The sequence below is a fragment of the Balaenoptera acutorostrata genome, chromosome X (assembly GCF_949987535.1).
Source record: "Balaenoptera acutorostrata chromosome X, mBalAcu1.1, whole genome shotgun sequence".
Classification (NCBI taxonomy): Eukaryota; Metazoa; Chordata; class Mammalia; order Artiodactyla; family Balaenopteridae; genus Balaenoptera; species Balaenoptera acutorostrata.
The window spans coordinates 46,802,775-46,946,953 of NC_080085.1; the positions used below are offsets into that span (position 1 = coordinate 46,802,775).

Here is a 144,179-nt window from a genome sequence, read left to right on the forward strand (position 1 = left end):
GTGGTATGTCCAGGCAGAAATGTCTAATAGGAAGTTTGATATCTTAGTCTGGATCTCATAGGAGAAATGAGGGCTGGACATATAAATTTATGAATCATCATCAAATACATAAGCACATATAGTTGTGCAGGTTGTGTACTATGCATGGTGCTCGGTTGAGGGGCTCACTTGAGACTGAAGTTCAGTCCACATGCTGCACACTAACCTGTGCACTCCAACAAAAAACTGCCTAGAGGAAGATGTGATTTTTTAAAAATTGGCACAATATTGTTATTCACTGTCCAAGCATTGTGCCCAGAGCAATGGGTCCACAAGAGGGGGGACCTTTTTTCATATTCTCACGAAGTTGCCATATACATTAGTGGCAGCCCTGAGCTTATTGATGGTCATTAAAGCTGTGCAAGTGGAAGAATTCTTCCAAGGATAATTTGCATTTCAAGAAGACCAATGAGCTGAGGATGAAACCTTGAAAAAAGCGGATATTTAAGGCAATTGTAAGTGGAAGTGGAATAGATGAGTAAATAAATATTTGGTGAATGAATGAATAAATTAATGAATGAATGAAATAAACAGAAAAATGATGAAAGACTTCTAAGATAAACAAGAAGATATTTTATAATGGAATTGCTAATTCCATTCCATTCCATTAGGTTGTTTATTTGAGATGTTTCTTGTTTCTTGAGGTAGGATTGCACTGCTATAAATTTCCCTCTTAAAACTGCTTGCTGCATCCCATAGGTTTTGTTTTCGTTGTCATTTGTTTCTAGGTATTTTTTGATTTCCTCTTTGATTTCCTCAGTGATCTCTTGGTTATTTAGTAGTGTATTGTTTAGCCTCCACGTGTTTGTATTTTTTACAGATTATTTTCCTGTAATTGATATGTAGTCTCATATCATTATGGTCGGAAAAGATACTTGATATGATTTCAATTTTCTTAAATTTACCAAGGCTTGATTTGTGACCCAAGATATAATCTATCCTGGAGAATGTTCCATGAGCACTTGAGAAAAATGTGCATTCTCTTGTTTTTGGATGGAATGTCCTATAAATATCAATAAAGTCCATCTTGTTTAATTTATCATTTAAAGCTTGTGTTTCATTATTTATTTTCATTTTGGATGATCTGTCCATTGGTGAAAGTGGGGTGTTAAACTCCCCTACTATAATTGTGTTACTGTCGATTTCCCCATTCATGGTTGCTAGCATTTGTCTTAATTATTGAGGTGTCCTATGTTGGGTGCATAAATATTTACAACTGTTATATCTTCTTCTTGGATTAATCCCTTGATCATTATGTAGTGTCCTTCTTTGTCTCTTGTAATAGTCTTTATTTTAAAGTCTATTTTGTCTAATATGATAATTGCTACACCAGCTTTCTTTTGATTTCCATTTGCATGGAATATCATTTTCCAACCCCTCACTTTCAGTCTGTATGTGCCCCTAGGTCTGAAGAGGGTCTCTTGTAGACAGCATACATATGGGTCCTGTTTTTGTATCCATTCAGCCAGTCTGTGTCTTTTGGTTGGAGCATTTAACCCATTTACATTTAAGGTAATTATCGATATGTATGTTCCTATTCCCATTTTCTTAATTGTTTTGGGTTTGTTAATGTAGGTCTTTTCGTTCTCTTGTGTTTCCTGCCTAGAGAAGTTCCCTTAGCATTTGTTGTAAAGCTGGTTTGGTGGTGCTGAACTCTCTCAGCTTTTGCTTGTCTGTAAAGATGTTTATTTCTCCATCAAATCTGAATGAGATCCTTGCTGGGTAGAGTAATCTTGATTGTAGGTTTTTCTCCTTCATCACTTTAATATATGTCCTGCCACTCCCTTCTGGCTGGCAGAGTTTCTGCTGAAAGATCAGCTGTTAACCTTATGGGGATTCCGTTGTATGTTATTTGTTGCTTTTCCCTTGCTGTTTAAATATTTTTTCTTTGTATTTAATTTTTGATAGTTTGATTAATATGTGTCTTGGCTTGTTTCTCCTTGGATTTATCCTGTATGGGACTTTTTGTGCTTCCTTGACTTCACTGACTATTTTCTTTCCCATATTAGGGAAGTTTTCAACTATCATCTCTTCAAATATTTTCTTAGTCCCTTTTTTTTGCTCTTCTTCTGGGACCGCTATAATTTGAATGTTGGTGCGTTTAATGTTGTCCCAGAAGTCTCTGAGAATGTCCTCAATTCTTTTCATTCTTTTTTCTTTATTCTGCTCTGCAGTAGTTATTTCTGCTACTTTATCTTCCAGGTCACTTATCCGTTCTTCTGCCTCAGTTATTCTGCTATTGATTCCTTCTAAAGAATTTTAAATTTCATTTACTGTGTTGTTCATCATTGTTTGTTTGCTCTTTAGTTCTTCTAGGTCCTTGTTAAACGTTTCTTGTATTTTGTCTATTCTATTTCCAAGATTTTGGATCATCTTTACTATCATTACTCTGAATGCTTTTTCAGGTAGGCTTCCTATTTCCTCTTCATTTGCTTGGTGTGGTGGGTTTTTACCTTGCTCCTTCATCTGCTATGTATTTCCCTGTCTTCTCATTCTGCTTAACTTACTGGGTTTGGGGTCTCCTTTTTGCAGGCTGCAGGTTCATATTTCCCTTTGTTTTTGGTGGCTTCCCCTAGTGGGTAAGATTGGTTCAGTGGGTTGTGTAGGTCTCCTGGTGGAGGGGACTGGTGCCTGTGTTCTGGTGGATGAGAGTGGACCTTGTCTTCCTGGTGGGCAGGACCACATCTGGTGGTGTGTTTTGGGGTGTCTCTGAGCTTATGATTTTAGGCAGCCTCTCTGCTAATGCATGGGGTTGTTTTCCTGTCTTGCTAGTTGTTTGGCATAGGGTGTCCAGCACTGTAGCTTGATGGTCATTGAGTGGATCTAGGTGTTAGTGTTGAGATGGAGATCTCTGGGAGAGCTTTCACCATTTGATATTATATGGGGCTGGGAGGTCTCTGGTGGACCAATGTCCTGAACTTGGCTCTTCCACCTCAGAGGCTCAGACCTGACACTCGGCCAGAGTACCAAGACCCTGTCAGCCACTCCGCTCAGAATAAAAGCGAGAAAAGAAAGAAAGAAAGAAGGAAAGAAAGAAAGAAAGAAAGAAAGAAAGAAAGAAAGAAAGAAAATAATAATAAAATAAAGTTATTAAAATAAAAAATAAAAAAACATTATTAAAAATAAAAAAGTAATTAAAAAAAAAAAAGAAAGAAGAGAACAACCTAACCAAAAAACAAATCCACCAACGATAACAAGCTCTAAAAACTATACAAAAAAAAACCCAAAAATGGACAGACAGAACCCTAGGACAAATGGTAAAAGCAAAGCTATACAGGCAAAATCACAAAAAGAAGCATACGCATACACACTCACAGAAAGAGAAAATGGAAAAAAATGTATATTTAAAAAATAAAAGAATAAAGCAACCAAATCAATAAACAAATCTACCAATGATAATAAGCTCTAAATACTAAACTAAAATAAACATAAAAGCAGAAACAAATTAGATGCAGAAAGCAAACCCCAAGTCTACAGTTGCTCCCAAAGTCCACTGCCTCAATTTTGGGATGATTTGTTGTCTATTCAGGTATTCCAGAGATGCAGGGTACATCAAGTTGATTGTGGAAATTTAATCTGCTGCTCCTGAGGCTGCTTGGAGAAATTTCCCTTTCTCTTCTTTGTTTGTACAGCTCCTGGGGTTCAGGTTTGGATTTGGCCCTGCCTCTGCATGTAGGTCGCCTGAGGGCAACTGTTCTTTGTTCAGACAGGATGGGGTTAAAGTAGCAGCTGATTAGGGGGCTCTGGCTTACTCAGGCCGTGGGGAGGGAAGGGTACGTAATGTGGGACGAGCCTGTGGCAGCAGAGGCTGGCGTGACGTTGCAACAGCCTGAGGCATGCCATGTGTTCTCCCGGGGAAGTTGTCCATGGATCACAGGACCCTGGCAGTGGCATGCTGCACAGGCTGCTGGGGGGGTGTGGATAGTGACCTGTGCTTGCACAGAGGCTTCTTGGTGGCTGCAGCAGCAGCCTTAGCATTTCATGTCCTTCTCTGGTTTCTGTGCTGATAGCTGTGGCTCACGCCCATCTCTGGAGCTCGTTTAGGCAGTGCTCTGAATCCCCTCTACTCTCACACCCCAAAACAATGGTCTCTTGCCTCTTAGTCAGGTCCAGACTTTTCCCGGACTCCCTCTAGCTAGCTGTGGCACACTAGCCCCCTTCAGGCTTTCTTCACGCAGCCAACCCCAGTTGTCTCCCTGGAATCTGACCTCCGAAACCCGAGCCTCAGCTTCCAGCCCTCACCCACCCCGGTGGGTGAACAGACAAGCCTCTCAGACTGGTGAGTGTTGATCAGCAGTGATCCTTTGTGCGGGAATCTCTCCACTTTCCCCTCCACACCTTTGTTGCTGTGCTCTCCTCCGTGGCTCTGAAGCTTTCCCCCTGCCACCCCCATCTCCACCAGTGAAGTGGGTTCCTAGTGTGTGGAAACTTTTCCTCCTTCACAGCTCCCTCCCAGAGGTGCAGGTCCCATCCCTATTCTTTTGTCTCTGTTTTTCCTTTTTTCTTTTGCCCTACCCAGGTACATGGGGAGTTTCTTGCCTTTTGGGAAGTCTGAGGTCTTCTGCCAGCGTTCAGTAGGTGTTCCGTAAGAGTTGTTCCACATGTAGATATAATTTTGATGTATATGTGGGAAGGAAGGTGATCTCCACGTCTTACTCCTCCGCCATCTTGAATGTCCCTCTAATTTATGTTATATTAGTCAGGTGCTAGCAAAATTGATTGAAAACTTGTTCTCAACTACTCTCAATGCCTTTTTTGCTTTACGAGTGTTGTGTTTAGTTGCACATCATTTCTTAAAGACCCTAATCCTAAGTATTTGGGGTTACATCAATGAGTAAGGCACAATTTCCGCCAATGAGCAGCTGAAGTTCTGTTGGGAAAGATATAAATATCTCATTTCAATATAACTTGGGAAGCAGAATGCTAGAAACATGTAGAGGGTGCTCTGGGAATTCCCATAAAAGGATAGGTACAACGAGTTAATGAGATAGATGTTATTATCCCAGATTATCTTATGAGGAAATTGAGGCTTGAAGAGGTTAAGTGACTTGCACTTTACCTCTCAGTGGCATGACTGAGCAGTGCACTAGAACCCAGGTCTTTTGACTACAAGTACAGTCCTTTTTTTCCCCTTGTGTCTATAGAAAAGTTGCTATTGGCAGGAAAGCAGTGCCCAGGTGGTAAAACAGGTAAGTGTGGTATCAGTGTGGTAATAAAGTCTTTATATATTTTTCTCTTTAGAAATAGCTGTTGATCATATTAACTCAGAATGAGAGTGGAGGGGAAAAGTTGAGGCCTAGGGCAGTTCCTCAGTTTTAAAGGTACAATGTAAGCCCTTCCTTATCTCATCTTTTATCAACAGCTCTTTTTAGGGCTCTACCAGAGTTTTAGGCCTCATTAACTGCATGTTGTATATTATCCAGATCTTTATAAGCACTTTAGATAACTTAGGTCTCAGCATAATATTTTTACTTTAACTATGGAAATGTGAATTTGTCTCTCTACTGCCTACTGCTGAAGTAGAAAACACATTCAAATGGAAATTGAAATTTAAAAAGAAATCTCACTCATCAGCACCAATTACTTAATCCCCAGATGAATAATTTTGCAACACACACTTGCAAACTGCATTGTGAAGTTATAAATTTGGATCACCAACCTGAGACCAATCAACTGAGAGTTGTCTAAAGTTGGTAGTCTAAGTCAGATGGAATTCTGAAAACAAATAGTACTTGATGTATATTGTTCACTGGAAAAAAGAGAGTTGTTTTATTAGCTGAATATTATGTCTCCTTAAAATGTCTTCCAAGAAGTTGTCTGATTTTAGAACATTATATGTAATGAATACATACCAAATCCTCTATTTTGAAATAAAGAGATATAAAAGTATATTAGTAGAAAAACTGATTATAATTTCAAAAATGCTGAATTAGTATTTGAAGACTATTGGTTTTGGTGGGGAACTAAGTAATTACCTTGCCTGTGTTACACACATGTCTGACTTTAGTATGGCAGTAACGTTTCCTGGGACTTCATTTAAGAGTCATGACAATTACTTATACTTCAATTAAGTTCTCTTAATGAACATTTGAGAGCTATCATTTCCCATGGACTGCTTTAGGTCTTTTAGGATATAACAGGGAACAAGACAAAGTCCCTGTCTTCAGAAAAGTCACAATTTAGTGGGATAGACAAAACATAAACAAGTAAACAAAAAATGTTTATTACCATTTCAGATAGTGATAAGTACTTTTTAAAAGCTGAAAAACAGGGTAAAAGGCTAGAGAGTAACAAGTGGGAGTGGAGCTATCTTTCAAAGTCAGAAAAGATTTCTCTGAGGAAGTGACATTTGAGCAGAGACCTGAATGAAAAGAAGGAGGAAGGTAAGAGAATATTTGAAAAAGGAGTGGTCCAAGCAGAGGGAACAAGTGCAAAGCCCTGATACATAGGCAGACTTAGCATATTCAAAGAACAGCAAGGAGAACAGTATGGATGGAATTCAGCAGGCCAAGGGGAGAGTGGTACAAAATGAGATCAAAACAGGTCACGTAAGTCCCCGTAAGTCTTTTTTTTTTTTTTTATCTTCAACTTCCTCCTAACTCACTTGTAAATCCCAATGTTGGTTAATTTAAACATAGTGGCATACCCCTCAAAGCTAGCAGTGACCATGGCTAAAGAAAATTACATATCTCTGATTATTTATTTTTTGAGAAATAAACTTGTGGGGGGTTTTCCTGGCACATCCCATTCAAATTTTTTTAACAGTCATCAATTTTATACATGTCAGTGTATACATGTCAATCCCAATCGCCCAATTCAGCACACCACCATCCCCACCCCACCGCAGTTTTCCCCCCTTGGTGTCCATACGTTTGTTCTCTACATCTGTGTCTCAACTTCCGCCCTGCAAACCGGTTCAACTGTATCATTTTTCTAGGTTCCACATACATGCGTTAATATACAATATGTGTTTTTCTCTCTCTGACTTACTTCACTCTGTATGACAGTCTCTAGATCCATCCACGTCTCAACAAATGACTCAATTTCGTTCCTTTTTATGGCTGAGTAATATTCCATTGTATATATGTACCACATCTTCTTTAGCCATTCGCCTGTCGATGGGCATTTAGGTTGCTTCCATGACCTGGCTATTGTAAATAGTGCTGCAATGAACATTGGGGTGCATGTGTCTTTTTGAATTACGGTTTTCTCTGGGAATATGCCCAGTAGTGAGATTGCTGGATCATATGGTAATTCTATTTTTAGTTTTTTAAGGAACCTCCATATTGTTCTCCATAGTGGCTGTATCAATTTACATTCCCACCAACAGTGAAAGAGGGTTCCCTTTTCTCCACACCCTCTCCAGCATTTGTTGTTTGTAGATTTTCTGATGATGCCCATTCTAACTGGTGTGAGGTGATACCTCATTGTAGTTTTGATTTGCATTTCTCTAATAATTAATGATGTTGAGCATCTTTTCATGCGCTTCTTGGCCATCTGTATGTCTTCTTTGGAGAAATGTCTATTTAGGTCTTCTGCCCATTTTTGGATTGGGTTGTCTGTTTCTTTAATATTGAGCTGAATGAGCTGCTAATATATTGTGGAGATTAATCCTTTGTCCGTTGATTCATTTGCAAATATTTTCTCCCATTCTGAGGGTTGTCTTTTCGTCTTGTTTATGGTTTCCTTTGCTGTGCAAAAGCTTTCAAGTTTCATTAGGTCCCATTTGTTTATTTTTGTTTTTATTTCCATTACTCTAGGAGGTGGATCAAAAAAGATCTTGCTGTGATTTATGTCAAAGAGTGTTCTTCCTATGTTTTCCTCTAAGAGTTTTATAGCGTCTGGACTTACATTTAGGTCTCTGATCCATTTTGAGTTTATTTTTGTGTATGGTGTTAGGGAGTATTCTAATTTCATTATTTTCCATGTAGCTGTCAAGTTTTCCCAGCACCACTTATTGAAAGACTGTCTTTTCTCCATTGTATATCTTTGCCTCCTTTGTCATAGATTAGTTGACCATAGGTGCGTGGGTTTATCTCTGGGCTTTCTATCTTGTTCCATTGATCTATGTTTCTGTTTTTGTGCCAGTACCATATTGTCTTGATTACTGTAGCTTTGTAGTATAGTCTGAAGTCAGGGAGTCTGATTCCTCCAGCTCCGTTTTTTCCCTCAAGACTGCTTTGGCTATTCGGGGTCTTTTGTGTCTCCATACAAATTTTAAGATGATTTGTTCTAGTTCTGTAAAAAATGCCATTGGTAATTTGATAGGGATTGCATTGAATATGTAGATTGCTTTAGGTAGTAGAGTCATTTTCACAATATTGATTCTTCCAATCCAAGAATATGGTATATCTCTCCATCTGTTGGCATCATCTTTAATTTCTTTCATCAGTTTCTTATAGTTTTCTGCATACAGGTCTTTTGTCTCCCTAGGTAGGTTTATTCCTAGGTATTTTATTCTTATTGTTGCAATGGTAAATGGGACTGTTTCCATAATTTCTCTTTCAGATTTTTCATCATTGGTGTATAGGAATGCAAGAGATTTCTGTGCATTAATTTTGTATCCTGCTACTTTACCAAATTCATTGATTAGCTCTGTAGTTTTCTGGAGGCATTTTTAGGATTCTCTATGTATAGTATCATGTCATCTACAGACAGTGACAGTTTTACTTCTTCTTTTCCAATTTGGATTCCTTTTATTTCTTTTTCTTCTCTGATTGCCATGGCTAGGACTTCCAATACTATGTTGAATAATAGTGGTGAGAGTGCACATCCTTGTCTTGTTCCTGATCTTAGGGAACATGGTTTTAGTTGTTCACCATTGAGAACGATGTTGGCTGTGGGTTTGTCATGTATGGCCTTTATTATGTTGAGGTAGGTTCCCTCTATGCCCACTTTCTGGAGAGATTTTACCATAAATGGGTGTTGAATTTTGTCAAAAGCTTTTCCTGCCTCTATTGAGATGATCCTATGGTTTTTTGGGGTTTTTTTAGTCCTTTTTTAATTTTTATTTATTTATTTATTTATTTATTTATTTATTTATTTATGGCTGTGTTGGGTCCTCATTTCTGTGTGAGGGCCCTCTCCAGGTGTGGCAAGCGGGGGCCACCCTCCATCGCAGTGCACGGGCCTCTCACCACCGCGGCCCCTCCTGCTGTGGAGCACAGGCTGCAGACGCGCAGGCCCAGCAATTGTGGCTCATGGGCCCAGTTGCCCCGCAGCATGTGGGATCCTCCCAGACTAGGGCTCGAACCCCTCCCCTGCACCGGCAGGCAGACTCTCAACTGCTGTGCCACCAGGGAAGCCCAATCCTATGGTTTTTATTCTTCAATTTGTTAATATAGTGTATCACATTGATTGATTTGTGTATATTGAAGATTCCTTGCATCCCTGGGATAAATCTCACTTGATCATGGTGTATGATCCTTTTAATGTGTTGTTGGATTCTGTTTGATAGTATTTTGTTGAGGATTTTTGCATCTATATTCATCAGTGATATTGGTCTAAAATTTTCTTTTTTTGTAGTATCTTTGTCTGGTTTTGGTATCAGGGTGATGGTGGCCTCATAGAATGAGTTTAGGAGTGTTCTTTCCTCTGCAATTTTTTGGAAGAGTTTGAGAAGGATGGGTGTTGGCTCTTCTCTAAATGTTTGATAGAATTCACCTGTGAAGCCCTCTGGTCCTGGACTTTTGTTTGTAGGAAGATTTTTAATCACAGTTTCAATTTCATTACTTGTGATTGGTCTGTTCATATTTTCTGTTTCTTCCTGGTTCAGTCTTGGAAGGTTATACCTTTTTAAGAATTTGCCCATTTCTTCCAGGTTGTCCATTTTATTGGCATAGACTTGCTTGTAGTAGTCTCTTAGGATGCTTTTTATTTCTGCGGTGTCTGTTGTAATGTCTCCTTTTTCATTTCTAATTTTATTGCTTTGAGTCCTCTCCCTCTTTTTCTTGTTGAGTATGGCTAATGGCTTATCAATTTTGTTTATCTTCTCAAAGAACCAGCTTTTAGTTTTATTGATCTTTGCTATTGTTTTCTTTGTTTCTATTTCATTTATTTCCACTGTGATCTTTATGATTTCTTTTCTTCTGCTAAATTTGCGGTTGGTTTGTTCTTCTTTCTCTAGTTCTTTTAGGTGTAAGGTTAGATTGTTTACTTGAGATTTTTCTTGTTTCTTGAGGTAGGCTTGTATAGCTATAAACTTCCCTCTTAGAACTGCTTTTGCTGCATCCCATAGGTTTTGGATCATGTGTTTTCATTGTCATTTGTCTCTAGGTATTTTTTGATTTCCTCTTTGATTTCTTCAGTGATATCTTGGTTATTTAGTAGTGTATTGTTTAGCCTCCATGTGTTTGTGTTTTTTACATTTTTTGCCCTGTAATTCATTTCTAATCTCATAGCGTTGTGGTCAGAAAAGATGCTTGATATGATTTCAATTTTCTTAAATTTACTGAGGCTTGATTTGTGACCCAAGATGTGATCTATCCTGGAGAATGATCCATGCACACTTGAGAAGAAAGTGTAATCTGCTGTTTTTTGATGGAATGTCCTATAAATATCAATTAAATCTATCTGATCTATTGTGTCATTTAAAGCTTCTGTTTCCTTATTTATTTTCATTTTGGATGATCTGTCCATTGGTGTAAGTGAGGTGCTAAAGTCCCCCACTATTATTGTGTTACTGTTGATTTCCTCTTTTATAGCTGTTAGTAGTTGCCTTATGTATTGTGGTGCTCCTATGTTGGGTACATATATATTTATAATTGTTATATCTTCTTCTTGGATTGATCTCTTGATCATTATGTAGTGTCCTTCCTTGTCTCTTGTAACATTCTTTATTTTAATGTCTATTTTATCTGATATGAGTATAGCTACTCCAGCTTTCTTTTGATTTCCCTTTGCATGGAATATCTTTTCCCATCCTCTCACTTTCAGTCTGTATGTGTTCCTAGGTCTGAAGTGGGTCTCTTGTAGACAGCATATATATGGGTCTTGTTTTTGTATCCATTCAGTGAGCCTGTGTCTTTCGGTTGGAGCATTTAATCCATTCACTTTTAAGGTAATTATCGATATGTATGTTGCTATGACCAGTTTCTTAATTGTTTTGGGTTTGTTTTTGTAGGTCATTTTCTTCTCTTGTGTTTCCCACTTAGAGAAGTTCCTTTAGCATTTGTTGTACAGCTGGTTTGGTGGTGCTGAATTCTCTTAGCTTTTGCTTGTCTGTAAAGCTTTTGATTTCTCCATCAAATCTAAATGAGATGCTTGCCAGGTAGAGTAATCTTGGTTGTAGGTTCTTCCCTTTCATCACTTTAAGTATATCATGCCACTCCCTTCTGGCTTGTAGAGTTTCGGCTGAGAAATCAGCTGTTAACCTTATGGGAGTTCCCTTGTATGTTATTTGTCGTTTTTCCCTTGCTGCTTTCAATAATTTTTCTTTGTCTTTAATTTTTGCCAATTTGATTACTATGTGTCTCGGCGTGTTTCTCCTTGGGTTTATCCTGTATGGGACTCTCTGCGCTTCCTGGACTTGGGTGGCTATTTCCTTTCCCATATTAGGGAAGTTTTCGACTATAATCTCTTCAAATATTTTCTCTGGTCCTTTCTCTCTCTCTTCTCCTTCTGGGACCCCTATAATGCGAATGTTGTTGCGTTTAATGTTGTCCCAGAGGTGTCTTAGGCTGTCTTCATTTCTTTTCATTCTTTTTCCTTTAGTCTGTTCTGCAACAGTGAATTCCACCATTCTGTCTTCCAGGTCACTTATCCGTTCTTCTGCCTCAGTTATTCTGCTATTGATTCCTTCTAGTGTAGTTTTCATTTCAGTTATTGTATTGTTCATCTCTGTTTGTTTGTTCTTTAATTCTTCTAGGTCTTTGTGAAACATTTCTTGCATCTTCTCGATCTTTGCCTCCATTCTTATTCCGAGGTCCTGGATCATCTTCACTATCATTATTCTGAATTCTTTTTCTGGAAGGTTGCCTAACTCCACTTCATTTAGTTGTTTTTCTGGGGTTTTATCTTGTTCCTTCATCTGGTATATAGCCCTCTGCCTTTTCATCTTGTCTATCTTTCTGTGAATCTGGTTTTTGTTCTACAGGCTGCAGGATTGTAGTTTTTCTTGCTTCTGCTGTCTGCCCTTTGGTGGTTGAGGCTATCTACCCTGTAAGTCTTATTAAGCAGTATTTGTGCTGTGAGATGACAGGCCATCTGAGAGAATTTTTGTTTATTTTTGCTTTGCACATGTGTGTGTCTGTTTTACTTTTCTCTTTAATTAAAATATATTTATTATGGAAAGTTTCAAATATATACAAAAGTAGAAAGAATAATATAATGAACCCCTTACACTCATCACCCAGCTTTAATAATTATCAAGTCATCAAGTCATGGCTTCTCTTGTTTTATCTATATACCTACCTACTCCCCACACAACTTCAGATAATTTTGAAGCAAATTTCACACTTCCTATCTTTTCATCATTTGGCATTTATGTCTGAAAGGTAAGGACCATCTGAGAGTTTTATACAGGGGAGTGTTAAGTAAGGAAGATTACTTTGGGGATGTAACAAAAGTATATAAGTAAAGACCCTATTACATAGTAGGTGCTCTCCAAATAGCAGTTATTATCACTATTACTCTGGCAGGATGCTGATGAAGTTGCAATCTTGAATGAGATTGAGACCAGAATGACCAAGAAGACTGGAGACAGAACTGAGGATCAGATTGGGAGGGAAAGCTAGCCAGGAGCAAGGTATGGTAGACTTAATAGGGATGGATATGGATAAGGTAAAGGAGTTATTGCCAGCATGGCTATCAAATCAGAACCAGGTCTGTAGAGAGCCACAGAGAGTCAGGCACACTTCTCAGCTAAGCTCTCTCACTACCACAAGTAGTATCTCTGCTCATGTGAAACCTTAAGAAGGCTAGTGGCCCTGCCCAGGCTCAATATTGCCAGAGATTTGTAGAGACTCCAATGTCTCATGACATTTCAGTGGTTCAGAACTCCAGTTTCTGGGTAGTTAATCAAGTCATCTCCCCCTTAACATCCTCCTGAGTCAGGTATTCCAGCTTCATCTCACTATGGATCTACCAACTGAATGAACTTTTATTATTGTTGTTATTATTATTACTTACCATTGTTGAGTACCAAATATACACCAGGCATTGTTAGGGAGCTTTAGGTACATTATCTCATCTCCTCTCATTCTACATAAAACCTTGTGAAGCTGATGTTGTTACTACCATTTTATTGATGAGGAAATTGAGGCTGGGAGAGGTTAAGAGACTATCCAAAATAATCCACCTAGAAAGTAAACACCTGGTCTGACTTTAATGCCCAATCATTTACTTCTACACCAGGATACCTTAGAGAAAAGTCACTGTCTTTCATATTCGGACATCTAGGTAGTTCTTGGCAACCTGAGCCACTGAAAGTTGTACCCCACCTATCCCCTTGAGTAGGTGGCAGAAGGAAGACAAGACATCTGCTTTTGGGGTTTTCAGACCCCAGTCCCTGAGAGTTCTACCTAAGAAAGCATGGCTGGAGGCAGAGAAAGTGGCTGGAGTGGAAAAGTATAAAGTATGCATGATCTTGGCCATCCTCTTCCTCCTAGATACCAATGAGAATAGCCTCAAAGTAAGACGATGTCTCCTTACCTCAGATTATGTCACAAAGTGTGAAAAGAACCGATCTTATTCTCAAAGGTCCACAGCAGCAGAATGCCTTTATGTTGCCCAAAGTTTCAGGATGTATTTTAGCAGTCTGGCTAGGAAAAACACCAAGCAGCTCACTCAGGAATTTGAACCCTGCCTCCAAAGGAAAACCTAAAAAAAAAGTCTGACTATACAACAATCTAAAAGCTAGTAACTAGAGCTAGATTTGTTCTTGACCTCAATTAATCCAGCCAGCATTGCTTGCTCTCTCTCTAGGGACTGTCTAGAACGGAAGCTTTATTCATTCATTCATCAACTATTTATTGAATGCTTATGACATGTCAGGAATTGTCTTATATTGTGGAGTCAGTGAGGAGGGAAAATAGACATGCTTATGCCCTCAAGGAGTTTCCAGTATTGTGGGAAAACCTTTTTTTGCAAGCAGACTGTCTTTTTGTCTTCTTAACCACAACGCCTAAAACAGCTGAATATACAGGGCTTCTCAGTCAATGCTTACTAGCATATGAAGGGAAATTGGAATTGATACCCTATGGGGCTAATTTAGATTAAATCTCATCTAGAGATAGTGTGTCTGTCCAGTTCTATCTACCTTATTCTGAAGTAGGTGCAGACATCTCCTTCTCTAAAATATTTTCTGCTACTCACGCAGTACAGCAGGAGAGGTTAGTGGCACACACTAGAAGCCTAGATTCAAGTCCCGGCTCTGTCACTCACAAACCATGTGAGCTGTGGGCCAGTAACCTAACCTCTCTGTGTCTCAGTTTTATCATATATAACAGTACCTAATTAATGTAATTTTAAGGACAAAATGAATTAATATATATTAACAATATAATTAATATACTTAAATAATTGATTAAATAATTAATATAAATATTTAGAAGAGTGCATAATATATGGTAAGCAATCAATAAATGTTGGAAATCATAATTGTTGTTCTGGAGCTACAATGAAGGGAGCTACCAAAAGTTAGTTGTTTTCAATTGAGCTACTCCAAAGAAATTCAGTTTCCTATTTTTTATGGGGTGAGAATTTGGCTACTTTCTCCTCTACACTGAGTTTTGTCTTTCCAGTTTCAAGAAGTGCTCAAGAGGAACATATATGTGGTGTTGAAAATAGATTATAAATGAGGCAATCTTTCACTCAGAAGCTGCTGGTCAGACTTTGAGAAATTTCTTTTGGGTTGAGACCAGCCTAAGGAAGAAATTCTTCAGGAGTTATGAAAAAATACTTCCCTGGACATTGCTGCCATCCTCTTTTCTTCCCTACATAACTATACTTCTTGAAGCAGTTGTCACTTCTTTGCTTCATCACCGTCCACATACTCTTCAGGCCCACTGAGTATGATTTCTGCCTCCTTCACTCCAATGTAACCATTTTTAACAACACAGACTGACCTTGAGGACATAATGCTATGCAAGATGTTAGAGAAAGACAAATTCTGTATCATCTCACTTATATGTGGAATCTAAAAATGTCGAACTCATAGAAGCAGAATAGCATGATGGTTGCCAGGGCCTGAGGGGTGTGGGAAATGGGGAGATTTTAGTCAAATAGAACAAATATCCAGTGATAAGATGAATAAGTTCTCGGGATCTAATTACAGCATGGTGACTATAGTTAAGAATACTGTATTGTATACTTAAAATTTGCTAAGAGAGTAGATCTTAAGTGTTCTTTACCTGAAAAATAAAAGGTAACTGTGTAGGGTGATGGATGTGTTAATTAACTTGATTGTGGTAATCGTTTCACAATGTATTTGCATATTAAATCATAATGTTGTACACCTTAAAAAATACATCACATTGTACAACCTACACATATACAATTATTATTTGTCAATCATACTTCAATAAAGCTGGAAAAAAATGCTGATTATGTGCCACTAAATCACATGCAGTGAGGACATTTATATGCAATGAGGCTGGAAATCTTGTTAGTGAAGACTGCAGGAAGACCCTGACTGTTTGCCTGCTTTAAAAGGAAGTCAGGAATTTAAGTGGGAAATCATAAGCTGGCCTTTGCAAAATATTGCTGTGGGAGATCCAAAAGAGTTATAAACTTTTTCCCTCCTATTTTTAAAAGGCCCCAGAGAAGTAGAGGCTATAACTAACTGCTCACAGTAGTCCAATTCTTGGGGAAAACCCACAAATACTGAAAAACTGCTTAGATTTGACCTAAATCCTTCAAGCTAGAGATTTTTTCCCCCCTCCTATTCGACTCTGCTTTTCACTGCCAACTGTGGTAAAGCTTCTTATTCCATGTGGCAAAGCCCCAATGAAAACAAGAGTAATACAGGTTCACAAGCATTTGGCTTACTATTTCCATAGTAGCCAACACAGTGGTAGTCTCAAAGCTAGGTACCATACCTGGATGCACCTCAAACTCTCCATCCTGAGAAGGCCCTTAAATTCAGGAAGGCCATACAATTTCAAGGTTAAGGTTAAGTGCACAAGCTCTGGAGTTAGAATACCTGAATTCAAATCCCAGCTCTACTACCCACTACTGTTTAAATGTGGGCAAGTTTCTTACTTCTCTGGGCCCAATTCCCCCATCTAGAAAGTGGGATAGTGATAGTACTTACCTCATGGGGTTCTTGTGAAGACTAATGAGACAATCCTTATAAAGCATTTACAACATGACACTTAGTAAATACTGAACAAAAGGTAGCACTGTTTTCATTTGCAACCCACCTACATTTTCATGATATCCTATTAAGTTAGCAAATAAAGCTGGTTGAAACTGGAAAAAGTTAGGTCCCTACACAAATCACTACCCATACTCTATGCTAGCAATGGTTTCCATTTGCAACACATTACTTATGAAATAGAAGCTTCCTAGTCATTGCTTTTATCTAAGACAGTGCTTTACAAACTTTTAGATTACTTTGAGAATCAGTGGTCTGATTTATATGTATCTTTTTTTATCTCTTTTTTAATATATATCTTTTTTTTAACCTCTTAACATGTGTTTATTTTTTTAACATCTTTATTGGAATATAATTGCTTTACAATGGTGTTAGTTTCTGCTTTATAACAAAGTGAATCAGCTATACATATACACATATCCCCATATCTCCTCCCTCTTGCGTCTCCCTCCCACCCTCCCTATCCCACCCCTCTAGGTGGTCACAAAGCATGAACTGATCTCCCTGTGCTATGCAGCTGCTTCCCACTAGCTATCTATTTTACATTTGGTATAAACTACATATATCTTATTTGGTATAATGCCTTCAACTTATCCTTACAAACCTGGTGAGCACATGTTTTCCCACTCCTGCTTCCAGGTCTACATTTCCTCTTCTTTTCCTTAAAGCAGTGGTCCCCAAAATATAGTCTGTGGACCAGCAGGATCAGTATCAGCAACACCTGGGAACTTGTTAGAAATGTAGATTCATGGACCCCACCCGAGACCTACTGAATCTGAAACTCTCAGTGGTAGCGGGTGGGACAGCAGTGTGTGTTTTAACAATAACCCTCCAAGTGGTTCTTATGCATGCTCAAGTTTGAGAACCATTGCCCTATCCTACTGACATAGCTAACATGACCCGTAAAAAGAATCAGTTCATTGTATCACTGATCTCATAATTTCTGCACCTCTGGTTTTGATTTCTTCTCTCCAACTCTTTCCGTGTACATGCCTTCACTGTCCACTTGTGTTTACTTCAGTTTCTAAGCGGCTCCATCTTTGGACAAATATCTATCTCAAAACATTTTTTTTTTCTTCAGTGACAATGACGACTGGCTGCTCATTACCATAAGGCTTAAGTCAAATAATAACCTTATTTTTCTAACCTTTCATACTTTTATACATCCTCTAAGTCCAAGTTATAACTAGAATCTGAGAAAGGGCTGAACCAAGAGTGAACAGAGTAATTATATAACTGTTTTAATTTTTGTGCTCATCTAATTGAATATATTATCTATATCTATCCACCTTCCAAAATACAAAAAAAAACACTTTCGGGTGTTTTCCTTCAAACCTCACCCCAGATAGAGGATAAGGAGAACTTGCCAAATCATTAGTCACAGAACAGACATCCCCCACCCACTCGGTTCATTTGCTCTTTTCATTTTCCTAGATGTTACTAGGATAAAGAATCTGGAACACCTACTTAAAAAACTCTCCTTCTGTAGAAGATTAATACAACTGTTGATAAAATTAGTCCAATGAGATTCTTTTAAGAATTGATAGTTTTAGTCTACATAATGTTAAACTGCCTAAAAAACAACATGTTCTTTGCTGCTCAGTAAAAACTCTATCTCAATTGGGGACAATAAGATGGGGAAAGGTGAGGTTCTGGCAGTCTGGAAGAAGTTTCTTCATGACATAGAGACAAGAAAATTGAGATGAGTCTACTCTGCTGTAGATTCCCTAAATGCTTTTGTGTTCTGTTTCAGTTCTATGGAAACTGAAAAAGGGCTTTGAGTAGTTCTAGTCAGTGTTGTCAAGCTCCATTTCTCCCAGTTCACAATGCCTCATCTTTTCCTTAGGGGATGAAGTCAAATAAACTCCCAGCCTGAAAGAGGTTTTAATACTACTTAACTAGTATAATGAAGGCACATCCTACCAGGTGTTACGGAATATATAAAATTAACCATTCCTGGACCTCACAGAAAGAAGACTTATATCTCATAAACACTATTTTCCCTCAACTTTTTATTCATTCCTTCTCCAGCTGCATCCTGAAATAGACTTTCAGCACACCTCAGGTCTGGATTACTACCACAGCTTCTCTGACTGCCATCAGTCAGCCTATAGTTTAACTTTCTTTCAAAATTCCTTTGTCATTTCCTATCACATTGTACCAAAACTCTTCTGCCTAGCTTCAAGGCTATCATTTGGCTCATCCTTCCTATCCAACTTTATTTTGTACTATTTCCCAAACAGCAGGTCCCCTTCCCCTAGGATAACTGAAATTCATTTGCTCTTTCTTAGGGAAAAGTTGAAGAAACAAGGAAAAGAAAAACAGACACTGAAATCCCTAACAGCAAAAGTTTATTTACAATTGTAGTTAAGGAATAGTTTTAATGCATGCTGAGAAAACAGTAATATTCCAAACGTATAGGTTACTCTCTGGTAAGGAATACAAGATGACGTTGGGAAAGGCTTTGGCATACACAACAACTGGAACCAGGTTAACAGAACACTTGCACTATTAGAACGTTGTTATCAGAACACTTATATATCACCTACTTTATATATCACACCAACTTCATAAACAGCTCATCTTCTAACTCCTCACTGGCTATTTGAGTAAACAGCATTCAAGGTTAAACGTTAAGACTGGGGAGTAGGGAAGAAATACAGAAGTGATAAGCATCACAACATTTCAGAGCCTATATATACTAATACAACATTAAGATTAAGAAACAGTATTCCAATTTTTTTCTGAAACAGCATTTGGCAATGTTTTAGCGCATGAGAAGACACTGCTTTGGTCCATCCACTCTTTCCAGCTTTTCAAAGTGTTTCCTGGCATTGCGGATATTGATCAGAGTAGCTGCAGAAGCTGAGGGTGTGGCAGGGAAGATAACCAACAGACTAAGTACAAGCAGCCAAAGGAATAATTGACTAGTAAAAACAAATAAACAAAAGAGAGCCAAATTCCTCAATGTATGTCACAGAGAACATAAGTCCCAAGTTAACCAGAGTTTAATTTTTCTGAATAAATAAAAGATTTGTTTATATTCTAAACATAGTATTTTCAAAATAAATTTTCAAACTCTTTTGGTTTGGGGCTAATAGTAAAAAAAAAACATTGTCTTATGTTGTATTCTAATATTAATCTAAGATAGATAACTTAAGAGATAATTTAAACTTCTGGGAGCATCCTGGAAATATTGCTAGAACCTTTATTTCAATGGTTGTCATGGATATGGCTATTATGGCATGGAAGCACTAAATATCTCTCTTTATGCCCATAACAGAAATATGGGGGTATGGTACTTAGGAATATACAATGACATATAAAATTGTTCAACATTTAATAGTACAGAGCTTAGACTGACTAGTCTTTTAAAAATCTACCCCACATGGAGCATAAGTCATAAATTTGGGTTCTTTTTCTTTAAAATCCTTAGATATAGTAACTATACATAAGTAATTTTTAAAGTTCCCATGAAGAAGATATAATACCCTAGAGTCTAAATTATCTTTAAGTTTCAAAATATAAGTCTATTAAATAAAAAGTATTTACCACTAGTACTAAAAATTTTTTTTCATTGTGGTAAAATGCACATAAAATGAAATTTACCATTTTAACCATTTTTAAATGTACAGGTCAGTGGCATTAAGTACATTCACAGTGTTATGCACTACAAAATAGCTTTTCAGTATCTTTAATAATATACTACCTCTAGGGAAATTAGTTTAAAGAATATGTGGCTTTGAACCTATGTCAGCTAAGTTTAAACTTACGAATGGATGGATCAGACATCACGACCATCACATAAGTGTTGGATGTAAAGATGTCAATGAAAGCAGCAAAGTTAGAGTTCCTGACTTCCATGCTCTGGAAAGAGGCAGCCAGCTTGCTATAGGAGAAAGGAGAAAAGTGAGTAAAGAACATAAAATAATAGCAACATAAGATATTCTTATCTTTCATGTTAAACATTTTCATAGCATTATATCTCAATCCACCACCACATTGACAGTTAATCACTAATCCCACTTTGTTTTCCAAGGAAACTCTAATGACAAATTTAACACGTGCTGGAAAGTGACTTAGAAAGTGGATTAGGAATTGATAGTGACTGTGAAATGAAAAGTGGGCTTAGACCTAGATTCATATTAAAAATCATGTTACCAAAGATTTCTCTAATATTTAAGAAGTTTATTCAGTTGAAATTTCCCTATCATTGAGATTAATAACTGTATCTTTTGAATGTTAGTTATGCTGACATTCTAGAAATGATCCCATTTCTTTGAAAACAAAAAGGGTAATGATATTTATATGCCATTTGCTATTTCTTCTTAAAAATGTTAGAATAAACATGCCAGAAAGTCTCAAAGTGTGCTACGGCATAAAAGGTAAAAACTTACACTTATTCTATTGTCTGGGCACTGGGCATCAAAGTTTTACCAGGATATGATTATTAAATCTTTACTAGATTATGATGTTCAGCCATTCCTTCTTCCTATATTCACAATGCTAAGATTCAAATTGTATTTAAACAAAGCTGAGACAATATGATCAGACATTTCTAGACTCTCTACTTTGTACCATTCTTGAATCAGTACCTCACTATTTTAATTACTGTAGTTTTATAGTAAATCTTGGTATTTGGTAGGGTAAATTCTCCTTTCTTGTTTTTCAAAACTCTCTTGGACATTTTCTGTTTATTTTTTCCCAAATAGTATCAAACATCTTGAAGGGGTACTCTGCTTAGATATTTTTCATATGCTTCTTCTGCATCAGTTGACTTTGCATTAAAGATGTCTTTCACTTCAGTCAACTGTAGGCTCCCTTAGAGTTTAGCTTTATTTTTAATATAAAGTATGCTGAATATAGAAGTGCAGTCTACTATAGTTATTTGAACCTCTCAAAAAATGACAATTTGTTACAGAGATAAATACATCGCATAAGATCTCTTACCTGCAGCTCAGCTTAAATTGCTTAATAATGTTGCTGATTTTCTCAAATCTGTGGACATCACGCTGTTCTTTACATTGGTAGTGAGAAATCACCTACGAAAAAGAGCAATGCCCTTTAAATCCATGCAGTGTTGTCATATCACCCTCTACTACTCCTCAAGGCAATACATTTGTCAGTCTCTTGGTCACCCTGATTTTCAGGGTAGACTTGGCACCTGGCTTTACTGCCTCTATTCCTCTGTCCCATATCCTGTCAACATCTGCATAATTTCAACATCCCTAAGGATGACCCATCCAGTATTGTTTGGTTATAATTTTATTAGATCATTTAAGTATTGTATTATCTATTTTGGTTCATTGCTGTCCTTTCTCACTTACTTTAATCATTAAATATTCATCTTATTTCAATAGGATGTCTTTGATTCAAAAAAAGTACAAATCAAAAAGGAAAAATAAATAAAAATTCTTAGCTGTTCTTTTTTTAGTATTTTATTTATTTATTTATTTATTTTGGTTGCATTGAGTCTTAATTGCAGGCACACAGGATCTTTGTTGAGGCATGTGGGATCTTTTGGCTGTGGCGTGCAGGCTCTTCGTTGCGGCACTCAGGCTTCTATTTGTGGCACGTGGGCTCCAGGGTGTGTGGGCTCTGTAGTTTGCAGCATGCGGGCTCTCTAGTTGAGGTGTGCAAGCTCAGTAGTTGTGGTGCACAGGCTTAGTTGTCCCGCGGCATGTGGGATCTTAGTTCCCTGACCAGGGACTGAACCTGCATCCCCTGCACTGGAAGGTGGATTCTTTACCACTGAACCACCAGGGAAGTCCCTCTTAGCTGTTGTTGAGGTGTACTTAATGTATTTAATTTTAATGAAGGCTATAACCAAGTGGTTTTTGGTATCATATTTAAAAATCTTAACTGAACGATTCTAACCTCTGAGGATTTACTATTTATAAATGAACCTATTCATGATGGACACCAATGCCAGCTGAAAATACTTCCCCTAACACTTTCAGATTAATAAAACCACACAAGTATTTCCCATAGGCTGATATAAACTTTCTAGTAGGAAGCAAAACTGACTCATTTGCCAGAAGAAAATTCACAGGACAATTCCCTGAAACCATGTGAAATTTTCAAAACATAATTCCTAGACCAACGGTGGAATAGGTTCCTGTTGCTTGACTTCAAGAGCTATAGTGAAAATGGTCAATCACACCTAAACTTAGTCCTCAAGAGAAAGCAAAAGCTACTTGTTACTGCCAGTGAAAAACAGAGTTTATATTAGGTTAACCTCTATGATCATGTGTGGTAGATGTGGCAGGAGAATACTGCTGAAGCAGGATTCTACCATGCCACGTGTCTCAAGATAGACAGAAGAGCTCACCTGCTTGTTGCTATTACCACTAGCAGGAAAGACAGGGCTCAGGGTAGTGAACTTCCAAGGAAGTGATCCCTGCCTATGGGCTGAGGCAGAAAGACACTCTAGTTAGGACTCCTTGCCTCAGCTATACCAGTTAGCAGGAAGGATGACTCCCAAATATGCTACCGTTAAAAATAATGTTTCCACAAAGGAAGGAGAAAAAATTTCACTTTGCATTCTCTGTCCTCTGTTGGCTGCAATAGCAAAAGAAATCAATGTTTAACAGTTTGCCAACTGTATGCTAAACTTTGTGCTAGGGCTTAATGTTACCTTGTCCCATATTAATCCACACAATAAACCTATGATATAGATATTATTATCTCCATTTTATAAAAGGGGAACCAAACTCAGAGAGATTAAGATATATGTCTACCATATATACGCTGTCTACAAGAGACCCACTTCAGATCTAGGGACACATGCAGACTGAAAGTAAGAGGATGGAAAAATGCATTCCATGCAAACAGCAATCAAAAGAAAGCTAGAGTAGCAATACTCATATTAGACAAAACAGAGTTTAAAATAAAGAATGTTACAAGAGACAAAGAAGGACACTACATAATAATCAAGGGATCAGTCCAAGAAGAAGACATAACAATTGTAAATATATATGAACTCAACATAGGAGCACCACAATATATAAGGCAAATACTAACAGCCATAGAAAGAAAAGTCGACAGTAACACAATCATAGTGGGGGACTTTAACACCCCATGTTCATCAATGGAAAGATCATTCAGACAGAAAATCAATAAGGAAACACAGGCCTTAAATGACACATTAGACTAGATGGACTTAATTGATATTTAGAGCATTCCATCCAAAAGCAGCAGAATACACATTCTTCTCAAGTACACATGAAACATTCTCCAGAATTGATCACATGCTGGGCCACATAGCAAGCCTCGGTAAATTTAAGAAAACTGAAATCATATCAAGCATCTTTCCCAAACACTACGCTATGAGATTAGAAATCAACTACAAGGAAAAAGCTGTAAAATACACAAACACATGGAGGCTAAACAATATGCTACTTAATAACCAATGGATCACTGAAGAAAACAAAGAAATCAAAAAGTATATAGAGACAAATGAAAATGAAAGCATGAGGATCCAAAACCTATGTGACACCCCAAAAGCAGTTCTAGGAGGGAAATTTATAGCAACACAATCTTGCCTCAGGAAACAATAAAAATCTCAAATAAACAACCTAACCTTACACCTAAAGAAACTAGAGAAAGAAGAAGAAACAAAACACAAAGTTAATAGAGGGAAAGAAACCATAAAGATCAGAGCAGAAATAAATGAAATAGAGAGAAAGAAAACAATAGAAAGGATGAATGAAACTAAAAGCTGGTCCTTAGAAAAGATAAACAAAATGGATAAACCTTTAGACAGACTCATCAAGGAAAAAAGGGAGAGGACTCAAATCAATACAATTAGGAATGAAAAAGGAGAAGCTACAACAGACACCACAGAAATACAAAGGATCATGAGAGATTACTACAAGCAACTCTATGCCGATAAAATGGACAACCTAGAAGAAACGGACAAATTCTTAGAAAGGTACAATCTCCCAAGACTGAACCAGGAAGAAACAGAAAATATGAACAGATCAATTACAAGAATGAAATTGAAACTGGGATTAAAAAACTCCCAACAAACCAAAGTCCAGGACCTGATGGCTTCACACATGAATTCTATCAACCATTTAGAGATGAGTTAACACCTATCCTTCTGAAACTATTCCAAAAAATTGCAGAGGAAGGAACACTTGCAAACTCATTCTATGAGGTCACCATCACCCTGATAACCAAAACCAGACAAAGATACCACCAAAAAAGAAAATTACAGGCCAATGTCACTGGTGAACATAGATGCAAAAACAATCCTCAACAAAACACTAGCAAACCGAATCCAACAATACATTAAAAGGATCAGACCCAATGATCAAGTGGGATTTATCCCAGGGATGAAAGGACTTTTCAATATCCCCAAATCAATCGGTGTGATACACCACAGCAACAAACTGAATAATAGAAACCATATGATCATCTCAATAGATGCAGAAAAAGCTCTTAACAAAATTCAACACCCATGTATGATAAAAGCTCTCCAGAAAGTGGGCACAGAGAAAACTTACCTCAACATAATAAAGGCCATATATGACAAACCTACACCTAACATCATACTCAATGGTGAAAAGCTGAAAGCATCTCCTCTAAGATCAGGAACAAGACAAGGATGTCCACTCTCGCCACTTTTACTGAACACAGTTTTGGAAGTCCTAGCCATGGCAGTCAGAAAAGAAAATGAAATAAAAGGAATCCAAATTGGAAAAGAAGTAAAACAGTCTCTGTCTGCAGATGACATGATACTATACATAGAAAATCCTAAAGATGCTACTAGAAAACTACTAGAGCTCAATGAATTTGGTAAAGTTGTAGGATACAAAATTAACACACAGAAATCTCTTGCATTTCTATACACTAACAATGAAAGATCAGAAAGAGAAATTAAAGACACAATCCCATTTACCAGTGCAGCAGAAAGAATAAAATACCTAGAAATAAACCTACCTAAGGAGGCAAAAGACCTGTACTTCAAAAAATTATAAGATACTGATGAATGAAATCAAAGATGACAGAAACAGATGGAAAGACATACCATGTTCTTGGATTAGAAGAATCAATATTGTCAAAATGACTATACTACCCAAGACAATCTACATATTCAATGCAATCCCTATCAAATTACCAAGGGCATTTTTCACAGAACTAGAACAAAAAATCTTAAAATTTGTATGGAGACACAAAAGACTCCGAATAGCCAAGGCAATCTTGAGAAAGAAAAACAGAGCTGGAGGAATCAGGCTCCCTGACTTCAGACTATACTACAAAGCTAAAGTCATCAAGACAGTATGGGACTGGCACAAAAACAGAAATATAGATCAATGGAATAGGATAGAAAGCCCAGAAATAAACCCACGCACCATGGTCAATTAACCTATGACAATGAAGGCAAAACTATATGATGGAGAAAAGACAGTCTCTTCAATAAATACTGCTGGGAAAACTGGACAGCTACATGTAAAAAAAATGAAATTAGAACATTCTTTAATACCATACACAAAAATAAACTCAAAATGGATTAAAGACCTAAATGTAAGACTGGATACTCTAAAACTCTTAGAGGAAAACATAGGCAGAACACTCTGACATAAATTGCAGCAAGATCTTTTTTCAATCCACATCTAGAGTAATGGAAATTAAAAAACAAAAAACAAAAAAGAAATGGGACTTAATTAAACTCAAAAGCTTTTGCACAGCAAAGAAAACCATAAAGAAAGCGCAAAGACAACCCATAAAATTGGAGAAAATATTTGCAAATGATGTAGCAGACAAGGGATTAATCTCCAAAATTTACAAACAACTCATGTGGCTCAGTATGAAAAAAAACAAACAACCCAATAAAAAAATGGGCAGAAGACCTAAATAGACATTTATCCAAAGACATACAGATGGCCAGGAGGCATATGAAAAGATGCCCAACATCAGTAATTATTATAGAAATGCAAATCAAAACTACAATGAGGTACCACCTCACACCAGTCAGAATGGCCATCATCAAAAAGTCTACAAACAATAAATGCTGGAGAGGGTGTGGAGAAAAGGGAACCCTCTTGCACTGTTGGTGGGAATGTAAATTGGTACAGCCACCATGGAGAACAGTATGGAGGTGCCTTAAAAAACTAAAATTAGAGCTACCATATGATCCAGGAATCCCACTCCTGGGCATATATCCGGAGAAAAACATGGTTTGAAAGGATACATGCACCCCAATGTTCATTTCAGCCCTGTTTACAATAGCCAAGACATGGAAGCAACCTAAATGTCCATCAACAGATGAATGGATAAAGAAAATGTGGTACATATATACAATGGAATATTACTCAGCCATTAAAAAGAATGAAATAATGCCATTTGCAGAAACATGGATGGACCTGGAGATTATCATACTAAGTGAAGTAAGTCAGACAGAGAAAGACAAATATCATATGATATTGCTTATATGTGGAATCCAAGAGAAATGATACAAATGGACTTGTTTACAAGACAGAAACAGACTCACAGACTTAGAGAAGGAACTTGTGGTTGCCAGGGGTGAAGGGTGGGGGTAGGGATAGATTGGGAGTTTGGGATTGAGATGTACACACTTCTATATTTAGAATAGATGGCCAATGGGGACCTACTGTACGGCATGGGGAACTCTGCTCAATATTCTGTAATAACCTAAATGAGAAAAGAATTTGAAAAAGGATACATGTCTATGTAAAAACCAAAAAAAGCAAGAAATGTGTCTAAAATCACCAAGCACTGGTAGAGCTCAGAAACCAATTATTTACTGTGAGCTGCTCTTAGAGCTATATTTATTAAGCTGATCAGCAATTACTTAAGCAGTGCTTTGTGACATCTCAAGTCAATTTTTATTAGTTATTTAAAAATTTTACTTATAAATATAATATTGGGTTTTGCATACCCCCTCATGGCCAAGTACACAGTAAGTGCTAATATCATTGTTAAGCCGAATTTATAAGAAAAATAAAAATACCAACATACCTCTTTGCCCTTTCACCTCCCCATCTGAACTCTTAGCTACGTCACTGAGTTGACCATTACATCTCTTCCATGTTAAAAGCTTTAAACTCAAAGAAAAATACCCATCATTTCATAATAAAAGTCAATAGGAAATAGGAATTCTTTAACACAAATGAACAATTATTCACAAAAATAATCTAAACTCTATAGTAAGGCTTACCTGCAAACAGCTAAGTTTTACTAATTACTAAAGATCCACGCACCAAAGAACTTCTTTCAAGTTACTTGCTGACAATACTACTTTATAAATAAGGCTATGCATGGTGAAGTAATGACAAAAGGGAAAAAGGTTCTTCCTGAAAGTGGCAACATATTCTCCGTTGCTGAATAGAAGAAGGTGAGTGTGAAGTACATCTGCAGAGCAGAAAGTTCTCACCAGAAAAGTGGCTCTCTCAAATAGAAGCACTTCATCAGCCTCAATAATTTCAGCAAAATTCCTTAGGTTCATTTCCAGCTGCTGAACATTGGGAATCAGCTGATAAACAATGCTGGACCAAGCCTAACAGAACAGAAGCACAGTGTAATATTACTAACAGGTAGCCAGTCCCAGATCTTTGCAAATGAGTAAGTATACTATAACATACAGACAGCAAAATATGGTGATAATTGAGTCCCAAACAAATTCTGGCAAGAAGTATGATATAACACAAACAAAGTGAGAAAATGAAGATATTTGATTTTTATCCTTCAGTTGGATTTTTTAAAGTTTCAAACACTTCTGTAAAATACTTCTTTCCATTGGTAATTAAAAATAAACAAGTATTTAATTCCATCACATTGCCTTAGGGAAGTTGAAAACTCTGATATACTGGGCTAAAGAACTTCTAATACAGCCATTCAAACAGATATTAAGTCCAATAGTGTAGATTGCTCTAAAGATCAGAACCTAATAATGCTATATTTAACATACATCTAAGAATCAATTTTATGAAAATATCAGAGCCACGTAGAAAAATGGCCCCTCCCCTCAATGGGATAACATACAATAGAAATTACAAGAGAAATTAGTGGCATTATCATTCCAAAAGGCTTATTGTCAGCTGTATAAATTATTGATCCAATTGAATTAAAAACAGTCCACTGCGTGTTTGCCTAAAACTGACTTCATCCAGAGGAGTATGACTAAAATAAGGAGTTGAAATTAACCACACCCTCCCTCTATTCTCTTAAGGCTCTTTTATTTGAATTTTCATTATAATATTTCTTTCAATTTTGCTCCAATTTGTCTGGTAAGGTGTACAATGTTCTTCTCTCCCCTACTAGAGGGCAGGAACCTGGTCTTAGTCATCTGTGTGTCCAACAGCATCAAGCATATTGCAATGAGTGCTTGTAGAATAAAACTTAATATAAAAATTTATGTCAGCTCTATGCAACATTGATGTAAGAGAGAGTAGAGCCATGTCTCTGTTCCAATTAGTTTTATTACTTAGGCATGGGGGTTCAGGTTCCAAGTTCCCAGGTCGGTGTTAATGTCACTGCTGAATTTACCTTGGAGAAGGCACCAAAGCTAACCACAGCAGAGACATTGTCACTCACAGCAGTGTTGTGATTAGCCAATTGTCTTTGGTCGTGTTATGTATTGCCATCCTTCACACCGCAGTTGGTTCTTATCAGTGCGTCATGTCCATCCTTATTCACGGTTACCTGTTCTATGGGAATAAGGCTTTGAGAGAAATTCGGCCCAAATTAATCTAGAACAGTATTTCCTAGATAGGTATCTCAAAATGATCTGTTATTAGAGCGAGGCTGGGTCAACATATTGGGGAAAAAATGAATTAGTTAAAAAAATAAATCAGTGGCTATGTTTAAAGTCCAATTGTTTTTCTCTTTGGCAAATCAGGTTTCTGTGCTTTTGGTTGTAGATACTTGTCAGATGGAGTTGATACTGAGGCTGTAGCTACGAGTCACAGAGAAGGATGCTTTCCTACCCAGACTTGTCAATGGATACCAGAAGCAGTCTGACCACAGGAGGACCCAAAAGGAGCCAGTCTTTCAAATCACTAAATCAGTGGGAGAAAGGGAGGAAGCAGGCTAAGGAGCCTATGTGCCAATAAGGTAATTTCAGCTTCATCCATAACACAGCTATTGTTTGTAACCTCTACAACTACTACAAGCAGTGTGGCAATCATTCCACCAATGGGAACAATCTCTCTAGTTGAAAGAATGCTAGTCTCTAATTTGGCATGAAAGTTGAAGCTATCATACTCTAGAAATAACATATCCCATTCTAAGATTCCCTTCTCCAATCTCTCCCCTAAATATTGTTCTTCTATTGCCATCCAAACTTAGGCAGACTAGCTTATATCCTGTAGAGGTACCTGAATATTAGATACAACTCCAATCAGCATTGAGACCACAACAGGTCAAAATGGATGATGGCCAGTGAAACCTCTACTGTCATGAAGATCTGTATCAAATTAATCAGGACCAAACTGGGTTAATTCAGTGTGATCTGGTAGGTATGTCGACCCAATCTAAGATCAAAAGCAAAATTTCTTAAGGTTAAATTGGGTATTTTTCAAACAATTTATGTAGATTATTTCTTCTTTTAGTTCAACACATCTAGATGGCTATGAAAGAGTTTAAAATCTTTTAGTTTTGATAATACCCTTCTAGCTTTTTTTTCATGCTCTTTAAATGAGAGAACTCAGGGAAACATACACACCTTATAGAGAGTTTCATCCCAGATAGATGTTCGGAAGCAAGAACATTCCAATGGGCGAGACAAACGCCTCAGATCTTCTTCTCGCTCTTTAAAAATCTGAAGTAAATAGACCAACATACTGATTAGCATATAACTAACAGCTCTCCTCTCTCACTGCAAAATCTGAGGTGTAATATTTTAGCATATTTTAAACAGGGGCATTTCGTTTTTCCTCAGAGGAATTTTTAAATGTGTACGTTACTTTACAGACTAGGATGGCAGAAATGATTTCAGGTCAGGTCTACAAAGTGCAACGGCTACTAGAATTCTTCAGGACTGTACTGCTTGTTCTGAGTACTCACTGAGAACACTATGCTGGAAAATAAAATTTACCATACAGAGGAATCTTAATAAAATATATCTAACATTCCAAATAATCCAATCTGGGTCATTTTTAAGATATCCATACCAATATCAAGATTTTATAAATCAAAATACTTCAACTTTTGTAGATATCTTTCTCTCATACACACATGCATACACTTATATATTATTTCTGTATGGACTGTATTTATTTGGCTACATAGATATAACAACCCCTTACACACAAATATCTCTTCTTCTTGGCTATGTATCTACCTATCTATATATATGCCCATATATACATGGGAAAATATCTATTTATACAAATATAAACACATACACAGATATTTTCCAGGACTGGGTGGGCTTATAGTGAGTGCACTGTTCACACTGTGATGGATAATTTTATGCAACAACTAGGTTAGGCCACAATACCCAGACATTTGGTTAAACACCAATTTAGATGTTGCTATGAAGGTATTTTTTAGATGAGATTAATATTTAAATCAGTGGACTTTTAGTAAAGCAGATCCCCTTCCATAATATGGGTAAGCTTTATATAACCAGTTGAAGGCCTTAAGAGAAAAAGACTGCCATTCCCCAGGAAGAGGGAATTCTGCCTTCCAGACTGCCTTCTGACTCAAGCTGCAACAAGGGTCTCCAGCCTATCAGTCTGCCCTGCAGATTTCGGACTTGCTAGCCTCCACAATCATATGAGTCGATTCCTTAAAATTAATCAGTCTCTCTCTTATTCTCACTCTCTCTCTCTCTACACACACATACACACACACACACACACACACACACACACACACACACACACACACACTTCTTATTGGTTCTGTTTCTCTGAGGAACCCTGACTAATACACACACATAGAGGGAAACACCTATCTTGCCTGAAACTGATATTCAGGGAAGCACCCTAGCCATTTTATTTCAAAACCTCCAAGTCTGAATCTTTAATGAAATAGAGTATACTTTTCTTAATTAAGCTTAAAATCCCACAAAGAACATTAATGTATCTTTGCGGATATTTACATAAGCATTTAGAAAACAATATGTTGATCACTAAAAATTACAAGTAATTAAAAAATCCATAAGGAGGTCATTTATTGGAATGCTCTAGGTTTTTCTGTTGCAAATTGGGCCAGGGAAACAAAACAAAGAACAGTAATAATAACAAACCCCTCACAATCTCAAGATCAAGCTACATACAGAATTTTCTGCTGAATTAAAACAGAATTGATACTTAGTGAGAGGGAGAAGGAATTAAAAAGAATACTCAAAAGTCCTTTTCAGAGTCAAATACGGAAACCTGTCAAGTGGTTTCTGAAAGCCTGTAAGCTAATCTAGAAACACCAAAACATACTCAAATACTGGAACACTGAAGCCAATCCTGTAACTAATTATGGAAAAAAAAAGTATTCCTGACCACAGCTATTACCAAAAAATTCTTAAGTTAAAGGGGATCCTTAGACTCCTAGGTTCCAACCCAAAGAGGAACTGTGTTCTTCTACATCACCAGCATATTCTAAAACTGCTTTCCTCAACTTTACCCTTGGAAACAGAGGATCTTCTCTTTCAGCTTAGACTTTAAAATCCAATCCTCTTATTTTATATGGAGTAAACTAACGCTAGACTATATTTGTGACTTGCCAGTCCTGGGGTCTCATAGCTAGCTAGGAGTTTGTCCTTTCTACTGTGTCTTTTCTGGTTTAAATTTATGTGTACTAACACCCATGCTAGAAAAGAAGATAAATATACCATATCAGTGCAATTATGAGGGCCTTGGCATTGTGCCTAACACAGTATAGTTGGCATTTGAATTGGTGCATACCAGTTTCCTAGGTCAACCTAGTGACAGCTATGACCTTTCTTTATCTCACCCCTGGTGGGTCTTCTAGCCTTGACAATAACTGCCGGCTCTGAAGGACAGTAAAACAGTGGTAGCAAATATATTTTTAAAATACATAAAGCTGCTTAGTGATATCACATGGCCAGGATCCTTTCCTAAATTTGAAAATTATTTGCTAAATGAACATTATATTTCCCTTACCATGGAACATTTGTTTATAAGTGTTTTTTAAAAAAATGTCAACTTTATTTTGAAAGCTTATGCTGAGATTTTTTTTCCTAAAAAAGAATGGTACAAGTTTACCTATATCTCTACAGAAGAAGTCTACAAAGGATGTCAATTATTTGGTGCACCACCCCTTCTATTTCTTACCAGGTCTCGTTGATCCTCCTGTACCAGATCCATTTTATGCACCAAGCAAAAGATTTTGGCATCTGGAGAATTCTGCAGAATGGCCTCCAGGCACGACTGGTAATAGTGCATGTCCTTTTCCAGTTCGCGGCTTTCCACATCAAAGACATAAATCAGAACCTCCACATTACGGAAGATGTTGTCTCGTTGGCTGGTGAAATAATTTTCCATGAAGGTGTCCTGTCTAGTAGGAAAAAAAATCTAGGTAATAAGCAAGTCATCACTTAATCACTCCTATTTATGATCTATTTTTGTTGGCTTAATCAGTGTGAAAGATAATCCTAAAGCTTCAAATTAAAGGGAAAATGATAGCAAATTAGGATGGCCTCACTTTCTTACTTCTTAAGCCACATCTTGTGCCACCTTTTGCTCCCCTCCTTGTGTTCCAAATATACTTTGACCTTCCCTCAGTTCTAGTGGCCCATGGTCTATCCGCCGAGGGGCCTTTACACATGCTTTTCACTCTGTCTCACATGCTATCCCCTTACTTTTATACCTAATTAACTCCTACTTGTTCCACTGGATTTCAGTTCAATCCATACTTCCTCACAGAAACTATCCCTGACCTCACTGACTTGGGCAAATCTAGTCACCATAGGCAATTATACTAACACATTGGTTTTATATTTAACACTCACCACAAGTGTCATATTATACATATTTGTGTGAGTTTTTAATTAATGGCATTCAATCCCCTAGACAGCAAGCTCCATGAAGGTAAGGACCATGTCCGTTACAGTTTGACATTGTTTCCCAGCTTTTAGCACAGAGCTTGCCACAGAGTACTTGCTCAATGAATATTTACTGAATGAATAACTAGTCAAACACTCTAAACTATATGAAAATGGCTCCAAGTTAACTTTTTAGCAGAATGTTGCTCTTTGCTCCTTAGGCTGTGTGCAGCTTCCCAAGAAATTCTCAATTGCCAGCTGGCTAGAAGAATACAGTAGTGTTCTATCCTGAACAAAAAAATCAAGGAGTGGCATCAACAACATGATGGAATGAAAAGCTACCTCTGTGTCTCCCCTTCAATCTACAACCAGTAAAACATTTACAACTCAACAAAGGTACTTTTTTCCAACACACCAGGATGCTAGAGAATTCCACACACCTGTACATCTAAAGGTGGATGGACTGGAACAGATAGAGGAAGCAGAACTGAAGGAACAGTAGAGGTAGTGCCTATAATCCTGGCCCTCTGGCCATGGCAGCTAAGCCTGCAGCCCCAGAGAACCTGGTAGCAGCAGAGTAGACAGCACACACAACACCAGCCTCCTGGCTGCAGTGGCACCCATGGCCACATCTAACTGTACAGCAGTGGGAATGGGGCCTGCAGCCCTGTCCCTCCAGCCACTGAGGTGCCCAAGCCTCCAGCCCCTCTGCTCTCCCACCAGCAGTGGCAGAGCCTGAGAAACTTAGAAAACCAGATAGGGAAGAGGCACTGGTATGACCCTGGCTCCCCCCACCCCTTCCTCCATGGTGGCTGAGCCTGAGACTCAGAGGATCCTGGAAGCTAGGGAAGAACCCACCATCCAGGTGAACCAGGCAGCTTCTGCCAGTGACATAGGCAGAAGCAAGGTGCCAATGATCCTGAAAACACCAGAAGTGATAATGAGAGTTGGGACAGGGGGCACAGCTCTGACAGAGGCAGCTCAGGTAAGAGAAACCAAAAACTTGTGCTATAGTACCACCTATGAAAAAAGAAAAGACCCCTAATTTCTAACGTGTCTCACTTCACATGCTCTGGCAGAAGGAAGTACCATGAAGAAGCACAGTAACACCGCACCACAAAAAGAAAATGACAATTCTCCAGAAACCAAAGTCACAGAATAATATGATCTGATAGAGAATTTAAAATAGCTGTCATGAAGAAATTCAACAAGCTACATGAAAACTCAGAAAGGCACATCAATTAGCTCAGGAATAAAATTAATAAACAGGAATGCTTTACCAAAAACGTTGAAACTAAAAAAAAAGAACTAAAATTCTGGAGCTGAAAAACTCAATAAATGAGATAAAGAATGCATTAAGGGGTGAGGTAGAGAAGATGGCGGAAGAGTAAGATGCGGAGATCACCTTCCTTCCCACAGATACATTAGAAATACATCTACACGTGGAACTTCTCCTACAGAACACCCACTGAACGCTGGCAGAAAACGTCAGACCTCCCAAAAGGAAAGAAACTCCCCACGTACTTGGGTAGGGCAAAAGAAAAAAGAAATAACAGAGACAAAAGAATAGGGACAGGACCTGCACCAGTGGGAGGGAGCCGTGAAGGAGGAAAGGTTTCCACGCACTAGGAAGCCCCTTCGTGGGCGGAGACTGCAGGTGGCAGAGGGAGGAAGCTTCAGAGCCACGGAGGAGAGCACAGCCACAGGGGTGCGGAGGGCAAAGCGGAGAGACTCCCACACAGAGGTACGGCAACGAGCAGCACTCACCAGCCCAAGAGGCTTGTCTGCTCACCCGCCAGGGCTGGGAGGTGAGGCTCCGGCTTCAGTCGGATCGCAGGGAGAGGACTGGGGTTGGCGGCTTGAATACAGCCTGAAGGGGTTAGTGCACCACAGCTAGCCGGGAGGGAGTCCGGGAAAAAGTCTGCAGCTGCCGAAGAGGCAAGAGACTTTTTCTTCCCTCTTTGTTTCCTGGTGCGCGAGGAGAGGGGATTAAGAGCGCCGCCTAAACGAGCTCCAGAGACGGGCACGAGCTGCAGCTATCAGCGCGGATCCCACAGCAACAGGGGCGCAGACGGAAAAACGGAGAGATTCCCGCACAGAGGCTTGGCAACGAGCAGCACTCACCAGCCCGAGAGGCTTGTCTGCTCACACGCCGGGGCGGGCGGGGGCTGGGAGCTGAGGCTCGGGCTTCAGTCAGATCGCAGGGAGAGGACTGGGGTTGGCGGCGTGAACACAGCCTGAAGGGGTTAGCGCACCACAGCTAGCCGGGAGGGAGTCCGGGAAAAAGTCTGCAGCTGCCGAAGAGGCAAGAGACTTTTTCTTGCCTCTTTGTTTCACGGCGCGCAAGGAGAGGGGATTCAGAGCACCGCCTAAACGAACTCCAGAGACGGGCGTGAGCTGCGGCGATCAGCGCGGGCCCCAGAGACGGGCATGAGACGCTAAGGCTGCTGCTGCCACCACCAAAAAGCCTGTGTGCGAGCACAGGTCACTCTCCACACCGCCCCTCCAGGGAGCCGGTGCAGCCGGCCACTGCCAGGATCCCGTGATCCAGGGACAACTTCCCCGGGAGAACACACGGCGCACCTCAGGCTAGTGCAACGTCACGCCGGCCTCTGCCGCTGCAGGCTTGCACCGCCTCCTCCGTACCCTCCCTCCCCTCGGCCTGAGTGAGCCAGAGCCCCCGAAGCAGCTGCTCCTTTAACCCCGTTCTGTCTGGGCGGGGAACAGACGCCCTCAGGCGACCTACACACAGAGGCGGGTCCAAATCCAAAGCTGAACCCGGGGAGCTGTGCGAACAAAGACGAGAAAGGGAAATCTCTCCTAGCAGCCTCAGAAGCAGCGGATTAAAGCTCCACAAACAACTTGAGGTGCCTGCATCTGTTGAATACCTGAATAGACAATGAATCATCCCAAATTCAGGAGGTGGACTTTGGGAGCAGGATATATTAATTTTTCCCCTTTTCCTTTTTTTGTGAGTGTATATGTATATGCTTCTGGGTGAGAATTTGTCTGTATAGCTTTGCTTTATAATAGCTTTATTTTACTTCACTATATTATATCCTCTTTCTTTCTTTCTATTTTTTCTCCCTTTTACTCTGAGCTGTGTGGATGAAAGGCTCTTGGTGCTCCAGCCAGGCATCAGGGCTGTGCCTCTGAGGTGGGAGAGCCAAGTTCAGGACACTGGTCCACAAGAGACCTCCCAGCTCCACGTAATACCAAACGGCTAAAATCTCTCAGAGATCTCCATCTCAACATCAAGACCCAGGTTCACTCAACAACCAGCAAGCTACAGTGCTGGAAACCCTATGCCAAACAACTAGCAAGACAGGAACACAGCCCCATCCATTAGCAGAGAGGCTGTCTAAAATCATAATAAGGCCACAGACACCCCAAAATACACCACCAGACGTGGACGTGCCCACCAGAAAGACAAGATCCAGCCTCTTCCACCAGAACACAGGCACTACTTCCCTCCACCAGGAAGCCTACACAACCCACTGAACCAACCTTAGCCACTGGTGACAGATACCAAAAACAACGGGAACTACGAACCTGCAGCCTGTGAAAAGGAGACCCCAAACACAGTAAGATAAGCAAAATGAGAGGACAGAAAAACACACAGCAGGTGAAGGAGCAGGGTCAAAACACACCAGACCTAACAAATGAAAAGGAAAAAGGTACTCTACCTGAAAAAGAATTCAGAATAATGATAGTAAGGATGATCCAAAATCTTGGAAATAGAATAGACAAAATGCAAGAAACATTTAACAAGGACGTAGAAGAACTAAAGAGGAACCAAGCAATGATGAAAAACACAATAAATGAAATTAAAAATACTCTATATGGGATCAATAGCAGAATAACTGAGGCAGAAGAAAGGATAAGTGACCTGGAAGATAAAATGGTGGAAATAACTACAGCAGAGCAGGATAAAGAAAAAAGAATGAAAAGAACTGAGGACAGTCTCAGAGACCTCTGGGACAACATTAAATGCACCAACATTCGAATTATAGGGGTCCCAGAAGAAGAAGAGAAAAAGAAAGGGACTGAGGAAATATTTGAAGAGATTATAGTTGAAAATTTCCCTAATATGGGAAAGGAAATAGTTAATCAAGTCCTGGAAGCACAGAGAGTCCCATACAGGATAAATCCAAGGAGAAACACGCCAGGACACATATTAATCAAACTGTCAAAAAATAAATATAAAGAAAACATATTAAAAGCAGCAAGGGAAAAACAACAAATAACACATAAGGGAATCCCCATAAGGTTAACAGCTGATCTTTCAGCAGAAACCCTGCAAGCCAGAAGGGAGTGGCAGGATATACTTAAAGTGATGAAGGAGAAAAACCTACAACCAAGACTAATCTACCCAGCAAAGATCACATTCAGATTTGATGGAGAAATTAAAACACTTACAGACAAGCAAAAGCTGAGAGAGTTCAGCACCACCAAACCAGCTTTACAACAAATGCTAAAGGAACTTCTCTAGGCAAGAAACACAACAGAAGGAAAACACCTACAATAACAAACCCACAACATTTAAGAAAATGGGAATAGGAACATACATATCGATAATTACCTTAAATGTAAATGGATTAAATGCTCCCACCAAAAGATACAGACTGGCTGAATGGATACAAAAACAAGACCCATATATATGCTGTCTACAAGAGACCCACTTCAGACCTAGGGACACATACAGACTGAAAGTGAGGGGATGGAAAAAGATATTCCATGCAAATGGAAATCAAAAGAAAGCTGGAGTAGCAATTCTCATATCAGACACAATAGACTTTAAAATAAAGACTATTACAAGAGACAAAGAAGGACACTATATAATGATCAAGGGATCGATCCAAGAGGAAGGTATAACAATTGTAAATATTTATGCACCCAACATAGGAGCACCTCAATACATAAGGCAAATAATAACAGCAATAAAAGGGGAAATCGACAGCAACACAATCATAGTAGGGGACTTTAACACCCCACTTTCACCAATGGACAGATCATCCAAAATGAAAATAAAGAAGGAAACACAAGCTTTAAATGATACATTAAACAAGATGGACTTAATTGATATTTATAGGACATTCCACCCAAAAACAACAGAATACACATTTTTCTCAAGTGCTCATGGAACATTCTCCAGGATAGATCATATCTTGGGTCACAAATCAAGCCTTGGTAAATTTAAGAAAATTGAAATCGTATCAAGTATCTTTTCCGACCACAACGCTATGAGACTAGATATCAATTACAGGAAAAGATCTGTAAAAAATACAAACACATGGAGGCTACACAATACACTACTTAATAACGAAGTGATCACTGAAGAAATCAAAAGGGAAATCAAAAAATACCTAGAAACAAATGACAATGGAGACACGACGACCCAAAACCTATGGGATGCAGCAAAAGCAGTGCTAAGAGGGAAGTTTATAGCAATACAAGCCTACTGCAAGAAACAGGAAACATCTCGAATAAACAACCTAACCTTGCACCTGAAGCAATTAGAGAAAGAAGAACAAAGAAACCCCAAAGCTAGCAGAAGGAAAGAAATCATAAAGATCAGATCAGAAATAAATGAAAAAGAAATGAAGGAAACAAGAGCAAAAATCAATGAAACTAAAAGCTGGTTCTTTGAGAAGATAAACAACATTGATAAACCATTAGCCAGACTCATCAAGAGAAAAAGGGAGAAGACTCAAATCAATAGAATTAGAAATGAAAAAGGAGAAATAACCACTGACACTGCAGAAATACAAATGATCATGAGAGATTAATACAAGCAACTCTATGCCAATAAAATGGAAAACCTGGAAGAAATGGACAGATTCTTAGAAATGCACAACCTGCCGAGACTGAACCAGGAAGAAACAGAAAATATGAACAGACCAATCACAAGCACTGAAATTGAAACTGTGATTAAAAATCTTCCAACAAAAAAAAGCCCAGGACCAGATGGCTTCACAGGTGAATTCTATCAAACATCTAGAGAAGAGCTAACACCTATCCTTCTCAAACTCTTCCAAAATATTGCAGAGAGAGGAACACTCCCAAACTCATTCTACGAGGCCACCATCACCCTGATACCAAAACCAGACAAAGATGTCACAAAGAAAGAAAACTACAGGCCAATATCACTGATGAACATAGATGCAAAAATCCTCAACAAAATAATAGCAAACAGAATCCAAAAGCACATTAAAAGGATCATACACCATGATTAAGTGGGATTTATCCCAGGAATGCAAGGATTCCTCAATATATGCAAATCAATCAACGTGATACACCATATTAACAAATTGAAGGAGAAAAACCATATGATCATATCAATAGATGCAGAGAAAGCTTTCGAAAAAATTCAACACCCATTTATGATAAAAGCCCTGCAGAAAGTAGGCATAGAGGGAACTTTCCTCAACATAATAAAGGCCATATATAACAAACACACAGCCAACATTGTCCTCAATGGTGACAAACTGAAACCATTTCCACTAAGATCAGGAACAAGACAAGGTTGCCCAATCTCACTACTATTATTCAACATAGTTTTGTAAGTGTTAGCCACAGCAATCAGAGAAGACAAAGAAATAAAAGGAATCTAAATCGGAAAAGAAGAAGTAAAGCTGTCACTGTTTGCAGATGACATGATACTATACATAGAGAATCCTAAAGATGCTATCAGAAAACTACTAGAGCTAATCAATGAATTTGGTAAAGTAGCAGGATACAAAATTAATGCCCAGAAATCTCTTGCATTTCTATACACTAATGACGAAAAATCTGAAAGTGAAATTAAGAAAACACTCCCGTTTACCATTGCAACAAAAAGAATAAAATATCTAGGAATAAACCTACCTAAGGAGACAAAAGACCTGTATGCAGAAAATTATAAGACACTGATGAAAGAAATTAAAGATGATACAAATAGATGGAGAGATATATCATGTTCTTGGACTGGAAGAATCAACATTGTGAAAATGACTCTACTACCCAAAGCAATCTACAGATTCAATGCAATCCCTATCAAACTACCACTGGCATTTTTCACAGAACTAGAACAAAAAATTTCACAATTTGGATGGAAACACAAAAGACCCCGAATAGCCAAAGCAATCTTGAGAACGAAAAATGGAGCTGGGGCAATCAGGCTCCCTGACTTCAGACTATATTACAAAGCTTCAGTAATCAAGACAGTTTGGTACTGGCACAAAAACAGAAATATAGATCAATGGAACAGGATAGAAAGCCCAGAGATAAACCCACATACATATGGTCACCTTATCTTTGATAAAGGAGGCAAGCATATACAGTGGAGAAAAGACAGCCTCTTCAATAAGTGGTGCTGGGAAAATTGGACTGGAACATGTAAAAGTATGAAATTAGAACACTCCCTGACACCATGCACAAAAATAAACTCAAAATGGATTAAAGACCTAAGTGTAAGGCCAGACACTATCAGACTCTTAGAGGAAAACCTAGGCAGAACACTCTATGACATAAATCACAGCAATATTCTTTTTGACCCAGCTCCTAGAGAAACGGAAATAAAAACACAAATAAACAAATGGGACCTAATGAAACCTAAAAGCTTTTGCACAGCAAAGGAAACCATAAACAAGACCAGAAGACAACCATCAGAATGGGAGAAAATATTTGCAAATGAAGCAACTGACAAAGGATTAATCTCCAAGATTTACAAGCAGCTCATGCAGCTCAATAACAAAAAAACAAACAACCCAATCCAAAAATGGGCAGAAGACCTAAATAGACATTTCTCCAAAGAAGATATACTGATTGCCAACAGACACTTGAAAGAATGCTCAACATCATTAACCATTAGAGAAATGCAAATCAAAACTACAATGAGATATCATCTCACACCAGTCAGAATGGCCATCATCAAAAAATCTAGAAACAATAAATGCTGGAGAGGATGTGGAGAAAAGGGAACGCTCTTGCACTGTTGGTGGGAATGTAAATTGATACAGTCACTATGGGGAACAGTATGGAGGTTCCTTAAAAAACTACAAATAGAACTACCATATGACCCAGCAATCCCACTACTGGGCATATACTCTGAGAAAACCATAGTTCAAAAAGAATCATGTACCAAAATGTTCATTGCAGCTGTATTTACAATAGCCAGGACATGGAAGCAACCTAAGTGTCCATCATCGGATGAATGGATAAAGAAGATGTGGCACATATATAAAATGGAATATTACTCAGCCATAAAAAAAAATGAAGTGGAGGTATTTGTAATGAGGTGGATGGAGTTAGAGTCTGTCATTCAGAGTGAAGTAAGTCAGAAAGAGAAAAACAAATACAGTATGCTAACACATATATATGGAATCTAAGGAAAAAAAAAAGGCCATGAAGAACCTAGTGGCAAGATGGGAATAGAGACACAGACCTACTAGAGAATGGACTTGAGGATATGGGGAGGGGGAGGGGTGAGATGTGACAGGGTGAGAGTGTGTCATGGACGTATATACACTACCAAATGTAAAATAGATAGCTAGTGGGAAGCAGCCGCATAGCACAGGGAGATCAGCTCGGTTCTTTGTGACCACCTAGAGGGTTGGGATGGGGAGGGTGGGAGGGAGGGAGATGCAAGAGGGAAGAGATATGGGAACATATGTATATGTATAACTGATTCACTTTGTTATAAAGCAGAAACTAACACACCATTGTAAAGCAATTATACTTTAATAAAGATGTTTAAAAAAAAGAATGCATTAAAAAGCACTGGAAATAAAGCAGACCATATGGAAGAGAGAATTAGTGAGTGTGAAAATAGAAATCTAGAAAAGATACAAGTAGAAGAGGAAAGAAAAATAAGATGCAAAAAAATGAGGAAATTCTACAAGAGCTATCTGACTCTTTTAGGTAGGGCAACATTAGGATAATGGGCATCACAGAAGGAGAAAAGAGGGAGAAGGGAGCACAGAGTTTATTTGAATAAATAATAGCTGAGAATTTCCTAAACTGTGGAAGGAACTGGATATAGAAGTCCATGAAGCTAAGAGAACACGTAATTACCTGTATGCAAAAAGACCTTCTCTAAGACACATATTAAAACTGTCAAAAGTCTATGACAAAGAAACAATTTTGTAGGCAGCCAGGGAGAAAAAAATGGTAAACTACAAAGGAAACCAATTTAGGCTATCAGCAGATTTCTAAGCAGAAACTCCACAGGTCAGGTGGGAATGGAATGACATTATCAAAATACTAAAAGATAAAAGTTGTCACCCAAGGATACTGTATCCACCAAAGTTATCATTCAGATATGAAGGAGAAATAAAGACTTTCCCAGACAAACAAAAGCTGAGGGAGTTCATCAACACTAGACGTGCCTTACAAGAGATGCTGAACAGAGGTCGTATACCAGAAACAAAGACAAAAGTACACAAAAGTTGGAGTAAGTAAAGTGATAGACAGACAGAATCAGAAAATTGCAACTAGTTATCAGAAAAGGTTCTTAAACACTTTCTTACAGTATAAAGGTTAAAAAAGGGACAAAATGCAGAAAAAATAACTATAGCTACTTCAATTTGGTAATAAACTTACAACATAAAAAGGGAAAGTTTGAGACAACAAAAACACAAAAGGGGAAGAGGAAAACCATACAGTTAAATGAAGATAAGATGCTATCAGCAAAAATATCTATTTATCTATGTGACATTTGATACAAACTTCATGTTAATTACAAAACATAAATCTAGAACGGAGACACAAAACAAAATGAGGAAACTGAGAAAAATATCATAGAAAACCACCAAACAAAAATGGAAGCCAGAAACACAAGGAGAAAGAAACAATGAGCCCGTCCTGAGGAAAGGGAAGCTGGAGACTGAGTTGGTCGCCATGTTGGGACGCTCCTGGCAGGGCAGCAGTGCAGAAATGACCGTGTGGCTGACAAGGTCTTGCTGTTCCAGCCAGGTGTCAGGCCTGAGACTCAGAGGTGGGAGAGCCAAGTCCAGGGCATTGGACCACCAGAGACCTCCCAGCCTGACTTAATATCAAATGGTGAAAGCTCTCACAGAGATCTCCATCTCAATGCAAAGACCCAGCTCCACTGAACAACCAGCAACCTACAGTGCTGGACACCCTATGCAAACAACTAGCAAGTCAGGAACACAAAAACACCCATTAGCAGAGAGGCTGCCTAAAATCATACTAAGTTCACAGACAACCCAAAGCACACCACCGGACATGGCCCTGCCCAGCAGAAAGACAAGATCCAGTCACACCCACGAGAACACAGGTACCAGTCCCCTCCACCAGGAAGCCTACAGAAGCCACTGAAGCAACCTCACCCACTGGGGGCAGACACCAAAAACAACGGGAACTACGAACCTGCAGCCTGCGAAAAGGAGACCCCAAACACAGTAAGTTAAAAAAAATGAGAAGACAGAGAAAAATGCAGGAGATGAAGGAGCAATGTAAAAACCCACCAGACCAAACAAATGAAGAGGAAATAGGCAGTCTACCTGAAAAACAATTCAGAGTAATGAGAGTAAAGATGACCCAAAATCTTGGAAATAGAAGGGAGAAAATACAAAAAACGTTTCACAAGGACCTAGAAGAACTAAAGAGCAAACAAACAATGATGAACAACACAATAAATGAAATTAAAAATTCTTTAGAAAGAATCAACAGCAGAATAACTGAGGCAGAAGAATGGATAAGTGACCTGGAAGATTAAAGAGTGGAAATAACTGCCACAGAGCAGAATAAAGAAAAAAGAATGAAAAGAATTGAGGACAGGTTCACAGACCTCTGAGACAACATTAAACACACAAACATTCGAATTATAGGAGTCCAAGAAGAAGAAGAGAAAAAGTAAGGGTCTAAGAAAATATTTGAAGGGATTATAGTTGAAAACTTCTCTAACATGGGAAAAGAAATAGTCAATCAAGTACAGGAAGCGCAGAGAATCCCATACAGGATAAATCCAAGGAGAAACATGCCAAGACACATATTAATCAAGCTATCAAAAATTAAATACAAAGAAAAAATATTAAAAGCAGCAAGGGAAAAGCAACAAAAAACATACAAGGGAATCCCCAAAAGGTTAACAGCTGATCTATCAGCAGAAACTCTGCAAGCCAGAAGGGAGTGGCAGGACATATTTAAAGTGATGAAAGGGAAAAACTTACAACCAAGATTACTCTACACAGTAAGGACCTCATTCAGATTCGACAAAGAAATTAAAATCTTTACTGACAAGCAAAAGCTAAGGGAATTCAGCACCACCAAAACAGCCTTACAACAAATGCTAAAGGAACTTCTCTAGGCAGGAAACACAAGAGAAGGAAAAGCCCTACAATAACAAACCCAAAACAATTAAGAAACTGGTAATAGGAACATACATATCAATAGCTACCTTAAATGTAAATGGATTCAATGCTCCAACCAAAACACAAAGACTGGCTGAACGGATTCAAAAACAAGACCCCTATATATGCTGCCTACAAGAGACCCACTTCAGACCAAGGGACACATAAAGACTGAAACTGAAGGGGTGGAAAAAGATATTCCACGCAAATGGAAATCAAAAGAAAGCTGGAGCAGGAATTCTCATATCAGACAAAATAGACTTTAAAATACAGACAAGAGACAAAGAAGGACACTACGTGATGATCAAGGGATCAAATTCAAGAAGAAGAGAAAACAATTGAAAATATTTCTGTACCCAACATAAGAGCACCTCAATACATAAGGCAAATACTAACAGCCATAAAAGGGGAAATCGACAGTAACACAACAATAGGAGGGGGCTTTAACACCTCACTTTCACCAATGAACAGATCATCCAAAATGAAAATAAATAAGGAAACACAAGCCTTAAATAACACATTAGATAAGATGGACCTAATTGATATTTATAGGACATTCCATCGAAAAACAACAGAATACATTTTGTTCTCAAGTGCTCATGGAACATTCTCCAGGACAGATTCATATCTTTGGTAAAATCAAGCCTTGGTAAATTTAAAAAAATTGAAATCGTGTCAAGTATCTATTTCAACCACAACGCTATGAGACTAGGTATCAATTACAGTAAAAAAAAAACTGTAAAAAATACAAACACATGGAGGCTAAACAATACACTACTTCATAACTAAGAGATCACTGAAAAAAATCAAAGAGGAAATCAAAAAATACCTAGAAACAAATGACAATGAAAACATGACGATCCAAAACCTATGGGATGCAGCAAAAGCAGTTTTAAGAGGGAAGTTTATAGCAATACAACCCTAGCTCAAGAAACAAGAAACATCTCAAGTAAACAACCTAATGTTACACCTAAAGCAATTAGAGAAAGAAGAACACAAAAACCCCAAAGTGAGCAGAAGGAAAGAAATCATAAAGATCAGCTCAGAAATAAATGAAAAAGGAATGAAGGAAACGATAGCAAAGATCAATAAAACTAAAGGCTGGTTCTTTGAGAAGATAAACAAAATTGATAAACCGTTAGCCACACTCATCAAGGAAAAAAGGGAGCAGACACAAATCAACATGACTAGAAATGAAAAAGAAGAAGTAACAACTGACACTGCAGAAAGACAAAGGATCATGAGAGATTACTACAAGCAACTATATGCCAATAAAATGGACAACCTGGAAGAAATGGACAAATTCTTAGAAAAGCACAACCTTTCAAGATGGAACCAGGAAGAAATAGAAAATATGAACAGACCAATCACAAGCACTGAAATTGAAACTGTGATTAAAAATCTTCCAACAAACAAAAGTCCAGGACCAGATGGCTTCACAGGTGAATTCTACCAAACATTTAGAGAAGAGCTAACACCTATCGTTCTCAAACTCTTCCAAAATATAGCAGAGGGAGGAATACTCCCAAACTCATTCTACGAGGCCACCATCACCCTGATACCAAAACCAGACAAAGATGTCACAACAAAAGAAATCTACAGGCCAATATCACCGATGAACATCGATGCAAAAATTCTCAACAAAATAGTGGCAAAAAGAATCCAACAGCACATTAAAAGCATCATACACCATAATCAAGTGGGGTTTATCCCAGGAATGCAAGGATTCTTCAATATATGCAAGTCAATCAGTGTGATACACCATATTAACAAACTGAAGGAGAAAAACCATATGATAATCTCAATAGATGCAGAAAAAGCTTTCAACAAAATTCAACACCCATTTATTATAAAAGCTCTCCAGAAAGCAGGCATAGAGGGAACTTACCTCAACATAATAAAGGCCATACATGACAAACCCACAGCCAACATCGTTCTCAATGGTGAAGAACTGAAACCATTTCCTCTAAGGTCAGCAGCAAGACAAGGTTGCCCACCTGCACCACTATTATTCAACATTGTTTTGGAAGTTTTAGCCATGGCAATCACGGAAGAAAAGGAAATAAAAGGAATCCAAATCAGCAAAGAAGAAGAAAAACTGCCACTGTTTGCAGATGGCATGATACTATACATAGAGAATCTTAAAGATGCTACCAGAAAACTACTGGAGCTCATCAATGAATTTGGCCAAGTTGCAGGATGCAAAATTAATGCACTGAAATCTCTGGCATTCCTATACACTAAGGACGAAAAATCTTAAAGAGAAATTACAAAAACACTCCCATTTACCACTGCAACAAAAATAATAAAATACCTACGAATAAACCTATCTAAGGAGACAAAAGACCTGTACGCAAAAAATTATAAGACAATGATGAAAGAAATTAAAGACGATGCAAAAAGATGGAGAGATATACGATGTTCTTGGATTGGAATAATGAACTCTATTAAAATGACTTAACTACCCAAAGCAATCTACAATTCAATGCACTCTCTATCAAACTACCAATGGCATCTCTCACAGAGCTAGAACAAAAAATTTCACAATTTGTATGGAAACACAAAAGACCCTGAATAGCCAAAGCACTCTTGAGAAAGAAAAATGGAGCTGGAGGAATCAGGCTCCCTGATTTCAGACTATACTACAAAGCTACAGTAATCAAGACAGTATGGTACTGGCACAAAAACAGAAATACTGATCAATGGAACAGGATAGAAAGCCCAGAGATAAACCCACACACATATGGTCACCTTATCCTTGATAAGGGAGTCACGGACATACAATGGAGAAAACAGTCTCTTCAATACATGGTGCTGCGAAAACTGGACAGCTACATGTAAAAGAATGAAATTAGAACACTTTCTAACACTGAACACAAAAGTAGACTCAAAATGGATTAAAGACCTAAATGTAAGGCCAGACACTATAAACTCTTAGAGGAAAACATAGGCAGAATACTCTATGGCATAAAACACAGCAAGATCCTTTTTGACGCACCTCCTAGAGAAGTGGAAGTAAAAACAAAAATAAACAAATGAGACCTAATGAAACTTAAAAGCTTTTGCACATCAAAGCAAACTATACACAAGACGAAAAGACAATCCTCCGAATGGGAGAAAATATTTGCAAACGAAGCAGCTGACCAAGGTTTAATCTCCAAGATATAGAAGTAGCTCATGCAGCTCAATATTGAAAAAACAAACAACCTAATGCAAAAATAGGCAGAAGACCTAAATAGACATTTCTCCAAAGAAGATATACAGATTTTCAAAATACACATGGAAGGATGCTCTACATCACTAATCATTAGAGAAATGCAAATCAAACCCACAATGAGGTATCACATCATATCAGTCAGAATGGCCAACATCAAAAAATATACAAACAATAAATGCTGGAGAGGGTGTGGAGAAAAGGGAATCCTCTTGCACTGGTGGTGGGAATGTAAATTAACACAGCCACTATGGAGAACAGTATGGAGGTTCCTTAAAAAGCTTAAAATAGAACTACCATATGACCCAGCAATACCACTATTGGGCATATACCCTGAGAAAACCATAATTCAGAAAGAGACATGTATCACAATGTTTACTGCAGCACTATTTACAATAGCCAACAAGATCCTTTTTGACCCACCTTCTAGACAAATGGAAATGAAAAGAAAAATAAACAAATGTGACCTAATGAAACTTAAAAGCTTTTGAACAGGAAAGGAAACCATAAACGAGATGAAAAGACAACAGTCAGAATGGGAGAAAATACTTGCAAATGAAGCAACTGACAAAGGTTTAATCTCCAAAATTTACAAGCAGCTCATGCAGCTCCATATCAAAAAAAGAAGCAACCCAATCCAAAAATGGGCAGAAGACCGAAATAGACATTTCTCCAAAGAAGATATACAGATTGCCAACAAACACATGAAAGGATGTTCAACATCACTAATCATTATAGAAATGCAAATCAAATCTACAATGAGGTATCACCTCACACCAGTCAGAATGGCCATCATCAAAAAATCTACAACAATAAATGCTGGAAATTGTGTGGAGGAAAGGGAACCCTCTTGCACTGTTGGTGGGAATGTAAATAGATACAGCCACTCTGGAGAACAGTATGGATGTTCCTTAAAAAACTAAAAATAGAACTATCATACTACCCAGCAATACTACTACTGGGCATAAACCCTGAGAAAACTGTAATTCAAAAAGAGTCATGCACCACAATGTTCATTGCAGCTCTATTTACAATAACCAGGACATGGAAGCAACCTAAGTGTCCATCAACAGATTAACGGATAGAGTAGATGTGGCATATATATACAATGGAATATTACTCAGCCATAAAAAGAAACGAAATTGAGTTATTTTTAGTGAGCCAGATGGACCTACAGTCTGTCATACAGAGTGAAGTCAGAAAGAGAAAAACAAATACCGTACGCTAACACATATATATAGGATCTTAAAATAAAATTGTTCTGATGAACCTAGGGGCAGGACAGGAATAAAGACGCAGACGTAGAGAATGGACTTGAGGACATGGGGAGGGTGATGGGTAAGCTGGAACGAAGTGAGAGAGTAGCACTGACATATATACACTACCAAATGTTGTACAGCAGAAACTAACACAACATTATAAAGCAATTATACTCCAATAAAGTTGTTAAAAAAAAGAAACAATGATAATATAGATGAAGCAGAAATCAGAAGATAAAATGGCAGTACTAAGTACTCATCCATCAATAATCACCCAAAATGTAAATGAACTGAATTCACCAATCAAAAGACACAGAGTAGCTGGAGAGGTTATAAAACAATACTCAACTCTGTGCTGCCTCCATGAGATTCACCTCAGCTCTATAGGCTAAAAGTAAACAGACAGAAGATGATAGTCTAAGCAAATGTCAGTGAAAAGAAAGTGGGTGTAGCCATACTCATATCACACAAAATGGACTTCAAGCCGAAAAAGGGTAGTAAGAGATAAAAATGACATAACAGTGATTAATATGGGAGCACGAAAATATATAAAGCAATTATTAACAGAAGTAAGAAAACAAATTGACAGCAATATGATAACAGTAGGGAACTTTAACACCGATACCCCACTTACATCAATGGATAGATCATCCAGACAGATGGCCTTAAATGAAGGAAACACTGGCCTTAAATGAAATATCGGACCAGATGGATTTGATAGATTTGTACAGAACATTCCATCCAAATGCAGCAGAATACAAATTCTTCTGCACATGGAACTTTCTGAGAGATAGACCATATGTTGTAACACAAAACAAGGCTCAATAAATTTAAGAAGACTGAAATCATATCAAGCATCTTTTCTGACAATGGTATGAAACTAAAATCAACTACAAGAATAAAGCTGGAAGAATAACAAATATGTGGAGACTGAACAACATGTTACTGAACAATATTGGGTCAATGAAGAAATCAAAGGAGAAATCGAAAACTACCTGAAGGCAGATGAAAATATGACATACCAAAATCTATGTGATCCAGCAAAGTGGCACAAATAGGGAAGTTTATAGTAATACAGGCCTAGCTCAAGAAACAAGAAAAATCTCAAATAAATAACTTTATACCTAAAGGAACTAGAAAAAGAAGAACAAACAAAGCCCAAGATCAGTAGAAGAAAGTAAATAACAAAGATCAGAGCAGATATAAATGAAATAGAGACTAAAAGGACAAGAGAAAAGGTCAATGAAATTAACAGTGGGTTCTTCTGAAGGATTAAAAAAACTGACAAACCTTTAGCTAGACTCACAAAGAAGAAAAGAGAGAAAATCCTGATTAAAAAATCAGAAACAAAAGAGGAGAATAACAAAAGATACCACAGAAATACAAAGGATTATAAGAGAATACTATGAACAGCTATATTCCAACAAATTGGACAACCTAGAAGAAATGGACAAATTCTTAGAATCATACAACCTTCTATGACAGAACCATGAAGAAATAGTTTGAATAGACTGATCACTAGTACAGAGATTGAAACAGTAATCAAAAAGCTACCAAAAAACAAAAGTCCAGGACCACATGGCTTCACAGATGAATTCTACCAAACATTCACAGAAGATTTAATACCTATCCTTCCCAAACTACTCCAAAAGACTGAAGAGAAGGGAACACTTCCTAACTCATTTTATGAGGCCAACATTACCATGATACCAAAACCAGACAAAGCCAACACACACAAAAAGAAAATTACAAGCCAGTATCTCTGATGCACATAGATGCAAAAATCCTCAATAAAATAATAGCAAACCAAATACAATGCATTAAAAGGATCATGCACCATGATCAGGTGGGATTTACTACAGTTATACAAGGATGGTTCAACACCTGCAAATCAATCCGTGTGATATACCACATTAACAAAATAAAGTATAAAAATCATATGATTATCTGAGTAATTGCAGAAAAAGCATTTGACAAGATTCAACACACATTTATGATAAAACTCTCAATAAAGTAGGTATAAAAGGAATGTACCTCAACATAATAAAGGCCATATATGAAAAACCCAGAGCTAACATCATACTTAATGGTGAAAAACTGAAAGCTATTCCTCTAAAATCAGGAACAAGACAAGAATGCCCACCCTAGCCACTTTTATTCAACATAGTATTGGAAGTCCTAGCCAGAGCAATTAGGCAAGAAAAGGAAATAAAAGACATCCAAATTGGAAAGAAAGAAGTAAAACTGTTACTATTTGTAGATGACATAATTTTATATATAGAAAATCCTGAAGTCTCCACCAAAAAAAACTATTAGAAATAAGAAACAAAGATATTAAATTTGCAGGATATGAAATCAATATAGAAAAATCTGTTGTGTTTCTATACACCAATAATGAGCTAGTAGAAAGAGAGATTAAATGAACAATACCATTTATAATTGTGACAAAAAGAATAAAATACCTAGGAAAAATTTAACCAAGGAAGTAAAAAAGAACTGTAGACTGAAATCTATAAATCAATGATGAAAGGAATTGAAGAAACAAATAAATGGGAAGATATTCTCTGTTCTTGGATTAGAAGAATTAGTATCATTAAACTGTCTCTATTACCCAAAGCAACATAAAAACTGAATGCAATCCCTATCAAAATTCTAACATTTTTCACGGAAATAGATCAAATAATCCTAAAATTTGAAATTTGTATGGAACCATAGAAGATCCCAAATAGCCAAAGCAATCCTGAAAAAAAGAACAAAGCTGGAGGTACATCACTCCCTGACTTCAAAATATACTACAAAGCCACAGTAATCAAAACTGCATGGTATTGGCAGAAAAACCACACAGAGCAAGGAGTAGAACTGAGAGCCTAGAAATAAACCCATGCATATATGGACAATTAATTTACAACAAAGGAGCAAGAATACACAGTGGAGAAAGAATAGTCTCTTCAATAAATGGTGTTGGAGAAAATGAAGAGTGACATGCAAAAACGTGAAACTAGACCAATATCTCACACCATACAGAAAAAATAACTGAAAATGGTTTAAGGACTTCAACACAAGATTTGAAACCATAAAACTCCTAGAAGAAAACATAGGCAGTACTCTCTTTGACATCAGTCTTAGCAATGTCTTTCTAGATATGTCTCCTCAGACAAAGGAAACAAAAGCAAAAATAAACAAATGGGACTACATCAAACTAAAAAGCTTCTGCATAGCAAAAGAAACCATCAACAGAACAAAAAGGCAACCTACTGAATGGAAAAAGATATTTGAAAATCATATATCTGATAAGCAGTTAATATCCAAAATACATAAAGAATTCATACAAACTCATCAAAAACAAAACAAGCAACCATATTAAAAAATGGGAAGAGGGGCTTCCCTGGTGGTGCAGTGGTTGAGAATCTGCCTGCCAATGCAGGGGACACGGGTTCGAGCCCGGGTTTGGAAAGATCCCACATGCCACGGAGCAACTAGGCCCGTGAGCCACAACTACTGAGCCTGCGCGTCTGGAGCCTGTGCTCCACAAAAACAGAGGCCGCGATAGTGAGAGGCCTGCACACCACAATGAAGAGTGGCCCCCGCTTGCCGCAACTAGAGAAAGCCCTCGGACAGAAATGAAGACCCAACACAGCTAAAAATAAATAAATAAAAAAAAAGATGAGTTAAAAAAAAATGGGAAGAGCAGCTGAATAGACATTTTTCCAAAGATATACAGATGGCCAACAGGCACATGAAAAAATGTTCAATGTCACTGATTAGTATGGAAATGTAAATCTAAACCACAATAATATACTGACTTACGCCCCTTAGATTGCCTATTATCAAAAAGGCAAGAAATAACAAGTGTAGAAATAACAAGTGTAGAAAGCGGAACCTTCATATGCTGTTTGTGGGAATGTAAATTGGTGTAACGACTATGGAAGAAATATGGAGAGTCCTCAAAAATAAAAAATATGGACTTCCCTGTTGGTGCAGTGGTGAGGAATCTGCCTGCTAATGGAGGAGACATAGGTTTGATCCCTGGTACAGGAAGATCCCACATGTCATGGAGCAACTAAGCTCGTGTGCCAGAACTACTGAGCCTGCGCTCTAGAGCCTGTGAGCCACAACTACTGAAGCCCGCGCGGCTAGAGCCCGTGCTCCGCAACAAGAGAAGCTACAGGAACGAGAAGTCTGCACATGGCAAAGAAGAGTAGCCCCCACTCGATGCAACTAGAGAAAGCCCGTGTGCAGCAACAAAGCCCAAAATAAATACATAAATATATAAATAAAATGTAAAAATACATCAAGAATATAACTACCATATGATCCAACTATCCCACTTCTGGGTATTTACCCAAAGAATATGAAAACACTAATTTGAAAAGATACATGCACCCCTATGTTAACTGTGGCATTATTTATAAGAGCCAAGATACGGAAACCACCTAAGTGCCCATCAAAAGATGAACGGATGAAAAAGATATGGTATGGGAGGAGGAGCTTCAAGATGGTGGAAGAGTAAGATGCGGAGATCACCTTCCTCCCCACAAATACATCAGAAATACATCTACATGTGGAACAACTCCTACAGAACACCTACTGAACGCTGGCAGAAGACCTCAGACCTCCCAAAAGGCAAGAAACTCGCCACGTACACGGGTAGGGCAAAAAAAAAAAAAAAAAGAAAAAACAGAGACAAAAGAATAGGGACGGGACTTGCACAAGTGGGAGGGAGCTGTGAAGGAGGAAAGGTTTCCACACACTAGGAAGCCCCTTCATGGGCGGAGACTGTGGGTGGCAGAGGGAGGAAGCTTCGGAGCCACAGAGGAGAGCGCAGCAACAGGGGTGCGGAGGGCAAAGAGGAGAGATTCCCGCACAGAGGATCAGTGCCGAGCAGCACTCACCAGCCTGAGATGCTTGTCTGCTCACCCGCCGAGATGGGAGGGGGCTGGGAGTTGAGGCTTGGGCTTCAGAGGTCGGATCCCAGGGAGAAGACTCGGGTTGGCTGCATGAACACAGCCTGAAGGGGCTAGTGTGCCACAGCTAGCCAGGAGAGAGTCCAGGAAAAAGTCTGGAGCTGCCGAAGAGGGAAGAGACATTTTCTTGGCTCTTTGTTTCCTGGTGTGTGAGGAGAGGGGATTAAGAGCGTTGCTTAAAGGAGCTCCTGAGATGGGCGCGAGCCGCGGCTATCAGCACGGACCCCAGAAAAGGGCATGGGACGCTAACGCTGCTGCTGCAGCCACCAAGAAGCCTGTGTGAAAGCACAGGTCACTATCCACACCTCCCCTCCCGGGAGCCTGTGCAGCCCACCACTGCCAGGGTCCCGTGATGCAGGGACACCTACCCCGGGAGAACACACGGCGCGCCTTAGGCTGGTGCAACGTCATGGTGGCCTCTGCCACCGCAGGCTCGACCAGCACTCCATACCCATCACTCCCCCCAGCCTCAGTGAGCCAGAGCCCCCGAATCAGCTGCTCCTTTAACCCCGACCTGTCTGAGCGAAGAACAGAGGCCCTCAGGCGACCTACAGGCAGAGGCAGATCTAAAGCCAAAGCTGAACCCTGGGAGCTGTGCGAACAAAGAAGAGAAAGGGAAATTATTCCCAGCAGCCTCAGGAGCAGCAGATTAAATCTGCACAATCAACGTGATGTACACTGCATCTGTGGAATACCTGAATAGACAACGAATCACCCCAAATTGAGGAGGTGGACTCTGGGATCAACGATGTATATATTTTTTTCCCTTATTCTCTTTTTGTGAGTGTGTATGTGTATGCTTCTGCATGTGATTTTGTCTGTAGAGCTTGGCTTTTACCATTTTTACCATTTGTCTGATTTTTTTTTTATTACTTTTCAAAAAATTTTTCTTAATAATAATTTTTTACTTTTATTTTAATAACTTTATTTTATTTTGTTTTATTTTACTTTATTTTATCTTCTTCTATCTTTCCTTCTTCTTTTTATCCCTTTTATTCTGAGCCGTGTGGATGACAGGCTCTTGGTGCTCCAGCCAGGCATCAGGGCTGTGCCTCTGAGGTGGGAGAGCCAAGTTCAGGACACTGGTACACAAGAGACCTCCCAGATCCACATAATATCAAAGACCAAAAATCTCCAGAGATCTCCATCTCAACGCCAAGACCCAGCTCCACTCAATGACCAGCAAGCTACAGTGCTGGACACCCTATGCCAAACAACTAGAAAGACAGGAACACAACCCCATCCATTAGCAGAGAGGCTGCCTAAAATAATAATAAGGACACAGACACCCCAAAACACACCACCAGACGTGGACCTGCCCACCAGAAAGACAAGATCCAGCCTCATCCACCAGAACACAGGCACTAGCCCCCTCCACCAGGAAGGCTACACAATACACTGAACCAACCTTAGCCACTGGGGACAGACACCAAAGACAACGGGAATTACGAACCTACAGCCTATGAAAAGGAGACCCCAAACACAGTAAGTTAAGCAAAATGAGAAGACAGAGAAACACACAGCAGATGAAGGAGCAAGGCAAAAACCCACCAGACTGAACAAATGAAGAGGAAATAGACAGTCTACCTGAAAAAGAATAATGATAGTAAAGATGATCCAAAATCTTGGAAATAGAAAGGAGAAAATAAAAGAAACGTGTAAAAAGGACCTAGAAGAACTAAAGAGCAAACAAACAGTGATGAACAACACAATAAATGAAATTAAAAATTCTCTAGAAGGAATCAATAGCAGAATCACTGAGGCAGAAGAATGGATAAGTGACCTGGAAGATAAAATAGTGGAAATAACTACTGCAGAGCAGAATAAAGAAAAAAGAATGAAAAGAATTGAGGACAGTCTCAGAGACCTCTGGGACAAAATTAAACGTACCAACATTCGAATTATAGGGGTCCCAGAAGAAAAGAAAAAGAAAGGGACGGAGAAAATATTTGAAGAGATTATAGTTGAAAAGATCCCTAATATGGGAAAGGAAATAGTTAATCAAGTCCTGGAAGCACAGAGAGTCCCATACAGGATAAATCCAAGGAGAAACACGCCAAGACACATATTAATCAAACTATCAAAAATTAAATACAAAGAAAAACATATCAAAAGCAGTAAGGGAAAAACAACAAATAACATACAAGGGAATCCCCAAAAGGTTAACAGCTGATCTTTTAGCAGAAACTCTCCAAGGCAGAAGGGAGCAGTAGGACATATTTAAATTGAGGAAGGGGAAAATCCTACAACCACGATTACTCTACCCAGCAAGGATCTAATTCATATTTGATGGAGAAATTAAAACCTTTACAGACAAGCAAAAGTTAACAGAATTCAGAAACATCAAACCAGCTTTACAACAAATGCTAAAGCAACTTCTCTAGGCAAGAAACACAAGAGAAGGAAAAGACCTACAATAGCAAACCCAAAACAATTAAGAAAATGGTAATAGGAACATACATATCGATAATTACCTTAAATGTAAATGGATTAAATGCTCTGACCAAAAGACATAGACTGGCTGAATGGATACCAAAACAAGACCCGTATATATGCTGTCTACAAGAGACCCACTTCAGACCTAGGAACACATACAGACCGAAACAGAGGAGATGGAAAAAGATATTCCATGCAAATGGACATCAAAAGAAAGCTGGAGTAGCAATACTCATATCAGATAAAATAGACTTTAAAATAAAGAATGTTACAAGAGACAAGGAAGGACACTACATAATGAACAAGGGATCAATCCAAGAAGAAGATATAACAATTATAAATATATATGCACCAAACATAGGAGCACATCAATACATAAGGCAACTGCTAACAGCTATAAAAGAGGAAATCGACAGTAACACAATAACAGTGGGGGACTTTAACACCTCACTTACACCAAAGGACAGATCATCCAAAATGAAAATAAATAAGGAAAGAGAAGCTTTAAATGACACAATAGACCAGATAGACTTAATTGATATATATAGGACATTCCATCCAGAAGCAGCAGAATACAATTTCTTCTCAAGTGCGCACGGAACATTCTCCAGGACAGATCACAATTTGGGTTACAAATCAAGCCACAGTAAATTTAAGAAAATTGAAATCATATCAAGCATCTTTTCTGACCACAACGCTATGAGATTAGAAATTAATTACAGGGGAAAAAAACATAAAAAACACAAACACATGGAGGCTAAACAATACGTTACTAAATAACCAAGAGATCACTGAAGATATCAAAGGGGCAATCAAAAAATACCTAAAGACAAATGACAATGAAAACACGACGATCCAAAACCTATGGGATATAGCAAAAGCAGTTCTAAGAGGGAAGTTTATGGCTATACAAGCCTACCTCAAAAAACAAGAAAAATCTCAAATAAACAATCTAACCTTACACCTAAAGGAACCAGAGAAAGAAGAACAAACAAAACCCAAAGTTAGCAGAAGAAAAGAAATCATGAATATCAGAGCAGAAATAAATGAAATAGAAACAAAGAAGACAACAGCAAGAATCAATAAAACTAAAAGCTGGTTCCTCAAGAAGATAAAAAAAATTGATAAACCATTAGCCAGACGTATCAAGAAAAAGAGGGAGAGGACACAAATCAATAAAATTAGAAATGAAAAAGAAGTTACAACAGACACCGCAGAAATACAAAGCATCCTGAGACTACTAAAAGCAACCCTACTATGCAAATAAAATGGACAACCTGGAAGAAATGGAAAAATTCTTAGAAAGGTATAACCTTCCAAGACTGAACCAGGAAAAAATAGTAAATATGAACAAACCAATCACAAGTAATGAAATTGAAACTGTGATTAAAAATCTTCCAACAAACAAAACTCCAGGATCAGATGGCTTCAAAGGTGAATTCTATCAAACATTTAGAGAAGAGCTAACACCTATCCTTCTCAAACACCTCCAAAAAATTGTGGTGTAAGGAACACTCCCAAACTCATTCTATGAGGCCACCATCACCCTGATACAAAAACCAGACAAAGATACTACAAAAAAAGAAAATTACAGACCAATATCAGTGATGAATATAGATGCAAAAATCCTCAACGAAATACTAGCAAATAGAATCCAACAACATATTAAAAGGATCATACACCATGATCAACTGGGATTTATCCCAGGGAGCAAGGATTCTTCACTAAATGCAAATCAATCAATGTGATACACCATATTAACAAATTGCAGAAGAAAAACCATATAATCATCTCAATAGATGCAGAAAAAGCTTTTGACAAAATTCAACACCCATTTATGATAAAAACTCTCCAGAAAGTGGACATAGAGGGAACCTACCTCAACATAATAAAGGCCATATACGACAAACACACAGCAAACATCATTCTCAATGGTGAAAAACTGAAAGCATTTCCTCTAAGATGAGGAATAAGACAAGTATGTCCACTCTCACCACTATTATTCAACATAGTTTTGGAAGTCCTAGCCATGGCAATTAAAGAAGAAAAAGAAATAAAAGGAATACAAATTGGAAAAGAAGAAGTAAAACTGTCACTGTTTGCAGATGACATGATATGATACACAGAGAATCCTAAAGATGTCACCAGAAAACTACTAGAGGTAATCAATGAATCTGGTAAAGTTTCAGGATACAAAATTAATGCACAGAAATCTCTTGCATTCCTGTACAGTAATGATGAAAAGTCTGAAAGTGAAATTAAGAAAACACTCCCATTTACCATTGCAACAAAAAGAATAAAATACATAGGAATAAACCCACCTAGGGAGAAAAAAGACCTGTATGAAGAAAACTATAGACACTGATGAAAGAAATTAGAGATGATACCAACAGATGGAGAGACATACCATGTTCTTGGATTGGAAGAATCAATATTGTGAAAGTGACTATACTACTCAAAGCAAGCTACAGATTCAATGAAATCCCTATCAAATTACCAACGGCATTTTTTTCAGAACTAGAACAAAAAATCTTAAAATTTCTATGGAGACACAAAAGACCCCGAATGGCCAAAGCAGTCTTGAGGGAAAAAAACAGAGGTGGAAGAATCAGAGTCCCTGACTTCAGACTATACTACAAAGCTACAAGTAATCAAGACAATATGGTACTGGCACAAAAACAGAAACAGATAAATGGAACAAGATAGAAAGGCCATAGATAAACCCACGCACCTATGGTCAACTAATCTATGACAAAGGAGGCAAGGATACACAATGGAGAAAAGACAGTCTCTTCAATAAGTGGTGCTAGGAAAACTGGACAGCTACATGTAAAAGAATGAAACTAGACCCTAACACCATAAAAGCCACCAGGGAAAAACAACAAGTAGCACACAAAGAAATCCCCATAAGGTTAACAGCTGATCTTTCAGCAGAAACTCTCCAAGCCAGAAGGGAGTGGCAGGACACATTTAAAGTGATGAAGGAGAAAAACCTACAACCAAGATTACTCTACCCAGCAAGGATCTCATTCAGATTTGATGGAGAAATTAAAAGCTTTACAGACAAGCAAAAGCTAAGAGAATCCAGCACCACCAAACCAGGTTTACAACAAATGCAAAAGGAGCTTCTCTAGGCAAGAAACACAAGAGAAGGAAAAGACCTACAATAACAAACCCACAACATTTAAGAAAATGGTAATAGGGACATACATATTGATAATTACCTTAAATGTAAATGAATTAAATGCTCCAACCAAAAGACATAGACTGGCTGAATGGATACCAAAACAAGACCCATATATATGCTGTCTACAAGAGACCCACGTCAGACATAGGGACACATACAGACTGAAAGTGGGGAGATGGAAAATGATATTCCATGCAAATGGACATCAAAAGAAAGCTGGAGTAGCACTTCCCATATCAAAAAAAAAGACTTTAAAACAAAGACTATTACAAGAGACAAAGAAAGACACTACATAATGATCAAGGGATCAATCGAAGAAGAAGATATAACAATTATAAATATTTATGCACCCAACATAGGAACACCTCAATACATAAGGCAACTATGAAAAGCCATAAAAGGGGAAATCGACAGTAATACAATCATAGTAGGGGACTTTAACACCCCACTTTCACCAATGGACAGATCATCCAAAATGAAAATAAATAAGGAAACACAAGCTTTACATGATACATTAAACAAGATGGAGTTAATTGATATTTATAGGACATTCCACCCAAAAACAACAGAATACACATTCTTCTGAAGTGCTCATGGAACATTCCCCAGGATGGATCATATCTTGTGTCACAAATCAAGCCCTAGTAAATTTATGAAAGTTGAAATTGTATCACGTATCTTTTCCAACCACAACACTATGAGACTACATATCAATTACAGGAAAAAATCTGTAAAAAATACAAACACATGGAGACTAAACAGTACAGTACTTCATAACCAAGAGATCACTAAAAAAACCAAACAGGAAATCAAAAAATACCCAGAAACAAATGACAGTGAAAACACGACGACCCAAAACCTATGGGATGCAGCAGAAGCAGTTCTAAGAGGTAAGTTTATAGCAATACAATCCTACCTTAAGAAACAAGAAACATCTCAAATAAACAACCTAACCTTACACCTAAAGCAATTAGAGAAAGAACAAAATCCCCCAAACTTAGCAGAAGGAAAGAAATCATAAAGATCTGCTCAGAAATAATTGAAAAAGAAATGAAGGAAATGATAGCAAAGATCAATAAAACTAAAAGCTGTTTCTTTGAGAAGATAAAATTGATAAACCATTAGCCAGACTTATCAAGGAAAAGATGGGAGAAGACTCATACCAACAGAATTAAAAATGAAAAAGGAGAAGTAACAACTGACACTGCAGAAATACAAAGGATCATGAGAGATTACTGCAAGCAACTATATGCCAATAAAATGGATTACCTGGAAGAAATGGACAAATTCTTAGAAATGCAAAACCTTCCGAGACTGAACCAGGAAGAAACAGAAAAAATGAACAGACCAATCACAAGCACTGAAATTGAAACTGTGATTAAAAATTTTCCAACAAACAAAAGCCCAGAACTAGATGGCTTCACAGGCGCATTCTATCAAACATTTAGAGAAGAGCTAAAACCTATCCTTCTCAAACTCTTCCAAAATACCACAGATGGAGGAACATTCCCAAACTCATTCTACGAGGCCACCATCACCCTGATACCAAAACCAGACAAAGATGTCACAAAAAAGGAATACTACAGGCCAATATCACTGATTAACATAGATGCAAAAATTCGCAACAAAATACTGGCAAACAGAATCCAAAAGCACAATAAAAGGATCATACACCATGATCAAGTGGGGTTTATCCCAGGAATGCAAGGATTCTTCAGTATATGCAAATCAATAAATGTGATACACCATATTAACAAATTGAAGGAGAAAAACCATATGATCATCTCAATAGAGGCAGAGAAAGCTTTCGACAAAATTCAACACCCATTTATGATAAAAACCATCCAGAAAGTAGGCATAGAGGGAACTTTCCTCAACATAATAAAGGCCATATATGACAAACCCACAGCCAGCATCGTCCTCAATGGTGAAAAACTGAAACCATTTCCACTAAGATCAGGAACAAGACAAGGTTGCCCACTCTCACCACTATTATTCAACATAGTTTTGGAAGTTTTAGCCACAGCAATCAGAGAAGAAAAAGAAATAAAAGGAATCCAAATTGGAAAAGAAGAAGTAAAGCTGTCACTGTTTGCAGATGACATGATACTATACATAGAGAATCCTAAAACTTCTACCAGAAAACTACTAGAGCTAATCAATGAATTTGGTAAAGTAGCAGGATACAAAATTAATGCACAGAAATCTCTTGCATTCCTATACACTAATGATGAAAAATATGAAAGTGAAATTAAGAAACACTCCCACTTACCATTGCAACAAAAATTATCTAGGAATAAAACTACCTAAGGAGGCAAAAGTCCGGTATGCAGAAAATTATAAGACACTGATGAAAGAAATTAAAGATGATACAAATAGATGGAGAGATATACCATGTTCTTGGATTGGAAGAATCAACATTGTGAAAATGACTATACTACCCAAAGCAATCTACAGATTCCATGCAATCCGTATCAAACTACTAGTGGCAGTTTTCACAGAACTACAACAAAGAATTTCACAATTTATATGGAAACACAAAAGACCCCGAATAGCCAAAGCAATCTTGGGAAAGAAAAACAGAGCTGGAGGAATCAGGCTCCCAGACTTCAGACTATACTACAAAGCTACGGTAATCAAAACAGTATGGTACTGGCACAAAAACAGAAATATAGATCAATGGAACAGGATAGAAAGCCCACAGATAAACCCACGCACATATGGTCACCTTATCTTTGATAAAGGAGGCAAGAATATACAATGGAGAAAAGACAGCCTCTTCAATAAGTGGTGCTGGGAAAATTGGACAGGTACATGTAAAAGTATGAAATTAGAACACTCCCTAACACCATACACAAAAATAAACTCAAAATGGATTAAAGACCTAAATGTAAGGCCACACACTATCAAACTCTTAGAGGAAAACACAGGAAGAACACTCTTTGACATAAATCACATCAAGATGCTTTTGACCCACCTCCTAGAGAAATGGAAATAAAAACAAAAATAAAGAAATGGGACCTAATGAAACTTAAAAGCTTTTGCACAGCAACGGAAACCATAAACAAGACGAAAAGACAACCCTCAGAATGGGAGAAAATATTTGCAAATGAAGCAACTGACAAAGGATTAATCTCCAAAATTTACAAGCAGCTCATACACCTCAATATCAAAAATTAAACAACCCAATCCAAAAATGGACAGAAGACCTAAATAGACATTTCTCCAAAGAAGATATACAGATTGCCAACAAACACATGAAAGAATGCTCAACATCATTAATCATTAGAGAAATGCAAATCAAAACTACAATGAGATATCATCTTACACCAGTCAGAATGGACATCATCAAAAAATCTAGAAACAATAAATGCTGGAGAGGGTGTGGAGAAAAGGGAACCCTCTTGCACTGTTGGTGCGAGTGTAAATTGGTACAGCCATTTTGGAGAACAGTATGAAGGTTACTTAAAAAACTAAAAATAGAACTACCATACGACCCAGCAATCCCACTACTGGGCATATACCCTGAGAAAACCATAATTCAAAAGAGTCATGTACCAAAATGTTCACTGAAGCTCTATTTACAATAGCCAGGACATGGAAGCAACCTAAGCGTCCATCGACAGATGAATGGATAAAGAAGATGTGGCACATATATACAATGGAATATTACTCAGCCATAAAAAGAAACGAAATTATTTGTAGTGAGGTGGATGGACCTGGATTCTGTCATACAGAGTGAAGTATTCAGAAAGAGAAAAACAAATACTGTATGCTAACAAATATATATGGAATCTAAGAAGAAAAAAATCGTCATGAAGAACCTAGGGGCAAGACAGGAATAAAGACGCAGACCTACTAGAGAATGGACTTGAGGACACGGGGAGAGGAAAGGGTAAGCTGGGACAAAGTGAGAGTGGCATGGATATATATACACTACCAAACGTAAAATAGATAGCTAGTGGGAAGCAGCCGCATAGCACAGGGAGATCAGCTCGGTCTCTGTGACCACCTAGAGGGGTGGGATAGGGAGGGTGGGAGGGAGGGATTCAAGAGGCAAGAGATATGGGGACATATGTATATGTATAACTGATTCACTGTGTTATATATAAAGCAGAAACTGACACACCATTGTAAAGCAATTATACTCCAATAAACATGTTAAAAAAATGTACATTAGTAAGTGAAAGAAGCCAATATGGGGATTTCCCTGGTGGTCCAGTGTTTAAGCCTCCGTGCTTCCAATGCAGGGGGCACGGGTTCGATCCCTGGTCAGACAGCCAAGATCCCACATGCTGCATGGTGCAGTCAAAAAGAAAAAACAGGGGAAAAAAAAGAAGCCAATATGAAAAGGCTACACACTGTGTGATTCCAACTTTATGACATTCTGAAAAAGTTAAAACTATGGAGATGGTAAGAAGGTTAATGGTTGCCAGGAGTTAGGGTGGAGGGAGGGATGAATAGGCAGAGCACATATGATTTTTAGGGCAGTGAAACTACTCTATGATACTATGATGGTGGATTCATGTCATTATATATTTGTCCAAACACATAGAATGTGCAATACAAAGAATGAACCCTAATGTAAACTATGGACTTTGGGTGATAATGATGTGTCAATGTAGGTCCATCACTTGTAACAAATGTATCACTCTGATGGGGAATGTTAATAATGGGGGAGGCTATGCACGTGTGGAGACAGGGGATAATGGGAAATATCTATACTTTTTGTTCAATTTTGCTGTGAATCCAAAACTGCTCTAAAGAAGTAAAGTAGTAGGAAAAAAAAAAAAAGATGTGGTATCTATATACAATGTACTACTACTCAGCCATAAAAAAAATGAAAACTTGCCATTTGCAACAACACGGATGGATCTTGAGGGTATTATGCTAAGTGAAATAAGTCAGATGGACAAAGACAAATACCATACGATCTCACCCATCATATAAAAAACAAACAAACAATAAATAAACCAAATAAAACAAAAACAAGCCCATATATACAGAGAACAGAGTAGTGGTTACCAGAGGGAAAGGGGCAGCGGGGAGGGCAGAAAGGGTAAAGGGGTCAACTGTATGCTGATGGATGGATAGAAACTAAATTTTTGGTTGTGAGCATGCTGTAGGGTATACAGAAGTAGAAATATAATGTTGTACACATGAAACTTATGTTTAAACCAATGTTACCTCAACAAAAATTAAATCTTAAAAAATAGACAAAAATAAAACAACTAAATAAAGGAAAGAAAAAAGATTATATTTACTTTGAAGGTTTTTGTCATAGCCACCAAATACTGTGTATGTTAATCTACTATGGTGTAACTTTCAATGCTTTGCTCACTGTGTGGTACATGGTAGGTGACCAATAGATGTTTGCTGAATGAATGTTTAATAGATTTCTAGGAAACAAGAATAATCAGTGAACTGGGGTGGGGGTTTCTGGTGAATTTAATTTTCTACATTTCTGGAGGCTATCCTGAAAATCTATAGATTTTCTTTCCTACAGGAAAGAATCTAGCATGAAACCTGGCATACAGCATGCTCTCAATAAACAGCAGTTTCTTTAAAAAAGAATCACGAACCTAGCTTCTAGTCCTACACTTTGCTATTAAGTAGCTGTGCCTTATCTGTAAAAATGACAATAACATGTTAGTGCCTAAAAGCAAAGGACTTGAACTAATCTCTTGACACAGATTACAGAATTGGAAGCAATGATACTGAGGAAGGATTTACATGGAGAAAGCTACTAGGGTGTTATCCATCTGCTAGTAATAAGGAAGTCATTTTCTTATTTGTTACTCTTTCAACAAATATTCATTGAGTACCTACTCCATGGCTGGCTCTATACTAGGAGCTGGGAGACACTGAGCTAATTATAACATTTATTTATTTTGTAGGTACTCTTGAGAGATATATATATATATTATGTATATATAATATATATGCACACACATATATATACATATATATAATCTTAATCATCAAAACAACCATACGAGTTGGTACAATCATGAATCCTATTGTACAGATAAAGAAACTGTAGCTCAGAGAGTTTAAATGATCTATCCAAGATAACACAGCTAACAGAGCTGAGATACAAACCCCAATCTAACTCCATAACTTAGGCTCCTAACCACTGTGCACTACATGTTGCTACATGTTGCTTCAGTACAGAGATGCAAGGGAGCACCATATGCACAGTGAATGTGTATTTATGATAGGATATTCTGGAAGTGTCTTGGACATGAGAGGAAAAACTGTCTCCTATTCCTCCAACAGTGGGAAACTCAGCTGGAGAACTGAGGTCCAATCAACAGTGCTTAGACTGCCTGGAGATAATTATTGAAATAACAAAGAATGAGGCGGTATGGTGTGATGGTTAAGAGCTCAGGACTGGTGTTAGGCCACCTGAGATAGAAACCTAATTTCTTCATCAGAAAAAGAGAAGAATGTTTGATCCCATACTACAGATACCTAGATACGGCTTGTGTTAGTGCTGCTTAAACATGTCACATACAGAGGGCATTTTCACAATGACATGAAAGTCAGAGATCTTTATTTAATCAAGTGCCAATTCTGAAGTAATTTCTAACTAATGTAGCTATTACAAATGATAGTTACTTTAATGTATTCTCTGTGCTGATTATACTAGATGCCATGATTATTGACATTGGCCTCATGAAGAATTAAGCAGATGGTACTTACCCACCACAGTCCCACAGGTTCAATACCAGGTTTCCCAGAAATCGAACATGAGAATGTTCTACATCAACTGGAAGACAAACATGACAAATCTAGTAATTGTAGCATGTGAGATGAAATTCAAAATAAGCAACGTGCTAACCCATGGAATTTAGAAGGACCAAAGTGGAGTGAAATGCTCAAAGCTACAACAAGAAGGTGATTTTCAGCTTAGTAGTGTGGTTTAGTGGCAAGGCGGGCACCTAAACTACCCTGAGCTACAGAACTGGCTCTCACATAAGTCGTTTTACTTTTTAGTTGTTTTAGTGCTTAGAGCAGAAACAATCTCCAATTATAATACTGTTAAAATTTCAACATGTAAGACAGAGACATATACCATTTAATAGCTCTTTTCTGACCCATCAACACCCTCCACAAAAAATTTTAAACTTTAAAAATTAAAAAAAGACAACAAAAGCCAAATACAAAACAAACATAAAACATAACCAAACTCGCTCCCTCTATTGATTTCCTTATTTTGGTTAATGACCCTACCATTTTCCCATTTTGAAGGGGTCATTTTTGACTCCTCTGTCCACATTCAAGTCATTGCTATTCCTTTGTAATCTCTCTCAATTCCACTCTTTGTTTTACAACCTGCTACTAACATTAAGGAAGGCCCTTACCTTCTCAAGCCTATACAACTACAGTAGCTCCATAATTACCTCCCACCAGGAAGCCTTACTCACTTTACTTCATCCTATAGGCTACTGCCAGATTCATCTTCTTAACACTACTTTGAACATGTCACTCCCCATTCAAAAAACTTTCAGTGGCTCCTCCATACCTACACGGGGGGCATTCAAGGTCCTTCAGAATTTGGCTTCCAATCTACCTTTATGTTCCCCAATGATTCCCATTAATGAAGCCTTTTGCTCCAGTCCAATTTGGTTTATTCATAGTCCTCCTAAACCCCTCTACCACCCCAACCTCCAACATACCTTACATCAGGGGTCGCAAACTTGCTAATAGGAGCCAGGCCGGTAAACGTACAAGAGTGAAGTTGATCATGTATGGAGAGTAAATATCCACCCAAGGGGACAATGGAGTGGGTAGCAGTTACACAGCTCTAGCTCATTTGCCATGCAGGAACGCGGGCTCAGGATTACCAGATCTTTAAATTTTTCAATAGTAGTAGAAAATCCAGATTTTTTATGGAAATTTTACATATTGATAACTAATTCCAATTTTTCTAAAACATTACACAGGCCAAACAAAACACATCTACAGGCCTTATCCAGCATACAGGCTGCCTGTTTGCGACCTCTGCCTTACAATTCCCTCCCCACCCTTTACTTTGCCTACTCTGTCCATCTGCCTAGAAAGTCCTCCCCACCTTTCTTCCAAAGTTAGATTCATCTTCTACGACCCAGCTTAAATCCCACCTCCTCTAAAATCCCTACCTGGCCACCCCCACTTATCATCATCACTCCCTCTGAATTCATTTAAACATTTATTAAGCATCTACTCTCTGCCAGGCACTAAAAATCACAAGGAACAATAATGAAAATTCTTATCCTGGAAATTTCTCAAAGTCCAGCAATTATCATCTTCACAATTTATGTAACAGTTAAACATCACACAGTGGTGTTTCTTCTATGACTACCTTGAAGCTGTTGCTTAAATTGACTGCTATCTAACTTTTGTGCAATTTTGTCTTCTCATTAACTAGATCATAAGCAGCAAAGCATTACTTAAAAAAAACATGGGCATTGGAGTCAAACAGTTCTTAGTTCAAATACCAGCTCTACCTCTCTGTGTGACCTTGGGTAAGTCACTTAACCTCTGAGTATTAGTTTCCTCTTCTGTTAAAAAAAAGGTGGGAGGCATACTATTGACCTCATATTACTGTGAGGATTACAGGAGTTATCATACATCAAGTGCCTGGCACGTAGTAGGTGCTCAAACTACTTCCCTTCTCCCCTTTACTTCCCCCTCCTTGGAAAAGGAATCATATCTTACATGTCTTTGTATTTCCAACAGAGTCTACGAGAGAGTAGGTGCTCAAACTGCTATTAATTTGAAGACTATGTAAACGGTCTAGTACTAAAAAAAAAATGGAAAGAAGTGCTACTGAGAAAGGGAAAGACAATAATAAAAGAAGTGACAGGATTCAGCGACTGTTTAGATATGGAGCACATGGGATAGAAATCTGGTTTCTACTCCCATGTCATAGAAATTGTTCTCATCAAGTGACCAATGGCCCCATTACCAAATCCAATGGACCTTTTTAGTCCTTGTCTTACTTTCTGCAGCATGACACTGTTGACTACTCTCTTCTCAAAAAATTCTCTTCTCCTGGCCTCTGAGAGCATACCTATAACCTCTCTGGCAGGTCCTCTTTCACAGGCTCCTATTCTTCTTTCTGTCCCTTAAATGCTGGAGTTCTTCAGGATTCCATCTTTGGCCACCTACTCTTCTCTCTATGTATTCTTTCCCCCAGGCAAGCTAATCAATTCATATCATCTTATTTACCATTTGGATACTGATAATCCATAAACATGTATCTATAATACAGATTTCTCTCTTCCCTTTCTGAATCATATACTGGACATCTTTACTTGCATAAACCACAAGTATCCCAAACTCAATGTATCCAAATATAACTCATCATCTGCCCATTATTCCCACAAAATCTATTCCTCTTTCAGTCCTCCTTAACTCAGTGAATTTAACCAGTTGCCTAAGCCAAACACTAAGTTTCATCCTTGAGTCCACTCTTTCCCCCACCATTCCCCCCAAACCTACCAGCAAGTCATATTGACTCTACCTTTTAAATATCCCAAATCCATTTGCTTCTCACCATACCCACTATTACCACCCTAACCCAAGTTAAGCCCCTATCATCTCTTACCTGGTCTACTAAAAACAGTTCCCTAATCTGTCAATCTGTTTCTTCCCTTGCCTCCCTCCAGTCTATCCTCTATATTACAGGTATAATGATCTCTCCACAGTGCAGATTTTATTTCATTCTTCTTTAAAAAGAAAAAAAAAATAACATGTCTCTGTCTATGTATGACTGTATATACCCAGAAAACATAAGGCCAAAAGGATAACCTCAAATTACTAATGGTGGTTGTCCCTAGGAAGTAGGCCTGAGAATGAGGGACAGAGTAGACTTTCTACACTTCTGCAATGTTTGAATTTTTCACAAGTATTACTTTTCCAATTAAAATTGAAAATTAAAAATACTGAAATCTGATCATATTACTTTTCTGTTTGAAACTCTCTAAGGGTTGCCCTCTACCCTCAGTTTAAACTACCTGACTTGGCTTATAGGGCATTTTATGATCTAACCCCCACTTTCTGCCTCCCTCTTTAGTCTCAGGTCTCCTATAGGGCCCTCTGGCTCTCCTAATCTTTCTGTCCTGCTATCATAACAGCAACTGAAAAGAACCAAGAACAGAGCTTTGGGAAATCACATACACTTATGGGGCAGAAAGAAGAAAATATTCATTTTTTTAAAAGGAAGGGATGGTTAAAGATAAAGGAATAAAACCAGGGTAATAAAGCATTAAATAAAAGCCAAGGGATCAGAGAATTTTGAGAAGGCAGGAAATCTTGGAGCCGTCAACAGTGTTTGAGACTAAGATACTTCATAATCACATTTTTATTGACAAGTTTACTATTCCAACAAACACATTTTAACAGCCCCCTGATAAATAAATACCACCATTCTGTATCCTTACTTCAAATTTCAAAACACAGTACACTCTAAGTTTAACAAAATGAACCTGGACTTTTTTCAGCAATGACAAACTAGAGAAACACTAAAACATTCAAGGTGATATAATACTTTAGAATAAGTACTCTTTCACTACTTTTAAAGAAAATCAGCAACTTCACAAAAAGGAATAGTAAGTAAAAATCAATACACTATATGTATTTTTAATTAGTCTATAAGTTTAGCAAGTAGAACCAAGACCTTTCTTCAGCAATGACAAACTAGCTAGTGACACACTAAAGCATCAGGCCAACATAATATTTTGAAGTATACTTTTATCACCTTTAAGAAATACAGTACTTACTAACAAAGTATTATCGATACAGGTCTCACTTGAGATATTCTTAAGGTCAAGAGCCCTGCCCCATCCACAGGAAGCTCCAGAAAAACACTTGTTAAAATAAATGGCCTGCTTCATGTACAGGGTTCATATAATTTGCAACATTCTGTTCATAACTTTTTAACGAATCTGCTAGATTATTTCAAAACTATTAAATAGCTTGACTAGCTCTGAAATTTGGGTTTTAAGACTATTCACCAGACTTAGGTAGTCAATCAACTCTGCTGATTAGCTAAAAACAAAAATATTAATTGGACTAGAAAAAAGTACATCAATGAAATGTGCAGAATTTAAAACATAAACAGAAAGAAGTCTGCCAGGAATTGTGGCTGTAGAACAATGAATAAAGCAGGAGCATAGATTGACATTCTAGCTCTAACACTTATGAGTTGCGTGACCTTAACTTCTAAGTCATATTTTCTTCACCTATTAAAATGAAGTTAATATGAGAACTAAAGTAAATAAAACACCATACAATAAACATTAGCTTCCTCTGATCTACTGAAACCATGTGATTACTAGGTCTAGATATTAAACTTGGAAAAATAGAAAAAAATTAAAATACAGCAAATCAAAACAGGGAGAAGTTTGGACAGGTACTTTCTAGAAGGAAGTCTCTTGAGGCACAACAGGCCATAGGACCCTGTCCTGACCAAAATTTTTGATAAATGACTTAGATGAAAACTAGATGAGATGCTTATCAAGTGTACAAACTGCACAAAGCTAGGAAGGATAGCTAACATATCAGATGAGAGAATAAGTAGCTAAAATGAAAATAGGATCCAACCCCTTTTCTATGGATAAGGAAACTGAGGCCCAGTGAGATAGTAACTTGTTCTGGACTTAAGTTAACCTTTCATGGGCTAAAACAATCAAAACTGAATAATTTAACAGAGATAAGCATTTATTCTTAGGTTCAAAATATTAACTTCACAAGAATCAGAAGGAGGATATGTTGTTTTAATAAAAATATATGTGAAAAGGATTTTTTTTTTTAGTATGACTCAGTATGATGAAGGCTGCTCCACAGGAGAGTAAGGGCTAGACTGTGCTAACAGTAGTGTGATGCCTATAGAACAAGAGATGTAACAGTCCTACTCTGCCCTGATTAGACCACATCTTCATTTAAGTCTCATCACTAAAAAAATATAGACATATTCTAATGAGTCCTTAAAAATGCTTCAAAATGATGCCAAATGAGGAATAGATGAAGGAACTGGAGATATTTAACTTAAGGAAGATAAGATTTGGGAGGCAAGGAATGGCTAGGATAGATTGAGACATTAATCATACTAAAATATTTGGAGAGGCTCAAGAGAACAGAAAGGGTACCAGCTAACAGAAATAAATGGAAATAGATTCAGGGCTCTAAGAAATAACTTTCTAATCATTAAAGCTTCCCTAATTATGACAGTCTATTCTACACTCCGAGCACGTTAAGAACAGAAATGAGGTTTCCTTCTCTTTTGTATCCTAGGTTCTGGAACATAGGGTATTTTAAAAATGTTTTTTGTTCTTGAAACCAGAGATACCTTATGAAGTAGTGGGTGGCTTGTCCCTAAAAGTGTCCAAGATGCTAGCAACCCAGATCAGGAAAATTTGAAAGCCAGGTAGAGCAATGGTTTCGTCACCTAGAGGCCAAGGACCAAGGAAGAACCCAGAAATCCTTAGGTGCTACAAAATGAAATGGCGTTATAGCCTAAAGACAGAAAGGGTCTCCCAGGAGCATAGATCCACTGAATATAGATCCACATAGCCATGGCAGCCCAGCTAGCCTATACTAAGAAACCAGATTTAACATTCAAACCATAAAGGGCAAGGAAACATTTCTCAAGTCAAAGCTATAACTCCAAAGAAAACATCTATATGTATCCAGGAAGAGAAGTAGCAGAGTACAGATCTGGGTAACCTACCTCTGATAGCCTCCCAAACCCAACAATTTACCTTTTAATGAAGACTAGGACTACTGCTTTATAAAATCTTAGATTTTAATGTTATGCTTGTTAATGCCTATAAATTAATTTCTGTTTATATAATAACTGTTAAAAACAAACACCCTCCCCCTCCTAAAAAATGAACAAACAAAAGGACCCCTATGCTTGTAGAGAAAGAGCAGGATAAAAACGAAGTTGGACAAGGTTATCCCATTTGGTAAGCAACCTAGAAAGGAAAGAACCTCCCCAAGAGAGCAAGCAGTAGTAACCAGAATTAGGTCACATCCTTCTGAGAAGGAATGAAAAAAAAGGAAACATGCTCAAAAACAAATCTGTCAAGCTCTGCATCCCCAAGTTACTGCAACCAAGTGTGTTATGCGAATTATTAAGATCACCTGACTTTACAATAAGATAAAACATCTTACTTGTTGCACCAAGGCGACGTGTGTCTCTTGCAATATAATTTGCAAAGATAATAGACCTCATGCTGGTCTTACCAGACCCACTTTTACCCATCAACAGCACCTAAGGACAAAATGGGAAAAAAGAAAGGAAAGAAGTCAGCGATCAAGAGCAAATCAAGTCTAAAGGGATCTATTTCTCTCTTGAACTTGATGTTTCACTGAAGTGACAGTACTAATAACCTAGAGTGGATACTTGTAACTGACTAGTTCTCTGACCAGTGGTGAATGCAGAGGTACCAAGAATTCCAGAGGCCAGCCACTTACCTGTCATGAGTCACACATTCTCTTGGTGATAGAATCACAGTGAATTTATTATGCTATTAATATATACTATCATGCATTCAGTACTATGTTAGCAAAATATCAACTTGAGAGGAACTCTCATAATGTAATGTTTTATGCACTGAACTATCTGGCAGGGTATTTCAGTATAACTGAACGTTCTTTCTCCTCCTCAGGATCAACCTTATCACCTCTGCCCTTAATTTCATCCCTTTTACTTACCTTCATGATTTTGTTCCATTAATTACTCTTTTCTTTTCAAGAGCATCCCATCACCTACAGGATCAAGTCTTTAAACTACATATAAGACCCTCCTTGATCTGGCTTATCTACTCCTCTGCCTTCATCTTCTGACCCTCCTAGTCTGGAACTTGTCGAGTCCAGCCATACTGAACTGAACTGCTTGTAGTCCCTTTGATTGCTCCAGGTCTTTTTTTCATGCTGAACTCTCTGCCAGTAACTTTCCACTCCCTTTTCTTACTTCAGCTAAGCTCCACTTACTCTTCTTGGTTCAGTAATCATCTCAAGAACTTCTCTGATCCCAATGCCCTAGGCTGGCTTAGATGTATTTCACCTCTGTCCTCCCATGACACTCTTATGACACTGCTAAGACCATAATGCATTGCAGTTATCCAAAATTTTTTTTTTTTTTGGTCTCTCACAAGACTCTGAGCACCTGAATGGCAGGGAAAATCCCCTTTGAGTCTTCAGTGCCTAACATATAACAGATGCTCAAAATATGTTCATCAAAAGAATGAGCAAGCTATCAAAACAAAGATATAAAACAAGCAATTTTTTAACAGTGGAAAGGGTGAAGGTAAACACCTTCTTGTCAATGACAGCATTTGAAAAAGACAGAAAACACCTACCAAAGATGCTGTAGATTCTTGCACTAGGGGGGAAATTGGGTGAGGTAACTTTTAAGAGTCTTTTCTAACTCAAAATTTATGAAATATAATTCCAATTACCTTGATTTTCAAATGAGAGGGTACATGTTCTATCTTCAATTCCAAGATATTTTATAAAAATTTCTAATTACAAATATAGGGAGTATTAATAAAAGTATACTGCCTCAGGCTTAATCTATTTAGCTATATAACTTTATCTCACTAAGGAAACGTTACTGAGGAGATAGTCTAAAGTTGTTAGAAAAACATTTTGCTTTTATTCTTTATCATTTACAAATTTCTGGTATTTTTAGGCATCCTTGTTGATAGCAACTTTAGACCAGCTCATCAAGAACATTCCCTTAGCAAACTGAAGTTATATAACTGACTTATTAGATAAAGTTAAGGCTAAATACAGTGTATTTCTTTTTTTTTTTTGTTAATTGAAGTATAGTTGATTTACAATATTGTGTTAGTTTCAGATGTACAGCAGTGATTCATTTTGCAGATTATATTCCATTATAGGTTATTACAAGATACTGGGTATAATTCCCTGTGCTATACAGTAAATCTTTGTTGCTTATGTATTTTGTGTATAGTAGTTTGTGTCTGTTACTCTCATACCTCTAAGTTGTCTCTCTCCCCTTTGTAACCACTAGTTTGTTTTCTATGTCTGTGAGTCTGTTTCTATTTTGTATACAGATTCATTTGTATTATTTTTTAGATTCCATATATAAGTGATATCATATAGCATTTGTCTTTCTCTGACTTATTTGACTAAGCATAATATTCTCTAGGTCCATCCATATTGCTGCAAATGGCAATATTTCATTCTTTGTTATGAGCTTTTGTTGTTTAAGAAATCTTACTTTAATAGCTTATGAAAGACTTATCAAGGCTAACTGTATTAAGTACTAATCTAAGTGCTCTACCTGCATTTGCTTGTTTAAAAACTTCATAATAATTCTATGAGACAGGTAACCTTATTATCACCATTTTATAAATGGAGAAACTGAAAGCCCAAAAGATTCAGAAACTTACTCTAGAACTGTGCCCTTATCGATTCTTCTTAAACCCCAAGGTGGGGCACGGTACCATAAGAGCACAAGGGAAGGAGTGTTCAATTCCATTTGGAGAACTCACATGAAACCTAATAGTGATAACATTTGAGTTGGGTTCAACATAAATGTGCAGGCAGAGGCCTGTGTAGTGTGTGTGTATGGCTTGCACAAAATGCAAATTAATTTGTAAACTTGGAGAAAAACAGATTCTGCATGGCTATGATAGGGTGCAAAGGTATGGCTGATGGTTTAGTCAGGAATAGATTTTTAAAGGGCATTCTATGAGATGAAATCTTTTGGATTGTATTCTATGGGCTTCAGGAAGTTACAAAAAGTTCTTAAGTATGTGAATGACTTAGTTAGATTTCTATATTAGAAAAATTAAATCTGATAGCAAAGAAGGGGACAAGAGTCAGGGAGAGCATGTAGAAGGTTCCTACAACAGTCAAGGAAAGATGGCATATATGACCACAAATATACTTCCTGAACAGTAACTTCTTACCTTTACCTTCATGTTTTTGATGTACCTAACACGTCTTACCTTTTTCTTCATGGCTGTATTTGGTAGCACCCACCTGCAGATATAAACCAAAAGACAGAGTTTCCATGATCCAGTTGCCTTAGAAATTGGAATTAACGTAGAGGTGCAAAAGAGCACATTTAGCACAACAGCTGAGTACAGCTGTGTGGGGGACCTCAGTTAGGTAGAGGCCCTCATTTTCCTAAATTATAAAACTGGGTTTATGCTCCCTCTCCCCTAATTATGTGCTCAGGAAATAGCTCCTAGGAATTTTTATTTAGGAATATAAATGAGCCATTAAAATTCAAGATTCCATTTTTTATCACCTTAAAAAATTTACCAAAGCAATATTTACAAATGCTTTAATAAATCAAACAATATTGTCATATTTGAATATCCTGTTTTTCAAAGTCAGCATATTTCTAAAAATCTTAAGTCCTTCAGCTGTCCTTCCAAGTCATATTTCACTCATCACAGGCACAAAGCATATAAATTCTCAAATTCAGGCATAAACTGGCACGGAAAGCACTCTTGAGCCACTGATCTCTGTCCAGGAAAAGCCAACCCTCTTCCTAGTCTTCTTATCGTCAACATGATGACGTAAAATCTCCTTTATTGACAATTCAAAGCAATTCAGAACTGCCTCCTCAATTAGAACACTTCCCCCTCCCCAGAGTGATATCAGGCCTGTCCTAAGGATTGTTTCTCCCCAGTTAGCAACCAGACTTCTAGCTAGTTTATCCAATCACCAAAAGCAACCTTACTGGTAAATCGAAAGAATTTTTCATAGGTGGGGTATTCTAATTCACAATACTCTCTTCAGTTAGAACGTCCCCCCTGCCCCCTCCCTTCCAGGTTTGACTTAATACCCTTCACCCACCCAAGCGATCCTTCCGGTTCCCCTATGGGAGGATCCATTCTCGTCCCCAGATTCTCTTTCTCCATCTTTTTCTCAGAGTCAGATTCTTCCATCGTGCAACAAGTCCTTTCCAGTCCCTTCTAAATCCGCAGTACTCTTTTTTTTTTTTTTTCCTGTTCACCCCCTCAGCCGCCTATTCTCGTTGCCTGCGGCCCTTAGGCCTGCTCTAGTCTTGCCTCCACCTTTGTCCACTGGGGGGCTGCTTTCCCCACCGTTACCTTTACCGCCTCGAACTTGGCCTCAAGGCACCGCCGAGCTGGCCTGCTCAACGACTAAGTGATTCGGTGATGCAAAGGAAGAGCTGGAGGATGAGAAGGAAAGAGGGATGGGTGGGGGGTTCGTTTCGAGTTTGGGCCTCAGGCCCCAAGGTCTCGAAACCCAAAGGGGACTTCACCCGCAAAGAGGTGGGGAGGAGGAAGGCGGAGGTGGCATAAAGAACAGACCCGTGCCGTAGGCACTAAGCGATGAATGCCTCAGTCGGCTCGTTTTTCCCGAGCCTGGCCGTTCGGGAGAGTCCGCCGGAGGCTGCGGCGGCTACGACCTAACCGCCCACCCTTCACGAGCACAGGTACCTCACCGCAGCCACCCTACTGCAGGCCAGGATCACGTGGACACCTGCCGTAAACCCGGAGTTTGTCACGTGACTGCCGCTTCCCTAGGGGCGGTGGGCTGAGAAGAATACCATAGAGATTGCGCGGAGAAAGACAGAGCGCCGCCTGTCGCCGTCACGTGGCCCGGGCTCTTACAAAGCCACAGGCTTGGTAGGGCGCTGCCAGCTTGAAGGGGCATTCATTGTAGGCCATCTGGCGCCACGCCCCGCCTGCCGCGGGGAATTAAAGGAGCCAGTTGCAATTTTAGTGCCTCAAAGCTGGCCTTTTTTTTTTTTTTTTTTCTAACTGCTATTTCATTCACCCTTAACGTTTTTCAGTGGGGAAGGCCTAGCATTGTCTTTTTTTCTCCCTGTTTTTTAAGTCTTTGTTTTCCTGTTTTTGTTATTAGCCCCGTCCTTGTAACCGAGCTTGTAATTAAATGAGTTAATACATCCAAAGTGATTACAACTGTGTCTTTCACGTAGTGCTCAATAAAAGTAATTATTGCTGGAATCAGGGATTCATCAGGAAATTTAGGACTTATCTCCCCACTTTAAAACTGAAAGGGAAATGAATTATCATACACCATAGTAAAAGTCAATAGACAAAATCTAGAGTTGATGATTGAAGGACTACTGGTAGGCATATACATACTGTATTTAGATACAGAGACTACAAGAAAAAACGGCTGAAGTAGTTTAAAGGGGTTGCTTCTGGAGAGGGGCAGGAGATAGGAAGTGAGGGGACTGTTGCTTTTCATCTTATTCCCTTTTGTGATATATATATATATATTTATATATATATATTTAAACCACATATATATGTGATATATATATATTCATATATTTATGTATTTAAACCACATGTACATATTCCTTGAAAAGAAAGGAAAGAAGGACTGGAGGGAGAGAAGGAAGGAAAGAAGGAAGGAAAGGGAAACTGGACAAAAATGGGGTGCTGTCTTGCCCCCAGACGTCCCCATTTACCCTCCTATATGATCCTTTCTTACCACAACTGATATGCCTCAAGAAAAATTCATTGTATTCTGACCATGATTCCTTAGCCCTATCACTTGCTAAAGCTTCTTCCTCCTCTCTACCACCCGACCCCAAACCAGCTCCTATTCTAATTTTCCCTGTGTGGTGAAAGACCCTGAGTCCCAAACCAGGAAGTCATTTTATTATTTTTTTTTCTTCCAGTTTTATTTAGATGTAATTGGCACACAGCACTGTATAAGTTTAAGGTGTACAGCATAATGATTTGACTTACATACAGCATGAAATGATGACCACGATAAGTTTAGTGAACATCCTTCATCTCATATAGATTCCAAATTAAAGAAATAGAAAAAAAAATTCTTTTGATGAGAACTCTTAAAATTTACTCTCTTAACAACTTTCAAGTATGACAGCAGTGTTAATTATATTTATCATGTTGTACATTACATCCTTAGTACTTACTTGTCTTATAACTGGAAGTTTGTACGTTTTGACAGCCTTCATCCAATTCCTCCTCCCCCCCACTTCCCGCCTCACCTGGTCTCTGTAACAACAAATCTGATCTCTTTTGCTGAGTTTGTTTGTTTGTTTTAACTCATTCAACAGTGAATTTTTATATTAATGATTTTTCCACCTTAAGAACTGCATATGTACACATTATTTCTCAAAATACAAACTAAGGAGGGTACTAAAAGGAAAAATTATCTCATATTTAGTCAAAACAGAAAGAATCACTTTCAAAATTTTGACTGTACATATGTATACTAGTACATATGCTTTCATATTCTACTTCTTTATATTCATTTGTCACTTATTCAACAAATCTTCATTGAGTGCATATGCTAGGCACTGTGAACACAGAGATCAAGCCATGATCCCTTCTTTCAAGGAGCTTTCAGTCTAGATAGGAAAAAATAAATAAAAAGAAAATTAAACTATAGTGTGATAAGTACAGTAGGAATGGAAAAGGGGGAAAGGAGGTTTCATGAGAAACGTAAAAAATAGTTGGGAAGAATCTCGAAGTAGATGATTCCTGTGATTGGCTTCTTTGAAGAAAATATGGATCAACCATTTAAGAAAGAAAAAAAGAATATTACAAGCAAAAGAAGCATTTGCAAAAGCAAGAAACAAATTAATATGCTATTTTTTAGGTGTTACAAGTAATTTAGTATTAGTAGAGCATAGTGTATAGGAATATGGTAACATATCTAGAAGTCAGGGGCCAGAAACCCACTAAATATTATGTTGACATTAGATTTTAATACTGAAGGGGATAGAAAAACACAAAAAGGTTTTAAGTAGACAGCAATGATCAGATTCACATATTAAAGAGATAAATCTGCAGGAGTTTCAAGACTGGGTAAAATGGGTAAGAGGATGATGACATCACAGTTGGCTGCAGTGGTCTACATCAGGGGTCCCCAACGCCTGGTGCCAAAAAGGTTGGGGAACGCTGGTCTACATGGTAATAACAAGGGTCCTACTGAGGTATTACCACTGGATATGGAGCCATGTCAACAATAGAACTGGCAGGACTCAGTAACCAATTGGAAGTCTCTGGCCTAGGGATAGAAGTATTTTATGATGACTTCAAGAGTTCTTGCTTGGTGAACTGGTTGATGTAGGAAAAAAGAGGATGTGAGAAAGATTTATTAATTATCGTCTGATAAATGCAGTTATGGAAATTTTGAATTTGATGGGCTTACAGTTTTATCCAATCAGATCACTCTAATGAAGAGTTTAATTTGTAGATTTTATCTAAGAGGAAAGACTTAGACTGGAGATAAGCAATTTGTTATTGAAAACAATGTGTATTCTTCTATTTGGGGAGAGTTATGTGTTATATATGTCCATTAAATCACCCCTTTGGATTTTTTATGAAGAAAAATATTTATATTTGCTTTGCCAATATTTTGTTTAGGATTTTGTACCTATGTTCTCAAGTAAGGGTGCTTTTTTAGTTTCTCTTTTTTTGTTGTTTTAGATTATCCTTATCTAATATTATTAAAGTTATGTTTGCCTCATGAAGATTTAGAGATTATTTCTTTTTCTCTCTCTGTGAGGATTATATTAAAATTGGATTATTTATTCTTGGATATTACCATCTCAGGTATTTTCTTTGTCAGAAGACGTTTAACACATTCAACTTCTCTAATGATTTTTAAAACTATTCAAATTGTATATATATACTATATATATTACATATGTGTATATAATATACATTATATATATAGTTATAGGTCTTACATTTATAAAGTTTTATATATATAGTTGTCAATTTTAACATATTGCTTTAAAATGAATATATCTATTTCATCTAAATTCTCTAATACACAGGTATGCAATTGTCCATAATATCCTTTTAATCTTTTTTTAATCTCTGAAATATCTATAGTTAGGTCTCTCTTCCCAACCTTCATGTTGTTTATTTCAATTAAGGCAACAATAAAATTCACAAGCCAAACCAATATACTTTTGAGAATGAAAGGAGATGCTATTACTTATACCATAACAACAGGTGTCACTCTAGAGTATCACAGCAAGATGGGACACATGGCCTCTGGGTGAATATCTAGTTAGCTTCATATTCTTGATATTTGGCAGTGACACTTGTTTTTTTTCTGAAATTTCTTTTAATTTAGCCATTCTCGTGGTTGTGCCATGCAAAATGTTTTAATAAAAAATAAAACTAGGCATATCATTTAAAATTAAATATTCAATGCAATGAAAGGATGCTGTTATCCGTATTTTATAGGCAGCCTGTTCTAAATACTAATTATTAAATAAGATTATATGTAACTTCTTTATGAAAATCTAGAAGATTTTCTATATTACAATTGATAAGAAATGAATAGGTAGATAGCATTCATTGAGGATCTACTGTATGTGGACCGCAAGTAATCCTCATTAGAATGTGTCCAATATTATCCCCACTTGAAAGACAATAAAGCCTGAGGCTAATTTTGCTCACAGTCACATAGTTGAGAAGTGATGGAACTATGATCCAACTTGGGTCTCTGAATTTTTCCAACTCAGAGTTACTATTTAGGATACTAAAAATTTCCAATAATAAGTAAATAATCATTCTATATTCAAAAAACTTTTTCAAAATATAATGAGCTGTGAAACATCTTTTTAATATTAAAAAAACTGCCTTTGGTTGTCTTATTAGCATTAGTGAAATATTATTCATTGAAAAATTTTAAGTTATCTATTCCATATTAAGATATATAAATGCCTAGGAATTCTTCCATTAATGTTTGAGAACTTTCAATCACTCATTCATTTAAGCTAAACCTCAGAATGAAGCACATTCTACTGACAGTGCTAAGTAAAGTTCTGATTGCTAGACATACAATGTTGAACTAAAGAGAGACATCTCCCACTTTCAAGGAGCTTTAATTGTAGAGGGAGAGCAGAAAATAATGCAGTAAGCCAACATATAATGAAATTTAAAGTAGTAATTAGTTCTAGAAATAAATAACAATGAAGTAGTATGAAAGCATAAAGAGAGACCAACATGGATGTGATCATAGATCAGACCTGAATGAACCAATGGAGAAAGTCCTGTGAAATTCTGTAGCTAGCATGCCAGGCCAGGGGAATAGAATGGGCAAAGGCCTCCCACAGGTGGAAAACAGACAAGTGCTTTCAGTTTGGCAGCAAGACAGTAAGCAACAAGCATGGCAGGGAATAAATTTAGAGAGGTAAGATATAAGATCCCACTCAAAATGAAATGTTAAACATTTTCTGTTTGGTTTATTACTGAGAACTATGCACAGTATGCTCCCTACCATCTCTGACCACTTGTTATCCTTCAAATTCATGACATTCCTGCTATCGCTGGTACTCTGGAAGAAGCAAAATATACTTGGTAGTAAGAGGCTGTATATCCTCTTCAGAACAGAAGCTGAAGGGAGATTGATAGATGCAGGACAGATAGGAGAGACACATCCCAAATTGAGGGTCGATAATGACTTTGCAGTGTGTCAATTTCTCTAGGCTAAACTATGCTCCCAAGAATTCTTTCTAGTATGTGCCTGGATGGGGAATAAAGGACAGTTCAAAAAATATTCTTTTGCAATGGTTTGAAGAATGAAAGTAGCCGTGTGCACGTGTGCACGCGTGCACACACACACACAGCTTCTCCCAGTCAAAGGAATCTTCAGTTGTTGCTCTGAAGGGAGTTTTGCCAATGTAATTACCATTCCTAATCAGTTGACTTACTTACTTTATTTATTTATTTGTTGGGGTATAGTTGCTTTACAATGTTGTGTTAGTTTCTGCTGTACAGTGAAGTGAATCAGCTATACATATACATATATCCCCTCCTTTTTGGATTTCCTTCCCATTTAGGTCACCACAGAACACTGAGTAGAGTTCCCTGTGCTATACAGCAGGTTCTCATTAGTTATCTATTTTATACATAGCAGTGTATATATGTCAATCCTGATCTCCCAATTCATCCCACCCTGCCTTTCCCCCCTTGGTGTCCATATGTTTATTCTCTACGTCTGTGTCTCTATTTCTGCTTTGCAAATAGGTTCATCTGTGCCATTTTTCTAGATTCCACATATATGCGTTAATATACGATATTTGTTTTTCTCTTTCTGACTTACTTCACTCTGTAAGACAGTCTCCAGGTCCATCCACGTCTCTATAAATGACCCAATTTCATTCCTTTTAATGACTGAGTAATATTCCATTGTATATATGTACCACATCTTCTTTATCCATCCATCTATTAATGGACATTTAGGTTGCTGTTTTTTAAGTATAATTGACCTACAACACTATGTTAGTTTCTGTTACACAACATAGTGATTCGCTATTTCTATGCATTTTAAAATGATCTCCATGGGAAGTCCATACAAATCTTTGTATGTCACCATACAAAGATTTTACATAGTTATTGACTATATTCCCCACCCTGTACATTTCATACCCATGACTCATTTGTTGGCAACTGGAAGTTTGTACCTCTTAATCTCCCTCACCTATCCTTCCTGATGATTACGTTTCAAAGGAATGGCTCTCAGATCCTTGAGAAAGACACTTCTGAGTTGTAGCAGATACATATTCACAGTTGTAAGCTCTTTTGAGTAAATGCTCTAAAAAAAGTAGGTCAGGGTCCTGTCATCAGGCTGGACCAAACAGTAAATTGTCCTTGCAGTGTTGAGATTTCTCAAGCAGGCTTTTTAATGGGGGTAGGGGTGGGGTCAATGGGGAATTGGGGGTCACCCTAGGGGCTTGGCAAGTCTCTTGGTGCAGGGGTTTGGACAGAGTTATGTGCTGAGACTTCTGCAATTCTCGTTAGTCCATTTTCTACAATCTCTATGCTCCTCCCTATACTTACTGCTGCTGTTTTTGTTCCAGCTGTTATAATATCTGCCCTGGATAATTGCAATAGCCTCATAAGTGATTTTCCTACAGTGGCAGTTTCAAAGGAGTTTGGAGTGGGTGGAATAATCTTCATCAGTCATCTCACCCTTCAAAAAGCATTCAATATAATAATATGTGCTTGTTATGTAAAGGCAGCTTTCAATATATCCTTCAACCCCTACTAACACCAGGGTTCACCAGCCACATTGCTCCCTTAAACCACTCTTTTATAGAAAGTCACTGTCTCCCTGATGCTAGTCTCCATTTCCTTCTCCAAACCATCACACTTTTGCCCTTTCTCACTACCTCCCTCAAGTTCCATGTGGAAAAGGTGAAGAAATGGAGAAGGGATGAAGAAGAAAAGGGGAAGAAGTCGGGAGATGGGGAAAGGGAAGGAAGAGAGAAGAAAGGAGAAGAGGAAAGAAGAGGAATAGAGGTAGGAGGATGGGAGTGGAAGAAAGGGATTTGAAAAAGATTGAGGAACTAAACCAAATTAAGAGTTGATTCCAGAGAATAAATAAGACTGTTGATACAATGCATTCCTATACGGTCTAGAAGTTAAGATTCTGGTTTTCACCCAAGTATCATTGGTGCTTATTTTTACATTTTCATTAAAGAGTCTTACATAGATAGGAGATGAAAGTTACTTTTTATTTATGTCAAGTTAAGTTTTAAACTTTTTATTATAGGTTCTTTTCCGAAGGTGTTGATTAAGCTCTGTGGAGTTATTCATGCGTTCGTGCAACAAATATTTATTGAACAGTGCCAGAAACTGTGTTAGACACTAGAGATACAAACATTCCTTTATTTCAGGTACCACTGCCTGTCGGATGCTTATATCTGTCGGATGCTTATATCTAACACCTCAGCTTCACTATACTCATACACACTTATACACACACATACAAACATATCAGCATTCCATCTGTGCAGATACCACCCTATATTTTTTTAACCATCCATCTCAGCAAGAAAAAGTAATATAGAGCCCCTAAGATCCAATAAGATGTGTTTCCTTTTATTCCCTAAATTCATTCTAGTCACCTTATCCTCAACCACACCCATGGGTCTCCAATTCCAAAGTGTCCCTCATAACTTCCCTGCCTTTCTTCTCCTCCACCCTTCCCTTCTTCCTCTGTTCCCATAGCTCACTGTTACTGCCCAGAGTCCCATGAGCTTATTCCTACATCCTGTGGGCAGCTCTTTCTTCCCCATTCCCACTCCATTGCTTGAAATATCAGGAAATAATCTTTCAGTTAACTAGACTTAAGTATTTGATGAATGAAAGTCTAATGGAGGGACTTCTGGTTTCCTGCCCAGCATGTAAGGAGCTTATGAATTGCTACACAATACTAGCAACAAGTAAAAGGCTGAGCAAACTGAAAAACCTACAAGACTTCTTGGATTCATCAGAGAAAATGAAGTCACAGGGCAAACTGTTTCCATTAAAATTGTAGAGAGAGATGGATGGATACAGAGAATGATAACTCTCCAGAGCAGAAACCCACACAGAGACCTCTGTGGGAATTGCCACCAAGGTAGCAAAACCTGAATTGTAATTGACAATTTGCTGGAGGCTCAGTGTGGACAAATCTGAAAGTTAAAAACTCCAGAGCAGCCTAGTCATAGTGGGAGGCTCCACATTTTTGTGAGTTTTATCCCCAGGAATTCTACCAGGTCCTCACAGTGAATACCTCCTGCTACTGGCAGTGGGAGAGGAAAAGTAACCATTTTGAAATAAAGTAGAACTTTATGTTCTTCTTAACAAGGCCTCTCATCAGGAGAATCTATTTTACTGGAGCATAACCTACTGGAGTTTTATCAGTGCCTTGCCTACCTGAGGGAAATTTTTGAACTACTCAACTGTGAATTTAAAATAACTATGATTAGTATACTAAGAGCTCTAATGGAAAAATAGATAATATGCAATAACAGATACATGATCTAAGCAAAGAGATGGAAATTTTTAATGAAGAATAAAAAAATGCTTGAGATCAAAAGCACTGTAACAGAAATGAAGAACGCCTTGTTTGCACTCATTAGTAGAGTAGACATGGCTGAGGAAAGAATCTCTTACCTGGAGGATATGTAAAAAGAAACTTCCAAAGCTGAAAAGCAAAGAGAAAAAAAAGACTAAAAGAATAACAATAATATCCAAGGACTGTGGGATAACTACAAAAGGGGTAATATATGCATAATGGGAATATCAGAAGGAGAAGAAAAAGAGAAAGAAGCGGAAGCAATATTTGAAGCAATAACGACTGAGAATTTTTCCTAACGTCATGTCAGACACCAACTCACAAATTCAGGAAGCTCAAAGAACACCAAGCAGGATAAAGGCCAAGAAAAGAAAAAAAAAAAAAAAAGACTACTCCTAAGTATATCATTTTAAAATTACATAAAAATCAAGGATAAAGAAAGAAATCTCTAGAGAAGCCAAAGAAACCCCCCACACCTTATCTGTAGAAGATAACTGATAAGAATTACAACTCACATCTCCTCAGAAACCTGCAAGCAAGAAGAGAGTGGAGTGAAATAGTTCAAATGTTGAGGGAAAAAACCCACCAACCTAGAACTCTGTACCCTACAAAATTATTCTTCAAAATGAAGGAGAAATAAAGACTTTTGTGACAAACAAAAATCAGAGGAAATTTGTGACCAGTAGATCTGCCTTGCAAGAATTGTTAAAAGAAGATCTTCAAAGAGAAGGAAAATGATATAGTTCAGGAACTCAGATATAGATAAAGAAGGGAAGAACATTAAAAATAGAATAAGTGAGAATTTATTTTTCTTACTCTAACTGATTTGCTAGATAACATTTTTTTCAAAATAATAATAGCAGTAATATATTTGATGATTATAACATATATAAAAGAAATGAATAACAGCAATGAGACAAAGAATGGAAGAAAAGAATTAGGAGTATTTTGTTATTATAAGTTACTTGTACTGCTATACAGTGAAGTAGTATAGTGTTATTTAAAAGTGAAATTGGATTAGTTGTAAAAGTATATTGCAAAATCTAGGTCACCACTAAAATAAATTTTAAAAGAAATAAACTTAATATGCAAAGAAAGGAGAGAACATGGAATGAATTAAAACCACAAATGGCAGAAAAAGAGTGGAAAACAAAAATGGGAAAAAAGAACAAGGACAATAAGTAGAAAACAGTAAAAAGTATGGTAGATCTTAATCCAGTAAATCAATAATCATTTTTCAAGTTGATGGCATAGGGCCTCCCTGGTGACGCAGTGGTTAATAATCCACGTGCCAATGCAGGGGACACGGGTTTGATCCCTGGTCCGGGAAGATCCCACATGCCACGAAGCAACTAAGCCTGTGCACCACAACTACTGAGTCTGTACTCTAGAGCCCGTGAGCCACAACTACTGAGCCTGCACACCACAGATACTGAGGCCCGCATGCCTAGGACCCCTGCTCCGCAACAAAAGAAGCCACCACAATGAGAAGCCCGAGCACCACAACAAAAAGTAGCCCCACTCACTTCAACTAGAGAAAGCCCGCGTACAACAACGAAGACCCAATGCAGCTAAAAATAAAGTAAATAAAATAAATAAATTTTAAAAAGAGAAAATTGCACAATTTAAAATAAATAGGTTACATCTCATACATTCTTGTGCCTTTGAAAAAAACAAAAGTTGATGATATAAATCAAGCAAGAAGACACAGGTTTTCAGAATGGATCAAAAAACAAGATCCAAGTACATGTTGTTATAGGGAGGAAAAGGTTTTCCTTAACCCTCTCAGGGACCATGGTTGGATCTGAATATTAAATTAACAATTACAGGCTAGCAAAGGAAAAGCATGAAATTTAATATGTTTTATGTGACACGGGAGATTTCATAAGGAAATAAGTACCCGAAGAAACACTTAGACCTCAGCATTATTTTTCTTAATATCTTTATTGGAGTATATTGCTTTACAATGGTGTGTTAGTTTCTGCTTTATAAAAAAGTGAATCAGTTATACATATACATATGTTCCCATATCTCTTCCCTCTTGCATCTCCCTCCCTCCCACCCTCCCTATCCCACCCCTCTAGGTGGTCACAAAGCACCAAGCTGATCTCCCTGTGCTATGCGGCTGCTTCCCACTAGCTATCTATTTTACATTTGGTAGTGTATATATATCCATGCCACTCTCTCACTTCGTCCCAGCTTACCATTCCCCCTCCCCTTGTCCTCAAGTCCATTCTCTATCTCTGCATCTTTATTCCTGTCCTGCCCCTAGGTTCTTCAGAACTTTTTTTTTTGTTTTTTTTTTTAGATTCCATACGGTATTTGCTTTTCTCTTACTGACTTACTTCACTCTGTATGACAGACACTAGGTCGATCCACCTCACTACAAATAACTCAATTTCGTTTCTTCTTATGGCTGAGTAATATGCCATTGTATATATGTGCCACACCTTCTTTATCCATTCATCTCTCAATGGACACTTAGGCTGCTTCCATGTCCCGGCTATTGTAAATAGTGCTGCTATGAACACTGTGGTACATGACTCTTTTTGAATGATGGTTTTCTCAGGGTATATGCCCAGTAGTGGGATTGCTGGGTCCTTTGGCAGCTCTATTTTTAGTTTTTAAGGAACTTTCATACTGTTCTCCATAGTGGCTGTATCAATTTACATTCCCAACAACAGTGCAAGAGAGTTCCCTTTTCTCCAAGAACTCTGCAGCATTTATTATTTGTAGATATTTTGATGCTGGCCATTCTGACCAGTGTGAGGTGATACCTCATTGTAGTTTTGATTTACATTTCTCTAATGATTAGTGCTGTTGAGCATCCTTTCATGTGTTTGTTGGCAATCTGTATATCTTCTTTGGAGAAATGTCTCTTTAGGTCTTCTGCCCATTCTTGGATTGGGTTGTTTGTTTTTTTGATATTGAGGGGCATGAGCTCTTGTATATTTTGGAGATTAATCCTTTGTCACTTGTTTCATTTGGAAATATTTTTTCCCATTCTGAGGGTTGTATTTTCGTCTTTTTTATGGTTTCCTTTGCTGTGCAAAAGCTTTTAAGTTTCATTAGGTCCAATTTGTTTATTTTTGTTTTTAGTTCCATTTCTCCAGGAGGTGGGTCAAAAAGAATCTTGCTGTGATTTATGTCATAGAGTGTTCTGCCTATGTTTTCCTCTAAGAGTTTTATAGTGTCTGGCCTTACATTTAGGTCTTTAATCCATTTTGAGTTTATTTTTGTGTATGGTGTTAGGGAGTGTTCTAATTTCATTCTTTTACATGTAGCTGTCCAGTTTTCCCAGGACCACTTACTGAAGAGACTCTCTTTTCTCCATTGTATATCCTTGCCTCCTTTTTCAAAAATAAGGTGACCATATGTGCATGGGTTTATCTCTGGGCTTCCTGTCTTGTTGCATTGATCTATATTTCTGTTTTAGTGCTAGTGCCATACTGTCTTGATTACTGTAGCTTTGTAGTATAGTCTGAAGTCTGGGAACCTGATGCCTCCAGCTCTGTTTTTCTTTCTCAAGATTGCTTTGACTATTTGGGGTCTTTTGTGTTTCCATAGAAATTGTGAAAAATTTTTTTCTAGTTCCGGGAAAAATGCCATTGGTAATTTGATAGTGATTGCATTGAATCTGTAGATTGCTTTGGGTAGTATAGTCATTTTCACAATGTTGATTCTTCCAATCCAAGAACATGCTATATCTCTCCAACTATTTGTATTATCTTTAATTTCTTTCATCAGTGTCATGGTTTTCTGCATACAGGTCTTTTGTCTCCTTAAGTAGGTTTATTCCTAGGTATTTTATTCTTTTAGCTGCAATGGTAAATGGGAGTGTTTCTTTAATTTCTCTTTCAGATTTTTCATCATTAGTGTATAGGAATGCAAGAGATTTCTGTGCATTAATTTTGTGTCCTGCTACTTTACCAAATTCATTGCTTAGCTCTAGCAGCTTTCTGGTAGCATCTTTAGGATTCTCTATGTATAGTATCGGGACATCTGCAAACAGTGACAGTTTTACTTCTTCTTTTCCAATTTGTATTCATTTTATTTCTTTTTCTTCTCTGATTGCTGTGGCTAGAACTTCCAAAACTATGTTGAATAATAGTGGTGACAGTGGGCAACCTTGTGTTTTTCCTGATCTTAGTGGAAATGGCTTCAGTTTTTCACTATTGAGGACGATGTTGGCTGTGGCTTTGTCATATATGGCCTTTATTATGTTGAGGTAAGTTCTCTCTTTTCCTACTTTCTGGAGAGTTTTTATCCTAAATGGGTGTTGAATTTTGTCAAAAGCTTTTTCTGCATCTATTGAGATCATCATATGTTTTTTCTCCTTTAAGTTGTCAATATGTTTTATCACATTGATTGATTTGTGTATATTAAAGAATCCTAGCATCCCTGGGATAAACCCCACTTGATCATGGTATATGATCCTTTTAATGTGCTGTTGGATTCTGTTTGCTAGTATTTTGTTGAGGATTTTGCATCTATGTTCATCAGTGATATTGGCCTGTCATTTTCTTTCTTTGTGACATCTTTGTCTAGTTTTCGTATCAGGGTGATGGTGTCTTCATAGAGTGAGTTGGGGAGTGTTGCTCCATCTGCTATATTTTGGAAGAGTTTGAGAAGGATAGGTGTTTGCTCTTCTTTAAATGTTTGATAGAATTCGCCTGGGAAGCCATCTGGCCCTGGGTCTTTGTTTGTTGGAAGATTTTAAATCACAGTTTCAATTTCAGTGTTTGTGATTGGTCTGTTTATATTTTCTGTTTCTTCATGGTTTAGTCTCGGAAGGTTGTGCTTTTCTAAGAATTTGTCCATTTCTTCAAGGTTGTCCATCTTATTGCCATACAGTTGCTTGTAGTAATCTCTCATGATCCTTTGTATTTCTGCAGTGTCAGTTGTTAATTCTCAGTTTTCATTTATAATTCTATTGATTTGAGTCTTCTCCCTTTTTTTTTCCAGATGAGTCTGACTAATGGTTTATCAATTTTTTTTATCTTCTCAAAGAAGCAGCTTTTAGTTTTATTGATCTTTGCTATTGTTTCCTTCATTTCTTTTTCATTTATATCTAACCTGACCTTTATGATTTCTTCCCTTCTGCTAACTTTGGGGTTTTTTTGTTCTTCTTTCTCTAATTGCTTTAGGTGTAAGTTTAGGTTGTTTATTTGAGATGTTTCTTGTTTCTTGAGGTAGGATTTTATTGCTATAAACTTCCCTCTTAGAACTGCTTTTGCTGCATCCCATAGGTTTGGGGTCATCATGTTTGCCTTGTCTTTTTTTGTAGGTATTCTTTAATCTCCTCTTTGTTGTCGTCAGTGATCTTTTGTTTATTTAGTAGTGTATTCTTTAGATTCCATGTGTTTGTATTTTTTAGAGATTTTTTTCCTGTAATTGATATCTAGTCTCATAGCGTTGTGGTCAGAAAAGATACTTGATACAATTTCAATTTTGTTAAATTTACCAAGGGTTGATTTGTGACCCAAGGTATGATCTATCCTGGAGAATGTTCCATGAGCACTTGAGAAGGAAGTGTATTCTGTTGTTCTTGGTTGGAATGTCCTATAAATATCAATTAAGTCCATCTTGTTTAATGTATCATTTAAAGCTTGTTTTTCCTTATATATTTTAATTTTGGATGATCTGTCCATTGGTGAAAGTGGGGTGTTAAAGTCCCCTACTATGATAGTGTTACTGTCGATTTCCCCTTTTATGGCTGTTAGCATTTGCCTTATGTACTGAGGTGCTCCTATATTGGGTGCATCAATATTTACAATTGTTACATCTTCTTCTTGGATTGATCCCTTTATCATTATGTAGTGTCTTTCTTTGTCTCTTGTAATAATCTTTATTTTAAAGTCTATTTCGTCTGATATGAGAATTGCTACTCCAGCTTTCTTTTGATTTCCATTTGCATGGAATATCTTTTCATCATCTCAATTCACTCTCTATGTGTCTCTAGGTTTGAAGTGGGTCTCTTGTACACACCATATATATGGGTCTTGTTTTTGTATACATTCAGCCATTCTATGTCTCTTGGTTGCAGCATTTAATCCATTTACATTGAAGGTAGTTATCGATATGTATGTTCCTATTACCATTTTCTTAATTGTTTTTCGTTTTTGTAGGTCTTTTCCTTCTCTTGTGTTTCCTGCCTAGAGAAGTTCCTTTAGCATTTGTTGTAAACCTGGTTTGCTGGTGCTGAATTCTCTTAGCTTTTGTTTATCAGTAAAGGTTTTAATTTCTCCATCAAATCTGAATGAGATCCTTGCTGGGTAGAGTAATCTTAGTTGTCAGTTTTTCCCTTTCATCACTTTAAATATATCCAGCCACTCCCTTCTGGCTTGTAGAGCTTCTGCTGAAAATTCAGCTGTTAACCATATGGGTATTCCCTTGTATGTTATTTGTTGCTTTTCCCTGGCTGCTTTTAATATTTTTCCTTTATGTTTAATTTTTGATAGTTTGATTAATATGTGTCTTGGTGTATTTCTCCTAGGATTTATCCTGTATGGGACTCTCTGCACTTCTGGGACTTGATTGACCATTTCCTTTCCTATATTAGTTAAGTTTTCAACTATAATCTCTTCAAATATTTTCTCAGTTCCTTTATTTTCTCTTCTTCTGGGACCTCTATAATTTGAATGTTGGTGTGTCTAATGTTGTCCCAGAAGGCTCTGAGACTGTCCTCAATTCTTTTAATTCTTTTAATTTTTTTTCTTTATTCTGCTCTGTGGTGGTTATTTCCACTATTTTATTTTCCATGTTACTTATCCCTTCTTCTCACTCAGTTATTCTGCTATTGATTCCTTCTGGAGAATTTTAAATTTCATTTATCATGTTGTTCATCATTGTTTGTTTGCTCTTTAGTTCTTCTATGTCCTTGCTTAATGTTTCTTGTATTTTCTCCATTCTATTTCCAAGATTTTGGATCATCTTTACTATCATTACTCTGAATTCTTTTTCAGGTAGACTGCCTATTTCCTCCTCATTTGTTTGGTCTGGTGGGTTTTTACCTTGCTCCTTCATCTGTTGTGTATTTCTCTGTCTTCTCATTTTGCTTCACTTACTGTGTTTGGGGTCTTATTTTTACACGCTGCTGGTTTGTAGTCCCCGTTTTTATTGGTTTCTGCCCCCAGTGGCCAAGGTTTTTTCAGTGTTTTGTGTAGGCTTCCTGATGGAGGAGACTGGTGTATGTGTTCTTGTGGATGAGGCTGAGTCTTGTCTTTCTGGTGGGCAGGACTGCATCTGGTGGTGTATTTTGGGGTGTCTGTGACCTTATTATTATTTTAGGCAGCCTCTCTGCTAATGGGTGTGTTTGTGTTCCTGTCTTGCTAGTTGTTTGGCATAGGGTGTCCAGCACTGTAGTTTTCTGGTCATTGAGTGGAGCTAGGTCTTAGCGTTGAGATGGAGATCTGTGGGAGAGCTTTCACGCCTGATATTACGGGGAGCCAGGAGGTCGCTGGTGGACCAATGTCCTGAATTCAGCTCTCCCACCTAAGAGGCACAGGCTTGACACCCGGATGGAGCAGCAAGACCCTTTCAGCCACACAGCTGAGAAGAAAAGGGAGAATAAAAGAAAGAAAGAAAGAAGGAAAGAAAGAAAGAAAGAAAGAAAGAAAGAAAGAAAGAAAGAAAAGAAAGTTATTTTTAAAAATTATTAAAAATTAAGAAGTAATAAAAAAAAGAAAAAGAAAGAAGCTAGCAACCAAACCAAAAAACAAATCCACCAATGATAACAAGCTCTAAAAACTATTAAAACAAAAAACAAAAAAACGTACAGACAGAACCCTAGGACAAATGGTGAAAGCAAAGCTGTACAGACAAAAAATTACAGAAAGTCCACCGCCTCGTTTTGGGATGATTCTTTTTCTATTCTCTTATTCCAGAGATTCAGGGTACATCAAGTTGATTGTGGAGATTTATTCCGCTGCTCCTGAGGCTGCTGGGAGTAATTTCCCTTTCTCTTCTTTGTTGGCACAGCTCCTGGGGTTCAGCTTTCGATTTGGCCCTGCCTCTGCGTGTCAGTCACCTGAGGGCATCTGTTCTTCACTCAGACAGGACGGGGTTAAAGTAGCAGCTGATTAGGGGGCTCTAGCTCACTCAATTCAGGGGAGGCGGGGAGGGGAGGTGTATGGAATGCGTGGTGAGCCTGCGGCGGCAGAGACTGGTGTGACATTGCACCAGCCTGAGGCAAGCTGTGTGTTCTCCTGGGGAAGTTGTCCCTGGGTCACGGGACCCTGGCAGTGGCAGGCTGTACAGGCTCCCGGGAGGGGAGGTGTGGATAGTGACCTGTGCTTGCACACAGGCTTCTTGGTGGCTGCAGCAGCCACATTAGAGTTTCATGCCCGTCTCTGGTTCCGTCCTGATATCTGCGGCTCACGCCCATCTCTGCATCTCGTTTAGGAGGTGCTCCAAATCCCCTCTCCTCAGGCACCCCAAAACAATGGTCTCTTGCCTCTTAGGCAGTTCCAGACTTTTTCCCAGACTCCCTCCCAGCTAGCTGTGGTGCACTAGCCCCCTTCAGGCTGTGTTTACGCAGCCAGCCCCAGTCTTCTCCCTGCAATCTGACCTCTGAAGCCGGAGCCTCAGCTCTCATCCTCCACCAGCCTGGGTGGGTGAGCAGACAAGCCGCTCAGGGTGGTGAGTGCTGGTTGGCAACGATCCTCTGTGCGGGAATCTCTCTTATTTGCCCTCTGCACCACTGTTGCTGTGCTCTCTTCTGTCACTCCAAAGCTTCCCCCCTGCTACCCCCCCATCTCCCCCCCACCCCACCCCGCCATCTCTGCCAGTGAAGGAGCTTTCTAGTGTGTGGAAACTTTTCCTCCTCCACAGCTCCCTCTCAGAGCTGCTGGTCCCGTCCCTATTCTTTTGTCTCTGTTTTTTCCTTTTTTCTTTTGCCCTACCCAGGTACGTGGGGAGTTTCTTGCCTTTTGGGAAGTCTGAGGTCTTCTGCCAGCATTCAGTAGGTGTTCTGTAGGAGATGTTCCACATGTAGATTATTTCTGATGTATTTGTGGGGAGGAAGGTGATTTCCACATCTTTCTCCTCTGCCGTCTTGACCTCAGTATTTTAATTAATTAATTGTTTATTTTTTATTTACTTATTTATTTTTAAATTTTTTATTGAAACATAATTGACTTACAATATTGTATTAGTTTCATGAGTACAACATAGCGATTTGATACTTTTTAACATTACAGAATGATCACCACAATATGTCTAGTAAATATCTGTCACTATACAAAGTTATTGCAATATTATTGACTGCATTTCCTATGATGTACATTACCATGACTTATTTGTTTTATAACTAGAAGCTTGTACCTCTTAATCTCTTTCATCTATTTCACTCATACCCCACCCCATCCTTTCTGGCAACCACCAGTTTGTTCTCTGTAACTATGAGTCTATTTCTGTTTTGTTATGTTTGTTCATTTATTTTGTTTTTTATGATTCTACATATAGGTGAAATCATATGGTATTTGACTTTGCCTGAATTATTTCACTTAGCATAATACAGTCTAGATCCATCCATGTTGTTGCAAATGCGAGAGTTCATTCTTTTCTATGGATGAGTAATATTCCATTGTACATATATGCCACATGTTCTTTATCCATTCATCTCTTGATGGACACTTATGTTGTGTCCATATCTTGGCTACTATAAATAATGTTGCAATGAACATATGGCTGTACATATCTTTTTGAATTAGTGTTTCTGTTTTCATTGGGGAAATACCCAGAAGTGGCATTGGTGAATCATATGGTAGTTGTATTTTTAATTTTTGAGGAACAGACATACTGTTTTCATAGTGGCTAATCAATTTGCATTCCCACCAACAATGCAGGTGGGTTTCCTGTTTTCCACGTCTCTGCCAACACCTATTGTTTGTTGTCTTTCTGATAATAGAGTAACATTCCTGCTTCTCTTGTTTTCTCAAATTTCTTTAGGTCAAAATATTCAATATTCCAAGGTTCCTCATTTTGGGGTAGCGTGTCCTGAACCTTGTTTACAAGACACCCACTTTAAATATAATGACACATATAGATTAATCGTAAATAATGGAGAAAGTTATAAGATACTAATATTAATAAAAAGAAAGCTAAAGTACCTATATTAATTTTAGACAGGACAGATTCCAGAGGAAGGACAATTATCTGAGATAAAGAGAGGCATTACATAATGATGAAAGCGTCAATACACCAAGAATACATAACAATTCTTAATATGCATGCACCTAACTACAGAGCATCAAAATCTGTAAGGCAAAAAAAATGATAGAAGTGCAAATAGAAACAAATGAATCCACTATTATAGTTGGAAACTTCAACTCTGCTCTCTCAGAAATGGATTGGTCTAGCAGACAGAAAATTAGTGAGAACATTGCTGAACTCAACAGCAGTGCCAATCAACTGGGCATAACATCTATAGACTACATCCAACAACAGCAGAGTACACATTCTTCTCAAGTGCACATAGATCATAAGCTAAGATAGACCACTTTGGGGTCCATAAAACACACATTAACAAATTTGAAGGAATTGAAAACATACAATGAATGCTCTGAGACCACAATGGAATCAAAATAGAAATCAATAGCAGAAAGATATTTGAAAAATCTCCAAATACTTGGAGGTTAAACAATGTACTTCTAAATAACATATGGGTCAAATAAATTTTAAGAGAAACTTTAAAATACTTTTAAATAAGTGAAAATATAGTTTACTAAAATTTATGAATGCAGTGAAAGCATTGCTTACAGGGAAATAGTAATGTTAAATGCATATATTGCAAAAGAAGAAAGATCTAAAATTAATAAGCTTCCATCTTAGGAAACTAAAAAAAGAATGGTAAATTAAATCCTAAGTAAGCCAGAAAAAGAAATAATAAAAATTAGAGCAGAAATCAATAAAATCTAAAATGGGAAATTAATAGAGAGAATCAATGAAATGAAAAGCTGGTTCTTAAAAAACCAATAAAATTGGTCAATAAAATTATTGATCTTAAAATTGTAAGATCAATAAAATTATAAGTTTCTAGCCAGGCTAACTAAGAAAAAAAGAGATGACAACAATTTACTAATATCAGAAATGAATGAAGGCACATCACTACAGATTCCATGGAAATTAAAAAGATTATACAGGAATACTATGAACAACTCTATGTCCACATATTTGATAACCTAGATGAAAGGGACCATTCCTTGAAAGACAAAATCTGCCAAAACTCACACAAGAAGAAATAGACAACCTGAAATAGCCTATATCTATAAAACACATTGAATTTTAATTAACTTCTAAAAGAGAAGGCACCTGACCCAGTTGGATTCACTGGTGAATTCTACCAATTATTTAAGAAAGAAATTGTATCGATTTTCTACAATCTCAGAAGATAAAAGAAGAGAGACTACTTCCTAGTTTATTCTATGAGGCCAGCATTGCCTTAATACCAAAACCATATAAAAAATTACAAGCCTATAGACCAATGCATTGGTATTGGACCTGTGGGACTGTGGTGGGTAAGTACCATCTGCTTAATTTTTTTGTGAGACAAATGGCAGTAATCATGGCATCTAGTATAATCAGCACAGAGAATACAATAGAGTAACTATTTTTTGTAATAGATAAATTAGATAGAAATTACTTCAGAACTGGCACTTGATTGAATAAAGATCTCTGACTTTTATGTCATTGTTAAATGCCCTCTTAAATATGTGACATGTTTAAGCAGCACTAACACAAGCTGTATCTAGGTATCTGTAGTGTGAGATAGATTACCCCCCTCTTTTGTGGGTGAAGAAGTTAGGTTTCTGTCTCAGGTGGCCTAACACCAGTGCTGAGCTCTTAACCATCATACCATACCACCTTATCCTTTGTTATTTCCATAGCTCTTATGAACACAGAGCAAAAATCCCCCCCAAATATTTACCAAATCAAATCCAATAATGTATAAAAAGAATTATACAGCATGACCAAGTGTGATACATCCCAGTATACAAGTCTGGTTCAACATTTGGAAATTAATTAAAGTAATCCATTACATCAACAGACTAAACAAGAAAAGTCACATGATAGCATCAATAAATGCACAAAAAACATTTGACAAAATTCAACACCGATTCATGATAAAAACTAAGCAAACTAAGAATAGTTTAATGATGATAGACTTCAAGCTTTCCTACTAAGTTCAGGAACAAGGCAAGGATGTCACCTCTCACTACTCTTTTTTACCATCATAATGGAAGTCTTAGCTAATACAATAAGACAAGAAAAGGAAATACAATGCATACAGATTTGGAAGGAATAAATAAAACTATCTTTGTTTGCAGTTGACTTGATCATCTATGTAGAAAATATGAAAGAATCAATGAAAAACAACTGGAACTAAAAAGCAATTATAGCAAAGTTGCAGGATACAAGGGTAATATAGAAAGTCCATAGATTCCCAATATATCAACAATGAACAAATGTTTTTTTAAAAAATTAAAAACACAATACTATTTACATTGCCACCAAAAACTTTGTACACTTAGGTATAAATCTTTAAAAATGTACAATATCTATGTGAGGAAAACCTCAGATTCTGATAAAGAACCAAATTCATGTATAGATATTTCATGTTCATAGATAAGAAGACTCAGTATTGTCAAGATGTCAGTTCTTCCCAACTTGATCTATAGATTCCATGCAATCCAAATCAAAATCCCAACAAATTATTTTGCAGATATTAACAAACTGATTCTAAAGTTAACATGGAGAGATAAAAGACCCATAATAACAAGCATAATATTGGAGAAGAACAAAGTTGGAACACTGACACTACCCAACTTCAAGACTGATTATAAAGTCACAGTAATCAAGAGAGTGTGGTATTAGAAAAAGAAGAGACAAATAGACCAATGGGACAGAATAGACAGCTCAGAAAAAGACCCACATATATATAGTTAATTGATCTTTGACAAAGGAGCAAAGGCTGTACCATGGGGCAAAGACAGTCTTTTCAACAAAAGGTGCTGGAAAATTGGACATCCAGAAGCAGAAAAATAAATGTAGACACAAAACTTAAACACTTCACAAAAATTAACTCAGAATGGTTTGATCATAAACCTAATATAAAACGGAAAACTATAAAGCTCTTAGAAGAAAATATAAGAGAAAACCTAGATGACCTGGGGTATGGTGATACGTATTTAGACACGTATCAATGACATGACTTGATCCATGAAAGAAATAATGGATAACTGGACTTCATTAAAAATTTAAAACTTCCCTTCTGCAAACTATATTGTCAATGCAATTAGAAGACAAACCACAGATTGGGAGCAAATATTTGCAAAAGACACATCTGATAAAGGACTGTTACCCAAAATATACAAAGAACTCTTAAAACTTAACAATAACAAACAACCTCATTAAAAAATGGGACAAAGACCTTAAGAAACACTTCACCAGAAAACAGACAAAGATGGCAAATAAGCATGTGAAAAGATTCTCCACACCATATGTCATCAAAGAAATGCAAATTCAAACAATGAGATACCATTACATACCTATTAGAAAGACCAATATCCAGGTCACGTACAGCAGTAAATGCTGACAAAGATTTGGAATGACAGGAACTCTCATTCATTGCTGGTAGGAATGCAGAATGGTACAGCCACACTGGAAGACAATTTGGTGGTTTCCTACAACACTAAACATACTCTTACCATATGATCCAGCAATTGCACTTGTTGATATTCACTCAGTGGAGCTGAAAACTTATGTCCACAAAAAACCTGCAGAAAGACTTTTATAGCAGCTTTTTCATGACTGACAAAACTTAGAAGCAACCAAGATGTCCTTCAGTAAGTGAGTAGATAAACTGTGGTGCATCCAAATAACGGAATGTTATTCCACACTGAAAAGAAATGAGCTATCAAGCCACGAAAAAAACATACAGAAATCTTAAATACATATCACTAAACGACAGAAGTCTATTAAAAGGCTACATATTTTATGATTCTAGCTATATGAAACTCTGAAAAAGTAAAAACTATGAAAACAGTAAAAAGATCAGTGGTTTCCTGGAGTTGGGGGGCCAGAGAGATGAATAGGCAGAGCACAAAAGACTTTTAGGGCAGTGAAACTATTCTGCATAATACTATAGTGGTGGAAACATGTCATTAAACATTTTTTTCAAACTCATAGAATGCACAACACCAAGAGTGAACCCTAATGTAAACTGTGGACTTTGTGTGGTAATGATGTGTCAATGTTGGCTCAGCAGTTTTAACAAATGCACCACAGTGGTGAGAGGTGTTGATAGTGGGGGTGGCTGTACATGTGTAGGGAGAGGGAGTATATAGGAACTCTCTATATCTTCTGCTCAATTTTGCTGTGAACCTAAAACTGTTCTAAAAATCTATTTAAAAGAGGAAAAAAGTGAGTGAGAAATGAAAGCATTCTTAGGTAAACCAAGTTGAGGGAGATCACTACAACTAGAGTCCTTCAAGGTGGAAGAAAAGAACATTACAAAGTAAATTGAAACCATGTGAACCTATAAAGTTCTCTGGTAAAGGTAAATTTATGTAAAATATAGAAACCTGTATTATTATTATTTTGGTTTGTAACTTCACCTTTAATTCTTCATAGGATTAAAAGACAAAAACATAAAAAATTGTAAATCTATGTTAAAGGATATATAATAAATAAATATGTAACTTGATACATCAATGAAATAAAATTGGGGACAGAGCTATAAAAAGTAGAATTTTTCATGTGATTTAAATTAACTTGTTATCACTTTAAAATGGATTATTGTAATTTTAAGATATTTCCGGTAATCTCCATGGTAGCCACAAAGAAAATACCTATAGAATATACAGAAAAGGAAATGAAAAGAAAATCAAAATGTGTCACTACAAAAATCAACTAAATGCAAAGGAAGGCAGTAAGGGAGGAAATGAAGGACACAAAGGCTATAAGAAATTCAAGAAATAGCAAAATGGCAATAGTAAGTCCTTCCTTATCAGTAATTACTTTACCTGTAAGCGCATTAAACTCCCCAATCAAAAGAAATGGACTGGCAGTGTTGACTGCCAGATATTTCTCCAACAAAGATAGGTTTATTTGGGATCAGCTGAGAATTGTAATTCAGGGTCTGCAACATAAGGAGCCATGTACAGGTCCCCCCATGGAAAGGGAAGGAGAACGCTTTTATAGAGGGGGAAAGGAAGTTGGGAGGGCTTTAGTAAACAAAAAGTCTTGGCTTTTCATTGGCTTAGTCCTTGCCAGGAAAGAAGAGTTTTTCCTTCTTTCTGTTGTGCCTTCTGCTATTGTTGCAGGGCAAGAGAGCTCCCCCTTCTGGTCTCCTGACCCTGTTCAATTGAGGTTTCTGTTTATTATATTTTCCCCTTTTGATCAAGATTTTTCTCTGAAAGCACTGCTGATCAAGAGTCAGGTTTTCTAGTTTCAGTGGCTTTTTGTCCCTCAGTGCTGCAAAGGACCTTTCCTGGGTGCAGTGTCTCACATCAGAAGGAATGAGTACAGATTGAAAATCTATAGAGATCACATTCGAATAACAAGGAGGGGTAAGAGGGAGAAATTTCAGGCGCTTTTAATCTAAAGTCCATATGTTTGCAAGATCATGGACATTGGAGATCACCTGTAGTGATATGTCATCACCAAAGATTTGGCAGACTAACTTCCAACAGGCTTGGTCCAGATATCTTAGGAAAGCTGTCTCATCAGATGTCCTCTGCTTCAATTCCAGGAAATCTTTACTTTCAGGTCACCAGATGATGTGCATGTCCATTCAGCGTTTGGTACTTTCTTTAGATGTGTCACATGAATCCAAGAGTCCATTCCTTGGAACTGGCAGCACAAGGGTTGATTAGCAATACCTGAAAGGGACCTCTCCAGTGAGGTAGAAGAAAGTTCTGGAGGTGTCTTTTTCAGTAGATAAAATCTCCAAGTTGCGAGATGTGATGCTTAAGGTCTTCATCTCCCAAAGGCATGCTGTGAAAAGATTGCTCTACCAAAACATGGTTAATTTTAATAGAAGCAATTAGGCCCTTGCAATACTGGAGTAGCTTTCCTTTTATCAGTTGTGGGTCAAAACAAGAAGGAGCCTAGTGCATTGGGCATCATGTGACTCTTTCAAAGGGTGAGAGTTTATGAGTTCCAAAATGCATGGATCTAAGATTTAGAAGGACCAATGGCAATGCTTTTGGCCAAAGTATTTGGAGGACCTCTACAAATTTTGCCAATTGAGTCTTAATAATGCTGTGTGTTTGACTAAACCAGAGGCTTGAGGGTGGTAAGCAGACTGAAAGTGTTGTAAAACTGGCCAAAGAACACAGACTTAAAGAAGAAATGGGGTCTTCAACCACTATGAAGTTTTTTTGGGGGGGAGGGGTTACTTTTTTTACTTACAGCTTTATTGAGATATAATTGACATAAAACACTGTATAAGTTTAAGGTGTACAGCATAATGATTTGACTTACATACATCATGAAATGATTATCATAATAAGTTTAGTGAACATCTATCATCTCATATAGGTACAAATTTAAAGAAATAGAAAAGAATTTTTTTCTTGTGATGAGAACTCTTAGGATTTACTCCCTTAACAGCTTTCACATATTACCTACCGTGTTAATTATATTTATCGTGTTGTACATTATATCGTTAGTACTTATTTATCTTATAAATGGAAGTTTGTACCTTTTGACTGACTTCATCCAATTCCCCCTTCCCTCTCTCGCCTCTGGTAACCACAATTCTGATCTCTTTTTATATGAGTTTGTTTGTGAAATATAATTGACCTACAGCACTATGTTAGTTCCTGTTACACAAAATAGTGATTTGATATTTCTATACATTTCAAACTGATCACCATGATAAGTCTAGTTATGATATGTCACTATGCAAAGATATTACTTAGTTATTGACTATCTTCCCACACTGTACATTTCATACCCGTGATTCATTTATTTCCAACTGGAAGTTTGTAGTTCTTAATCTCTCTCATCTATTCCTTTCCTCCCCCTACCCCCATTCCCTCTGGCAAGCACCTGTTTCTTTTCTGTATCTATGACTCTTGTTTATGGTTTTGTTATGTTTGTTCATTTGTTTTGTTATTTTTAGATTCCAAATATAAGTGAAATTATACAGCATTTGTTTTTCTCTGCTTGACTCATTTCACTTAGCATAAATACCATTTAGGCCCATTCATGTTGTTGCAAATGTCAATATTTTATCTATTTTTATGGCTGAGTAATATTCCATTACACACACACACACACACACACACACACACACACACATATAATTTTCTTTATCCATTCAGCTATTGATGGGCACTTAGGTTGCTTCTATATTTTGGTTATTTTAAATAATGCTGTAATGAACATTGGGGTGCACATATATTTTCTAATTAGTGTTTTGTTTTCTTCAGATAAATACCCAGGAGTGGTATTGCTGGATCATATGGTAGTTCTGTTTTTAATTTCTGAGGAATTTCTATACCATTTTCCATGGTGGCTACACCAATTTACATTCCCACCATAGCGCATGAGGGTTCCCTTTTCCCCACATCCTTGCCAACACTCATTATTTGTTGTCTTTTTGATAATAGCCATACTGACAGGTGAGGTGATATTTGATTGTGGTTTTGATTTGAATTTCCCTGATGATTTGTGATGTTGAGTATATCTTAATAAACCTGTTGGCCATCTGTATGTCTTCCTTGGAAAAATGCCTATTCATCTCCTCTGCCCATTTTTCAATCAGGTTGTTTGGTTTTTTTGTGTAGAGTTGTATGAATTCTTTGTGTATTTTGGATATTAACACCTTATCGGATATATCATTTGCAAATATCTTCTCCCATTCAGTAGGTGGTCTTTTCAGATAATTCATCATTAGCATAAAAGAATGCAACTGATTTCTCTATATTGATTTTGTACCCTGCCAATTTACTGAAATTGTTGATTAGTTCCAACAGTTTTTAAATTAACTTCTTGTTTTTTTTATATATAAAAGATCATATCATCAGCAAATAATGATAATTTTCCTTCTTCCTTTCCAGTTTAGATGCCTTTATACTTTTGTCTTGCCTAATTGCTCTTGCTAATAATTTTGGCACTATATTGAATAGGAGTGGTGAGAGTGGGCATCCTTGTCTTATTTCTGATCTTAGTTGTAAAGCTTTCAATTTTTCTCCATTGAGTATCATATTAGCTGTGGGTTTGTCATATATGGTCTTTATTATGTTGAGATATGTTCCTTCTATCCCAATCTGTTAAAGGTTTTATCATGAAAGGATGTTGTAGTTTGTCAAATGCTTTTTATGCATCTATTGAGGTTATCATGTGATTTTAATCTTTACATTTATTGATGTGATATATTACATTTTGATTTGTATATGTTGAACTATCCTTGCATCTGAAGAATAAATCCCACTTGGTCATGGTGTATAATCCTTTTAATGAGTTCTTGAATTCAGGTGATTAATAGTCTGTTGTGAATTTTTGCATCTATATTCATCAAGTATATTGGTCTACAGTTTTCTTTTCTTGTGGTTTCCTTATCTGGTGTTGGTATCAATGTAATGCTGGCTTTGTAGTGTGAGTTTGGAAATATTACCTTCTCCTTGATACTTTGGAAGAGTTTGAGGAGGATTGGTATTAATTTTTCTTTAAATGTTTGGTTGAATTCACCAGTGAAGTCATCCGGTCCTGGAGTTTTCTGTGTTGGGGGGTTTTTGATTACTGATCCAATTTCTTTACTTGTTATTGGTCTGTTCAGGTTTTCTATTTCTTCCTGATTCAGTCTTGATAGGTTGTGTGTTTCTACAAATCTATCCATTTCTTCTAGGTTTTGTATTTTTTGGCATATAGTTGTTCATAGTGGTCTCTTATCATCTTATGTATTTCTGTAATATCAGTTATAAGGCCTTCTGCCTGATTTTTAATTTTATTTATTTATTTTCTTAGTTATTCTAGCTAAAGATTTGTCAATTTTATTATTATTATTTTTTTACAGAAACACTTCTTAGTTTTTTGATCCTTTCTATTTTTTTCTGGTCTTTATTTCATTTATGTCTGTTCTGTTCTTTATTATTTGCCTCCTTTTGCTAACTTTGGGCCAAATTTGTTCTTCTTTTTTCTAGTTACTTGAAGTATAAAATTAGGTGGCTTAATATCTTTCTACTGTTTTAATATAAGCATTGATCTCTATAAATTCTCCTCCCAGAACTGTTTTTCTGCATCCCATATAATCTGATATGTAATATTGACATTTTAATTTATTTCAAAATAGCTTTTTATTTCCCTTTTGATTTTTTCTTTGACCCATTAGTAGTTCTGAAGTGTGTTTAGTATCCACATATTTATAGACCTTGTCACTTTCCTCTTGATGTTGACTTCTAGTTTCATACCATTGTGGTCAGAAAAGATAGTTGGTATGATTTCCATCTTCTTAAATTTGCTAACTGTGTGTGTGTGTGTGTGTGTGTGTGTGTGTGTGTGTGTGTGCATGCACTATTATATAATCTACCCTGGAGTATGTTCCATGTGCACTTTTGAAGAATGTGAATTCTGCTTCATTTGGATGAAATGTTCTGTACATATATGCTAAGTATATTTGTTCTAAAGTATGACACAATTCCAATGTTTTCCTGTTGATTTTCTCTCTGGATGATCTATCCATTTCTAATAGTGCAGTATTAAAGTCCCTTACTATTATTATGTTGTTGTCTATATTTCCCTTAAGTTCTGTTTGTATCAGCTTAGTATATTTTGGTGCTCAGGTATTGGGAGCATATATATTTATGAATTTATATTTTCTTGACGTTTGACCCCTTTATTATTATATAATGTCCTTCTTTGACTCATTAGCATTTTTGGCTTGAAGTCTATTTTGTCTTATACAAGTAAGGCAATGCCCACTCTCTTTTTCTTTCCACTTGCTTGGAATATCATCTTTCATCCCTTCAATTTGAGCCTATATGTATCTTTAGAAGTGAAGCTCACTTCCTGTAGGCAGCATGTAGTTGAGTCTAGTAGGCCACTCTGTGCCTTTTGATTGGCTATTTTATCTCTCCATTATTACTTTTTTCTTCTATTTCTGTCTATTTTTGTAAGTTGGTAATTTTCCATGATGGATTGCTCAATCTCCTCTTTTCTACATTTTGTGTCTCTGTCCTAGATTTTTGCTTTGTGGTTACCATGAGATTTACATAAAACATCTTATAGATAAAATAGTTCTATTTATGCTGATAGCAATTTATCTTCATTTGCCTGTAAATGTTCCACCCTTTTACTACTGCCCTCTTTGTTTTTGATGTCACAAATTATCTCTTTTTAAGCTGTGGATTTGTTACCAAATTGTAGTAGTTATAGTTATGTGTGTGCTCTTTCTCTTTAACCTTTATGCATTAATTGTTTAATATACTATTCTAAACTAGAGGTAGTTTTCTAATTCTGTCTATCACCTTAATCAGAGTTTTGCATACCTTTGACTTTTCAGCTTAAAGAGCTCTTTTCTGCATTTCTTGTAAGTCATTTCTAGTGGTGATGAGTTCCCTTGGCTTCCTTTGTTTGGGAAAACGTTAATTTCTCCTTCATATCTGAAGAATAACTTTGCTGGATAGAGTGCTCTTGGTTGACAATTTTTATCTTTCAATACTTGAAATGTGTCATTCTGCTCTCTCCTGGCTAGTATAGTTTCTGCTGAGAAATCTGCTCATAGCCTAATGGGGGTTCCTTTGTAGGTTACTGGTTCCCCCCACCTCACCTTGATCACCTTTAAAAATCTTTCTTTATCATTGATTTTGACAGTTTCATTATATTTTGTCTTGCAGAAGGTCTATTTCATTGCTAAAATAAGGAGTTCTATTAGTTTCATGAATTTTATACCCAGTTTCTTCCCCAGTTTTGGGAAGTTCTCAGCAATTATTTCTTAATAAACTCTCTGACCCCTTCTCCTTCTCTTCTCTTTCTGTCTACCCATTAATCTTATTTTGGCCTTTTTAAAATGGAGTCTTAGAGCACTTGTAGAGGTTTTTTTTCACTTTTTAAAAATCTTAGTTCTCTCTCCTCTTCCACCTGAGTAATGTCTAAGTTCCTATTTTTGAGCTCACCTATTTTCTCTTCCATTTGATCTGCTCTATTTCTAATACTTTCTAATGCATTCATCTTATTATTTGTTGAATACTTCAGCTCCAGAATTTCTGTTTGGTTCTCATTTAGAATTTCAATCTCTTTGGTAAGGTACTCCTTCGCTTCATAAATTTTATTCCTGAGTTTATTGAATTGCCTTTCTGATGTTTCTTGTAGCTCGCTGGATTTTTTCATGATAGGTAATTTGAATTCTTTATTAGTTATATGTAACATTCTGTGTATTTGGGTTTGGTTGCCAGATAATTGTCATTTTCTTTTTGTGAACCTGTATTATGATGATTTTTATACTGTTTGATGCAGTGTGCCACTCCCACTGCATTTGAAGTAACAAAGGCCATTCTTATTTAGGTAAGCCTTTAATTTTTTTTTTATTTTATTTTATCATTTTTTAATTTTTATTTTCTATCAGAGCATAATTGATTAACAATGTTGCGTTAGTTTCAGGCGTACAGCAAAGTGATTCAATTATACATGTACATGTATCTATTCTTTTTCAAATTCTTTTCCCATTTAGGTTATTACAGAATATTGAGCAGCATTCCCTGTGCTATATTATGACCTTGTTGGTTATCTATTTTAAATATAGCAGTGTGTACATGTCAACCCCAAACTCCCAATCTATCCGTCCTTCCCCTCCGCCGCCCCACCACCCCCCGTAACCATAAGTTCTCTAAGTCTGTGAGTCTGTTTCTGTTTTGTAAATAACTTCAATCAAACATTTAGAGAAGAGTTAACACCTATCCTTCTGAAATTATTCCAAAAAACTGCAGAGGAAGAAATACTCCCAAATTAATTCTATGAGGCCACCATCACCCTGATACCAAAACCAGACAAAGATACCACAAAAAAGAGAAAATTACAAGTCAATATCACTGATGAACACAGACACAAAAATCCTCAACAAAATACTAGCAATATGAATCCAACAATACATTAAAAGGATCATACAGCATGATCAAGTGGGATTTATCCCAGGGATGTAAGGATTTTTCAATATCCCCAAATCAATCAGTGTGATACACCACATCAACAAATTGAAGAATAAAAACCATATGATCATCTCAATAGATGCAGAAAAAAGCTTTTGACAAAATTCAACACACATTTATGATAAAAACTCTCCAGAAAGTGTGCATAGAGGGAACATACCTCAACATAATAAAGGCCATATATAACAAACCTACAGCTAACATCATACTCAATGGTGAAAAACGGAAAGCATTTCCTCTAAGATCAGGAACAAGACAAGGATGTCCAATCTCACCACTTTTGTTCAAAATAGTTTTGGAAGTCCTAGCCATGGCAATCAGAGAAGAAAAAGAAATAAAAGAATCCAAATTGCTAAAGAAGAAGTAAAATAGTCTCTGTTTGCATATGACATGATACTATACATAGAAAATCCTAAATATGCTACCAGAAAACTGTTAGAGTTCATCATTGAATTGGGTAAAGTTGCAGGATGCAAAGTTAATACACAGAAATCTGTTGCATTTCTGTATGCTAACAATGAAAAAATCAGAAAGAGAAATTAAAGAAACAATCCCATTTACCATTGAATCAAAAAGAATAGGGAATTCCCTGGTGGTCCAGTGATGAAGACCCTGCACTTTCATTTCTGAGGGCCTGGGTTCAATCCCAGGTCTGGAAACTAAGATCCCACAAGCCACGTGCTGCATCCAGAAAAGAAAAGAACAAAATACCTAGGAATAAACCTAGCTAAGGAGACAAAAGACCTGTATTCCAAAAACTATAAGATGCTGATGAAAGAGATTGAAGATGACACAAACTGATGGAAAGATATAGCATGTTCTTGGGTGGGAAAAATCAATATTGTTAAAATGACCATACTGCCCAAGGCAATCTATAGATTCAGTGTGAACCCTATCAAATTACCAATGGCATTTTTCACAGAACTAGAACAAAAAGTCTTAAAATTTGTCTGGAGACACAAAAGACCCCGAATAGCCAAAACAATCTTGAGACAAAAAAAAAAAAAAAAAAAAAAAAAAAAACGGAGCTGGAGGAATCAGGCTCCCTGACTTCAGACTATACTACAAAGCTACAGTCATCAAAACAGTATGGCACTTGCACAAAAACAGAAATATGGATGAATGGAATAGGATAGAAAGCCCAGAAGTAAACCCACGCATCCATGGTCAATTAATCTATAACAAAGGAGGCAAAACTATACAATAGAGGAAAGATGTCTCTTCAATTAATGGTGCTGGGAAGACTGGACAGCTACATGTAAGAAAATGAAATTAGAACATTCTTTAACACCATACACAAAATTAAAACTCAAAATGTATTAAAGACCTAAATGTAAGACCGGATACTATAAGACTCCTAGAGGAAAACACAGGCAGAACACTCTTTGACATAAATTGCAGCAATATCTTTTTTTTTTTAACATGTTTATTGGAGTATAATTGCTTTACAATGGTGTGTCAGTTTCTGCTTTATAACACAGTGAATCAGTTATACATATACATATGTCCCCATATCTCTTGCCTCTTGAATCCCTCCCTCCCACCCTCCCTATCCCACCCCTCTAGGTGGTCACAAAGCACTGAGCTGATCTCCCTGTGCTATGTGGCTGCTTCCCACTAGCTATCTATTTTACATTTGGTAGTGTATGTATGTCCATGCCACTCTCTCACTTCGTCCCAGCTTACCCTTCCCCCTCCCCGTGCCCTCAAGTCCATTCTCTATGTCTGCAGCAATATCTTTCCTGAGCCATCTCTTAGATTAATGGAAATTTTAAAGAAATGGGACTCAAAAGCTTTTACACAGCAAAGGAAACCATAAACACAATGAAAATACAACCCACAGAATCACAGAAAATTTTGCAAATGATGTAGCAGACAAGGAATTAGTCTCCAAAATTTACAAACAGCTCAGGCTGCTCAATATCAAAAGAACAAACAACTCAATCAAAGAATGGGTACAAAACCTAAATAGACATTTCTCCAAACAAGACATACAGATGGTAGGAGGCACATGAAAAGATGCTCAACATCACTAATTATTAGAGAAATTCAAATCAAAACTAAAATGAGATATCACCTCTCACCAGTCAGAATGACCATCTTCAAAAAGTCTACAAACAATAAATGCTGGAGAGGGTGTGGAGAAAAAGGAACCCTACTAAACTGTTGGTGGGAATGTAAATTGATAGAGCCACTACAAAGAACAATATGGAGGTTCCTTAAGAAACTAAAAATAGTGCTACTGCATGATCCAGCAATCCCTATCCTGGGCATATATCCAGAGAAAAGCATGGTTCGAAAGGATATATGCACCCCAAGGTTCATTGCAGCTCTGTTTACAATAGCCAGGACATGAGAGCAACCTAAATGTCCATTGACAGGTGAATGGATACAGAAGATGTGGTACATATACACAATGGAATATTACTCAGCCATTAAAAAGAATGAAATAATGCCATTTGCAGCAACATGGATGGACCTGGACATTATCATACGAAGTGAAGTAAGTCAGACAGAGAAAGACAAATATCATATGATATCACTTATATGCGAAATCTAAAGCCTTTTAAAAAAATCTTAGTTTCAAAAAAAAAAATCTTAGTTTCCAACAATTCAATTAGTTGGCAGAAGGTGATGCTAGAGCTCAAGTTTTTTGTTTCTCTTACTGGAGTTGACTTGCTGCTAAATTAGGGAGTGTGCACATATATGCTTGCAGGGGAAGCAAAAAAGGATTGGCAACAGAGTGGATGAGGTGTGTGCTTAGATCTTGAGGCTTTGTGTGTGCCTACAGCTCAGCAGGGGGATCCTCATGTGGGTGAGTTCCAGAGGTCTTACTGGAATCATGGGTAGACAGCAGGAAATATGTTAATTTAGTTTTCTTTGCTTTTCCCCCCCTTTTTTCCCCTCTCCTGAGTCATGGAGGTCTCTCCCAAAAAATCCAGGTTTTACTGAAGAGCAGTGGGACCCTCCAGTTGAAACCCCTATGCCTGGACATACTTCCACTGACCCCTTTCACTTTCTACCTCTTCTGCTAGAGTGATCACTGTCACACCAGTGTTGCTGCTGCAACTCCACTTGCTTCACAGACTCCTAAAGGTCCAATCTACTCACATTTGGATGCAAGGAGGGATGGATCTCTCTTGTGTCCTAGTATGCAGTGCAGAAACACCTTTGTTCAGTTATAAATGTCCAATTAGGTGCAAATAAAATGGGAGGGAAAAGGAGCAACTCATGCCTCCATCATGCTGACATCACCAATCTAGGGAAGGTCTTTTTGCATTGAGGTAATAGGCATTTTATTAGCTTCTTGAACTTTGTATGTCCAATTCCTTCCCCAGGTTTGGGAAGTTTTCAGCTATTATTTCTCTAAATATGCTCTCTGTTCCTTTCTCCTTCTCTTCTTCTGGTAGACCAATTATTCTTATATTTGTTTTTCTCATCATATCTGATAGGTCTTGTAGGACTTCTTCATTAAAAAAAAATCTTAGTTCTCTCTCCTCATCTGAGTAATTTCTAAATTCCTATCTTCCAAGTTGCTAATTCTTTCTTCAATCTGGTCTGCCCTATTTCCTAAGCTCTCTCAGGCATTTTTCATCTCAGTCATTGAATTCTACAGTTCCAGAATTTCTCTGGTTCATTTTAAAATTTTCAATCTTTTTGGTTAAGAACTCCTTCTTTTGTTTCTAAGTTGTTTTTTTTTTTAAGTGCCTTCCTGGGTTTTTGTTTAGATTGTTGAATCACTTCACAACAGGTATTATGAATTCTTTATCAGTTAGATTGAAATATTCCATATCTTTGGATTTGGTTGTTGGAGAATTATTATTTTCTTTTTGTGGCACCATATTAACATGATTTTTCATAGTGTTTGATATGATGTGCCTCTGACATCACATTTGTTGTAGCACACACCTTTCTTAGTTTTTACTTTGATTTTACAGTTCAACAAAATGGCAATTAGAAACATATCTTTTTCCAGAAGGTGGAGCTATAGCTCAAGGTTTTGGTTTCTCTTTTCCTGTGCCTGCTCTGGGGCTACACTCAGGAAAGCACATTAAAAAGTTGGCATAGAAAATGCTGGTGACAGAGTGGGGGGAGGTGTGGGCTTAGCATTTGGGGATTTGTGGGTTCCCACAGTCTGGTAGGGGGATCCTCAAGTGAGGGTCCTCCCAGAGGTCTATGGGCCAACCTCCTGCTAAAATTCCAACGCAGACAGCAGGGAACATGTCCCTTCAATGACCTTTGTTATTCTTGTCTGCTTCTTTCCCTTCCCTCTCTCTCCCCCAGTCACAGACGTCTCTCCTCACAAATCTGTGCTGCTAGACAGAAATGGATTCCTCCAACTGTGTCCTTACATGATGGAAGGGGCTAGGGAGTTCTGTGGGGTCTCTTTTGCAAAAACATAATTCCTTTTGTTATGGGTTCACCTTCATGACTTAAGCACCTCCTAAAGGTCCTAACTACCAATACCATCATCTTTGGGAGTCAGTATTTCAACATGTGAATTTGTGGTAGGGAAAACATGTAGACAATAGCAAATATATAACAATTATAAATATATATGCATCAGCTTCAGAGGCTCTATGATATACGGCAAAGATTGATAGATTGAAGGGGAAAAAAAGACAGCTCAAATGATAGTAGGAGATTTCATACTCCACCTTCAAAATTGTATAGAAGAACCAGAAATAAAATCAATGAAAAACACTACAGCCTGAAACAACACTATAATAGGACATTTGGACATAGTAGACAAATATAAAGCATTCCACCCCAAAAGAACAGAATGCACATTTTAATCAAGTACATATGAAACATTCTCCAGGATAGACCATATGGTCATCCACAAAAAAGTTTAATAAATTTTAAAAGATTAAAATCATAAAAATAATATTTTCCATTCATAATAGAATGAAACTAGAAATCAATAGCAAAAGAACACTAGAAAATACATAAATATGTTAACATACCCTTAAGCAACCAATGGGCCAAAGAAGAAATCACAAGGAAATTAGAAAATATTCTAAGACAAATGAAAACCAAACCAAGATATAACAAAAGTTGTGGAATGCAGCTAAAGAGTGGTAAGAGGGAAATTTATAGCTGCAACTGTTTACATTAAGAAAATAAAGATCTCAGGCTTCCCTGGTGGTGCAGTGGTTAAGAATCTGCCTGCCAATGCAGGGGACATGGGTTAGAGTCTTGGTCCAGGAAGATCCCACATGCCGCAGAGCAACTAAGCCTGTGCACCACAGCTACTGAGCCTGCGCTCTAGAGCCCATGAGCCACAACTACTGAGCCCGTGTGCCACAACTACTGAAGCCCGCGCACCTAGAGCCCATGCTCCACAACAAGAGAAGCCACTGCAATGAGAAGCCCATGCACCACAATGAAGAGTAGCCCTCGCTTGCCACAACTAGAGAAAGACTGTGCGCAGCAATGAAGACCCAACACAGCCAAAAATCAATAAAAAATAAATAAATTTATAAAAAAAAGAAAAGAAAGATCTCAAATTAATAGCCTAACTTTACACCTTATGGAACTAGGAAAAGAAGAACAAACTGCACCCAAAATTAGCAGAAGGAAGGAATTAATAAAGATTAGAGCAGTGATAAATAAATAGGTAATACAAAACAATAAAGAAAATCAATAAATCGAGTTGATTCTTCAAGAAGATCAATAAAATTGACAAATCTTTAACAGCATTGACTAACAAAGGGGCAAGACACAAATAACTAAAACCATCAAGGAAAGAGTAAACATTACAACCAATTTTAACAAAAAATGATTATAAGAGAGTGCTATGAATAATTGTGTGCAAGCAAATTAGATAATGTAGATGAAATAGTCAAATTTTTAGAAACAACAACATACCAAAACTTAATCATGAAGAAATAGAAAAATCTGAACAGACCAATTACTAGTAAAGACATTGAATCCGTAATCAAAATCCTCCCCCAAAAAGAAAAGCCAAGAACCACATGGCTTTACCGGTAAATTCTACCAAATAGTTAAAGAAGAATTAACACCAATTCTCCTAACCTCTTCCAAAAAAATTGTTATTTTTTTTCAAAATTTTGAAAATCCAAACTCATTCTTTGGGGCCAGAATTACCCTGATCCTAAGCCAGACAAAGACACTGCCAGAAAAGAAAACTACCAACTAGTATCTATGGTGAATATTGATGCAAAAATCCTCAACAAAACACTAGCAAAGACAATTCAACAGCACATTAAAAGGATTATACTTCATATCCAAATGCAATTTATTCCTGGAATGCAATAATGTTTCAACACATGAAAGTCAATCAATATAATATACCACATTAATAGAATGAAGGGGAAAATTCATCTTAATAGAGGTAGAAAAACTATTTGACAAAATTTAACACCCTTTCATAATAAAAGCAGTCTACTAAAACTATGAATAGAAGGAAACTATGTCATAATAAAAGTCATATATAAAAATCCAACAGATAACAGAATACAGACTAAAAGCTTTTCCTCTAAGATCAGGAACAAGGCAAGAATATCTGCTTTCACCACTCCTATCCAACATACTACTGGAAGTTCTATCCAGAGCAATTAGGCAAGGAAAAGAAATAAATTGAGTCTTCCAAATTGGAAAGAATGAAGTAAAGTTATCTCCGTTCACAGATGACATAATCTTATATGCAGAAAACATGAACAGTTTCACAAAAAACTGTTAGAACTAATAAGCAAATTCAGCAAAGTTGGAGTATATAAAATTAACTCAGAAAAATTGGCATTTGTATACACTAACAGTGAACAATCTGAAAATAAAGTTAAAATAATTCCATTTATAATAACATTAAAATAATAAAATTATTAGGAATAAACTTAAGCAAGGAAGTAAAAGACTTGTACACTAAAAACTACAAAAAGTTGCTGAAAGAAAATAAAGACAAAACTAATAAATAGAAAGACATCTCATATTTACAGATTGGAAAACTTAATATTGTTAAGATATCAATCCTACCCAAATGATCTACTGGTTCACTGAAATACTTACCAATATTCCAAAAGCATTTTTTCAGAAATAGAAAAATTTATCCTAAAATTTATATGGAATCTCAAGGAGCCTTGAAGGGTCCAAATAATCTTGAAAAAGAAAAACAAAGTTGTAGGTTTCACACTTCCTGATTTCAAAATTTATTCAAATAGTGTTGTATTGGCAGAAAAACAAACATATAGATCAATGGAATACAATAGGCATCCCAGAAAATAAACTCTTGGATATACGATCAAATGATTCTCAACAAGGGTGTTGTATTAGTTTGCTAGAGCTGCCATTACAAAGTACCACAGACTAGGTGGTTTAGGCAATAGAAATTTATTTTTTTGCAATTCTGGAGGCTAGAAGTCTGAGATCAATATGCCAGTAAGATTATTTTCTTGTAAGGTCTTTCTCCTTGACTTGTAGATGGCTGTCTTCCTTTGGTGTCTCCACATATCTTCCCTCTGTGTTTGTCTGTGTCCTAATTTCCTCTTCTTATTAGGGTATCTGTCATTGTTAGATTATGGACCACCTTAATGACTTCATTTTACTTAATTACCTCTTTAAAGACCCTATCTCCAAATAGAGTCACATTCTGAGGTACTGGGTCTTAGGACTTATATGAATTTTGAGGGGAAACAATTCAGCCCATAGCATATGCAAAGAGTATTAAAAGGGGAAAAGACAGCCTTTTAACAAATGATGCTGGGAAAACTGGGTATCCACATTCAAAATGATGACCATGGACCCTTACCTTACACCATATGCAAAAGGTAACTAAAAATGAATCAAGCATCTATATGTAAGAGCTAAAATTATAAAACCTTTAGAAGAAAACATAGGAGAAATCTTCATGAAATTGGATTTCACAGTTGTTTACTGGATATGACACCAAAAGCACAGGCAACAAAAGAAAAAAAAAAAAAACAGGCAACTTGAATTACCTCAAGATTTAAAACTTCTGTGCATCAAAAGGGACAATCAACATAGTAAAAAGGCAACCCATGGAATGGGAGAAAACATGTGCAAATCATATATCTGATAAAGAGTTAATATCAAAAATATATAACTCAACAAAAACACCCCCATACAAAAAGGGGAAAGAACTTGAACAGACATTTCCCCAAAGATGATATACAAATGGACAATAAGCACATTAAAAGATGCTCAGCATCACTAATCATTAGGAAAATGTAAATAAAAAACAAGTTGAAACACTACCTCACACTCATAAGGAAAGCTACTATCAAAAAAAAACAAAAAACGAGAGAGACAGAAATAACAGGTATTGGTGAGGATGTGGAAAAATTGGAACCCTTGTGCACTTTTATTAGGAATGTAAAATGGTGCAGCCACTATGGAAAACAGTATTATGGTTCTTTAAAAAATTAAAAATAGAAATGTCTTATGATTTAGCAATTCGATTTCTGGGTACTTACACCCCAAAATTAAAAGCAGTCTTGAAGAGATATAGAAATGGAAGCATCTCAATTGTCCATTGATGAATGAATGGATAAACAAAATATTGTATATACATAGACTGGAATACTATTCAGCCTTTAAAAAAAGAAAGAAATTCTGACACACACTACAACATGTGTGAAACTTGAGAACGTATGCCAAGTGAATTAAGCCAGTCACAAAAACCAAATACCTTAGTATTTCATTTACATGAGGTACCCAGAGTAGCCATATTCATACGGAAAGTAAAATGGTGGTTGCCAGGTTGAGGGGTGGGGCTATTGGAGAGTTAGTATTTAATGGATAAAGTGTTTCAATTTTGCAAGACAAAAATGGTTCTAGAGATGGACAGTGGTGATGGTTGCACCACAATGTAAATGTACTTAATTCTACTGAACTGTACACTTTAAAATTGTTAAGATGGTAAATTTTATGTATATGTATTTTACCACTATTAAAATTTTGACAAAGAAGAAAGAAAAAATGAGAATATAACCTTTCTCATAGGGCTGTAGTAATGATTAAATGAATTAATATATATAAACATTCAATAGCTTTCAGGTATTATTAATCTCCTTTGGAAATTAACACAATTTTTGTCATGCTTGATTTGTAAATGTTTACTTAACTGGAATGAATTGACTGAACCTAGAAGTAGGACAAGTTTTATTCCTAATTATTCCAGATCTTAATTTAACTCAGCTTGTCCTCTGGAGGTTGCTGTGTAATTTCCTCAGTAAATTCCTGGGTTGTCTTTTCGTATGGTTTATGGTTTCCTTTGCTGTGCAAAAATTTTTTAGTTTAATTAAGTCCAATTTGTTTATTTTTGTTTCTATTTACATTACTCTGGGAGATGGATCAAAAAAGATATTGCTGCAATTTATGTCAGAGAGTGTTCTACCTATGTTTTCTTCAAAGAGTTTTATAGTGTCCAGTCTCAAAGATCTAAATGTGAGACTGGACACTATATCATCTTTGATTAGCGTTTTTATCATGAATGGATGTTGAATTTTGTCAATTTTTTTTTTACGTCTACCGAGATGATCATGTGATTTTTATCCTTCCTTTTGTTAATGTGGTTTATCACACAGATTGATTTCTGGATATTGGCCAATCCTTGTATCCCTGGAATAAGCACACTTGATTATGGTGTATGATTTTTTTCACATATTTTTGAATTTGGTTTACCAATATTTTACTGAGGATATTTTATCCATATTCATGAGAGATATTGGTCTGTAATTTTCTTTTTTTTGTAGTGTCTTTGCATGGTATTGGTATCAGGGTGATGGTGGCTTCATAGAATAAATTTGGGAGTGTTCCCTCCTCTTCAATTTTTTGGATTAGTTTGCAAAGGAGCAGTATTGTCTCTTCTTTATAATTTTGGTAGAATTTCCCTGTGAAGCTGTCCAGTCATGGATTTTGTTTGATGGGAGCTTTTTTTTGGTTATAAATTCAATTTTGCTACTAGTGATAGGTGTGTTCAAATTATCTATTTCTTCCTGATTCAGTCTTGGAAGTTTGTATTTTCCTACAAATTTATCCATTCCTTCTAGGTTGTACAATTTGTTGGCATATAACTGTTGGTAGTGTTCTCTTATGATTTTTTTGTATCTCTGTGGTATTGGTATTTTTCCTCTTTCAATTCTTTTTTGTTTATTGGGCTCTCCTCTCTCTTTTTCTTGATCAGCCTGGCTAAAGGCCTATCAATTTTTTATTTTTTCAAAAAAACAGTTTTTGGTTTCATTGATATTTTCTATTTTTTAAATCTCTATTTTATTTATTTCCTCTCTGATCTTTATTGTTTCTCTCCTGCTGACTTTGGGCTGTGTTTGTTCTTTTTCTAACTCTTGGTGGTAGTTTAGGTTGTTTATTTGAGATTTTTCTTATTTCTTAAGGAAGGCCGGTATTGCTCTTCCCTCTTAGAACTGCTTTTCCTCTTAGACCTGCTTTTGCTGTTTCTCATAGATTTTGGTGTGTTTTGTTTCCATTTTCACTTCTCCCCAGGTATTTTCTGATTTTCTCTTTGATTTCTTCAGTGACTTATTGCTTTTTAGTTACATGTTGCTTTGTCTCCACATGTATGTGTTTTTCCCAGTTTTCTTCCTGTAATTGATTTCTAGTTTCATACACTGGGGGGCAGAAAACAAGCTTGATTTAATTTCTATTCTCTTAAATTTGTTGAGACTTGTTTAGTGGCCTTGCATGTGATTTATCCTGGAGAGAGTTCTATGGACACTTGAAAAGAATGTATATTCTGCTGTTTTTTGGATGGAATGTCCAGTAGTATCTATTAAATTCAACTGGTCTAATATGTCATTTAAGATAATGTTTCCTAATTGATTTTCTGTCTGTTATGATCTATTTATGTAAGTGGGATGCTAACTTTTCCTACTATTATTGTATTATTGTCAATTTCTCCCTTTATGTCTGTTAATATTTATTTTATATATTTATGTGCTCCTATATTCAGTACATATATATTAACAAGTTTTGTTTCCTCTTCTTGTACTGATCACTGCATCATTATATAATGCCTTTCTTTGTCTTTTGTTATAGTCTATTTTGTCTAAGTATTGCTACCCTAGCTTCTTTTCATTTCCAATTGCATAAATATCATTTTCCATCCCCTCACTTTCAGTCTGTGTGTGTTTTTAGCTCTGAAGTGAGTCTCTTGTAAGCAATATGTAGATGGATCTTATTTTTTATCTAATCTGCCACCCTATGTGTTTTGAATGGAACATTTAGTCCATTGACATTTACAGTGATTATTTATAGGTATGTACTTATTGCCTTTTTTTAAATATTAATTTTTATTGGAGTATAATTAACTTTTATTGGATATACAATGTTGTGTTAGTTTCTGCTATACAGAAAGTGAATCAGTTATACATATACATATGTCCACTCTTTTTTATATTCTTTTCCCATATAGGTCATTACAGAGTATTGAGTAGAGTTCCCTGTGCTATACTGTAGGTTCTTATTAGTTATCTATTTTATATATAGTAGTGTATATATGTCAATCCCAATCTCCCAATTTATCCCTCCCCCCTTCCCCCTTGGTAGCCATAAGTTTGTTTTCTACATCTGTGACTCTATTTCTGTTTTGTAAATAAGTTCATTTGTACCATGTTTTTAGATTCCATATGTAAGTGATATTATATGGTTTTGTCTTTCTGTGTCTGACTTACTTCACTCAGTATGACAGTCTCTAGGTCCATCCATGTCACTGCAAGTGGCATTTTTTTTCTGTTTTATGGCTGAGTAATATTCCATTGTACATATGTACCATGTCTTCTTTATACATTCATCCGTCGATGGATATTTAGGTTGCTTCCATGTCCTGGCTATTGTAAATAGTGCTGCAATGAACATTGGGGTTCATTTTGTTACTTGTGTTTTGGTTGTTTTTGTAGATCTTTTCAGTGTTTTTCTTCTTCTTTTAGTTTCTTCCCTTGTGTTTTAATGATTTTTTTATTGGTATTATTTTCCTTCTTTCTCTGTAGTTTTTGTGTATCTACTTTAGGTTTTATATTTCTGGTTACCATGGGGTTCATGTATTTTAAACTGGTAGTCATTCAAGTTCAAACACATTCTAAAACATTTTTTACTCCCTTTCCCCAGTTTTGTGTTTTTAATGTCATATTTTACAACTCCATGTTTATCCCTTCACTGTTTATTGTAGTTATAGTTGATTGTATAATTTTTTGTCTCATAATCCTTGTACTTTCTTATTTAAGTGGTTGATCCACAGCTTTTACTATATGTTTTTCCTTTACTACTGGGATTTTAACTTTTCTATGGAGTCTTACTTCTTGTTGTAGCCTTTTCTTTTCCATTTAGAGAAGTCCCTTTAATATTTCTTTTTTTTTGGTAGGTTTAGTATTGATTAACTCTTTTAGTTTGTGCTTGTCTGAGAGGTGATTTATATCTCCTTCTATCCTAAATGAGAATCTTGCTGGGTGCAATAACCTAGATTGTAGGGTTTTCCCTTTCAGTACTTAAATATGTCATACCACTACCTTTCAGTCTGCAAAGTTTCTGCAGAAAAATCAACTTATAAACTTATGGGGGTTCCCTTGTATATACCTATTTGGTTTCCTCTTGCTGCCTTTAGAATTCTCTATTTAACTTTTGCTATTTTAATTATGATATGCCTTGGTGGCCATCTTTTTTTGGACTCTTTGTAATTCCTGTACCTGGATATTCATTTCCTTCTTCAGGTTTGGGAAGTTTCAGCCATAAATTTATCTAATACATTTTCAACCCTTTTATCTATCTCTTCTCCTTCTGGGGCCTCCTATTATACAGATGTTGTTATGCTTGATGTTGTCTCAGCGGTCCCTTTAACTTTTCTCATTTTTTAAAATTTATTTTTCTTTTTGCTGTTCTGATTAGGTGATTTCTATCAATCTTTCTTTCAGGTTACTTATGTGTTCTTCTGTATCAAATAGTCTGCTGTTAATTCTCCTAGTGTGTTTTTTATTTAAGCTGTTGTATTCTTCAGTTCAGACTGGTTCTTTTTTATATTTTCTAGTTTTTTTTTTTTTACATTTTATTGAAGTATAGTTGATTTACAATGTTTTGTTAATTTCTGCTGCACAGCAAAGTGAATAAATGAGTATTCTTTAGGATTAATAGTAATGCTTTGAAGCTTCCTTTCCAGAAACAAAAACTATTGTTTTAACTGCATAGTGATTATATATATATATATATATATATATATATATATATATATATATCATCATATATATATATTGAACTGAACTTTGTGGTGGTTTTAAACATTTTATTCAGAGCCAGCTATAATATGAACACTGAATAGGTCTCAACTTCTGAGACAGTAGGATTTTCAGAAGTTTAGAAATTCAAACTCATATCAAATCGAATATTTATTATTTTAAATGCTCTTAACCACTAAGGAAAATAAAACAATACCCAAATCTTCATTTTCTCATCTAGTAATATTATGGGTGGGTATGTTAAAATCATTTAAATAAGTTAAAAAGAAGCTTACATCCAAAGGTTATTTACACCGACTACTCTGGAAAATACCAGTACCTGGCATGAGTGGTTCTGAACTGTTCTGTCAAAGCATTCAGTAGAGTAGTGACAATCAACCTGCAGTTTGGATTGTCCTAGTATAAAAGTAAAATATATTCTCAGAAAAAGCAAGCTAAAATAATTTTTTTCTAGTTCCTTTTTAATATTCTCACTGTGTTCATCTATTCTTTTACCTAATTAAGTTAACATTCGTCACATCAAAGGAAACCATAAACAAGACAAAAAGACAACCCTCAGAATGGGAGAAAATATTTGCAAATGAATCAACGGATGAAGGATTAATCTCCAAAATACATAAAGCACATGCAGCTCAAAATTAAAAAAACAAACAACCCAATCCAAAAATGGGCAGAAGACCTAAATAGACATTTCTCCAAAGAAGACATACAGATGGCCAAGAGGCACATGAAAAGCTGCTCAACATCATCAATTGTTAGAGAAATGCAAATCAAAACTACAGTGAGGTATCACCTCACACCAGTTAGAATGGGTATCATCAGAAAATCTACAAACAACAAATGGTGGAGAGGGTGTGGGGAAAAGGGAACCCTCTTGCACTGTTGGTGGGAATGTAAACTGATACAGCCAATATGGAGAACCATATGGAGGTTCCTTAAAAAACTAAAAATAGAATTACCATATGACCCAGAAATCCCACTACTGGGCATATACCCAGAGAAAACCATTACTCAAAAAGTCACATGCACCCCAATGTTCATTGCAGCACTGTTTACAATATCCAGGTCATGGAAGCAACCTAAATGCCCATCGACAGGCGAATGGATAAAGAAGTTGTGGTACATATATACAATGGAATATTACTCAGCCATAAAAAGGAACGACATTGGGTCATTTGTTGAGACGTGGATGCATCTAGAGACTGTCATACAGAGTGAAGTAAGTCAGAAATAGAAAAACAAATATCGTATATTAACACATATATGTGGAACCTAGAACATGGTACAGATGAACCGGTTTGCAGAGCAGAAATTGAGACACAGAAGTAGAGAAAAAAACGTATGGACACCAAGGGGGGAAAGTGGTGGGGGTGGGGAGTGGTGGTGTCATGTATTGGGAGATTGGGATTGACATGTATACACTGATGTGTATAAAATGAATGAATAATAAGAACCTGCTGTATAAAAAATAAATAAATAAAATTTAAAAAAAGTGAACACTCTTATTACTATTGTTTTGAACTCTTTGTCAGTTTAATTGTTTCTGTTTCATTAGTGGTTTTTTCAGGGTTTTTCTCTTGTTCTTTCATTTGAAACAAATTCCGCTGTCTTCTTATTTTGCTTAACTTTCTCTGTCTCTGTTAAATTAGGTGAAAGAGTTACTTATCCAAATCTTGAATTGGTGTCCTTGTGTGGGAGCATCCCTATACAGTCTGCATGTGCCCAGTGGCCTTGGTGAGAGAGCTGAATCTGATGTAAGTATGAGTCATGTCTTTTCCCAGTTTGTGCTGGCAGCTATCACCTTGGTAGGAGGTGAGGCTGCAGGTGAAGGGGCTAGAGCCAGAGCAAGGTGTGAGCTAGACACTCCCTTCTGCTCAGTGACCTACACCACCATATTGGTGGTGTGGGCCATTCCCAAGTTGCTGGAGTAGAAACTTTGAAGTTTGAGTTCAAGCTGGCTCCATTCCCCTTAGTGTTTGCTCTCCCTGCTTCCAGCAATGTCACTCTTGCCCCAGAGGTGAACAGGACTGGAGCAGGCATTTGTCATGTGTTGGGGCACAGGCTGTGGCTCTCCTATTACCATTCATTGTTCTGGACTGCTCTTAATCTGCTGCCTCCATGAGCACCAGCAATGACCACTCTTGCCCCATCCAGATGCCTTGCTATGTCCAACCCAAGTCTGTCCCCCCAAACTGAGCACTCCCCTTGGCTGCAATAGCACTTGCCCTAGTGTGGAGTTGCACTGTATAGTAAGAGGGGCCAGAGTGGGTATTAGGCATGGGTCATGCACAGGCTGCTCTAGTCCCTGCACCAGTCAGATTTCTGAATGTCTCCCAACCTGATGCCTTCAGGAGTGCAAGCAATGGCTGCCCTTGCCCTGTTCAGATGTCATGCCAGGTCCAAACCAACTCTGTGCCCTACAACTGTTCACTCTCTTTAGCTGTCACAGCCCTCAACCTAGTGTGGAACTGCACTGTGGAAGAAGCAGGGCCAGAGTGGGTGCTCGGCTGGGGCTGGGGTGCACGCTTGGGTGTTTGCAGGAAACCAGCCAGAATCCCAGGCAATTTCAATTGGCTTTCTCTACTTTGTTTCAGGAGTAAGCAAGCGTGTGTGTGCTCTTCATGAGCAGAGTCTATGTTTCTTAAAGCCCTGTTTTCAGTCCCACTGGTTTTCAAACTAGCTAAGGGAACTCATCCTCCTGGTGTGACCCCAGGGCTGGGATACCCAATATGTGGTTCAAATTGCTCACTCCCCAGGGAGGATCTCTGAGCCCATGTAATCCCCCTCCTCTTCTGTGTCCCCTCCCAGGGGCACAGGTCCTGACCTGATCACTTCTCTTCCCTTCCCTGATACATGTGGATTTTTCCTGTAGCCTTGGTTGTATAAGAATCTTTCTGCCAGTCTCCATTTTGTTTTCAGGGAGAATTGCTCCCCATATGGATGTATTTTTGATGTGTTTGTGGGGGGAGGCGAGTTCTATATCCTCTTACTTTGCCATCTTGATATCCCTCTCCTTTGCTCATTTTTAATTGAGTTTTTTTGTTGTTGTTCTAGAAGTTCTTTATATATCCTTGATGTTAACCCTTAATCAGATATATGATGTGTAAATATTTTCTCTCATTCCATAAAGTGCCTTTTCACTGTGTTGATTGTTCCCTTTGATGTACCAAAGTTTTGAATTTTGATGTAGTCTAATTTATCAATTTTTTCCTTCTTGCCTTTGCTTTTGGTGTCATATCCAATAAATCACTGACAAATCCAATGCCATGAAACATTTCCATTATGTTTTCTTCTAAGAGTTTTACAATTTTAAGTCTTATGTTTAGGTGAAGTTAATTTTTGTATATGTTGTAAGGTAAGGGTAAAACATCATTCTTTTGCATGTGGATATCCAATTTTTCAATCACCATTTGTTGAAAAGACGGTTCTTTCCTCATTGAATGCTTTTTTTTTCCCCAGACATTTCAATTAGCTTTATTAGTGCATCATGATGCCTTCCCCAGCCAATCAGCATTCAAGGTCAACCTAGAGCCAATTTTCTTCTCCTGGACTTTATTTTTTTTTAACTTTTAAATTTTATTTAATTTATTTTTTTATATAACAGGTTCTTATTCATTATCCATTTTATACATATTAGTGTATATATGTCAATTCAATCTCCCAATTCATCACACCACGAACAACCCCCCGTCACTTTCCCCCCTTGGTGTCCGTACGTTTGTTCTCTACATCTGTGTCTCAATTTCTGCACTGCAAACCAGTTCATCTCTACCATTTTTCTAGGTTCCACATATATGCGTTAATATACAATATTTGATTTTCTCTTTCTGACTTACTTCACTCTGTATGACAGCCTCTAGATCCATCCATGTCTCTACAAATGACCCAATGTCGTTCCTTTTTATGGCTGAGTAATATTCCATTGTATATGTGTACACATCTTTACCCATTTGTCTGTCGATGGGCATGTAGTTTGCTTCCATGTCCTGGCTATTGTAAATAGTGCTGCAATGAACATTGGGGTGCATGTGTCTTTTTGAATTATGGTTTTCTCTGGGCATAGGGCCAGTAGTGGGATTTCTGGGTCATATGGTAATTCTATTTTAGTTTTTTAAGGAACCTCCATACTGTTTAACATAGTGACTGTATCAATTTACATTACCACCAACAGTGCAAGAGGGTTCCCTTTTCTCCACACCCTCTCCAGCATTTGTTGTTTGTAGATTTTCTGATGATGCTCATTCTAACTGGTGTGAGGTGGTATCTCATTGTAACTTTGATTTGCATTTCTCTAATAATTAGTGATGTTGAGCAGCTTTTCATGTGCTTCTTGGCCATCTGTATGTCTTCTTTGGAGAAATGTTTATTTAGGTCTTCTGCTCATTTTTGGATTGGGTTGTTTGTTTTTTTAAATACTGAGCTGTCTGAGCTGTTTATATATATTGGAGATTAATCCTTTGTCCATTGATTCATTTGCAAATGTTTTCTCCCATTCTGAGAGTTGTCTTTTCGTCTTGTTTGTAGTTTCCTTTGCTGTGCAAAAGCTTTTAAGTTTCACTAGGTCCCATTTGTTTATTATTGTTTTTATTTCCATTACTCTAGGAGGTGGATCAAAAAAGATCTTGCTGTGATTTATGTCAAAGAGTGTTCTTCCTATGTTTTCCTCTAAGCGTTCCACAGTGTCCAGTCTTACATTTAGGTCTCTAATCCATCTTGAGTTTATTTTTGTGTATGGTGTTAGGGAGTGATCTAATTTCATTCTTTTACATGTAGCTGTCCAGTTTTCCCAGCACCACTTATTGAAGAGACTGTCTTTTCTCCATTGTATATCCTTGCCTCCTTTGTCATAGATTAGTTGACCATAGGTGCATGGGTTTATCTCTGGGCTTTCTATCCTGTTCCATTGATCTATATATCTGTTTTTGTGCCAGTACCATATTGTTTTGGTTACTGTAGCTTTGTAGTATAGTCTGAAGTCAGGGAGTCTGATTCCTCCAGTTCTGGTTTTTCCCTGAAGACCGTTTTGGCTGTTCACAGCCTTTTGTATCTCCATACAAATTTTAAGATTTTTTGTTCTATTTCTGTAAAAAATGCCATTGGTAATTTGATAGGGATTACATTGAATCTGTAGATTGCTATGGATTGTATAGTCATTTTCACAATATTGATTCTTCCAGTCCAAGAACATGGTATATCTCTCCATCTGTTTGTATCATCTTTAATTTCTTTCATCAGTGTCTTACAGTTTTCTGCATACAGACCTTTTGTCTCCTTAGGTAGGTTTATTCCTAGGTATTTTATTCTTTTCTTGAAATGCTAAATGGGAGTGTTTCCATAATTTCTCTTTCAGATTTTTCATCATTAGTGTATAGGAATGCAAGAGATTTCTGTGCATTAATTTTGTATCCTACAACTTTACCAAATCCGTTGATTAGCTCTAGTAGTTTTCTGGTGGCATCTTTAGGATGCTCTATGTATAATATCATGTCATCTGCAAACAGTGACTGTTTTATTTCTTCTTTTCCAATTTGTATTCCTTTTACTTCTTTTCCTTCTCTGATTGCCGTGACTATGACTTTCAAAACTATGTTGAATAACAGTGGTGAGAGTGGACATCTTGTCTTGTTCCTGATCTTAGAGGAAATGCTTTCAATTTTACACCATTGAGAATGATGTTGGCTGTGGGTTTGTTGTATATGGCCCTTATTATATTGAGGTAGGTTCCCTCTATGTCCACTTTCTGGAGAGTTTTTATCATAAATGGGTGTTGAATTTTGTCAAAAGCTTTTCCTGCATCTATTGAGATGATCCTATGGTTTTTATTCTTCCATTTGTTAAGATGGTGTATCACATTGATTATTTGCATATATTGAAGAATCCTTGCATCCCTGGGATAAATCCCACTTGATCATGGTGTATGATCTTTTTAATGTGTTCTTGGATTCTGTTTGCTAGAATTTTGTTGAGGATATTTACATCTATATTCATCAGTGGTATTGGTCTGTAATTTTCTTTATTTGTAGTATCTTTGTATGGTTTTGTTTTCAGGGTGATGGTGGCCTCTTAAAATGAGGTTGGGAGTGTTCCTTCCTCTGCAATTTTTTGGAAGATTTTGAGAAGGATGGGTGTTAGCTCTTCTCTAAATGTTTGATAGAATTCACCTGTGAAGCCATCTGGTCCTGGACTTTTGTTTGTTGGAAGGTTTTAATCACAATTTCAATTTCATTACTTGTGATTGGTCTGTTCATATTTTCTATTTCTTTCTGGTTCAGTCTTGGAAGGCTATACCTTTCTAAGAATTTGTCCATTTCTTCCAGGTTGTCCATTTTATTGGCATAGAGTTGCTTGTGGTAGTCTCTTAGGATGCTTTTTATTTCTGCGGTGTCTGTTGTAACTTCTCCTTTTTCATTTCTAATTTTATTGATTTGAGTCCTTTCCCTCTTTTTCTTGATGAGTCTGGCTAATGGTTTATCAATTTTGTTTACCTTCTCAACAAACCAACTTTTAGTTTTATTGATCTTTTCTATTGCTTTCTTCATTTCTATTTCATTTATTTCTGCTCTGATTTTTATTATTTCTTTTCTTCTACTAACTTTGGGTTTTGTTTGTTCTTCTTTCTCTAGTCCCTTTAGGTGTAAGTTTAGATTTTTTATTTGAGATTTTTCTTTTTTTTTTGAGGTAGGATTGTATTGCTATAAACTTCCCGCTTAGAACTGCTTTTGGTGCATCCCATAGGTTTTGGATCATCGTGTTTTCATTGTCATTTGTCTCTAGGTATTTTTTGATTTCCTCTTTGATTTCTTCAGTGATCTCTTGGTTATTTAGTAATGTAAGGTTTAGCCTCTATGTGTTTGTGTTTTTTACGTTTTTTTCCCCTCTAATTGATTTCTAATCTCATAGCATTGTGGTCAGAAAAGATGCTTCATATGATTTCAATTTTCTTAAATTTACTGAGGCTTGATTTGTGACCCAAGATGTGATCTATCCTGGAGAATGTTCTGTGTGCACTTGAGAAGAAAGTGTAATCTGCTGTTTTTGGATGGAATGTCCTATAAATATCACTTAAATCTATCTGGTCTGTTGTGTCATTTAAAGCGTGTGTTTCCTTATTAATTTCCTTTTGGATGATCTGTCCCTTGGTGTAAGTGAGGTGTTAAAATCCCCTACTAATAATGTGTTGCTGTTGATTTCCTCTTTTATAGCTGTTAGCAGTTGCCTTATGTATTGAGGTGCTCCTATGTTGGGTGCATATATATTTATAATTGTTATATCTTCTTCTTGGATTGATCCCTTGATCATTATGTAGTGTCCTTCCTTGTCTTTTGTAACATTCTTTATTTTGAAATCTATTTTATCTGATATGAGTATTGCTACTCCAGCTTTCTTTTGATTTCCATTTGCTGGGAATATCTTTTTCCTTCCCCTCACTTTACATCTTTATGTGTCCCTAGGTCTGACGTGGGTCTCTTGTAGACAGCATATATATGTGTCTTGTTTTTGTATCCATTCAGTGAGCCTGTGTCTTTTAGTTTGGGCATTTAATTCATTCACGTTTAAGGTAATTATCAATATGTATATTCCTATGACCATTTTCTTAATTGTTTTGGGTTTGTTTTTGTAGGTCCATTTCTTCTCTTGTGTTTCCTACTTAGAGAAGTTCCTTTAGCATTTGTTGTAGAGCTGGTTTGGTGGTGCTGAATTCTCTTAGCTTTTGTTTATCTGTAAAGCTTTTGATTTCTCCATGGAATCTGAATAAGATCCTTGCCAGGTAGAATAATCTTGGTTGTAGGTTCTTCCCTTTCATCACTTTAAGTATATCATGCCACTCCCTTCTGGCTCGTAGAGTTTCTGCTGAGAAATCAGCTGTTAACCTTATGGGAGTTCCCTTGTATGTTATTTGTCATTTTCCCCTTACTGCTTTCAATAATTTTTCTTTGTGTTTAATTTTAGCCAATTTGATTTCTATGTGTCTTGGCGTGTTTCTCCTTGGGTTTATCCTGTATGGGACTCTACACTTCCTGGACTTGGTGACTCTTTCCTTTCCCATGTTAGGGAAGTTTTCGACTATAATATTTTCAAATATTTTCTCAGGTCCTTTCTCTCTCTCTTCTCCATCTGAGACCCCTATAATGCAAATGTTGTTGCCTTTAATGTTGTTCCAGAGTTCTCTTAGGCTGTCTTCATTTCTTTTCATTCTTTTTTCTTTATTCAGTTCTGCAGCAGAGAATTCCACCATTCTGTCTTCCAGGTCACTTATCCATTCTTCTGCCTCAGTTTTTCTGGTAGTGATTCCTTCTAGTGTGTTTTTCATTTCAGTTATTGTATTGTTCATCTCTGTTTGTTCTTTAGTTCTTCTAGGTCTTTGTTAAACATTTCTTGCATCTTCTCTATCTTTGCCTCCATTCTTTCTCCGAGGTCCTGGATCATCTTCACTATCAGTATTCTGAATTCTTTTTCTGGAAGGTTTCCTATCTCCACTTCATTTAGTTGTTCTTCTGGGGTTTTATCCTGTTCCTTCATCTCCTACATAGCCCTCTGCCTTTTCATTTTGTCTATCTCTCTGTGAATGTGGTTTTCGTTCCACAGGCTGCAGGATTGTAGTTCTTCTTGCTTCTGCTGTCTGCCCTCTGGTGGATGAGTCTATCTAAGAGGCTTGAGCAAGTTTCCTGATGGGAGGGACTGGTGGTGGGTTGAGCTGGCTGTTGCTGTGGTGGGCAGAGCTCACTAAAACTTTAATCTGCTTGTCTGCTGATGGGCAGGGCTGGATTCCCTCCCTGTTGATTGTTTTGCCTGAGGCGGCCCAACACTGGAGCCTACCCTGGCTCTTTGGTGGGGTTAGTGGCGGACTGTGGGAGTGCTCACGCCATGGAGTACTTTGCAGAGCTTCTGCTGTCAGTGTCCTTGTCCTCATGCTGAGACACTGCCACCCCCTGCCTCTGCAGAAGACCTTCCAACACTAGCAAGTAGGTCTGGTTCAGTCTCCTATGGGGTCACTGCTCCTTCCCCTGGGTCCCAATGCACAAACTACTTTGTGTGTGCCCTCCAAGCGTGGAGTCTCTGTTTCCCCCCAGTCCTGTTGAAGTCCTGAAATCAAATTCCACTAGTCTTCAAAGTCTGATTCTCTAGGAATTCCTATTCCAGTTGCTGGACCCCCAGGTTGGGAAGCCTGACATGGTGTTCAGAACCATCACTCCAGTGGGTGGACTTCTGTGGTATAAGTGTTTTCCAGTCTAAGCGTCACCTTCCCAGCAGTTATGGGATTTGATTTTATTGTGATTGAGCCCCTCCTACCATCTCATTGTGGCTTCTCCTTTGTCTTTGGATGTGGGGTATCTTTTTTGGTGAGGTCCAGTGTCTTCCTGTCAATTATTGTTCAGCAGTTAGTTGTGATTCCGGTGCTCTCACAGGAGGGAGTGAGAGCATGTCCTTCTACTCTGCCATCTTGAATAAAATCCTCATTGAATGCTCTTAACATCCTTGTCAAAAAACGTTAGACCATATATGTCAGGGTTTATTTATGGACTCTCTGTTACGTTGACTTATGTATCTCTCTTTATGGCACTACTACACTATTTTGATTACTTTAACTTTGCAGTGAGTTGGAATCAGGAAGTGTGATACTTCCATCTTTGTTCTTCTTTTTCAAGATTATTTTGGTAATTTGGCTTCCCTTGAGATTCCATATGAATTTTAGCATGAAATTTTCTATTTCCAGAAAGAACAGCATTAGGATTTTGATAGGGTTTACAATGAAGTCATAGATTGCATTAGATAGTAATGATATCTTTACAATATTATGTCTTCCAGTCCATGAACACAGGATATCCTTCTATGTATTGGAATCTTCTTTAATGTCTTTCAGCAATGTTTTATAGTTTTCAGTGTATAAGTCTTTTGCCTCCCTGGTTAAATTTATTTTTATGTTTTTTATTCTTTTTGATTTTTTTCAATGGAATAGTTTCCTTAATTTCCTTTTCAGATTATTCATTGTTAGTGTGTAGAAATGCAATAATTTTTGTTTGTTGATTTTGTGGCCTGTAATTCTCCTAAATCCATTTGTTAGTTGTAACAATTTTTTAAATTTGTTTTTGTGGAGCCATTAAGGTTTTCTCCATATAAGTAATACAAGTGTGTGAAAAGAGACACTTTTACTTCTTCCTTTCAAATTTGGATGACTTTTATTTCTTTTGCTTGCCCAATTGCTCTGGCTAAGACTTCCAGTACTATGTTGAATAGAAGTGGTGAAAGCAGATATCCTTGTCTTGTTCTTTATCTTAGAGGGAAAATTTCAGTCCTTCACTATGGAGTATGATGTTAGCTGTGAGCTTTTTGCATATGGCTTTTATTATGTTGAGGCATTTTCCTTCCATATTTAGTTTGTTAAGTATTTGGGTTTTGTTTATTTTCTCTAATATTTTTCTATTCTCTATTTTGTCTCTGCTATAATCTTTATTGTTTCCTTTCTTTTTCTAGCTTTGAGTTTAGTTTGTTCTTCTTTATTTCCTTAAGGTGTAAATGTTGATCATTAATTTGAGATTATTATTCTATTTTATATAAACATTTACAGCTACACATTCCCCTCTTAGACTGCTTTTGCTCTATCCCATGGGTTTTGGTATGTTGTGTTTTTGTTTTCATTTGTTTCAATATATTTTTAAAATTCCCTTGTGATTTCTTTTTTGACCCATTTATTGGTTTTATTTATTTATTTGTTGGTTTATTTGTTTGTTTGTTTTTGGCTGTGTTGGTTCTTCATTGCTGTGTACAGGCTTTTCTCTAGTTGTGGTGAGTGGGGGCTACTCTTTGTTGTGGTGCATGGGCTTCTCATTGTGGTGGCTTCTCTTGTTCTGGAGCACGGACTCTAGGTGTGTGGGCTTCAGTAGTTGTGGCATGCAGGCTCAGTAGTTGTGGCTCATGAGCTCTAGGGTGCAGGCTCAGTAGTTGTGGCGCACAGGCTTAGTTGCTCCGCAGCATGTGGGATCTTCCTGGACCAGGGCTCAAACCCGTGTCCCCTGCATTGGCAGGCAGATTCTTAACCACTGCGCCACCAGGGAAGTCCCCATTGATTGTTTAAGAATGTATTAATTTCTACTTATTGTGGATTTTTTCAGTTTTCCTTCTGCTACTGATTTCTAGTTTCAATCCCTTGTAATCTCAAGAGACACTTTGTATGAGGTCAATCTTTTTAAATTCATTAAGACTAGTTCTGTGGCTTAACATATGGTCTATTCTGGAGACTGTTCCATGGACACTTGAAAAAAAATGTGTCCTGTCCTATCATTGGGTGGAATGGTCTGTATTGTTCATCCATCTTTATACATTAAAAGAATGTCCACTGTTTTCTTTGAAAAGTTAATTCATTTTGTTTTTTGATATTTCACTAAATTTCTTTTGGATTGACATTATTATTTTGTTTTGCATTCTGAAGAAAACAGCAAGTTGCCATTTCAGTTGGCAACTGACCTTTTATTTTTGAAAATTATCAGTAATAAATGTCATCTACAAAAGTTTTTGTATTATTCTGTTGCTTCACCAAAAATGTTTCCAGTCAGATGAGTTTTTATCTTTAATAAAGAAAATCTGTCTCAGAACACAGGCTTATGATAGCATTGCTTATGTAACTTTGACACTATTCCAGAGGATGTCAGGATTTCCAGAATTCTAGTAGAGAATCAGATGGGTTCATGAGAATGCTAAACCCAAGATCAATCAGAAGAATAATCTACTGCATTGGACTCAATTAACATTGGGATGAGGAATAATTTTGGATTTTGTTTGGAATATTGTTGATATTTAATGTTCTATCTTCTGGATATATAAGAAACTCCTTTCTCTTTTCTTTTTATAACCTATAGCAATTCATTAGACTATACTTTTATAAACAGAAATAAAACATTTGTAAGTGATATCTTTTTCTTTCTGCCTAACTCCTCCAGAATTTGAAAATTATTATTGACTAGTCTTATTTTCATGGCAATATAATTATGTGCATTATATATTATATATATATAATATGTATATATTATGTATATTATGTATAATATATATATATATATATTATGTTCAAGAAGAACCTGTCTTCCTTGTAACTAGTATATAATTGGAAACAGTGGTTATGTAACCAAGACATTGACTAGAATGCCATATTTGAGAATGATGTTTATACAATCAGAGATGATCAAATACTTATAGGAATCTAAGGTTGACTTTATTGAGCCAATTCTTACAAAGCTCTCTTTGGAAAACTGGCCTGGCATCTGGTTTACATGGTTCCCTGCTTTTCACATAAGAAAGGTCACTTCCTGGCAAGTCTAGGAAAGTTTTAGAGTATTTGGGGAACCATGAAAAGAAGAATTTGCCCCAATTTATAGGTACTACAGTTGAAATCTTGTAGTGAGTTCTTGGTTTGGCTTTCTAGCCTCAGGAGAGTTTTAAAAAAGTCTAATCTGTAATTTTAGCAAAGCAAATCTAAGAAAGCTTATGTGGTATAGTACCAATTCTTGTTCCAGCTATGTAAATAATTAGACTAAATCTAATGTGATAGATCAGTCTTATTTTGTGAGCAAAGATAATCTTTCTTTGAGACTATTTTGATCAAAGAGAGAGGTGTGACACCTTTTGAGAAACATTTTCTGCTTCAGTGAAAAATGATTCATTGTTTATAGAAGGCCCTTGGGTTGTTTATAATCCAGCCATGTTCGCTGCCTTTGAGCTATTTTGCAAATCTTTGTAAATTGTAGGTAACTAATAGATATGTAAATTGAATACCTTCAGGTTCAGATTTAATTACCTCCCCTCCCAGTTGGAAAACCACTTTGCCTCCTTTTATAATTTACCTCAACATTCCTTTAATCCATATGAATCTGTGTTATATTGACTTTGCCTTTGAACAGGTTATAACATCTGCCATGTTTCCCCATTGAATGAGTAAAATAAAATACCACTTGTTCATTTTTATATTTGTATGAGAGTCATGATTTTACCTTTTTCCAAAAATTATCTTTTGACAGATTGAATAAATTATAGATAAACCATCAAAAATGGCTCAAAACTAACTTTTCACTAATATATCCTTTCAGACCTTTTGAATTTTTGTACTGTATATGCCTATTTACTGTTCGAATGATAGCATTTCAGAATTTAAAAAATTTATAATTGCCAAAAGAATGTTTCTGTCCCCAATCCAGTAAACCTTCATACATACATACACACACATATATATGTGTGTATATATATAATATTTATATATATCTATATAAATTTAATATATATTTTATATGATTTACTATAACAAAAATAATACAAATAAAAAGTATATATATAAAAATTTCCCTTGGTGAAGCCCATTCATTTGAAAGCAAGTTCCACTGTGGCAGTTAACCACTAACTGCTTCAGCAAGTCTCTTTAAAAGCAAGAACTCAAGGGAACATAGTAAGAGTTCTGCTAGATGTTTAGGAATAATGATTGGGCTAAACTTGTTTCTCTCTATTTTGTCCCTTAACAAGCTAAAGAAAGTGGACTTTGTTGACCTAAAACAAAGAGCCTGCCTGTTATTTCTACAGCAAAAAATGGGTTTATTCAGGATCAGCAAAGAATTACAATTTAGAGTCTGAAACCATGGCTGGCCATGTGCAAGTTTGCCATGACAAGGAGAGAAAAACTCTTTTAAAGAACTGGGGGGAGAAAAGAGTACTATAGTAAACACAGTCCATTGGAAGAATTGAGAGGTCGAAGTATAGTGGCTTTTCACTGGTTGAGTTATGACAATCTCTTGCCAGGGAAGAAGAGTACATCCTTCTTCTTCCTGTTGGACTTTGCTATTGTCCTAGGATGTGAGAGCTCCCCCTTCTGTCCTCCTGATTCTATTTTAATTACAGTTCTGTTTACTAATATTCACATTTCACCACTTTGATCAAGGTTGTTCCCTGAAGGCATCAATGATCAAGAGTCAGGTTTTCCAGTTTCAGCAGCTTTTTGTCCCTCAATGCCAGGAAGGAACTTCCCTGGGTGTAGTGTCCCATGGCAGAGGGAAAGTGCACAGATTGAAACTTATTGAGGTCACATGTGAGTGACAAGGAGGAGTAGGAGGGAGAACTCACAGACACTTTTTACCTAAAGCTCATATGTTATCGAGATCATAGACATTGGAGATCATCTGAAACATTATGCCATCATCAAAGATTTGGTGACAAACTTCCAACAGGCCTAGCTGGATATCTTAGGAAAGCTGTCTAATCAGATGTCATCTACTTCAATTCCAGGAAACACTTACTTTCAGGTCACCAGATGACGGGAAGTTATAATCAGGTTTGGTGCTATCTTTAGGTGTATCATCTCTATTCCCCGGAGTTTGGTGACACAGAGGTTGGTTAGAAGTACCTGATATAGGCTTTTCCAGTGAGGTTGAAGAGAGTCCTTCTGGAGGTGTCTTTTCCAATAGACAATATCTCCAGTTTACAAGGTATGATGCTAAAGGTCTTCATCTCCTGAGAGTGTACTGTGAAAAGATTGATCTACCAAAGCATGATTATTTTTAATAGAAGTAATTGTACCTTTTCAATATTGGAGGCTAGCTCTTTTAATCAGTTGTGGGTCAAAAGAGGCAGGAGCCAAGTGCATTGGGCAGCATGTGACTATCTCAAAGGGTGAGAGTTTATGAGTTCCAAAAGGCATGGATCTAAGATTTAGAAAGACCAACGGCAATGCTTTTGGCCAAAGTATTTGGAAGGTCTCTACCAATTTTTCCAGTTGAGTTTTAAAAATGCTGTTACTGCATTCAATTAAACCAGATGATTGAGAGTAGTAAGTAGGTGAAAGTGTTGTAAAGACTGGCCAAACAGCACAGACTTGTTGAAGTACCTGACCAGTCAGATAGGTTCCTCAATCATTATGAAGTTCTTGAGGAGTTCCCCAGGTAGCGATAATCTTTTTCAAAAGGAATTTAACCTCAGAAGAGGCAGTAGCCTATCTGCAAAGAAGGCTTAAGTCCTGTCTGAAAATATATAGACCATGACTAAAACTTATTTATATCAATTAGATGGAGGAAGTTGTATGAAATCCACTTGCCAGACCTCAAATGGCCCATTAGGCAGTTTAAAATTTCCAGGAGCAGTATGAACAGGCTGCCCTGGGTTGTACCTCAAACAAGTGGAACAAGTGAGGTAGGCACATTTTGTGGTCTTGTTAATGTTTCCCCACTAATACTGATTCATGAATGCTATCATTTTGTCAGCAGACCAATGGTTTAATACATGTGCAGTGGTGAGGAGTGGAAATTTTAGAGTCTCTGGTGGGATTGGGTTATTATTTTGTCCAAACCAGAGATTCCTCTTTTTATTCAACCAAAAATTGCTGAATTTCCAACCTTGTTTTTCCTCTTCTAAGGTCAATTGCTGGGCTTCTATAGCCATTTTTTGGAAGTTATCATTTGGGAAAATATCACTTTGGACCATAACAGAGATTTGGCTGCTGTTTGTTCCTTTAAGAGCAGCATTTCTTGTAGAAATGTCAGCAAGGTGATTTCCTTTAGCTTCCAGACAGTCAAGTTTAGAATGCCCCGAAATCTGAATAACTGTGAAGATGGCAGATAAAAGTATTGCATCCAATAATTCCTGAACAAAGGGGCTATTTTTAAGCGTGTTTTCATTGGAAGTAAGGAAGCCATGTTGCTTCCATAACACTCCAAAATCATTAATTACTCCAAAAGAATATCTACTATCAGAATAAATATTGGTAGTTTTGCCTTGGCTAAAGTACAAGCCTGTGTACAAGTGTATAATTCAGTCTGTTGGGCCAAAGTAGCCATAAGTAAAGGTCCTGCCTCAACAATATAAAAAAAGTTGCAAATAGCATACCCAGCACAATATTTACCATTGCCACCTTTTAAATAAGAACCATCAGTGAACCATCAGAAGTCAGGATTACTCAAAGAAGTTCCCTGCAGATTATCACTAGGAGTCAGGAGGTGATGTGTCAGCATTAAGCAGTTGTGAGGGACTTTGTTGGTGATAGAGGGGAGAAGAGTAGCAGGGTTAAGGTTATTACAACATGAAAGAGTTATGTGAGGAGCAGTTAACTTAAGGCCTTCAAAATAGGAGGTGAGGTGGCTGACAGAGGAATGTTGAGTGTAATGAGAATTCAGGAGGGCTTCTACTACATGAGGTACAACAATGGCTAAAGAGGATACCACGATTACTTTTTTGGTGGCCTCAGTCAAAAGGGCAGTGGCAGTAATGGCTCTAAAGGAAGGGGGTATCCCTGTGCCACATGGTCTAGTTGCTAGATATAATACTCTGTGGGTCAATGGTGGTCCCTTTGTTTTTGGGTAAGTATCCCAAGGGCATTCCCTTCTTTTTCGTATACAAAAAGGAGAAAGAGAATATGATCATTGGGAAGCCCAAGGGTAGGTGGGTTTATTAAACTCTCCTTTAAGGCCTTAAAGGCTATGTTGTCCAGTATTTCCCATAAAATTGGGTCAGTGTTTTTGTTCTTTAGTAAAGCATAAAGAGGTTTGGCCATAACAGAGAAATTTGAAATCCAATTTTGGTAATAATCAACTAGCCCAAGAAAACCTCATAGTTGGTGCTTAGTTTTGGGTTTTGGGAAACCTAGGACACCATGAAGTCTATCTAAATTTAGGTGTAGCCCTTGTTCTGATATCAGATACACTAAATATCAAACCTTGGTTTGGGGAAACTGCAATTTTTCTTTGGTGACCTTATGTCCCTTTAAGGCATACCTTTAGTAAGGGGATCCTGTGTTCTTGTGAGGAGGTTTGAGAAGGAGAGCAAGGAAGCAAATCATCCAGATATTGCTACAAGGTAGAACCTGTAGGGAACTTTATATCATCCAGATGATTCCTCAAGATTAGTGAGAAATAAGAAGGACTCTCAGTAAAACCCTGAGGCATTACTGTCCAAGTGAATTGTTTTTCTTCCCAAGTGGAAGCAAAAGGTATTGGCTAGCTTCAACTGGAATACAAGAATGTCTTCCATAAATCAGTTGCAGTAAAGAAATTACATGTGGTGGGAATGAATGTTAGTAAAGTATGAGGATTCAGAACAACAGGGTGTTGAATGATAACAATCATTTTTTTATTGTTCTGAAGTCCTAGATAAACGTCTACCCTTTACTCTTTCTCACTGGTAAAATAGGAGAATCATAGGGGTTAGTATAAGAGATAATGTGACCTTGAGCCTTGTAATCTTCTATTATGTGCTTTATACCTTGAAGAGACTTGTTTACTTATAGGGTATTGATTAATTCTGGGGAGAGGTTTTGCGGGATCTATTTGAATCTTGATGGAAGGTGATTTTGCACGTAAAGAGCATGGTAGCTGATTCAATAGGGATAAATAATCAGTGTTTCTAGAATCAGATCTAGTATCATCAGAGATGAAACAAATATAATATTTCAAAGAACATTTTAATTCACCTGGTTGGCTGCTTTGATGACTACTGTCAAATTCTAGAATTATTTCTCCCTTTCAGGAGAAAGAAATTCTGGCATGTTACTTCTCTAAGAAATCTTGGCCTAATAAATGGATAGAGGTGAGGCAGGGGCTGCTTTATGTTAGTGGGCTGAACAATGAAAGTGTGGCTTCAGTGTCAATTAGGACTGGAAGAGATTTATCCACAAACTGGAGAAATGTTTCTCCAAGTTGATGAGGAAGGAAGATTGGGAAGAGCTCCTGTAGTGCCTCAGTGTCCCATCTTTGAGAATTAGGAGGATGTTGGAAAGCTGGTTAGAGGCTGAAGGTGCCTAAAGCACTTACATTTTTAGCAATCTATTTTCCAATGTCTTGGCTCTTTGCAATAATAGCAGAAACTAGGAAGGATTTTGGTTTGTTTGGGAGCCTTCATTTGATGGATCTGAGGAGTAAGAATTTTGGCTGTCTTCCTTTACATGACACATCTAGAGTACAATAGAGCTGGTTTGCAAGATTAACTAAATCTGGAGTGGACATAGTTTCCCATTCCATCCTGGTCCTTTTACACTAGATGGGAAAGATCCATTTTAGCACATTAATAAACATAGAGTTAAAAGTTACCAAGGTTGAATCAACATCTGAAGGAAGACCGAACTTTTCTTTAAAAACAATCTGAAGTCAATTGTAATAGTCACAAACAGATTTTTGTGTGCAAACCTGGAATTTTGTTCCAATCAATAGGCCTTGGAGAAGCCCTAGGTATGGCCCAATGAAGTCACCTAGTGATTGTCCAGTTGTAATTCTAGAGAACTTTCAGGATTTTCGCAATTAGGGGTCTTCATCCAATGCTGGGCCTGGCCTTCCCTAACAAGCATATGAACTAGCTGATGTAAGTCAGAGAAACCAGGTTGATAAGTTTGAGTGACTATATTAAATTCCTCAGCAAATCTGTGAGGATCTTTGGTTACTTGAGAGCATCTTTGCAGTTCAGCTTTAGTCCATGGAATATAAGAAATTAAGGATTTAGCTCCTGTGTCCTCAGAAGGCTTAATTTTAAAGAGACAAGTTCTGATTGGATCAGAGAAAAAGTGTACATCGGGGGAGAGTGTCAGGGAAAGAGGAAAATTTGGTGAGAGAATTAACGTGAGGGAACTAAGGGCATAGAGGAAGTACTGGCAATATAGAAAGAAAGGAGGCAGGGCCTGAGCACAAGCAGCTGGGGTAGAGGATGAAGATGGAGCCAGAGTTGGAGCATGAGACAAAAGAGCTGGGGAGGAGGAGCATGAAGCTTTGGAAGCCACCTTATCTTTTTTTAACCATTTATTTGCCTCAGTTAATCTTAAAACCTCATTTTTCAGAGGCAAGTTTTGGCTCCTGATAATGTTTGGAAGCCTCAAAATACCAATGAAATATGCATACTCTTCAATTTTGGAAATTTTAGAGCTATGGTTGCCCAATTCAATTTTAAGGAAAGTAAGTTTGGGGATTTCAAAAGCTCCCCATAATGGCTTTTGATGTTCTAAATTTCTTTTGGTTAGGTCTGTCCATTTAGTTATAAATGTGCATGAGAAAGGACTATGGTTTTAAACATAAAATCGGCCAGGGTCCCTGTAAAGGGGGAGGGCCCTCAAAATATTTAGATAACTGGAATCTCATTTCTCACAAGTTTTTCTTTGTTGTAGAGTAAAAGAATAATTTTCAACAGCCTAAACAGATAAAGCAGCTTGAACAGCTTGGAACTCAAACAGCTAAAATAGCTCAAACAGCTTAAACAGCTCAAACAGCATGCAGGCATAATACCAGCTAGTTCTAAGGGAACAGTCTAGTCCCCAAGGAGTCAGCTGAAGGTTACACAGCAGAGCTGAAATGGAACAGCCCAATTTTGGAAGAGTCAGGCTGAAGGCTTAACAGTGCAGTTCCAGTAGAAAAGCCCCTATTCCAAAAGGAATGAGGTAAAGGTTAGCCAGTTTCTGGAGGACCATCCCCTGTTCCAAAATGAATCAGGTCAATGGCTAGCACAGTTCCAGTTGGAATAGCCTTTTTTTTAATCAATATTTTTTATTGAAGTATAGTTGATTTACAACGTTGTGTTAATTTCTGCTGTACAGCAAAGTAATTCAGTTATACATATATATACATTATTTTTTATATTCTTTCCCATTATGGTTAATCATAGGATATTGAATATAGTTCTCTGTGCTATACAGTAGGACCTTGTTGTTTATCCATTCTATATATAAAAGCTTACATCTGCTAACCCCAACCTCCCACTCCATCTCTCCGCCCTCCCCCATCCCCCATGGCAACCACAAGTCTCTTCTCTATGTCTGTGTCTATGTCTCTCCCAACCCCCTCCCCCTTGGCAACCACCAGCGGAAGAGCCTGATTTCAAAAAAAAGAAAAAAAGAAAAGAAAAATCAGGCTGAAGTGCCAAATGAGTACTCACATACAGAACAAGTCCTTAACCAGAAAGGATGAAACCTTTAAATAGATCCCAAATAAAACCTGGAGAGCTTCAAAATGCAAAAAGGCAGAAGCTTGGATCTAGGAGAAAGACTTATCCTTAAACCCCAGGGTCAAGGAGAGAAGCAGTGAGCAACAATGGGCTCAATGTTGGTATTGTACCTGTTTGCTCACCAGTCTCGGAGTCATTGGGAGTCTTTTCTGGATCCCCATATGGACCACCAAAATGTTGACCTAAAACAATTAGACTAACAGTTATTTCTACAGCAAAAATGGTTTTATTTGGGATCAGCAAAGAATTGAAGTTCAGGGTCTGCAACCATGGTGAGCCACATGCAACTTCCCTCAACAAGGAGAGGACAACTCTTTTAAAGAGGGAAAAAGGAAGTTAGGAGGGCTATAGTAAACACAGAGTTCACTGGAGGAATTAAGAGTTCAACGTATAGTGGCTTTTCATTGGCTAAGTCATGAGTCTCTCATTGGCTGAGCTCTTGCCAGGAAAGAAGAGAAAGTGTTTCTTCTTCCTGTTGGGCTCTGTTTTGGTCCTAGGGTGTGAGAGCTCCCCCTTCCGGCCTCTCAACTCTCTTTTAATTGAGGTTTCTGTTTGCTAATTTTTACTTTTTCATTCCCAATAACCCAAAGAGAGAAAAGCCAGCTGGTGGCGCTATTTGACCTCTAGCCCAGAGTACTTAGTCTTCTGTAATGCATTTAATTCTAAATGGTGAGAGAGAATAAACACATAGCACCTATTATATACAGCAGGCGCTTTCCACATAGATTCTCCCTTGAATTTTATAGCAATCTTTAAAGCCAATATTATTTCTATTTTACAGGTGAGGAGAAAGAAGCTATGAAATAACTTGTTTATGGTAGTAAAATAATGTGCAAAGTTGACCAAGTCTAGGCCCTTTATGTGCTCCTCTCCATTATGCACCCAGCTCTGTCCCTACCAGACTAATCTCTTTAAGGGCATTAACCCTGTTCCGTTTCTCAGTGTTTCTGGGAATGATTTCCCCTCGACTTGGGTGTGGGAACAACTGATCCCATGATTTATTTGGTCATTTGAGAGCTCCTCATCCTAAAGTGGGTGTGGCCATTTGCTTTTTGTTTTTATAATCACAGAGGCTAGTGAAGCTGGGAGCGGTGACAACATGGGGGCAGGGAGGCTGATGAACTGAGTTCCAAGTTTTAAATGCACATTTGTTATCCCCTATTTTCAAAAGCTCCTCCGTGAGTGTACAGTGTGACCTTAGCGGTACTGTCGACAGTGACAGTGGCGCTACGGTTATTGCCAGTATTAAATTCAACAAGTAGAAACGCGCAGAAGTCGCCTCAGCCTCCTTCCAGGTGCCAACTGCGGCCATTGGTTCTGGGACGAGGGGGGCTCATCCAAGCCTTCTCCCAGAAAGCTTTAGTTAGCTGCTGCCACTGCCCCAGGCTCCACCGTGTGCGCGTCTAAGCAGCCCCTCCTCGCCCTCTTCCTTCAGTCCTTGCTAAAGAAACCCAGCTCAAGACCAGCAAAACTACCCCCATCGCTGCCAAGGACTAGGAAGCTGGAACCTTCGAGCCCGAATTTGGCCTTGCCCACGCTGAACCCCTCTCTGTCCCTACCACCCCTCTTGAACCCTGCATGTCTTCCCCTACCCCGACCCCGTCGTTTTGTTGCTGAACCTGAATCCCGCCATGTTGTCATTCCTGACCCCGGCCCTGGTACCCGCTGCCATCAGCCTTTTGGTCCCTGTAGCTGTCTTTGCCGCCTCTGTCACTTTCCCAGTGGAGTCAGTATTCAAAGATTTGGAATGCGAACTCCTCAAATCCGCAGAAAGAATCCAGCTTTGGCAGAATGTCCTATTAGGTAATTTTGATGTCCTTCAAAAAAGATCCCATATTTAGACTGTCTTTACAATGCTATGGTACCATTTGGCCCTCCTGCCTTCATGGCAGGAAGATGTGTCTGTGCTAGTGAAGTAACTTGCACTTTTAGATAACTTATAAGTGCTCTACAAAGCAAGCTATTTGCTTGATTCAGTATCAGGAGAGAAAAAAAATGTTAGGCAAGTATTATATTATTTCAAGAAAATATGAATTTCTGTTTCAAAGATGTAATGACAGAAGAGTTGCCTGAAATTGGCCACAAGCAGTTGAAGCCTTTTCCCAAAAAAGATTCTAAAAGTGACACAGAAGTTGGAGGAAAGTGATTAGTAGCGTCCTTCAAACTGATCCCACCCCCAAGTCAAGTACATAATTTTGAAGCATATTTAGCAGAAGGGATAACAGTTAAAAGGCAGTTTGCCTACGGATACAGAAGAACTGTGGGTTCTTGAAGAATTAGAGAAAGGAAGATTTAATAACTAATTTTGATAGAAATCCTCATACTGTGTTTAAAGATGAAGAAGAGGATGAAATCTCTTCAAAGGAGAAAGGCAGAGAAAAGAGGCATGTAGACGTTATGTAAAATAACCGACTTTCTTATTCAGACAGTTCTCAAACTGAGGCTACAAATGTAGGGTGCAGGATCAATGGATGATGGCACTAGCTTAGATTAACATAATCCTGTGTCATCCATATATTTTTCTCATTCTGCTCAACCTGAAAGTTTGGGTTCAAATAAATACAGGAAAAAAATCACTTACAAATTCAATGGGAAGGCAGTGGCAAGCAAGCATAAGGGAAAAAACATCTGTATTAACTATATACCAGGTCTGACAAATACCAAAGCACCTACTGACATTTACAAAGCTTTCATTTATGTGGTGAATGGTGAGCATCACCCCACTTCCCCAACACTGATTTTGAAGACTCCCAAAGGAAAGAATAGTTACAACAGTGCAAGCACTGCTGCTGGCATCAGTGAACAAGGATGACCTCTGGAGAGCAGTAACCATGAAGAAGTCACTTTAAGTACCATGATAGTGGTGAAGAGGAAAAGCAAGAGCAAGAAATTTTTCCAAAGGAAGATCTGCCTTCATCTGAATCATCTGAGATAACTGAAGAAGTGAAGTGTCATGCCCAGCCACTGCTTTTTCCAACTAGAGCAGAAAGAAAGTTCAGGAAAAATGGAATAGAGGGTTTCAAAGCTTAAAGGTGCAAAGTTGCAGGAGAAAATTCAGGTTCAGTTCTGAAAATACAAGTCTGTGTTGTTGGAAAAATTAAAAAATAGACATATTACATTATTAGAAATGTAGTTTGTGATAAAATTAGTTTTGTTAATTTCACAATGGGCTCTTTAACTTATGTGTTAATTTTGAATAAAAAAGAGAAGCAAATGTTGAATACTTATAGCCAGAATATTTTATTAATTCCAAGGCATTCTGTTAACTTTGTTTGCCTAATGATACAGAAATAGCATCTA

The 144,179-nt window shown here is 37.3% G+C and overlaps 1 protein-coding gene across 7 annotated transcripts; it reads right to left on the bottom strand.

Annotated features, from left to right (window-relative positions):
- Positions 1–18,699: 18,699 nt before the first annotated feature.
- Positions 18,700–77,279, bottom strand: RRAGB (Ras related GTP binding B). Of its 7 annotated transcripts, none has more exons than XM_057538558.1 (12): positions 77,056–77,263; positions 76,831–76,913; positions 75,715–75,748; positions 72,905–73,004; positions 68,444–68,527; positions 66,446–66,512; positions 32,617–32,839; positions 30,045–30,140; positions 27,756–27,878; positions 21,305–21,396; positions 20,128–20,243; positions 18,700–19,219 (listed from the first exon to the last, which is right to left on the bottom strand). In XM_057538558.1, the coding sequence occupies exons 3-12, from the start codon at positions 75,724–75,726 to the stop codon at positions 19,122–19,124; spliced, it is 1,011 nt and encodes a 336-aa protein (XP_057394541.1). In that variant the 5' UTR covers positions 75,727–75,748; positions 76,831–76,913; positions 77,056–77,263; the 3' UTR covers positions 18,700–19,121. The 7 variants fall into 7 exon arrangements, 6 of the variants coding, with proteins under 6 accessions (XP_057394541.1, XP_057394536.1, XP_057394537.1 ...); XM_057538553.1 differs by having other exon boundaries at positions 76,574–76,913; positions 77,056–77,262; XM_057538554.1 differs by having other exon boundaries at positions 76,574–76,913; positions 77,185–77,211.
- Between the last annotated feature and the right edge of the window lie 66,900 nt (positions 77,280–144,179).

What these genes read in the sequence shown, in the direction of transcription:
- RRAGB (XM_057538553.1), bottom strand. Translation starts at nt 76,665, where the DNA reads ATGGAAGAATCTGACTCTGAGAAAAAGATGGAGAAAGAGAATCTGGGG. An exon ending in AACCTGTGGGACTGTGGTGG is followed by an intron (nt 32,840 to 66,445) that starts GTAAGTACCATC and finishes TTTTCCTACTAG; the next exon opens with ACAGGACACCTTCATGGAAA. An exon ending in AGGAGGATCAACGAGACCTG is followed by an intron (nt 30,141 to 32,616) that starts GTAAGAAATAGA and finishes TATTTACTTCAG; the next exon opens with ATTTTTAAAGAGCGAGAAGA.